This window comes from Anopheles marshallii, chromosome 3, assembly GCF_943734725.1.
Source record: "Anopheles marshallii chromosome 3, idAnoMarsDA_429_01, whole genome shotgun sequence".
Classification (NCBI taxonomy): domain Eukaryota; kingdom Metazoa; phylum Arthropoda; class Insecta; order Diptera; family Culicidae; genus Anopheles; species Anopheles marshallii.
The window spans coordinates 3,272,486-3,414,748 of NC_071327.1; the positions used below are offsets into that span (position 1 = coordinate 3,272,486).

Consider the following 142,263-nt stretch of genomic DNA (forward strand, 5'->3'; position numbering starts at 1 on the left):
CTGAACAGTGGACGCAATAATTTATCGCTTTATATCATGTTTTTTTTCTGGAAGAACTCAACATGCAGCTTGCGGTTGGAATAGGTGAACATGTTAGACAACAAGGTCTCAATCTTGAGCCGATATCCATTTACAGCACCGATTGCACAAATGCCCTTTTTCAAACAACAAACAACCACTCCACGTACGTGATCTGGCTGTAACGAACACTCACCAGTCGACTCGAATGCACTACTTTGAAACCTAATCAAACCGTGCGTCCGTATCGACCAGTAGCACCGAAAAGGCTGTCCTCAACAGCACTTGCCGGCCTCTTGTGTGTGCGCGCACGCTACTGGATCATCGTAATCGTGTGTCTCGGTGCGAAGGGCCACCATAGACCTACAAACTACCCGTTGTACGTGGGTCTCCCTCACACACACACACACACTATTCAGATCTTTGCTGTTCGACATCCACAAAGCATGCTGGTAGAAAGTAAACCAGTTGATTACGCATTTGATCTGTGCATGGAGAGACTTCAGCTTCGCAAGGCGGGTTATGCCAAGATAAATAAAGCATCTCGAACCGATCTTGGGGCAGTATTTGTTTTGGGATTTTAATATCTTTCGATGGATAAGAGTTCTCTGGGAAGTTCATGCGTGAAGTGTGATTCATGCGATACTTTAAATGATTCGGGATTTCCCAATGGTACTCACATGGATTCTAATGAGGTCGCGATTGACGTCTGCGGCGCAGTTTGCTTATTGAATTAATAAACACCAAACAAATATACACGGCCTCCTTACGGTGCATCTCGCTGGAAGTTGACTAATATAATTATCAGTTATTGAATTAACCTTTGCTAACATATTGTTTCTCTAACTTTTTTTCCCCCAACAAACGAATACTATCCTTTGGCGTCCACAATCGTAAATCATTGTAGTCAGCCGTTGACGGAAAAGTAAGAAATCGAGCAAGGTCATCCAGTTCCAGTTCGCCCACTACCAGCACCATAGTCCACAACCAACCAACGATCATCAAGCTTAGACTTGAAGATCTCGCGAACCTGAAAATGGTGCTCAGTGTGTTTTGACTTTAAAGCGGCTCCCCTGTTGCGTTTCGAATATTTTTTTTCATCATTCTTGGCGTGTTGTCTACCGTGACTTGGGAGGGACGGCACGCCATGTTTGCATATGGATTTCAAATATCTTCTACGCTACGCCGTGCCTTTTAAGAGAATGAGTGTGGGAGAGTGCTAAATGTAGAGGATCTTTTTCTTTTTCTCCTGTTTCTCCTGTCCTGCCCGTGTATACTGCGGACGGGCGGAAATGAATGGTGGAAGTAATTTCTTATCAATTGTGTGCTTCCGCCTGACGGATCGGAGTTTCGAGTTCAAGACTGGCAGCGTTCGTTCTTGGGCAATCTAATGATGGACGTTCGGCTCGGGGTCTTTAGCGTTGGTTTGGAGAACGCGTGTGCCATGTTTCACACTTTACGCAACCGAAAACCAACTCCTCGCGTGCTGTGTGCGTGCAAACGTAAAGGAAAGTGGAATTCGTTTCGAGATGGCCTCAATTTATGGCTGCAATTGGGCACCGGGTAGTGAATGAATGAGGACCGACCGATTGGCGTTCATTCTTGTCCGAAATTGGCTGCACTTTTCCTTCGGGTCGGTCGGTATCGGGGTGAGGGGAATTAATTGTTCGAAATGCCAACATAATTGGGCCCCTAGCTTTACAATTGACCTAAGCCAAGCCATGTCCTAAGTGTCGATCTTCGCGTTTGCTTCTCGCGATCGTATCCGATATCATGGGTATGGGTGGCTTGTGTAACCGTCAATGGAAGAAAGAGAGAGAGAGAAAGGGAGAGAATATCTTCAAGCAAAACCATTGAGAGATTAAAATTGCATTGAAAATAAAAGAAACACAGATTGGCGTGTTGCGCACGCACTCTGTTCGGGGGCCGCGCACGTGTTGAAATATCTCCCGTTGCTGTTTCTTCAAGGGGGTGGTACATTTTCATTGCAGAAAACCTAAACTAAAAAAAAAGGCAGCAAGAAAACAAAACAACGAAACGAAATCAGGCCATGAGAAGAAAACGGAAAAATCGGCGATCGCGGATCGCAGCCGCGATCTGCGCAACGCGGAAAAGCGGTAGTTGTTGTGTGCTGTATCGTTTTTAGATTTATTCGGATCGTTTTTCAACCCCGTGTGTGCTTGCCTCTTCCGCGAACCGCCCGGACAGTGGATGGGGTTAGAAAAATTGAACGTTGCTTTAAATTTAACGGGACTGATTTTTGCGGATCTCGGTAACTTTTTTTTTTTGCTCTCCCGCAAAGCCATATCCGCCTTACCGCTCCCTAAAAGGCCGGGAAAACTTTCCCACTGCCGAAACCCCAAAAGCAAGCCGCCAATTTTGCACACTTTCCTGCACGGTCATTTATTCTCCTAAGTTAAGCAGCAGCTGGAGCAGATTTTCCTCCCGAACCAGGGAATGAAGGGATCCTAATGCTTAGTTTGGCAGCTTTTAAAAGCGCCAGCGATTGAATCGAAAACCGTTTCGGGGGGGTGAGAAATGATTTTATATTTGCTACCACTCGAATCACTGGAGGTCACCCTCTAACCTGGGACGGGTGGGTAAGTTGTGCAGCACATTAGGGTTTGGCGGAAATTTGACCTCAAAATGGGCGGCTCGGGTTTTTCGGTGGTTCCTGTGGTTGGAATTTGCATTTTATTTCGGCGTATAGGCAGCGCTAGACGAAGAAGGAGAAAGACTTTGTGATCAGGCAATAAAATGGTAATAGGGTTTGGTACGAGGGAGAGGATGTATGAAGGTGAACCCCAAGATGCGTGTCGAAAACCGATGACCTTCCTTTATTATTACGATGGCGCTGTGACTTCTGTGCTTCAATCGATTTATGATGAGACGAACGCAGGCGGCGAAGGCCGGCGTCATCTCGCATGAGCAATTATGTTCGTGTTCGTGTGGAAATTAGTGAAATTGTAGCTTGGAAGAGCATAGAAAAGGGAAAATATTGTTAGTTTTAGAAAATGTGTAAAAGAGGACTTACGTACGTACGTTTTAAATGTATTTCCTTCGAGTTTTAAGTTTCCGAAGAAAGCTGCAAGGAAGTGCTCCAGTTATGTCGAATGTCTGGAACAGATGGAGATAATTCCTTCTGCATCGATATCATGTTTTCAACTCCGCTAGACTCCGTTCCACTAGACTCGACTTCCATTAGACACTAGCTCCCTTGGTCTACAATGCTTCTCTTCCTACCCTAATCTAAGATATTCTTTCTTTTTAATTCTTACAATTTCTTTTTAATTAATTGTAGCATCATATCCTCTATTGCGTAAACAGATGTCCATTTGTTGTGGATCTCAAATTCAAAATGTGTGGAAATGGATGTGGATCAAAATTCTCTTCCCTTTCGTGACCTTCCTCCAAAAGGTGAAGATTCGTACGATCACAGCTAATATGCTGTATCCGTCTGTGGAGTGGCCGAACCGTCATGCCAATTTCTCTTCGGCCGCACTGAATCTAATAAGTTGGCACAGGGGTCTAATTTAATGGACGACTTTCAACGAGATGGTAATACACAGCAAGTCCATGGCCTCTTCACTCGATGGACGACTGGCTTTCGAGGGTTTTCGGTTGGGCATCATTAAAAAATGAATATCTTAACCGCACGTAACGAAGCGAGCAGCGAAGAGCGAAAGAGACAAGAACGTTGGAATGATAAGCTCACTTTGCTTGGCTTGTTACACGAGCGACAGTTTTTTTTTTCGGGGAGGAAAATGTTGTTTGTGTGTGCTTTAGCGCATAAATGTGCATTTAGTGGGTAGGTTAATAAACTCCCTGCCATGGCTCACTGCCCGCGAGTGGCACGGTGTACGGTTTCATTTTCGGGCCCAATTAGGTCCTCTAATTATTGTGCATTGTGGAATGCTGTTCATGTTTATGGCTAATAGCTTAAAGTGTACGCTCAAACTGGTTTGGGGGTTTTTCTTCAAAATGTGTGGAATGTCCTATTGAGTGGAAAGGATGAGATGATATCCACCACATGAAGTAGTCTCGCAAACCCTGGAATGTGTGGTGGTGTACCGTGGACCGGAAATGCCCGAACCGAGCAGTCGAATGAGTCAAGCTGGAATAGGAACAAAAATACATGTACGGATGTTTTTGCTGGTCAGTTTTATTATTTTCTCCCAGACCCAGACCCCGGGAACCCCGGAAAAGGTCATCTCACTGTCAAAAGGTGCGTGCGTATTATGTGTGAGTCACGGTGGAAAAATTTCCGCGACTGTGATTCTCATCACTTACTGGGAGAATTTTTCGATAGCTGTCCATTCGACGGCCTGTTGCTTTGCGTAAGCAGCGTGGAAAACGCAACTCGCGGGAGCAATTTTCCCGCTTCTTGGAAAAAAATGCCCTCCAATGATTGGCAATCGCATCGCGTTTCCAGGTCGTCAATTAGTGTCGGAAGGGTTGGAAAATGAATTCATCCATCCCCAGCGGCCAACGATCGGAAACCGGGAGCGACCGAAGCTGTCGTATCGTGTCGGGGCTGTCAGGGCGCTCAATCGCTCGGATTGATTTTTAAATGTCAAAATACCGTGATTGCGTGCGGGTGTCCCGCAGCGCAGTGTGGGTTACTTAATACATTTAATTCCTCACGAAATAATCAAGGTCACGGTGTGTGGGTGATGGTTTGTTTTGTTGCGTTGTGAGAGAATAAATAGAATTGGGATGTTGTAAAATACATCCCCCAAACACATAATGATGGATGGTACTTGGGTGTGGGAAGTATAAAAATGAGAGAAATTTTTACTGTGTTTAACAGACAGACATCCACCAAAGCACCATTCCCGGCATTTCTCGGCAAACGTGTGTAAATATTTTATTGATCTACACAGCGAAAATGGGAATATTGTAGAACAAAGTTGGAGCTGCACCTCCGACTGTTGCTCTGTGTGTGCGGTAGCCGTGGCACATCATAAGCACCTCATCAACATAATTTTCTTCGAGCGTCGCTGTTTTCGCTTGGCGCACCTTGAAACAGTGTGCAATGGTGGGTATGGTTGACGGTTTTACTTGTTTTCGTTCCTTTTCACCCACTTTGCACAATTCAAATCATTTAATTCTACACCGATGGGCGCGCGCGTGCCTTTCGGAAAGGGAGCTTTGTGTTTGTTTGTTGTAGCTGTGTTTTTTTTTCGTTAAATACATTTTCCATCGTTTTCGGTTTGGTGGTACGCATTGCTGCAGTCACAGGGTCGTGCGGACGAGAGAAAGAGAGAGAAAGAGAAAATCACGGGTCTGTCCTCCGTCCGTGACACGATGGCATCTTGGTCACGATTTTTCGCTTCTCTGCGACTGCGGCTGGGTGCATTTTGTGCAGCACATCTCCCCATCACACTACGAAGGTCATTCCGATGAAAAAATGGAAAATAATCCCCGCACAGTGTCTGTGTGTGTGTGTGTGTGTGTGTGTGTGTGTGTGTGTGTGTGTGTGTGTGTGTGTGTGTGTGTGTGTGTGGCAGCAAACGGTGGACCACAAGTGCGGGAAGTGGGGTTTTAATTATGATTCTCACCGGTCCAGTGCTTGGGGTTGGGGGAAAAAAGAAAAGCTTCCGAAAGGGAAACCGGCCAATGCACATCCCCGGCTAAAGGTTAACTGTTTAGTGTTGGGACACTTCGTTTTTTTGTTGGTGCTTTTTCGTCATACACTCAACAGCTGCTTTTCGTTTTGGTTTATGTGGATTTAATTGACACCGGGAGATCGGGCGAGGGACGGAAAGGGGTTGGAAGTTGATGTTCATAATTTGGCCTGTAGCCAACTATTTTTTAAAACGCAACCGATTCGATCGAGTGCATGTTTCGGTGTTGTGTGCTTCGTTGCCGATAAGGAAAGATGATGGTTCATGAGTAATTTTTAATGGGGGTGATCGTTTGAATTATTCCATTTTAATACATTTTTTCAGTGAAAGATCTCTGAAAAGTTTGGGTAACTCGCAAAAAGCATTAATAAGCATTAATGCATATTCCCTGATGTTACATGTTATAGTTTTTCATCGTAAAATGTCACCTATTTCCTACAGAACAACCCTGTGAACGAGGCTGATAAGATGCAGGGCCTTGGTGTTTCGCAAATCTGGGTCAAAGAGAACGAAACTCCTTCGCTTGGGGGGGTGTGCAAATGTGTTGATTCCATCGCGCTTCTGTTTGCGTTATTTAACACCAATCGTGGATGAAAAGCCATTCGAAATGTCTAGCTGTATAGACGAGCTCAAACGCCACTTGATTCAACGCTTCTTGTTGGCTTCAAACGGTTTCACATTCCTGGAGCTTTTAACATTTCATTTGATGGTTGCCAAAAAACACACGGTACAAAACAAAAATTCTACGCATTTCTCGGGATTTTCCCCGGGAGAAGGTTGGTGGGTGGTGGTGGCAACATGCCATCGCCGTGGCACACTTCGCTGTGACATTTTCCTCCGACAAGACGATGTTGATTTTGTTCTGGTTCATTTTTTAGCGCTTAACAGGGGATACAAATTCGGCATGGCCCTTATGCTTCACCTTTTTACAGTACGGAAACCTACCTCATATTTCCTGTTTTTTTTATATTGCCATTTGCAAACGAAACAGAATTTTATCAAAGGAAACTTATCGCATGTACAAAAAAAAAAGAAAACTGCACTTTGGGAAGCCAACAATCTAAACACACAAAATAAAAAAAACGCACCAAAATGTGCTGTGTAGTGTAAGATCAAACGCAGGCTTAGTGAATTTCTGGCTTCTGCCTGTTTTTCCGACCAAAAGGCAAACGGAAGCAAATCGTTTGTCACACAGCGAGTGGGTGTGCGGTTGCCAAAAACAGTGGAAAATACCTTTTGCCATCGCACTTTTGGCTTTTGTAGCCTGGACCTGATTGAATGTTGCTGATAGGAAAGGGTGGTCTAGGGAAAGGGGCTGAATTTTCTGAACAGTTTTTCATGAATATTGCCATCTTGCCGTACCGTTGTTAGCATTTTTCTCCACTTTTTCCTAACTGCAGTTGAAGCTGTGTGTGGTGTGGATTTTACCAGATCCGTCCAAGATGACTATCCACAAAAGAGAGAGAGAGAGAGAGATAACGCGAGACTGAGAGGTGTGAACATGTTCCAAATCGATCGATTCAAGTCTCAAACTTTAGAATGGTGCAGTGCTTTTGCTCCCACAAGCTTAGAATTGGCCACGGAACCGGAAGCTGGCAGAACGGTTCGGTCTTCCCGCACCTTTTGCTAAAGCGTTTCAAAACCGCTTGAATTTGAAGCTTTGTTTTTTGTTTTTTGCTTTCGAAGTCTATTCGATCTCAGCAGGAAAGATATTTGGTGGCGAAAGAAAAAAATTGGAAACATTCCCTTTTGTTTAACCACACCCGATCACCACCAATGGTAGACTGTTTGTGCAGTCAGCATCACACAAAATCGCAGTTGCATACGCATACGGTTACCACGTGAAGCAGTGTCGCAACTAGGCCAAATGGTTGTATTGGTGTGCCAGCCGACCGCCCGCCCTGGGGGTGTGTTAGACCGGCCGCACATAAAATATGGCCAATGTTGTGTTGTGCCAATGTGCGCGCCTGCATACACTTCTCGCCTCCTCCATGCACCCTCACCCTGTCGCCCTCTCGACTCAGTGGCTTGAAAGCATAACTATGCGGCGCACTATGCGGAAATCACTTCCACATTCCACACCAGTCCACAACAGTGTCCCCTTCCTCCACCCCGTCCCGTTCCCGGCAGTGGCAATCAAAGCACTATCGGTGGTGCGCAATAGCGGGTTTCCTTTCACTCCACTTTTGTTTCTTTTTTAAACTCGATTTTCCGCTCACGTGTGTGTCGCTTTTTTGGGTGAGACCACGGCTCGCCTCGACCACCATTCCTCCATGGGCCGTATCTGCAGATCGCCATCACTCACGCTATCGCACCCGCAATAATGCTTGCGCACACAGAAGGGTGGCTATCCTGCAAACAAACACATGTTCATGTGCCGCGGTCAGCAGACACAGCAACGTTGCACCGTCTGGCAGTGTGGCGTTTTGTTGTCTGTGCTGGTCTCACATTTTGGGGGGTGGAAAACACCACCCAAGCTTTCGGATCAGTGGGAAAGCCGAAATTTGGTACTAGAGAGGAAGTATTGAATGAAGGCATTTTGTGGATGTCTTTTTTCTCCCAAAAAGAGTGTTTGGTGCAACATCACCATCTGGCATGCTGGAACAGCAACCTCCCCGAACGTTTCGCCGTCTCCGTAAAGTATATTTTGAAGTGCTTGACCATCACCCCCTCTTTTTCAAATGGACCGCACGCGCCTCTGTCCAAAACGAGGCTGAAGGAAATCTGGTGGAACTGATGGGAATTTATTTCAGCATCCTTGCCTTTCCGCCATTTGCTAGATTTATATCATCCTTCTATGTGCTGTTGTTACTCTTTGCCTTTAAAAGAGTGCCTTTTGGCGCTTCCCTCTTCCGGTGTTGCTGTGTGCTGTGCTTTGATGTACTTTCCTGCATCAACCAACAATTCTGTGAACGCAAACACTTTATCTTTCTTTTACTGCTGCTGCTGCTGCTGCGGGTGAGTGCTGGTATATGTTTTATGGGGTGCATTTTTGTCTTTTTTTGGGTGGTGGCGGTGGTACTCGCCCGCTATTTCCTTCTGGGTGGCTCCAATTGATGACGACGATGAATGAATGCTAATCGAATGCCGGGGTCTTGACACTGCGGGAATGTTTCAATGTTGCCGAACGATCGATTAGGCAGAAAACCTTGGAAATTAAAGACAAAATATGCAAAATTAGAGAACGGAAGAGCGAGAGACAAAGACAAAGAGAGAGCATCAGGGAAACACAAATTAGATTGTCCTTTTGAGGGGATTTGAACTCACAAGTTCCTCGTTGTAAAACCCCGAACACTGTCCCCTTGGATACAAGCTCTCACCAAGAGAGCAGCGTTAGAAATGAATCTGCTTCTTGACTTATCTCACTGACGGACTCGAACTTTTAAATACAACTTAACAAATCCATAGAAGGAAACCGTTTAAATATTATTTAAAGACAATTTCCCTCATTCCACGACGATTTTTTCGACGCAAACGTAGGAAATCATCATTTAAATGCACATTAAAAGCCTCGCCTTGTGGTGGTTCTCATGCTGCAGCACAAACGGCATTCAAATCCACTTGACCGCCCCGTTTTAAAAGCGGAACCAAAACATTTGCAATTTAAGCAACAATTGCAAACAAAAAAAAAAGCACAAAACTACCCAATAGTCCACCGGACCAGAGCGGAATGTCAATTGTCAATTCGAAACTAATCGTTGCTGACATCTGCTCTCGCGGTGGGAAATGGTTTAATGCCAGCAAAGATTGCAAACCGTTTAATTCCTTTTTTGTCCGGATTTTTATAAGTGTTTCCACCCCTTCCCGCACACACACACACACACACATACTCAGCCGCTCAGTCGATGTTGCGAAATCTTTTGCTGCAAACAAGGCATCAAAAAGGTCGCCGGAAACGGATCGGTTTGAGCAAATGGCCACAGAGTGTTGGCAGGTTTTCTTTTGCGCATCCCAATTTTCCCATCCTCAGTTCCGCGTGCTCTGGGAGGTTGTGGGAGGTACTCACCGTCGAATTGGTGTCGCTTGGCCATGCTGTGAGCAGCATGACCACCAGAGTACCCCATCGCCAGTTTTAACGTTTGCTAATCGTCATTAAGCAAATGTCGGTCGGTTTGCCGTGTTTTTTTGCCTTCCTTCCCTTTGTGGTCGATGTAGTACTCGGTTGTATTTAGGCACACGCTGGTCTGGTGGCGTACAGTGAGGCTATAAAGGGCTGGAGAGATTTCTCCATTTAGCAATTTCCTTTCATCTGTACCCCGTTGATTCGTAGGTTTTTCATCACCTTCATCTAATCGCAGAAAAGGAATTAAATAGAAGCAAAGAGGTACAGAGAGGGAGAGAACAGGTTCGATTGAGAATTGTTCTCTAATCGAATTCCGATGATTTAAGGAAAAATTATACAGGAAACCGATTGCCGTTCGTTTGTCGGTTCACGTCAGTTTTTCATCGACTTATGCTCCCTTTTTTTCAACCAATTGCACACCCGCACCCGGTTTCGAACGGGTGGTGCAAATTCCTCCCTGCTAGTTTTTGCTGCATCATTTGCCCTGCAGCATCGGCCTTCTGTGTGGTTGCCGTTTGATCATTTTACGTTTGACCGAAACCTGCAGTTCGCGTGATGTATCGTCATCGTGCAGTAGCACACTCTGCTGCTAGCTTCCAGCTTCGATCTTCATCTGAGCAGCGACCTTTTTTGTGTGTATTGCGCGCGCGAAATATTTAATCGAAAAAGAAGAACTAGCCACAGGCGGGCGCATCTCTCGCGGCCGATGATGCATCTTGCATGAGCCAAAGCTTCCGTTGCATAATGCACACCCCAACGCTTTACATTCCGTCGTTCCAGGTGGGTGGTACGGGTGGTGCGAAAACAGGGTTGGAAAATATCATCTTCTTCGTGAAACAATTGCTACACGCGAAAGGAAGTCTGACGAGGAGCGAACGAACGACGTCTAGCGTCTCGAAAGTCTGGCGTCGAAGGGTAGACAAGATTCCGCGCGTGGAATAGATAGCAGTGAAAGCAGCACAACGGAGAACACCGTTTTGTTGGGAAAAAAAGGCCACCCCCGCGAAGACGCTTTCCACTACCCCGATTTTCCCATCCGCGACAGAGGCCATTAAAGTCAAACTTCGACGAGGCGCTTCACCGAGTGCATCATCTCGAGTGCATTATACGCGAAACCTTCCAAACGGTGGAACATTGTGGAAGCGCTTGGGCCACAGTCTTTTGCGCGCTTATTTACCATCTCCATGATAAGCCCTCCCGCCCACCATCCCGTCGGAAGGACGGTGGGTTGAGGGTGGAAAATTTTCGATCGTTATTTTATCGTCTTTCACGAGCTTCCGATTAACTCGTTTGGTTTAGAGTGTGTAACAACATTCAGCCGCTCGTTATCACGTGATTTGTGTTTGGCGCGGCAGCGGCTCGGAGGGTGTATGATTGCTCAGGATGGTTTGTTGATTTATCCAAAGTTTTATGTGGAGTTTTCATTTTCATTTCGCTGCACGTTAAAAGTGAATATCTATAAACAGAAAAAAAGGAAAAACGTTACACTCGCTGTTCTGCACCTTTGGACCTTTTTGTTGTGGGTTTTGATAGCACGCTGAGCGTTGGTACGCTGCTATTATGTAGTAGGAAACTTTCAACGATTCACAAGCACCATCTGATTAAAGTTCTCATTTGGAATTGAAAACTTTTCCCAATTAAAGTTGATGCACAAATTTCTCCATTCGCTTTCCGGATGAGGGGTGTTCTTTTATTTCTCCTTCCCGTGTGGACACACAGCGCATTATGTCCGGTAGAATAGGGTACCCGGTTCTCTATCTTCGCGTTTGACTGTGTGAGTTTTTTTGTTGTTGTGAGCTCCTTCCTTCACTCTCAGAAGGACACTCCAGTCCGTTCAGGAATGATTCTAAATGGTTCGGTGTTTGGGGTAAGGAAAATGGGAAAATGTGGAACGAAATGAAGGACTTTTGCTGGGTGCTTGTGAGCAAATGACAACAGCAGTAGCCTCTTGGAAGCTTTTGAAAGACTTGGTAGATATCGGACCCGCGTACTGAAGGATATAGAGAGAGATAGAGAGAGCTCTAGGGAAGCAACACTACCACCAGGTACACCACGATGGTTCTTTTGCACGAATTGAGCCTTTTCTTTCGTTTCTGTTTCACGTGGCATTGAGCAGCCGGCTTTTCACTCCAGAAAAGTGTTGAGTAGTCCCCCGACGCGTCCTCTGTCTCATCGTCTCCGTCTGGAACCGTTAGAGGTAATACTTTTTTCCCTTTTACCTATCCACAATCATCTACACGGCATTGGTTAGAACTCTTTTCCCAGGAAAAACGATGAAAATCAGGCTGAATTCGAGTCTGCTGTCTGCATACAACTCTTTCCCCGCTGTACCACCGAACTGCCGGGTTTTCCGAACCATTTTCCTAACACAAACCAAAGGGAAATGTGTGTATGTTTCGGAAGTTATTTTTTTGTTCTCCGGCAATGCTTCAAAGTGTGCTGGCTGCTGCTCAGCGGCGGCAAAAACCCCCGGTCAAAAGAAAACATGCTCAACGTTTTCATTAAGTGTTTATTCTCAACTTTTCTCGCCGTGTATTGTTTTTGTGTTTCTGTTGCAGCTTTTTACTCGTGCAAAGTAGCTAAAGCGTTGGGTCGGTGGGTTTGCAAAAGTACGATTTTATTGTTGCTTTGTACAGAGAAGTTACTTCCTTTACGCGGATGTTGAATGGAATGTGTACAGGTGTACTGGTTTTAATCCTTTTGCGATCCTCAGTAGTTAGTGTGGAGTGCTTATTTTTGGAGTAGCTGATGCAGGCTTAACATGCAGTGAAATGTGTCGTACCATTTGCGGACTGTATCTGCTTTAGAAACGAACGTCAATAAAAATGTATATAACGACCTTGAAGGTCGTTTGTACGGCTTGGAACTTGCATAAGAAACTAGCACTAGCGCTCCCAAATGTTGGCCTTTTCACTTGAACGCCTGCGAAGCTTTATGTCGGTTCACCTTCGACAGAAAATGTCAATACATGGAAGAACCTTGTGCGGTGGTTTATCCAAAAACCCGGAGCGATAAGCCAAAATAACGAACAAACCTTCTAGAAGGTGTGGTGTACGATCGTATATAAAAATAAATAAATGTTGCGCCATAATGGTTCTAGTTTTATCGATACTGTACGGTAGCATTTAGGGGATTTCCCGACATCTCCTCACTATAGCCTATCGTCTGTAGCCGCTGACTCTGCACTTCAACCACACAACTACCACAGTATGGGACCGTTTGCTGCAGACGCCGATGGAGGGTACAGCAAAAAGCTTCCTTCTCTCAGTCACTTAAGCCGATGAATGCGAAATTCAAAATTTTATGGCACATCATGACTGGAGGAAAACCGTTTTAATCGCGCACGCAGCAACAACAGCATCAACCATAAACGATGAAGCTAACAAAACAGTCTCGAGCGTTTTTTTTTTGTTTTGTTTCGTGGTTGTTGTTCGGTATAGTCCTTTGCAATTTCAGTAGCTACGCCGTTCCCGCGGTCCCCGCGAGCATTGTTCGTTTTGACCACGGCACGATAAAAGCTAGAAAATGCGACTCTGTATGCAGCAAAACTATGCAGCAAGGAAAGCAGACGAAGGGTACGGAATTCTGCAAAGAATGTCAATTTACGCAACGTGTGTGTGTGTTTTTGTATGTGGGAAAGTTTCACGTGACAGAAAGGATACGCATACGCTCGTATATGCTTAAATAGGAGTGATATGAGTTGGATATTTTTCTGTCGGAATGTTCCAGACGAGCGCGTTCTCAGTGCGTTCGTTCCCGGGAATGTCTTGCTCCCCGCCCCACGAGAGTATTGCAGGAACATAAAAGGGGAAAATAAAAATGTTTGTCAAAATTGTGATGAAAGTTTGGTACGACCGAATGGCGCACTTTGTATAGGGCGAAGTAAATCATCTAGCTGATGTTCTTTGTACTGGGGCAGAATTAATTTCGGTGTTCGTTTAGAATAAGACTTAATGAATCTTGCCATCTTAGACAAGACAACATTTCCAGATGATATCACAATAGGGTCAGATGATATTACAAACCAAGTGTGGTGATATAAGCGTCTTCGGAGAAAATGATATCCAATACTTTTTATGAATGTTGCTTAATTTGTTGCTCTTCTAAACGCAGCGCTTGTTTCGACCAAAAACTTTCTCGTATGAAAGGCAATACTTGGCCAGAGCACCAGAGGCCCCAAGGCAATACATAAATCGATTTTATTGAGAAAGTTGTTCGTGTATCTTTCACGGTATCATTATCGTTTTCCTATCTCTGGTTGCGTTCCCCCGCCGGGAATACAAATCCTTCTTTATTACTCTTTACATATCAATATCAATCATTTCGCGTCACTCGCGAGAATATTTCCCCATCATCCTGCGCTCCCGTATAGAACGGGGGACGTACATTGTCGTGCTTCACGGATTTGACGCGGTATCAGAATAATTTATGTTCATTTCCTGCAGCCGACGGTAATGATCGTTGCCGGCCGGATAATCAGCGTTATATTACTTCTCGCACTTGTTAGCTTCTGGGGTGTGTGTTTTTGGTGCGCCTTTGCTCTGCGAGTGGTCTGATAAATGACACACCAGATAGAAAATGTTGCACACGGCATATTGAACATCGGGAGCAGCGGTATATGTGCAGCACGATATGCAGCGACTAATGGAAACCAAGTGGGGAATAATGTGCAACAGCAACAGCTATCGAAAGTCGTGTGTCGCTTTGGGGCAACTTAATTCTCTGCTGCCCTTAGTAAGAACGGTGGCTGTTTGTGCCTTAGTGTGTGTGTTTTTTTTTCATTCTACTCCTTTAGTCATCTCTTTCTCGGTCGTAAATTGTAAAGTTTAAGCAGCCAAATCAGATGTGGTTTTCGGAATGGATGCTGTTGCACATCGTACTTTTCTCTTCCAAAAAGACCTTTTGCTGAAAGAAAAGAAGCATCGTTCTCGAGCGCCTTGAAGCGTTCGCTCGGAAGGCAGGCAGACGGTATCGAGTCCTGCTACTGATATGATATTAATGTGCATGTTGAGAAAATTAAATCTTCGTGCAGTTTTGCTGGAAGAGCGTGCGGGAGACGGTGGCGTTTTTCCCGTGCTCGTAGTTTCCTTGGACGGACGGAGAAGACGGGAAGCAATTTTGCTTAACAGCATTTGAGCTCCTCTGTCAAGCTCAATCTGAACCGTGTCCGTCCGGGCCGGTACGTAGACAGGCGGTGTGTTGTTACGCGGAACGCATCAGCAGCAGCGTTCGCTGTTCGCATCCGGGGATAAAACAGTTTCGGTTTCATGTGCACAAGCCACCTCGCCATTCCGGCGTATAAAGGTCGTGTTATTTGGAGACAGGAGACGCGGGCTCGGGTTCTCTGGTTTCATCACCATTGTTAGCGGATACACTGATGGACCGGCGTGACGTACAGCGCAAGTGTTTGGCCAGCGACTGGAGTGCATCTTCATTAGCCGTGGCCGGAGATGGTTTCGAAACACTCCAATGCAATACCGGGCGAATCAGGGCAGAGGAAGAATTGCATCCTTTATAGCAGACACCGGTAGCAGACGCCTACCAGACGATAAAGGCGACCGATCCCCACATTGGCGCATTGAGGATATTAAATTAAATTAAATTAAATTGAATTACAAAATGAGCCGATATAAATAAGGGGGCTCGTTGACGAGGGGTCAATAAGGGGTTGGGAGGGGTGCGATTTTACGCGCAGGGTGATATGCTTGTTGAAGCCGGGAAACAAGAGAAGAATAAATGGGAAACGAAAGCGACAGCGCGAACGGTGCGCAACAAGATCCGCCTCGAACGGGCGCCGAGAGATGGGGTTTCGTCTCCATCCGAAGACTGCGGCATCTTCTTAACCGTGGACAATGGTGCACTGTGAAGCGGAAGGGCGACCGTGCAGCATCTTGAAGCGGTGGGAAAATTGTCATCCATCCGGCGTGGCTAGAAAATTACTCCGGCCACCGCTACACGTAGCAGCATCGGACGTTTCACTTAATCGCAGAGTGCAATTGAATTCCTGCGCAACGTACATGTGGCCTGTGCATGGGGCTACGGCAATGTTGATTGTTTCCTAGGAAATAGAACGGCAGCCGGCATGCTGAAAAACTATAATTTCAAGCTCACGACGCCCCCTGTTGGTCGTTTTTTTTTGCCTTCGGTCTTCCGGAGCGCCTTTTCTTTGGATGGCAATAAACACAGGAACAGGAGCATCGATGTGCCAACCCACCTACAGACAGGTTATTTGTTGTGTGCTTCTGAGATGTTCCCTGCGCCAAGTTGAGAATGTGTATCGTCCCTTTTCTTTCATCCCCCATTTTTCTCTTACTCCGCCGCATCACAATCCTTCGCTAATGGACCGTTCCCGGTCTGGTACGTCTGGATGGCGTCGCGCATCCTTGCAATAAATATTTTGATTTGCTATTAAAATTCCGCGGTAAACAGAGTGCCGTCAATTACCTCACACACACACAGCATGCAATCCTCGTCCGACTGGGATGGTTTGATGCTGGACGATTGTGAAAGGCAGCAGGCAACAACCAGAGGAAAGTGATAGTTATGATCCGGTTCATTGGTTTTGTGGTTTTCTTTCTTCTTTTGTTAGAGCATTATAGTGTGGAATCGGTTTTATCCTCACGTTGTTTTGCCCGTATTGATCGATTTACAATCCATCGAGGTTGATGAGGAACTCCATTAAACTGTTGACGAAGGATCATAACCTGCCGTTCGTCGATGGAGGCTTGTTTTACGGCAACGAAGGTGTGGTAGCCGGCTGATGCTATCTGTGTATATGACGATCGTGCTTACAGATCGATTTACCTTCAGACGACCTTGCTGAAGGAATTATTTCTTCCCTCGTTTTTGTTACTTTTAAGGGCTTCAAGGGTTTTTGTTACTTTCGTTTATCATTTTTCTTCATAAAGCGCTTCCAATAATTGATGAATTGAAAATATTATTTTCTACTCTCGTTTTTTTTTTGGTTTATTTTTCTTTTTTCTAAAGATTTTTATCATCTTTTTGACTTTGCGCTCTTTATGTGTAATTTAGTAGCTTAATATAGATTTATTTTGTTTGTATCTGTATTTTTTATGCACATACTTTGATTTATATGTTTTCTAATTTCATTTATTATTTATCATCACTAAGTACTTTCCATTCAGATTTTGGGGAAAAAGTCTTATATATTTATAGCACATTAGTGTTTCATTCAGCTGCATTTCACAACAATGTAGCACATAATAGAAAGTTGCAGTTTTCCCTGGTCGTAAAACAATTTTACAAATTGATACAACTTAGTATAGCTTGCCGACCGTTGCCTGACAGGGGCAGTCAAACCGAAAGGGGTCGTAAAAAAGGTGGAAAGTCCGGTACACTGGGCAGGAAAAGCTCTTCGCAATAAAGCGCTTTTTAATATCAATCTAGTATGGAAGTGAATCAAGTAGATTCCCGGTACGACTTCAACAAACTTTCCTCCGTTTGCTTGCCGCGTCGGGCAGGCTGGGATAAAGAAGTATAACAAAAAGCGGAAGATACAACGCATTTAAATTGTACTTTGTGTCGTTGTATTTCAGCGGGTGCAGAGTTGCGTGCAAAAGCAGTGTCTGCGCAACCTGTTTTCCTTGGGCATTTGGCCTGGGGTAGTAGTACAAGTTTTTGGGTGAAAATTACTACCGACACTTGACTGCGAAACTGCTGCACCCGCTGCGGTGTGCCTCTGTGTGCCTTTCTCTCTTTCTCTCTCTCTCTGGGTCGTTGAGCATTGCTGACCTTCCAGTGGTGTCGGACCAGCGCTATTTTCATTCTGCATGCTGCAATGCAGTGCTGCCCGACAGCAATTGCATCGGTTAGGGGAAGTTTCAGTTAGTCAGGGTATTTTTATTCGCATTGCGATTGTACGATTTCATCTGAAACTGGGCACGTAGCGAAAAAACTAAACGAATTGTTACAAGCGGTGAAGAAACAGAAGTCGATTAAAGGCGCGTGTAACGGCGGCTGTCGGATGCAATTGTGGTACACCGAAAATTGAAAGGAAAATAGTTGTGTAAGAAAATGTTAACGCGACGTTACTGTACGCAATGGCTTCTTTCGGACAGACCTTTGGCCAATCACTGTTGAGACAGTGTCGAGATGAAGGGTTAGTTGTTGTTAGACGTGCTCGTAATTTTACGGCTAAAATGCAGGTAAACTCGTCGACCAGTCGCTGTAATTAGCACGCAAACAAGCAGAACCACAAGTGAAGTTGGCCTCATCGGTCAAACGGAATGGCAGTGAAAATGATACTAAAAATGCGAACAACTCCTCGCAGTGTTGGAACAACGGAATTCTTCCTTTTGACGCTGACTTAGGGTTGATAACCCCACCCCTTGAAGAGAAACGAAGATCGTAAAACTAAAGGCAGCCAGCAGTGCAATAATACTTGATGGTTGCATTCGGAATTGTAACGCGAGGTGCAGTGCAGTACGGCTAATGATGATGCAGCCAGCTGTAAATACAGGATTTATTGTCGGGAAGGACACATGGCCGGGTTTGCGTCTGCGTCTGGTACATAATTATGACGTTACAATGCATATCTCGGGACATGCGAGTAAGTTCTGGAGGGTGCCAGGTAGCTTTAAGCGAAAGACTCTTTCCCCTTCAATTAGACCCGTTTGCAGGAGAGGGAAGGTTTCGCTTCGAGGGTTAGGTAACAAGACACAGGCTTTTCGGAGTCATGGATGTACCTTCAATGCAAGTATGCAACAGGTGCCTGTATATGACGATCCGAGCACGAAAAGTTCATAGAAGAAGCAGGCGTCGGTAATGAAGATGGCGCGCGCCGATGACCTTTGTCTCAACGATTTCAACTGTTTTGCCTTCAAGATGTGTTGTCCGAGGTTGTTGACCGTTATCCTGTTGGTTGGTGTGATCTTCGCCAAGAAGGGATGATCCACCGAGAAAGGGGTCGTCTAACTTTTGGATGCAAAGAATCGTGGTTGGGGGAAATGGATCGATAGGGGATGAAGCTATCGATGCCATCTTTGGCCGGTGTCGATGAACGCGATCCATGCTGTAAGAAATGGATATCATCTTCGGACAGATTTAAAAGATTCCCCCCTACTAAACATGTCCATGAGGCAGGGCTTTTTTGTTTTGATTTTTTGCATGAGTCTCAATTTTTAATCGCTCTTTCTCATCTTCATTAGGCGATGCCGATTTATTTTTTCGGCTAGAGGAAAAGTTTCGCATCAATTCCCGTTCGTTAACATCGTGCCTCGTGTGATGGTGAAGTTACTCCTTGTTCTAGTGTCTGGTTGCCCTTTTCGCTGCGTGTTCCTTTTTCGATCCGTTTTCGCAAAATTAGTTTCGGCCTTCCCCCCCCCCCCCCCCCCCCCCCCCTTTCCTTGCACATGCCGCCCACTGGAGGCGTCAATGTCTTATCGATGCTCATAGCTGGAAAGATGATGGTGGAGTAGCTGGATGGGAGCATGGGCCCGGCAGCCGCGCGAAGGTTAGGGTCGGATCTCGGCGATCATCACCGTAGCATGACGCCGCAGTCACGTGGAACGCATTAAATAGTTGCGGAGCAAAGGAAGAGCAGAAAAGGAGAAGTGCTTCCCCGTCGTGTTGTTAGTGGCCGGTAGTAGCTCAGTTCGCGATGTTCGACGCACTTCAAAATCTGATGCGGTGAGAGATAAATTAAGAACCACATAGAGCTCCTCCATAGTTTAAACTTTTGGCGGCATGGTCTAAAAGCCGTTTTCGACTTCACGGTGTGTTTTCAGAGTGAGAAACATAAAGACTTGCGGGCGGAAGGTTTGAATGGTAAAAGCTGGTGGTTGGAATGGCTGGGAAAATGGCTTGTGCAAAAGGAGACTCAAAACACCGGCCGGTTCCTGTGGACGGTTGGAGCGTTGGGCTCACGTGCTCACTGCCCTAGCTGAGGCATGAATGCAGAATCATTCGACAGGAAGCGATAAGAATCTGACCATCGTACGAGTTCGCTCTGCATTTTGGGGAAGGGCGTTGGATCGCGATCTTCTACCGAGGTCAGTGACATTGGAATGTTCGGATCGGTTAGCAGCACACGCCAAGACGTTGACTATTGGATATCACCAATATTGGGTGCGTGTTAGTCCTCGCTCAAAGATGATTATAATTTGTTTAACTTTATTGAATAGTTGTTCCCTTCCACACTTATTCGCAGCAGGAAATGTGCGTCCACTCGCAACAAGTGGAACAATTATTTCTCACGTGTTCTTCCGTGCCCGTTTCGGCGCAGTTCCACGTAAGGTCGTTGACTGTCGTCACTTACTGGTGCCTGGGGCACATCAACCTGCGAAGGCCCAAGACAGAAGGGCATTTGGAAGCATTAGCGGGTTCGGAGCAGAGAAAGAGAAAACTAAGCACCGTTCATCGAAGCTGTCAGAGATTCCACAGTTCCCGCAAAGTCATCGATAGATCCGAGGTCGCTGTCAAGGGTCCGCGAAGACGTTGGAGAAAAAAGGCGATTGTGTGTGTGTGTGTGTGTATTCTACGTTCCTTCCGTTGTGTTTTTTTTTTGGTTTCTCTTAACACAATCTTTCAAGAAGCTCTAGTTTTTGTTTCCATCCCGCCGTTCTCCAATGTCCGCAGTCGCTCCACGTGGCCGGTTTGCGTTTGCGTCAACGCACCACTGCTCGCGGCTTGGTTGCGTTCATTGACAAAAATCGATTAGCTTTTACCCGCACAGGTTGTTGTGTTGCACCATCTCGAACCTTGAGCATAGGTGATTTCGTTAAACGCAAGGAAATTAAGCTCTTTGCGGAGGGCCTTCACCACCATCTGTCCACCGTGTTGACTTGCGGGGTCTTGGACCTTAGATATCGATCAGTGTGAGGGGGAGAGTTGACAAGATGGGTGGATGCGTTCTGGAGGAATCTCATGTTTGTACAAATAGAGTCGTAGCAGGGCGTGGTGGACATGTGAGATTCCTGTCGGACGGTTCCTGCAGAGTAACTTCGGGAACGTTCTGATCATTCAACCATATCAGGTGCGGCTTAATTTGATCTAGAATTACGGAACCAGTTGCTATTAGGTTGTAGCGGCATTGATTGGAGGAAGCAATTCTTAATTTCAATCAACCGAGAGTTTGCCGTGATGATGTCGGAGCAGCTAGCAATTTCCACCCCAAAATAATTGACCATCAATTGGCCCCGGTAGCATGTTATTGGACGCTTGGGACCTTGGTGCTCGGTGAGATGAGAATTGGAATTCCATGCCCGCTTCCATGGGACACATTCTTCCCCGCAGACCCCGCAGTGTTTGTGCCGTACGCAAGGTGATATTCGTTCTTGTTAACTTTATAGATCAAATCGATTATCGACATATCGGCACACACTCTCTCCCTCTGTGTGTCGTCCGCAGCGAAAATAGACACGTCGATCGTGCCCGGGCTTGGAGAACTGGGCTCCCACACCAGCTGGTGATTGGACCGATCATCGTTACCGCGATGACCGTGTGCCGTTCGATGCGTTTCGTTGTTTGAATAGCTGTACTTTAATTGTTTGACCAGCGACAGGTTTCGTCGTCGCGGCCGCGGTTCTATGTGTACACATTAACAACTAAACATGTTTTCTATCGATGGCGTGCGAGTGAAGCTAATGGTTTAACTTTTCTTTTTTTATTTCTCTCTCTGCTGTTTTTCCTTCTCAGGTGAGTTCCCAGCGGGAATTGCGTACGAGAACGGAGCGGTAAAGCCGATGCCGTTGGGTGAGAATTTCGACACTATGATGTAAAATCGACGGGTGGTAATATGATTGGAAAGCGAACAACAATGGGACAAGAAGGAGATCCCCTTTTTTCTGTCGGATGACTGGCGGCGATAAATATTTTACGAAACAAGTGGTAAGAAAAAAGCACGCCGGCGACAAATTATTGTACCAATTGCTAGTGTGTTACAGCGCGAAATAAATCTTCCCGATAAGTGCAGTTGATATATAAACACGAAATATGACCGTCCCAGAAATTGGAGGCACCAAAATAAAAGCCCTAAAAGCAGGCACTTAAGGGCATACACACATATAAGGGGCAACGGAAAACAAGCATCCCTTTAATGGTGGCACGGAAAAGACCTTAATTACCGACGACAGGGTCGGTTCGGTGCGATCATTAAGCTTAGAGGCGCCAGGTGATGATGATTAGATGGCGTGCAGTTGGGTCGCGAACAGCACGCGACTTTGTACAGCTGTGCCGCCCGTGGAAAGCTGATTAAAATATTCCCGGTGTTGCGGTTTGGTAAAAGGCGCAGCTGGCCGGGCGCCCATTTCCAGGAAACTGTTATTCTGGCCAGTGCACGCAAACGTGAAACATTTCGATCGTAAGGATCAAAGGAGCACTATGCATCGGTACCATGAGGTCATGCGTTTCCGTTTTGGCCACAGTCGATCGATCGGCTTTAATGGTTTCTGTTGTGACCGATTTGGGGGCTTTTGTTGGACCGTTGCCTAGACGTGGACGAAGAGAAATGGAAATTTAATTTGACACTTTGCTCAGCTGGGCGGTAAAGTAATTACGCGAACGCGTTTCTATTAGCCTTGTGCGATCTCATTTGCTGATGTGCGTTTTATATTTCGTTGGAATTCCATGTCAAGCTTCGTAAGAAGTCGACTAAAGTCTGACATACCGGAAAAACTAATTGATTTTTATTATTTGTGGAGTTGATTACTGAGAACGTCGGTAAAGCGCACACGTTCCGGGAAATAAAACAGGCACATTCGATTAAGATTCGACGAAGAATTCAAGTACACGTCAGGCAACAGCATCTACAGCGCGAGTGTCAGTATCAGCAGCAAAGGTTTCGGAGATTTCGCGTAAAACTCGTTGTGGAATAAGCACATTAAACGGGTAGATGGTGGAAATCCCATTCGCACACATCGAAAGGAATCTTTGGAGGCGGAGAGTTGAAGATGAAAAACACGGGTACTAATTTGTTCGCAAAAGATGGCGATGCTCACACCACGGCTAGACGATGTGAACCTAAACCGAATGGTTGTTTGCCAGAAGTGATGGAGCAGCAGGCAGGCGATCGGTTGCTCTGGAACGCAACCTCCCTTCTTGGGGGGTAATGGATACGCCTACGAGAGCACTCACTGGCCTATGCTTTTGACTCCCGCGACAAGTGAATAACCATGTTGCTTGACGCCACCGCCACCAATCATGAAGTGACTTATTGTCGTACCATATACCGCCGGGCCCTCGTCTGGTGCTTAACGTCACCAAGAATTTGCGCGTAATTCAGGTCTTTGATGGATTCGGGGCGGAAGTCACCAGAGTTTGCGTTTTATGTTAGCTAGTACTGACAACGTCACGGGTGAATAGCTGATTAATGGAGCGTGTGGATGGGGGTGGGAAGGTTGTGGCAGTGGTATGATTACTACTACTTCACCACCCATCGTTTCTGCTGACCGAGATTCTACAGTAAATCACCCTGACCATGTGACGACGAAGACACACGGCGTACGGTGATGATGATGATGACGACGGCGATGGTTTAATGATGATGTTACGCCACAGCTCAGTAATAAGACCCAACTACCATACTCAGGGATAAACGAGGCTGATGGAACGATGGTTGCGGGTGTTTTTCGCAAAGCCCACCAACCCTATCGAAGCATAACCCTTTGCGGCTGTGTTGACGTTTGCCAAGCGTGTGATAATGCCTTCTGTGATCTTTCGCATTTGTATGTACACGATTGGGTCTACGGTGCACCGAGAAGCAGTATCACGTGTGCGCCGAAAGGTCTTCTCCACGTCGCGGTTGCATCATGGTAGGTTTTGTGGTTCTTTCTTTGACGAGACATCAATCAAAAACCACCCCATCGGTGGTGGTGCCGATGTGTTGTGAAGATGCTGTGGAACTGACCACACGATGGTGGTACAAATAGTGTGTGTGTGTGTCTGTTTGTTAAAGTAAACTTCCGTTTTTATGCAGACACAAATTGGAGAAACCGCGGCCAAACGTCACGAGCTGATCGGGTTAAAGAAGCCATTGGAAGCCGACCCCGGTTGTTGAAAGAGATTTTCCCTTTTTAAAGGAATTGATTTACGATGTGTTTTGCCCTACGTGCCTGTGTTTTGAAGGTCTCCGGTGTGTGCAGCAATAGAAAAGACGGTGACATATTGCGTCACGGTGCAATCATTCTTTGCATGTGCATAAGATGATGCACCTTTAATGTCATGTGCGGACGATGTAATTTTGTGCTTTGTGTGGCACTCGGTGGCCACGATAGTGCTTGGCGTTGAACACGACGGTGGTTTGGTTATAAGCTGCGGAAAATCGATATAATATCCACTGTGCCGTATGACACCTTTTCACACCTTGCTCGCGTGGTTACGTTTCATCGGGTCCCCCGCTCGGTGCTATGAGGCAGGGAGAAACCCAAGAGTGAGGAAAATGTTATCCCACCAGGGAAACATTGGGGCGGATACAGACCGCAGAAAGTTTTCAATGGACAGGATGGATTGTGGTGGTCTGAAGAGGGCCACACCAATCGCCGATGTGAAAGTTAGTGCGCCGGGTACCAATTTTTCCAACAGGATCTCGTCAACGGGTTGAAAAGGCTTTTTTTCTTGTGTCGGAAAAAGAATGTGCAATTTGTTTAATGAGATTATCATTGTGCAAACCGGAATCGAACGTGCCAGCCTGATGCGCCTACCTGCGCGTAATGGAAAAGGTCACTCATTATGGAATTTTGTTTGTCGCTGACAGAACTTTCTCCTTCGTAGGGTAAAGCTTCCGAAAAGGAGAAGGTTTTTCGCTTTCCTTAGAGGGAAAAATACTCTTCCCGAGGTAACCATTAATGGAAGTCATTACACACTGTGTTGTGGCGAAAATTAATGCATAAAACACAAAATTAGACTCCTTTCCTTTTGTGTGTGAACATAATGGTTCGCCTACGCGCGAGTGGCTTGCTTCCTTTGCGCATATTCATCAAACCGATGGAAAAGCAACATTGTTTATGAGAATTATTTACAAAACCCATCCCGGTCACATACAAACACACCCGTACAGAAGGTAGATTGTTTCACCATGAATAATCAACATCATTACAAAGCACTTGTGTCCTGCAGGAAGGCGGCACAAGGACTCCATAGCTCAAACAAAACATCCTACCCGCTGGCTGCTATCCTGTGGTATTGTGTCCCTTACAACAAAAAAAACAGACAAACTATCATTCCCTTCGGTAAGAATGGGAGAGTGATGTTGTGCTTTCCTTCGTTTTGGTGCTGTTTCACTTCAATTCGTTAAATTGCTTCCCTTACCGGACAAATTCGGATAGTGTGTTTGGAGTTGTGACAAACAGCCGACTAAGCTAACCGATTTACGTTCCAGAGGAACTCCCACACCGAGGGCCCTCGGGTAAGAGGGTGTAGCCGAGGGAGTATTTTTGTTGGTCGCAGACACACGCTTGTGTCGGTGTGCATCGAATCGTATGGTTGTTATGCTTTTGTTACACCTCCCCATGCCATGGGGTGGTTTCCATGGCATGTGTACGTGAACGGGTGTGGTTTACCCATTACAGGGCTTTTTTACGAAAAAACAAAAGCACCGCCAGTAGTGTTCCAAGCAAGTGTTGGGAAAACTACGCTCCCAGTGCTCGGTGAAGCGTTGTGTGTACTCCCCTACCGCTTGTCTGGTTGCCGAATAAATGGTAAGTCTTTCGATTTCCTGTACCCTGCATCCTGTAATTCACCCCCAATGTGGCCCTGTATGTGGTGTAGGCGGTGTAGATGAAGGGATCTCTTTACGTGTAGGTGTCTAGTTGGATTGAGGTTTTGCCTTAGCCGATTCCGAGGTTGGTCTAGTTTGTATGTTTTGCTGTGGCTGGTGCATGCTTTCAATCGATTTCATTATTTTATTTTCGTTACTCGTTGTAGCACATGGAGCAAAGTGCTTCGGCAGAATTTGGGCTTCCGGCACAGATAGTGAGCAACACAGGACGCTCGTTTACACTTGTGTGGACGAGTTACAGCCATTGCCTGCACATTTCGTCTGTTCTCTGTCAATGCCCCCGTGATATGGGACATTTTTATTGGAGCATCCCTAACGTTGAGCTCCTCTGTGACGAAGAACGGTTAAAGTTCGATAGACCGATCCATACCAGACAACAGAACTGGCGGTGTTGGAGTTCAACTTTCTAATAAATCCAGAGAACCAGAGAAGAAAAGGTTCTTTATAACACACAAAAAATTATGCCGTTAGCTAGGGTCCCAAGAGTTCCAATTTTGTTTTAATTTCTTGATCGATCCAAAGATGAATGAATATGATATTGCACATTAGGCAAACAAGAGGGACACTATGGGATCCAAGCCTTCAGGATTTATCGTTTGTGCAAACTAACCTAACGGGAATAAGATTATGTTAATTAAAAACATAAACGTGTTTGCTTCAATCTTGTTGGGTGATCCGCTTCTTCTCGAATTTGCTACAAATGGAACTATTGGTATAGCATCGCCTCTCGGCCTAAAGGCTAAGATCAAAGTGTAGGTTAACATATGTCTGTGTGTTTTACCACAACTCTTTGGCGGTGGAATAAAAAAAACTCGCTAGAGGCGCTAGAGACAGTTCTACGTGTTGTGTTCCAGTTTCACACTCATTACAGCACCATCAGGTTGGTTAATAATTCCACAAACACGCACGCACCTCATAAATCATCTTCAACGTCAATCATTCAATTTGTCTCCGGACACCTCTCTTACCTTACGAGATGGAAATGTTGTTTGTTGCGTGTTGGATGTCTATGGACCGGAAGATGCACCTTGCAGGCGTGTATAATCTGAAGAACGATGAAGTTGATGTGCGGATAATGGTTTCTCGTGTGCACTGCTACTATTAGTCAGTGTTGGAATTACAACGCTCTTATGCTTCGGTTCGATTTGGAACCGGTTTAATATGGCGTCTTACGGGTCTCTCCCGCTCTTAATGTTGCTACAGTCATTAAATTTACTACATGCTCTCTTTTTGCTATTTAGAATAAATCAAAAACTTGAAGAGTATATACATCTTGCTGCTTTTACTGCTGTCATGTTTAACCATTTATATATTTTATTGTTTTAATTAATTAATTGTTCAAAGTTGCTATGTAAAGACGTTTGTATATTTACGTCACGCGCTGTACTATTGATTGGAAGGATGTGCAAGACTGTAACGGAAATGCCGGAATTCCGAACCGGGTTCCATGTCCGGAGGGTGTCAATACCGTTGCTACTTCATGCAGGCGGCCATATGATAAAGCCATTAGAAGTTTACTCAATATGATGCTTTCAGCTTGATACTATTGGGGAATGAAAATGTGAGCTTGATGAGCAGACTCACTGTTACGAAAAGTTGTTTCCAACCTTATTTAACTCCTTGCCTTCCCTTTCTTTCCCAAAAAAGGGAAAGTATTGCTACGGTGAGGAAGCACTCGATCAGTCGATCGTGCCTTACTTTCAACTGCCCGCAGCATCTTCGATGGTGATCGTTTAGGAGTGGAAAAGAATTTCATAAGCAGCATAATAGCAAAAGGAAGATGAAAGGTCGTGATAGAAAGAAGACACGGTAGAATATCGATCGTACTTCATCGATCCGATGAGAAGTTGAAGGCTTCCTGCAAACCTTGGGGGGGGGGGGGGGTATTTAATTGGCTTTTTATTTACCCCTTTTTTCTACATTTATTTGTACGGCCAGTACAACCCCCGCAGCATGGAATAAATCAACAAGACGAGCATCGTGAGAAGATGTTGTGCCGTGATAGAGCTGCTGTTACATAAATTCATAATAAGATAAAAAATTAAAAACAGGTCAGATGGAAGCGATACATTTAATCGATGCTTGATACGAGATAGTTTCGTTTGCGTGATAGCTCGCGTGTCAGCCACGGACGGACAAGCTCACGTATTCCGTCTACCTAGTGGTATTGATTAGGCCAGTGCGAAGCCCCGATGCCTTCCGTTGGTCGGCATGTTAGCGTACCAGTTTTCCACCTTTCCCACAGTTCAGCTTGTGGAAGTGAGGAAATGAGTTCCGCTACGTTTTCCGGGTGGGTGTTTGTGTGGCCGGTTGATTGAAAGTAAAGTTTTCAATTCACGCCGGACGACTTTCTAACCTGATATTACGTGGAAGGAAGACAGCGAAGACCTGTTTGGACTCCGTTGGGTGGTGGCAACATTGTAGGACCCCGGAAGGTGGTGTGACGTGAGTGTGTTCTTAGAAAGGGGTTGGAAAAATTAGTCAAGAATCCTGCAGGGCTGGTGGGCTGAGAAGCTAGTATTAGCGGGGAGACATGTTTATTTTGCTTGTTTCCGATAAACCTGACTTCCTGAGGACGTAGCAGTTGTTTGCACGGACAATCTGTGGCTGTAACACGCCTGGGAAAGACGTGCTTTTGCGCGCGTGCTACGTTTAATTGCTGGGAAAACGCGGTGCCCACGCACGGGAGTGTAGCATCACTTAGTACATTCGTTAGCGGCATATGTATTTATCGAACGACGGCAGCAAATAGAATATTATGTGGTTGTGCACAGCAAATAAGTTCCCCTGCTAAATGGAGTGAATTTTATGGTCTCTCTTCTGGTCGATTGGATCGAACCGGCATTGAACCATAACGCAATCAACCGAAAGGTGTTCCAATTTGCCGATTCTCGCCGTCCAATGTGTGGTGATAATTTTGCAGCCCAAGATTTTTTTTTTGGCACAAGAACACTTTCCAGGATCTTTGCCACGCCATCTAGAGAACGATCGTTATCATCGTTTTTTTTTTTGGCCCAACCTTGCGTAGGGACACCTAGGACGCATAGGTACTGCATGAGAAGAAATGAAAATCAGGATGCAATGATCTAGAAGTTCGAAGCTGTTCAACCGTTTTGGCTAAATATTTATGACATGCAAATGAGGTGAAATATTTCGAATGTTAGAATGGCTGAATTTTTGTGCGCCCCTAGCCACGATGTTCAGTTCAGGAGCCAAAAAAAAAACACTTCTTGAAAGGGGTGGTGAAGGAGGTTACAAAATTGCTTCTTTCCTGATGTGGTTTTTATTTCCTGTTTCGTCACCCGCAAGAGTCTCCCTTCGAGAGCCGCGTTATGAATGCCTCTTTGGCGTTCCAGTTATTATAGGCCCGGGTTTGTGGGGTGGGGGGAGAAGGCGATATTTATTGCAACATTCAGGAAGATGGGCGCATGATATCGTCCATCTATTTCTCATCGTGATCTGCCTAGCAGCAAGAGGGTTTTTTGTTGCGATTGTCGAAAGAGACCTTTTGCCAATAAGTGAATCCCATTGCGCTGGTGTATTATTATCGTTATTGTATGATTTGTGTGCGGTATTTTTGTTTGTTCGCGTGCGTTTGAACCGACGATGAGATAAATGATCGGGCTGAACTGTGGACACTGTGGGTTTCACTCACACCGTTCATTTATTTATCGCTTTACCTTAGTGCACTTAGCCACCCGTGCGCCAAACAGAGTGGCGGCCCTTAAGAGAAGGCTAATTCTTACGTCACAAACGGTGGAATACCGATCCAATGATGTGGCTCTTACCAGAAGAGATAGCTCTTGCATCTGTTTAGCTTCTTAAGACCATCAATCAACAGCACGGAACAGCAGTTGGAGAACAACAACAAATCAGATCATACACTGTGAAGAAGCTGCTGTGGATAATTACGCCAATAATAGGCATTTTGATCTCTTGGTCGAGGTGGATCGTATGGAGGACTATGGCCCAATGCATACTAACTACTCTTTTCGTGTAGTTGTTGCGAATGCCACTAATGCTGTCCCAAAATTATTCAAATCTTTTCATCCACCCAAGAGGTGATTATGTGGCATGCAGTAAATAGCGCTCGCAAACCACTCTCAACTCGATTCATCTTCAGCACAATGATACTTCCTGCAAAAAGGCTTTGTTTTCTTCTCTTGGACCTGCCGGTGGACATGTAATCTTCATCGCTGTTTTTCATCATCCACAACCGTGGATAGGCGTAATTGTTATGGTTTAATTGAATTGACTCTCCCTATCTCTTGGCAGTTCGGGAGTAATCGGTGGGATGAGCCATAGTTTTCTAGCCCAGTGTTTATCTGCGCACACTCCACCCGTCCGAATGTGGGGGGGAGGGAATTAAATTGCTGATCTTGTTGAGGTTAGATTACTTAACCGCCAAATAGAGAAAAGGCAGAAAGAAAAATACTTCACCAGTAAAGAAATGGAAAATTATGTCTTTCTCCCCGATATACCCGCACCGTCCGCTCCCGGGAGCGATCATCTGCGGAGATGTAGCAGCATGGGCTTTCCTTACTATTTATCTCTCCCCCACCATTCAGGCATTGCTTTTGACAGGCCAACAGTGGCATTTATTGGATCAACTTTATTTGAACGTGCAAATGGTTATGCAAACCCCTTTGCCCAGCCACCCAATATCGTTGCATTCGGCTGCTTTGTCAAATTTGTCTCGGTGGCGCGTCGAGATCATTGCGCGCGCAAACGATCGGGTTGAAATTGGTGGCTGTGAAAAATTAACCGAATCGCTTAACATCGGGGCAATAAAAATGAATGGAGATGCCATCTTCGTGCAGCTTTATGGTTTAATGTTTTAGATGTTTTTTTTTGCGTTATTTGTTGTAGCGCATTTTTCTTCTGCTGTGTTGGTATTCATGCTTTTCGTCTTCGTCTTCGGTGAAAAAACGCGGTTTCATCATACAGTTGTGGGGTTGTTGTTTTGTTTGTTGCTGGTAGGAACGGGCCGGTTGAATTGGATTACGGCCGCCAACATCATAACGTTGATGATGATGTTTATGATGAAATGCAATTATTTATTCGATCCAGCACAGGCCAAGACATGGCACGGTGGAAGGTGCCTTAGATAATGCTGCAAGCGCCATTGTTGTTTGACAGTGCTGTGTGACGCTTCCTCACGCGTATAAAATGGTAACTTTTCTAATGAAACCGTTTTATAAAGTAGTCTTCTTCGGAGGTGGATGATTCGCAATAAAAGGGCAACGGATTTTGGTCTCGGTTTTACTTTGGATAACAAGGCACCTAGGCAACGTGCGGAGGTGAAAAGTAACAACATGTTCGTATTAAAGTGTTTTTGTGGCTAGGGTTGCCTAATTTTAGGCGTTTTTTTATGGCGCTTGTATACTTTATGTTGGCTAAAAGCCTGCTGTGTCCTCTTTAGCACGAAAAGTCACTTTCGCCACTTACATTCCATATCGATATAGGTGGGTGATTTCGTGAGCTAATGCCAACGAATGTAAAGCACCCCAAATGTCGCACTATTGATTGTTATGCTGGTGTGTTATTTTGCTACGAAAAAAAAACTAAGGGTTCACCTAAGTGAGGAAAACATTTTAGCCACAAGCGATCCGGAGTAAAAATGTTGTCTGAAACTATTTTATGGTGTCTGGATGTTTTCTTGGTGAGTTTGTAGAGGGTTTTCCATCCGCAAGCAGCAAGTAGCGCACACCTGAGACCTCACCACGGGGAACATGTGTGCTATATTGCTTCCATAATTTACCTTTTATTTCTTGCTATGTGTGTGGTTACGGAAAAAAAACATCTTACTAGTAGTGAAGGTGCAAGACCAGTTGTAAGAAAAAGACGCTTTTCCCTTAGAGCTGAAACACCTCACCATACTCCAGCAGAGCGGTTAGCGCGCTCCTGGCGCTGGAAGTAAAATGCCAAAAAGCGTTCACTTCCTTCATCGGCACGCAATCTACTACAAAAGGATAATAATAAGAATATACAAAAATAACATCATCAACAACCTTCAAGGTAAGTCGTCGGAAAACCGCAAGGTGAAGGAAACATCCTGTACCTTTCCGCTGTGAAAACCCAACCAACTCGTCTCCCCCTTTCGTCTGTGTTGGAGGCACCCGGGGCAGCCGGGAAATATGATTTATTACATTATTCAGAAGTTTATGTGAATCGCCGGACTTTTTTAGAGCAGTTAGTCCACCGACTCGATCAGTTAGCGTTGGTTGATAAAATGGTAAGGCATATCCTGCGTTGGTATGGGTTTAATATCCTACCTTTGATTCCTTCTTTCACGTGGTCGATCCACGGTACGAATCGGCACGAAGGAATGAATCCAACCCACTGTCGACTTTTTTTTTTTTGGTCGGCGTCGCTTGACTGAAAGTCAAGTCCTGTTTCCTGTCCGTATGAATTCACGGTCGGAAGGAATTAACGATACAACAACGGGCGGATGCGCAAAAAAGCCAGATCCCGGACAGTAAACCCATCAGCGCGTAGGAAGCTGATTAGAAATAGCTAGAAGGGGGGAAAATAGATTTCGTTGGAAAATTGGCTTTTTCCTCTTTTTTTTTTTGGGGGGCCGGGCCAGGTATATCTCCCGGTAGAGGAAGAAAGCTTTAGAATCATTAGCGCACGACCTTGTTTAGTTTTCCTTCCCTTTTCGAAAGATGACATTGCTGGTTTAAATCTTTTATGATACCTCGTTGTTCGTTAGCTGATGGAATATTCCCTTCGAGTGCTGGATTAAACAGCTCATTAACGTTTAACAGTGCCTAACAATGGGTGTGGCACGGAGCGTGCCTGTAGTGCAAGTGTTTTGTAGCACTGTTTTAGTACACCGTAGGTAATGAATTTTAACTCAGCCTCTCTAAAAAAAAGACTATTGCATTTAAAGACGTTAAAATGAGAAGTTCAACAATGTTTTCGAACTAATCTCAGTAATTTCCTGCATTAGTGGAATTTGAGTACGAAACCTTCGAAAGAAACAAAATTATCTTATCAAGTTATCAACAAAATATCAACTTATTGTTGTAATGTTTTTGATGTTTTATTATTTTGGAATGTATAGAATATTGTTGCTTTAATATACTTCTTCGCACCTGCCATAAATAATTATGGAAATGCATTCATGTCGCGCCTACGCTGTTGTCACGTATGTTAGCGGTTAGCATCAAACAGCGGTAGTGCTGTTGTATCTGCAGCTCAAGTACGTAACACGCTCATTGATGATCATATCATGTTGAGTTTTTGCTAGTGTTTGGTCATGAATACCATCGTTAAGCCCAGCACGGTATGTCACAAGCATCGCTAACAACAAATTCCACACTTCCACCCATTAAAAGGTGGGGGCGAACCCTTTAGGGTTGCAACAATTACCAATTCGGTTACCGGTTGACGCGCTAACCACCGCTGTGTGATTGTGTGCCGCGCCAAAGTGGTGTCGCAAGAAGAGGGGCCACAGGCAGGCAAGGGGGAGAGAAACGGTAACAGAATTTATTATGATGCTGCTGTAGATTACACTGATAGCTGACGCTGACGAGGATGATAATCGTGAATCGAGTAGGCAATGGCTAGAAATCATCATCGTGATCACTAGTGAGGCGTTTCGCTGCGGGTGCCGTGTACTGATGTTTAGGTTCTCACCTGGCCTAGCTGGGTGCTGCTTTGTGAAGTTGGCGTGTCTTCCAACGTTGATTAGCCCGGCCAACATTCTCATGCACATTCCGGAGGCGTTCGCATAGTTCACGGAAAAGCCCACGGTATCGCTGCTATAATTAGCATTCGAGGTTTGCACGGGATCTCTGCCGACAAGCCGCACCGAGAGTGAATTCGCCCCACATTCACGCTGCTGACCGCGTACAATGCGTCAGCCAAGAAGTTGAGTAGGTTTTAGATAATTAGACGTGCAAAATGTATCGTCGCGCCGATGGTACCGATTTATCATCTGCCATGCAGGAGCTTCGATCGTAAATGCACCATCTCTTCGAATGGGTTTCCCAGGAAATGCTGCCACAGTGCTAGAACATTGTAATTTATCATTTATCGAGTCAAGAAAATGTGCAATCCAACACGGTTGCACACTTACACGCCACAGGAAGAAGAAAGTGCATGCAAATTATGGTGGCAAATCAGCACAGCCACAAATTGCACCCTCATGCACGGGAAGCTGACGCGCGCTCCAACGTCACTGGAATAAAGTACCACATTACCTTCGTCACCTTCAATGTGACGTATGTTAAGTTTATTTTACTTTTAGATTTTCTTCTTTTGCAAAAATGGTCCCCGATAGTGTCTCCCCCCATGAATGATTGCAACCGTGCAAATCAAGGCTGTTGAGTGCCGTCGATGGCCCCATGCGCGAGCAGAAGCGGTGATGATGATGATGATGATGTGCAATGAAATGCATAACGTTGGTGGGCGAAATTCAGAGCATTAAAATTATCTGTGCTTTGCCTGGGCCACGGACACGGCGTGTGATATGCACAGCGATGCACTAGTAAGGGGAGATGAAATAAAAAATGGAGCACATACTCCGTTCCCTTTTTCCGATTCGGTAGCATGATTGAAAAGCGGCCCTGTAGCAGTGTGAAAGTGCATCGTAAAAACGGCACATTCGGTGTGGTAAAGCACCGTGTCTAAACCCGTCACGATCATTGAAGGGATTTTCCAACACGTCGTTGTCCATCAGCGCTAGTTGTTTTTGACACTGGCTGGATGCAAGCTGAGAGGGCGAGGCTTTTCCTAATGAATTCACAGCCGTCCCTCGATAAAACGCTTACACTGTGGATGTAGTTTATTTTCATCCAAAGTGCAGCTCCAGGACCTTAATGGAAAACGCTGTCATGTTATGTTAGTCACTGTCAAACTGGAGCTGGATCATAACTGTGGTAGGCATGGAGAATGTTTTTTATGAAAGAAATATTTTTGAAATACATTGTACTAATATAAAAGGTTTAGGAAAATAAAGAATTAAGTATATTTTAAAGTGAATTGATGATAAATTTCTTACTTTCGTAGAACAAGCTAAAGTACGAGCTTAAAATGAATAGTTGTTTGGCAGAGTTTTGGTGTTGCAAAACCGTACAATTCTATGGGCAGTTAAACAACTCACGAAACAACCCGCAAAGAAAAGAATGTAACCCTCGGCTCTAATACGGACATGAATCTTGAGCATCCATTTTTAAGCAACCTCAATCCAGCTTACAGTCGACCCCACAAACGGGTTTCACATGGCTAGCACTACTTGCCTACTTTTCTTGCCGGTCTTTACGAGTGTGACCTACCACATCCACCCGGCATGCCATAATTCGCCGGCTGTCCCCATCCCGCTCGCGGGGTGTGTTTGTTTTTGCATCTTTAAATTATTAATAATTCCGCACCTTTACACTTTCTCCTGAGGGAAATTAAGATAGTGACACCTTTGCGGGCATGGACCAACCACACTGCCTTCGATCGATCGAACAGCGTTAGCTGCGTGAGTCAGGGTATTGCTGTGGGATTTGGTGCGTCATCAGGGTCAGCACACCGGTATTGGAATGTCCAACGGGCTGTGTGCGGATGCTTATTTGCAAAAGAAATTGGCATTCGTGTCAAAAGGGTGTTTGAATTCACACTCAACGTTCCAGCTGTCGGATCGATTGGATAATGAAGATGTCAGTAGTGGACTTGTTCTGGTGGTGGGATACTTCTTGGATTCCTCTGAACCGTACTGATTATGATTGGCAGCCCATCTTGCCCATTGGTGGTTCGTATTCCCGGCGCGCTTCGATGTCTACTGGCTGATGTAATGTTTCTGATGCCCGGAGAATGAACATCTTTTTTATGATTGGATCGCAACAAGCAACCGATTATTCCGATGTAACTTCGGTGAGGAAGTCCCTTGGTTTTCATTATTTCCTGTACTAATATTTACTTTTCGTTCGGGTTTTCTCGTTACAGGTACGGTTTGTACTTCCCTCTTCCCCCGGCGAGTGTTATTACCTACACTGGAGTAGAAACCCGCGCGCATGTAAAGCACCAAACCATGAAGGTCTTATCGTACTCAACGTGGAATCAATCATTTCATATAATTTTTAATTGAAACGTGAACCCATCACAACAAGCAGTGCTCCTCCAAGCTCGGCGCGGCGTTGCTGCATCATCGGCTCGAGAGGCCTCCCGAGACGAACGAATGCGAATGACCACGCTTACGAAACGTTGAAGGGGTATCATCTTCCCATTTACCTCGCCATCATCACTCGGCTCGAATGTGTTTCGCATCACCCATCATTTGGAGGTTACCTCGTGTCGATTGAGCAGTGTGTGTATGGCTGTGGACGAAGCGAGTGGCGGGACCGTTGTTTAGTGTGTTTGACTGAAGTGTCTAAACGCGTGGTTTCAGCACCCGATGCGGCGATGGAAATCCCGGGGTTCATGGCAAAGCAGGGCAACTCGCGTGCTGCTGACCTTGAACATTATTATATGCTGCCCGGTTATGATGAGCCTGATCTCGCTTATGTGTTCTCGTTTCGTTCCGCTCGCAGCATACACAGCTGTACCGGTCCACCAGGCACAATAGGGGTGGTATTTTGTTAAAGGTATCTCGCCCGGCCGTGTGATGGAGGTGTTTAGGAATTCGGACCCGTACGGCTCCGTCTATACCGCACCGGGTATGGCCGATGGCAATAATTTAATAATTTCGAGCGCGCGAGTTTGCCAACCGAACAATACATTTGGCGGCGATGGAAGACGGGCTCGGTTCAGATTGGGCCCCGGAGCTGGGGAACGAATCGGTCTTTATTTCCTATATTTATTTTCAATTCCCAACCGAACGGATGATGGGTTGGTGCGGTGATCGTGAGAAAACCCATTCAATGGTGTTTCGATACGCCGATTTGCATTGGAACTCAATGTAAAATATTGCTATTCCTAATAACGAACGTATCGGTTTTGTTCGCAGGGGTTTCGCACATGAGTCGTTTTATTGCGATTTTTGATTAATTTTATCCCGCCGCGGAGTTGATGTTCAAAAAGTCGCACAATTTTATGATCTCAACCTGCAAGAAAACTATACCCATGTTACTGTTTTGTATGCATAAATTGATAATATTTAATTGATTTAATATGCATTAAATTTCCGAATTACTTTCTAAAAACTCCATTAATATCCTTTTCATTGTTTTGATTGTAACAAATTTGGTGCTTTACCAATGTTAGTCGGTACTTCGGTGGGATGTGTTTTTTTTTCTTAAAGAATTGAAGTTGGATCGTTTCGTTTGTTACTTAGCAACCAGTCCCCTTTTCACGATGAAAACGATGTGTTGCGTTTGGATTTTCACTGATTGAGCCAATTACCAGATCCTGGAAATCTATCGCTCAATTCCGGTGCGCACAATCGAGCAACCATTCGTAGGTCACCGCACCAGCCAGGAAAGGCTGCAAAGTAAAACAAACCGAAGCGCGCGGGAAAACCGCCCTCGGGAAGGTAGACAAGACCCTGACAAAGAACGATCCCTTCGGATGGTCTGGAAGAGGTTGTTGTTCGAACAAGCGAAAGCTCGTAGATGAAAAATTAAGGAACGAGTAGGATATTGACAAAAGGAAAAGAAATAGAATTCTAACCCCCAACCTTTAGTGCTCGTTGTGGTATCAACCGTTGGATCGATATCCTCATCCAGCCGTTTTTTTTTTGTTATTTGTTTTCTCTCCCACCAATCCTTGGAGGGTACGTGATTTTTGTTCCGATTTTTCTTGTCGGGACCTGCACGTCGCTCCCGATATTCCACCACGATTGGACACGATTGGACGTTCGATCGTAAAGTGGAAATTTTCAATCAAGCTTTCGCATCCTTTATCACATTCGGTTCGGTACGTGCATTTCGGGTCGATCAGAAGTTTGTGTTCGTCGCGTACGTACAGCAACAGTTTTACATTTATGGCTTGCCGTTTTCCTTTATTTTATCGATCACGAATCGGAAGGAAAACGGTTGCTTTAACCCCAAGGCAAGGTGCTCCAAGCTGGGTTGTCTTGAGTGTCATTGCCTGAACAGCCTGATTACGGGCGCGTTTTTCCCTATGAACTATTCATTCCAGTACTTCCTATGAATGAACTATTCGATTTGCTCATATTTAAATCAGCGATTGTTTGTTGATGCAACACCTCGCACACACGTATCGCTACCTCAGGGGGGTAGAGGGGACGGGGGTGCCCGTAAACTGTGTCAAGTTCACGAGTCCATCGTGCGATCAGAGTAGAGTGGTGCATCGTAGGAGGAAGCGTTTTCGGCGTGCGACTCAAGCACACAGGATGCAGAACAACAATCGGCGCCCTCGTTGAAGCGGGCGGACAGGTTAATATTCATGCAACAATTCACTCACAAACACACACCACATACACACACACACACAAACCATGGCGATGGCACACTAAAACAATGCACACTCCCTGCACCGAGCTTGCACACACCACGGACCGCGTTCCCGCGATCGTTTAGACGTTGATGTGCGCCTCGAAAACATAACAGCATTATTGCAAACGCGCAGAAGGTTGCATTTTTAATTGCAATCAGCCCCAAACGGCTAAACGCCGAAGGTAAAGATGCCAAACGAATGGTGGAATTGTTGTGCACCCTATCCCCCGGGGTAGTTCACCCCATCCATCACACAGCGGGGAAATGTTGTTCGATGGAAATGGGTTAATGCTGGAAAATGGAAGGCTTGGGGGGGAAAAAAGCCCACCAACAACAGCCGCCACCTCTGTGTCCCGCAGTGACGCAATTGTGAACGGTGTCAGTTCGTCGTTATTTGGAGCTAGTGGTAGAGTTGGGAAAGAGCGTTTGGTGTTGTTGCTCTAATTTTAAAGTCGATTTGTTGTCGAATAGGGCCCCGGAGTAGGAGTGGGCGCATTCCATCGTTTGCAACTAATTTGTTTTCGTTATGGTCTCTATTGCTGATATCTGTTGCTGTGTGTGTCTGTGTGTGTCTTTGTCGATTAATTAAGAAGAATACTGTGATTTTAAGATCTCCTCTCGGCAACAAGCTCAATCACTCTGTGAATAGGTCAGTTTGCAAGAAGAAGCTCTAGACTAATTCGCAATAAATATTTCACCATAGCGCTCGAAACTGGAAATGACTGCAGCTCATTGCGTTAGTGGTGGACACCGTACCGACGCATTACATGGTATCCGTACCCACCAGTACAATCAATCAAGGACAGCACGGCTTAATTTGCATTGCATTGAACGGGGCGGGGAGTATTTTATATGGTCAGGAATTTATTGCCCTGTAAGCAAATCAGACAATCAAGCTTTGCGCTCAAGGTGCTAGAAGAACACTTCCGAAGGTGCATCAAGTGTATCTTTATATTCACCGTGGTTTATTCCATTATCTGATAGGGAATTTATATTTGCTTGTGATGGTCAAGCACAAAAAATAGGTTTTATCTTTTTTTCTTTTGAATTGGACAATTCCATAACTTTGAGTGTGTAATGTCCACATTGTTCTATTATTCCATCTCGCTCGCCTTACGCTATGCAATCCGCACTACAAAATTGCCTTTCAAAGAGCTTACTTCAGTTCAATTTAATTATTTTTGAATGTTTATATTTCTGTAATAACTTTAATCTCCGGTACAGAAAACTTTTCACTTTATTCATATTCGTTCATGAACTCTAGAAGCTTAATTAATAAGGATGAATATGCAGCAATACACACATGCGTCTTTTATGCGCTTGCAGTTAAAAGGTTAAAAGGTGCAACGCACAGGCATCAGATGATTATTTGTCTGCTCTTCCTTCGATGCAGTTGGATGCCGTTCCGTTTCGTCCACTTAACCATACCGAATAAATTTTGACCAATGGTAATTTAGTTGCAGATTGTGGTACTCCCCAGCTAATTAATGCTTCACTGCCACGAACGCCAGTTGTCGTCCGGGTCGTCGAGCAAAGCCCCAGGCAAGACAAAGGCCTTTTACTTCGCCCAGCTTTACTTCCACCTTTCCAAGGCGCCGGGACACTGGTGCGGCCTCAGACGAAGAGCTTTAAATTTGCACATATATTTGAAGATATGGCGAATGTGCTCATTTGCATAACCATTATTTGAAGTAAAGTCTCCCACCGCATTGCAAACGGAACGCAGCAGCTTTTTCCAGCTACTTGACGGTTGGTTTTTGGTCGATGGTTCTATTGAAAGTTTATGAACAGTGTTCAAAATTGCCATTTACTTGTTCTCCATCCTTCTATTGCTACCACCATCAGAAGCCGGTGACTGTACCAGCTACGCAGCAGCATTGCTGACAGGGTGCTGGGTGAGCTGTTAGGCAGATTCTTGTAAGTCCCCACATCGTTTCCATCGTGGCGATGACTTTACTGCCGTGATTTGAATAGTTTAGGGAGGGTTTTTGGGAAAACAAACTGAAAAGAGCAACTTTTGCATCCTCATGGCGAGGGTCGAGTTTTATCGGTGTCGAGCACACATAGTCGCCAACTCCTAGCTGATGTCCTAGCTATAAAGAGGAAACCTACTAAATGATGCTTGACGTCGGATGTTAGTTCGCTGGAAAGGCGACGGCAAGAAACGAGGAAAAATTAATTGTAAATGATTCGAGTAAAAATCACATGGATTAGGCTAACGATGGTGACAGGCTACTTTGAGCATCGTTCGGGAAGTCGTTTGTACGATTCTCGAGAGTTGTAGGACTGCCTCACCCCAGGGGTAGGAGAAGTGGTGACGGAATGATGCTTGCAAGGTTGCGAGTACTAAATGAAAAATTTGTCTTTTCCCGTGTTTCCCGTTTGCTGTGGTTGTGTGGATTATGGATTTCTCGCCATGGGGGTCAGCCATAGCATTCTTGAGCTTGTATATGGCCGAGAACACCCGGAGAAGAAGATGGTGCCAGCAGTATGTTATAAAGCTTGTTTTAATACCCATAAAGAGTCTCATCTTTCTCACCGTGCGGGGAGAGTATATAATGGCGGCTTACTGACCGATGGAACCGTAACGAATCACCGCCCTGCAATGTGCGAGACCTCCACCAAACCTTAGACGAAGTTGTGGCGCATTCGTTCTGCTGTGTCGGAATGAGAAATGTGGCGCGTTATCATCCGTTCGGTATTATTTAACATTTATGCAGGAAGACACCCTCGCCGAAGCCGAACGTACGACTCTGGACACAGTGGTCTGATGCATATAGGCATGTCGAGGAGGAGTTACGACACCGTTTCAAGGGTCACTTGCAATCATCGTTAGCCGTTGGAAGGTCAGAAAGCGTTGCGGGCTGCGGCACGCTCAGCGGCAAAACTTTCTCCACCGAAAAACCGTTTGCATCGGTGTTGGTTTTCTGAAATGATGCTGCTTGAATGATGCTTGAAAATCGCAGAACCCGAGGAAACTGGAGGTTGAAAGATCGCAATCTAACGCGTCGCTTAACACGGCCATCACCATTAGTTACGGGGTCGACTGTTTGTGGGAAGGCAACTAGACAGACTAGACACACTATGGCGACAGCGTTGGCTACGGACTGATTTAAAATAACTTCACCCACATCCACGTCCACATGGACATGCAGCCACATACATACACGTGTGCTCAGGCCGCCATTTGGCTGGATCAGTGGAATGCGCTGGACCATATCGTTGCTGTCGTTGTCATTCACGCTGTGTGCCGCATTGACATTTTCATTGAAATGTAGGAGAGATCCAGAAAGTACAACGCCCGGCGGAAGAGAAGATGATGGATTGAGCTCACTCTTTCGCAGGCAATCGTTTCCTATCCATTGCCGACCTTGATCTTTCAAAAGATGGCCATTCTACGCTGCAAGGAAGTTTCGTTCGAAGGTTGTTTAATTAGAAGTCGAATAAGCGTGCCTTTTCGAATATGTTTATCCGAACCATCCAACATTTTAATCCCATTTCGATTGTTTCTACGCGCAGGAAGTGGTTATCAATTCTCACCGGCCAGAGTTCTCAGCGGAATTAAATTCATGGCTCATGGACATGGTTTCAGAATTCCGGACTTACCATCGTTCCGCATTTATTGAGTCAATTTTATTTCCTGCGCTTGAGAAATTGATGAGACGCTGTGGGACGGTAGAATTCGCTTGCATCATGTTAAATTCAGTAAATTCGTCCACCTCGGAAATTTCCTCTCGATAATATGGCAAAACCGGGTATGGGATGATTTTCAAGAATTTATAATCCTTTGCGTTGTATTCCATGCTCTGCTTTTGCTATCAAGGTTCGGCTTTAAATTTTTGAGATGCTTTTTCTAATTCGAGCGAAAGATGAATTAAAAAATCATTGTTTGATGCTAAGCGAAAGCAGGAAAAAAAACCGATAAAAGAATCTTTAAAATGGAGAATGAATTTGCAATTCCCGGCAGCCGTGAAGATACGTGATGCTCTGCTAGCCTGCCTGTAACGGAGGTTGTAAGTTAGATGAATTTATGAAAAACGCCCAGCACCACATACAGTAAAAACGCTGCTGGTTAAATTTCTGATAAACCCTAAGTTGGCAAATTTTGCCGACCGAATCTTGAGAAATCCCGGAAAAGGGTTCATAAGGGTCTTATCAAGTGGCCCAACACTCTGCGCGGCGGGGGGTGGAAGGAAGGAAGGGTGAGCACGGAATTGGCAAAAGAGCTGGAAATATAATGACGCCGCAAGATTTTCCCTCGTACACACGGGGAAAAGCCAGTACCAGCGTATTCTGAACTGGTGAAGATAAAACTAAACACCGAAGACGACGCTAGGGTCTCTTTTGATGGTTTGCTTTGCACACACAGAATCCATGTTGGAAAGCACAGTTGAAGTGGCGATAAATGTGTTGCTGTGAGGTGGTGTGATTTTTCGTGTGTACAAATATTGACCCAAACTTTACAAGCATTGTATTTCACGATTCAAACGATGCACTCAGATGTAAAGTGCGTTATCGTGCGTTACGCAATGATGGTTGTGTGTGCGTGGGACTTCTTCAGAATGATTAAAGTGATTCCGTGTGGCGAATGTTGGTCTGGTAACGGGGGTAACTGTCACGACACTCGTATGCGGCCCTCTTGTGTCGAGGATTAATGTCCACTCGAATGTCATTTTCAAGATGTACTCGTGGTGTGTGTCCTCATGTTTCGTCCACTTGCTGGAGAGAATGTCAGCCATTTGCCAAAATTATGTCAAGGGCTCTTCCTCTCCTCTTACCTTAGCCGCACTGGATGGACGTTGATGCGTTGCTATCTTTTTTCTTTTGTTGTTATTTTTATATACTACAATTCTTCTGGACAAGAAGATTTCCATTTACTTCTGGCATGTGTATAGGGGTAATTAATAATGCCCTTATTTTGTTGACACGGTGAGCTGAAAGGAACAAAAAAGAACGGATCGCACACACTTACGACGTGTTAGCGTAACGGTAAAAGTGTGATGAATTCCTTACATCTTTTGATGGATGGCTTCCCAACTTTGGTGGCAGTAAGCGGGCTGGGAACAGGCAAAATTCCCTTACACATGTGTCAAGTCGATGACGGCGACGACCTCGATCTTCATTTGGAAAGAATCCCTCAAGCGAAACAATCAAACCGGAGAACATCTCTTTGTGATGAGATATATACATATTTATTTTTTGGGAGGGAGGTTCGTGTGGGGATACTATTAGACCCTAAATACCTCGAGATATGAAATCTTCCAATTGCTGTCATGCCGAATGGCTGGCTCCTTGCGGGCAAACACTGGTTGGCAAATTAAAACACACATTCCCGCCAGATAAAAACGAGCAAATCGGGCTGAAGCTTTGGGTGGTTTAATAGCACTCAGAAGGGGCGAACAAAAAAAAATTAATAGCCTTCAAAAGGAGACGACCCACTCCGGACGGTCCCCCATCCTGAAACCCGCGGAATGCTGGGGATCTATTCAGGGATGAACGCCACACGAACCCGCTCCAAATTAACCATTGTTGTTCCGTTTGATTTTCCTGCGCTGATAATCGGCTAACCTAACCTAACAATAATGATGATGACGTGTCCAATTCCGTACGTACGAACCGGACCGTTATGCGGGTTGTGTCTTGTTTTTGGAGGCAGTAGCCCCCTCCCCCCGGAGAGGATATAAAAATCTCCCCCAAAAAAAAAGGAAAATAGAAAATCGAATCTTCTCTACCGCCCTTCCAGCACCCCTCGGCAACTGCGTCAGCTGGGCCGGCTGACCTAACTGACCGAGTTAGTAACGAGCATTAGGAAAATTGCTCCCCCAACTGCAAAGAACGATGCCATGTTTGCGCTGAGTTGGTTTAACTCGCCAAAACCGACGACAACATGTCGCCGGGCAAGCTTTTGCAAACGCCTGTGCGCCTTCGGGAAGATTTGGGCGGTGCGTTGCGTGACGAACCATCATTACCGATGTCGCTGGTGCCATGATGGTGGTGGTAGATCGCAAAATAGAAGACGCTGTTCGACCAAAGGCCAATGGCCAACTTCTAGAAAGCTAGAAAGCAAAACAGTGATTACAAGAGTGCCAGTTTCAACACAACTTCCTTCGGCCTCTTTTGAGTTATTCCGCTTCCCAAAAAGAACAAAAACGGACGTTATCCAAACAAGCCGTCACAGAGCTTCATCATCGATCGATTCGTTCACCTTTTGGTCGTTCATCATTGTTGACCTTGATCCTCGCTAGCACATTGAATTAGTCATCCGTTGCAGCTTACAAGCTTACATGCACTTGCATGGTTAACCTCCCCGGAGATCACGCTATCGAGCGTGTCACGCGTGGCGTCACTGCTGCAGGAATGTTCGACAGTTATTGCTGCGGAACGATAATGCGAGAGAAATTGTCCCAAGGGGCAAATCAGCACTCGGAGGGGCAGAGCTTTCGCGTGCGTCAGCTCGACTACCGTCGGTGAGTTAGCTGCGGGGCATATGTGGCACCGTAATGTCACTTGATTTGGTGGAGTTCTACCGCGATCATTGTCCGTCCGGCAACAATTTCTTTGTGTGCGACTTTAATTGTCCATTATTCTGGGCCTTTTGAGGCTACTTAGAGTTCATGCGGTAATCACGAAACGAAACGATGACCCCTTACGATAATCGATCGAAATGGCGCATGACAAAGAATGGAAAATTGGTGGTTCAAAAGCGGTTTGTGCTATACAAACAATAGCACAGGTGCACGGGACACTAAAATAGACAAACCGTGTCGCATGATCGATAATTTCGGTTACAATGTCCAGCACGGACAGATGATTAGAGTAATTGGGAACGTCCATTAGTGGCGGCCATTTTACACAGATATCCGCTGTCAATTCACAAGCACTATTGCCATGATTGATAGTGTTGTGATTACCACCCCGACGCGATGAACAAGGTTCTAGAACTCAAATTCGTGCAACTTAGAGTTGCTTAACTTAAGGCGTTAATTTATTGATAAGATTTATTTTGAGTCGGTTAATTTGACGATTATTGTCAACGAAGTTCCTAAAGGTATGCAATTTGCATAGATTTTATTGCTTATTTAACAGCTTTATCATCTCTTTTAACAAGCCCCGTCTGCAACTTGGGTACAACGGTAGAAGGAACATGAAGATAAACTCATCAAAATGGAGCGCTCACTTTCGGTAATGGACAAATTTGATCAGGCAACGAATCGAGCGGAATAATTAATGAAATCCTTTCAAAAGAGCCTTTCTGCATTGTGTTGTGTGCTGGGGTAGCGTTGGATGGAGAGCTGCTGGCAGTTGGAACACTTCCCACACATTGTCGCAACTGCAATTGCACTCTAGACCTTTGTTGATTGATTTTTGTTTGGCGTTTGAAGCGGAGCTATTACAAAAAAAAGCTAATACTTTCCGAACAAATTGCTGTATTTTGCGTGTGTGCTTAATGTCGAACAGAGGTCTCGCACTTCCCGTTTGCCTTGGCCTTTCTCAATGCCACCGTTTGCTAGCGTCGCAGTGACAACATTCATGCGCGCCTTATAATGATGGGTTTTTATTTAATCTGTCAATCTTTAAGGCTTTTTTTTGGGGTTGCTTTTTGCTACAGTAAGTTTGAAGTTTGAAGTTCGCTTGGAAGTTGGATGATTGGTTGGTGCCTTCAGAAACAAATTTGTAGGTAAGCACCAATTAAAGATCCGGTCCTTCGAACGGAGTCCGTTTTGTTTGATGCTTTGCGGTTGAAGGTTAGCAGCTGGCGAGCATCGTTAGCGCTTAATCCTAGGTAATCGGACCGTTCTGTTTCGAAGTTCCATGACACCAAGGTCGTGTTTTCCGATCGTTTAGTGACGATTTACGGCATGTACCTGTGGGGCCCGTCAGTGTGCAACGGCTCTTAAGGAGGAACGAAACCGACAGGGCGCCAACCGTACGTAATCGAACCATCCTTCGAGTATTTTTACATCGCGCGTAGGTTATGTAGGGGGCTGGAAAAAAATGTATATATGGCTCAACATGGCGTGGAATGGAGAAGGATAAAATCTGCCCTAGTAATTAATATCTCCGGCGATGGTCGTTCAGGCACTCCGTGGTAATAAATCGTAGAATCGGCCAATGCCCAACAAACGGGGTCGGTGACAGCAGGCGTTGGTCAACGATGGCAAACACGAGACGAATGGCGACACTCCCCAGAGTTCGGTCTTCCGTTCCAATATCCAATATCCGGCTCCTATCGATCTTCAGCAGAGTGCAGGAACGACTGCCCCAAAGGAATCGCTGGCTATCAAATAGGATACCCAGTGAGATGGTTTTCACAGCACAAAGTCATCGTCCGACCGAACGGTGCCAAAGGCATAGCAAAGGCTGCGCAAGATCCCGTGTAGCTTCTTCCATTTGTCGCGCAGAAGGAAAAAAAAGGGAAGGATATTACTTTCTGTAACATTTTTCTGAAATTCCTCAAGACGTATCGATTTCACCTGCCGTTGCTGTTGGACGGTAGGTGGTTGTGCTGTGTTGGCCAGGAGGAAGGGTACAGCTTGATTACAAATCGTTCCGTAGTTGGTGTATGTTGTGATTGTGGTTTTGAGGTTTCCCGTGTTGAGAGGGATCTTCTCAACTGGACTGGAAAGGAGGATGACATGCGGCATGCGAGGAAGGAATGTTTTTAATTCTTTATGCTATTAATAGCCGTGCAATCTTGTCCGTCGTATTTTCCGCGTGTCTTCCCGAACGAGGGCCAATTATAACCATCATACACACACACACACCATACATAAACCGAACGATGGAGGTTGGGTGGCAAAACATAGAAACACCATCCCGCCGGGTACGTCCGAGTCGGAGACCTCCGGTGGTAGTGTGGCTAGGGTTGTGTAAGAATGTGGTAGAATTAATTACCATCGGACAGTTTTATGGCTAGGCGAATGGACGCACGGATGCAGCTGTGCAGTTTGATTCCGTTGTGCGTTTGTGTGGCTTTACGGGCTTTTTCCGGTTGGCTTGAGGCATCCGGTGGAAGAAGATGATGTCCCGTGTCCCCGGGACACATCAACCACATTGGGCGCACAGATGATAAATAGTAGCATCTCAGGTATTACGACCCGCTCGCGGAATTGAATGTGACGGCGAATCGACGCTCGCCGAAGGAAGAAGCATAAAACAATCCAACCCCGGAATGATAAACGAACGCAGTACGGGAGAGAACCACCGTGTGCGAGAATCGATCCTCGGTTGATCCCGTCGGTGGTTCTTCTTGCGCTTCATTTACGCTTTATCGTTTCCAGCGGCCCGCCGCCGTCGAGCATGATCTTATCTCTGTGTGGGGCGCTGCCGGTCGTGGCTGATGTGTGTAAGGTGCTTTAAACCTCATTTATAACACGGTTTAATTAGTGTCAGGTTCTGTGTGCATGTGGCGCGACAAGAAGCATTTTGTACGTTCGACTAAAATCCATTAAGCTTGAAGATGTAGCTTTTAAACCTGATGTAAGTTTCGCGGGACTGCCGCGAAGTAACTAATACGGAGCAGAACAGCATTTTTCAATGAAGCGGGGTAGATATTTAGATTGCAGATCGTACCCATTTATGCTGCTAAAATGTGTGGATTTTCTTGGCGAATACGATGATGCAACGCGGTGGCTTTTCGTCAAAGAAATCTCGGAACCGAGGAGTAGGAAGATAAACTGACGTTACAAAACAGAGCAGGGAATAAAAAAAGGGGAAACTAAAAGAGTGCAAAGCATGAACAAAGATAGCGAGACACATGGTTGCTGCTGCTGCTGCTGCTGCTAATTACAACCAGGCGTAAATTGATACTGCCCAACATTAATCAGCCGCTATTAGTCGCCTAAGTATGGTTGAAGAAATGTTTCATTATAAAGATTGCAGTCAAACCAAGGAACAAAAAGGAAAGAGGAACGAAAGAGAGAACCCCAATAAAATCTGTTTGCTAGTCTGTTCTTTTATGGCCGTTGGCTGAGGTTCATTGTTGCATGATACGCGTTGCCCGAAGCGGAACGTTGGATTCTTGGTTTAAAAGCATGAGCATGTCATCGGTTGGCCGGTTGCTGACATATTCAATTCACTGCATGCAGAGAATAATTATGTTTTAGTTTGCAGTAAACGAGGTACTTTGTACGTAGACAATTGCGCCATTTTCCCCTGGTTTTTTTCCCTAGGCAAAGCAACATCGTGTGAAGGATGATTTGTAGAAAATAGACTTAATGCCAGGTTGACGAATGGTTGTAATGTTTATTGTGTTAAGGTGATATTTGCCAATTATTAACCTTTAACTCGTATCGTTCGTTCATTATAATTTGCCGCAGTTTTTCTGTGTCGGTGGGAACCATTTGCGGTACTCTATTATGAGTCGATGGAGATCTGTGAAGATTAAAATGTTGCTTCTCTTAGCATCAACGGAGCACTATTTAAAACATGAAGGCAAAAGCTACAAAGCAGTGCGATAAACAACATTCCTGTGGAAACGGTTATTTTTCTTAACATGATCAAACATCCTTCCTGTTACGTAAATATTGGGTCCGAACGATTAAAAGTAATGAACGCAAGACGTGATATTCGTTAGTTTCTCACCAGGTTTCCAAAAATCGCACAAACTTGTGAACCGCCAGGGAGGGGTAAATTTTGCAATCGTGCCAAGCCATGTGCAGTGCGTTAACGCTTCAGGAGGTCGTCGGCTGGAAGGGTTGTGCTTTCGTGGTACGGTCACTGTGCTGCTGTGCCAGCACACACGGCAATGGACGCTAATTAAGATGTAAGCTTATCGATGGGTACCTGTGCTCGATGGGTTGTTTTGTTTCACATGGCAAAACGGAATGTCGAATCGACGATGACGACGACGACGACGTTGGTTCGTTGGTTTTTTTTTTCATCTGTTCGGTTGAATTTTACGTTGAGCGTACCACGAACGTCCCAGTGGGTCCTTTCCGGGCCACGTCAGGGTCGAGGTCGCAAGGGAGCAACGTGAAGGCTTCGTTAACCGTACGTTTCGATGTAGGTATGTTACCCACTCATCAATCGAGGACCGATCGCCTTCTTCGATCGCCACGATATGCTATTGAGGTTTGGAACAAATCTATAAATACACTCACGTGGACGTGCAGTGAAGGAGAATAAGATTAGCATGTGCGTCTTCCGTTTTTCTCAGCAAATGGAAAAGGAGCCAAAGGTTCAAGCTGAATCAACAGAGACGATGACACTACGATCACCGGTGAGTTCATCTTACTTTGGAGATCGTATTTTAAGCGCTTTAGCCTGAAAAATCAACACTCGATGGGAAAAATGCCGAGTGCCCCAGACAATTGCAAATTTTCGGCTTCCTGTTCGTTATTATGCTACGCAATTTTTCATTCGCTCGCAAGTAATTTCCTTTTTCGGTGGTTTCGGCATTCAAACCGTGGCGAGCAATGGTGAGGTTAGGTCGGGTTTTTGGTGTGTATGTCTTTCGTGGTGGCTGTGGTTTTTTTTTTTGGTTTTTATTTAGCTAATAAGTAGGTAAAGCCACGCTAAAATATAAGTGTATAATTAATCTTCATTCCCATCCGGAGGATGTGTTCGCCATCAGCCCTGCGAAGGGCGCCACGGTTAAAAACGCTCAATTTTAAGCAAATGTTGTGTTTGTCTTTCGACCGACGACCGTTTGCGCATAGCGTTGACCTTTGAGGGCGCCCGTAACCGCGAAGGATCGCCAAAGAAAACTAATAAGGAAAAATCAATTCCCCGTCATCGGCAGTTACCTGAGCGTCAGATCTGAGAAATTATCCGTCGAGAAGTTAAACTGTGTTCGGGATTTAAGCGTTCCACGAGTACTGTTCCTGTGTATCATAAATATTATCTCCTGTTTTTGCCTTCAGTTCTTGAGTGAAATTGATGAATCTAAGCAAGATCATTCTGCTGGCCATAAGCGAACTATTCGCGCCGTCTCGGAAGTACGACCGATGATTGATTGAATCCAAGACCATACAGGGTGCCCATCCGGTTTTCCGTGCACCGCCGTGCGGTTGGATTAATGGTGCAAGAAAGCGAAATCGAAGAAGGATTATTGAATCAAGAATTCACCTTCACAACCGACCGTTCGTACACGGTTTAACGCGTGATAAGGACGATTGTGGCTGTGGGCCCTCAGCCCTTGGTGGCGATTGCCTAACGCGGACAGGAACTGTCTTGAAGGTTGACGGATTATGGGAGTCATCAGTAAATTAATGAGCCTTTGGTGCGTTCACAGCGCGTCATTAATTTCTGTCAGCCTTTTACCGGCCACGTGACTACGGTATAGTGGGGAGTGAAAAATATGTGAAAAATAATTAAATGTGTTTTGCATAAAATAGCAAGATTCTCATCAGACAAGGGAGCGGGTGATTATATTTTCTGTTCGATGCATTTACATCCGTTGTGGAAATCCTCATGGGATATTGTGACTAATGCACCTCCGTTGGAACTACGTTTTTGAATTATTTAACCCTGCATCGGGAGAGAGAGTGAGAAAACATGTTTGAATTATTGTTCCACATCCCCTGGAAAGACGAAACTCCGAAGGGATATACTTTCTGGCTAGAAAGATTTTCGCCTCTCATAGCCCATAATCCTGGTTTATCAACGAACCGTGTCCCAAAAGGGTAATACCTTTACTACATTCGATGCGGATCCGATCAAGCGTGAATGGAGTCGAGTTTGTGCAGCCGATAAAGTACCCATGTGACCATTTTCACATAATACAAGCGTAATTAAGGATCAAACTGTGGCAGGAACTAAGGGCGGAACGGCATTAAACGTACAAACACCATGCGCCTCCATTCGTCCTTGCCAACGATCTGCCTTGCCTGTCTGCGGCTGGGACGTTTGCCGTTCCAGACAGTCCTATTCCACCCTTTGCTAGTGTTGCAAATGCCGTGTTATGCGCTGTTGTTTGTCAGTACCATCGGTACAGGTCGAGAGCAACATGATAAAAGAGGGTCAGCATTATTCGCGCGACACACACAGAATGGCCCCGGGACCTGGGAGGCTTTTATGTGTAATTTACGAAAAGCAATTGCACACTTCCGTCTGTTCGGTTTTCGGTTTTCGCATCCCATCCACGGTGCATGGGAGGACGCGTGAGAGCAAACAGCAATATTACGTCTGCCGGACTTCCCAATCACGTACACGCACAGAGAGGAGACCGACAGGCTGTCAGAGGGTGCACAATGTTTGCGTCAGGACTTCATGCTAAAAGGGACGACACTCGCATACACCCTCGAAAGGGATGCAGAGTGGCCATCGGGATTGATATTTTAAGCCCGTTCATTGCATAAACGGCAAGGCAGGGTTATGTCATCCATCGGGTTCCCGGGGTCGTGCATGGTGACCACCGATAAAACGATGAAACTGAGAGGATGAGATTTTAATTTAAATATTTGCAAACCCCGTTTTTTAGATGAACGGGGAGCGCCCATCGCAACAGAAGAGCGATCGGTGCAGGAGCCGGAACAGGAACATTAAAATGTCTGCGGGCAGGAAGAACGCTTTTTGCAATTTCATCGCCAAGCCGCAGACGGTCGATTGTGTGGTACAAACGGATTGGAAATTAAAGTGATGCTGGTGTGTTGGGTGCATATTAAAGTACCATTGCGTTTGCAATCCGTATGCTGGTGCTTTGATGATGGTTGTTTTTCCTGCAAGGGGACACGTACACTTAGCAGGATGAACCAGGTTGTACACGGCTATACACTCACGATAAAGTTTTCCCCATCTTTTAGTGGGAATTGTACCAAAAAACTCCCGAAAGGAGGAGGAAAACAACACGGTACAGCATGGGTGTGGAATAATTTATCCGAACATGCACTGGCAGACAATGGCGCATTGTTTGCTGTGTTAAATAGTGGCAGTTTATTTTGAGCTCGTATGATGTGAGCTGTTTATGAATGTTTAATTTTAATGGTGTCTGGATGTTGAAGAATTTTATTGATGTATTCGAAGGGTGGATGATAAGCAATTGGAGCCTCTTATTGAAGGCAATCAGGCTCGCATGCGATGGCGATAAGAGCTGGAATTAAACGTGATTGGAAAATGTTAATTAAACTATTGGTGTATTTTGGACGAATATTATCAGTAGCTTGATTGCTTATTGTGTGCAAATGATGTAAGTCGTGGAAAACAGACGTCAAACAGGGGATGAAGTATTGTTTGGTTTATGTTAACATTGTAGATTGTTGATTGATACACAAAAAGGAGTAAACAAATTGACATTATTAAAATTGCGATGGTAAAACGTTTGACATAATCAACATGAACATGACTCATATTGAATTCTCAATCCAACTCACTAATGACAACTATAGAATATAAATAGTAATAAATACCGATGCCGTGACCAGGATCATAATTGGTTGACGATCAATGGTGTAGAAAATTTTCTTATCAAAAACAAAAAAAAAACTCTTAACATCTTATTATTATCTTAAATAACTCATTTTTCCAGTTCCTATTTTTCTTGCTGAATGCTCTTATGCCTTCAATTAATTCCCTGAAATAATCCAAATCGCGTAGAATTGCCATCAGTTCCAACTTCCAACACTTCGCGCTACACTTTTAGGATGCACTCCCCCTTTATGCAATCACGTTCAGATCTCAGGACCGCGTTGAATCGGTTGTTCAGCCCTGTTCCATTTGAGTACTGAATCGAATTGAAGAAAGGCAGACAATCGATAAAAATTACCATACAAATGAACATAAGTTGTTCCCGAGCATCAGATTTCGGTGAATCGCACAGCGAGTGAGTGGAGCACTAGCGATCGCACAGAGAGGTAGAATCCCGGACCCGGTTTTTTTTTTTGCTGTTGTACGCGAGACCGGAACCAACGTAATTCGAGAATAAAACCTAACAAATTGCTCCCAGTTTTCCACGGTGTCTGTATCCAAGGGAAGGTGTGCTACACGCGATCGCGATTTAACGGGTAGCTCCACTGCCTGGCTGCGCAATTTCCATAACTCTCTCGCTCGCTAATGGGTTGAAACCGGGTGGAGTTCGCAGTTGCGGTTAGGTGTAAACAGTTAGGTGCGGATAAAGGTTGAGCGGTGAGGCATCGTACAAGCTATTCGCACTGCACTATGTAACCATGAACAATCCGGGAATGCATTTTATGACGTGATCTTGATCGTATGTTAGCTGTGATCATGTTGCATGCGGTGATACAAACGGCGATGGTGTGGACCGGCCTCTTGTACGGTGTCCTTTATGGCCGAGCCTCATGCAAGGCCGTATGCGTTTTTTTTAACTCAAACCTAGCGAGGTAAGAACCGAACGGTGCGTAATGTAATCCCCACTATCAAGTTGTCCTCAAGGGACCCGTTTGCTGAAAGACTTACGAGAAAGCAGGAAAAAAAGCGAAGGTCCTATTTCCGTACCGTGTTCGTGTGTTATCTCAGATGGCAGATCTGATGGAAAGTTGACCGAAGGTCGTCACCAACATACGACAAAGGACGATGTCATCAGAACCGCCCCCATACCCACACCCAAACGGAGCGAGGCGCGAAAAAGGGCAAAAGTGCTATGTGAACACACACACACACGCGGGTCTCCTTACCTTTCGTGGTAGGGTTTGGCACGATGGTAATCGAATTAGCGTTATGGAATTTTCTGACACCGACATGACGTCTACCAGGGGGTACATTGTTGCGGTGCCTCTGCGTGGAGGACGCAAACAGTTGTGCCCAGTGTGCCCGAACAAACAAAACTTTGGCGGAAAACTTTATCTTAAGGGTGGCAGGACGCAGGTGTGTGCGTGTGTGCCATTGCCCTCAGGGATGAGACAAGGGAATAAGCGAGAAAGCGAAAGCGAAACAAAAACTATCCTTCGTTTGGCTTGTTGAGGTCAACATGGGCAAGTTGTGGGTGGCAGTAACTATGGTGGGCAAGGTTGATAGAGACGCAAGAGGTGGCGCGTGTTAGAAGGGACAACAGGAGCGCGCGCTAGCTTTGCAAATGATTTACATAATTAATTATTGATTTAATATTAACTGGAGTCGTGTTAAAAGCTAGTTGATCCGCACACGCGTGTGCTACAGTGTGATATTTTTTCCTTCTTTATGTCCTGACCATGTGAAGAAAATGAGTTCAACCAGGGAAGAACAGCTTGCAGGTTAGCGCCCTAGAACGAAAAAATGTGTTATTTTACACCACGGAAGTAGGGGGCTCACATCGTTTACCTTTTATTTATGGTTTTCGTTATGAGTTTTTGCTTGGACTAAATGTCTAAAAGTTCAATAAATTCCTGGTGGACAGTTCACCGCCATCATTCCATTTCAGTTTAGGCCACGACGATTTTTCAAGCGGACGGCTTAGAGAGATTTTACGAGTTGAGACGTCCATTCTAATGATATGACCAACGTATAACGGCTCCTCCCTAGTCCTTCCAAAAATCCTTCTGTGGATCTTCGCTATCGCTAAGAGTGTTTCTTCAGCTTTAGACTAATTCTTGGTTTCAGAGGCCTTTTCAGAGTTCTATTACTAATTCCAAAGGTTCTGGAAGAAAAAGAGATCTTCTTTTAAGTAAAGATATCCGTCGACAATATCCGAAGGTAAACAGCAAGGAGCGTAATACCTTGAGAAACCCAGAAAAACCTCCTTTGAAACCACCGAGAATCAAACGAATGGTTCGCATCAAAATAGGCAACAAATATTACCCTTTTTCTCACCCCTCAGCAAACACGCACTTTTATGTGCATTTTCCACCTGCACGCAATGCAAGTCTGGCAGCATGGCTAAACGACACGCTACATGCAAAACCTGACCCGCCAAACGCATACCGGCGCTCGGGCTACGGTTACATTTTATTTAAAGTGACACGCGCCAGCAGGCTTTTCGCGTGAAGCGGCAAATGCGTGCGCGTAAGTTGCTGGAAGCGCATCGTCCGGTGCTGGTGTAGTACGCTTACATATCCGGTTGTGCGTAGCAAATGGTTTATAAAGTGCCGTGTTTTATGAGGGATCAAGGAGCAAGTTGATTTAATTTCCTGTTTCAATTTGCATAGTGCAGTTTTGCTGCAAGGGGGATTGGGCATTTAAGCAAAAGAATTCTGATTAGTGTCCGAAGTTCTTGCATTTCGAAGTCCTACATCGAATTTGTTGTAGTCTTGTGCACCCACGAAAACTATCCTCAAGTAACAGACCGTCTCAGCCAGAGGGGAGAAACAGTCTATGGTTGGGCCGGTATGCTTGGCATGCAGTCGCCGTTAAGCAGCATATTAATGAGCCGCGAACTTATTTATAGCTTTCCACCGTGCTCCGTGTGTTGGGACGCACCGACGACTGTCCCACCACGCGGTTGATTGAAGCGGCATTATTTCTCTAGAGCAAAACAGAAGAAAAAAAAACACATGACTACAGACAGAAGATTGTTGTTTGCTTGCGTAAAACAGGTTGCTTTCCAGGCATGTGGCATGATAGTGTGCCGTCCACAATTCCATCCGATTGGCACTTATCTATTTAATTAACTTTCCACGACGCCTTTGCAATTGAAGGTACGGATCTGTTTCTTCGGAAAGGGGTTCGTGCTGAGCTGTAGCGTCCAACGAGTTGGGCATAGGGATCGGTTCGGCAGTGCGTTTGTGTGATAGGACGGTTTACAGGAACACAGTTTTTTTATTCTCTTTTGTGAACTACGGATGTTCCCTGCTGCCATGCTTAACAAGCGTCCAGGCAGAAGCAACCTGTTCCAGTGTGTTGGACGTGCTAATTGGTTTGCCTGTTTGGCAGGTTACATCACAACACCCTCAACGGTGTATCGATTAATCTTTCTTACATTCAGCCGTGTGCCGCACATGCAATCGTGTGTGGAGAGGGGGAAAATGGTGTAATAAGGTTCATATTGCGGCCCAGTAACAGAAGCGTCGCTAGCAAACACCATGCCAGTCATTAAGATTAATGCATTTTTCTGTTATTATCACTTCAATCCATCACACCTCGGTGTGCGGTGTGCATCTTTCTGACAAGTTGGCATTTTTCTTGCCTACATTAAGGCGCTTTGTGTGCGCACCTTTTGGCGGGCAAATGAGGAAGTTATGAATAATCTTCCAATGGCCTGCCTTAATGCATGCACGCGATATATGTCACATTAGTGCAGTAGAGGGGTTTTTTCACCTATTAGCAGCACATTTATCATTTAATTGAGTTAATTTATCGCCAACCATTGTGTGTGCAGCATCCTCTATCGGCACGCTGGTGGTGCGCTACGAAACATCCCATCGATGAAATCAAATTTTCCCATTATTTCCGCGCGCGCATCCGTGCAAATCGCTCTCGCTCTCCCGCTGTCTCACGCCCTAGCCGGAGGAAAATCAAATTGAGCCGCCCTAAAACGCGTGTGTTGCCTCGGCTAGGTAGAGCAGGTGTGTGTGTGTATGTCGGTTAATTAAACGTTCAATTATGCAAAGAGATACCTGCTTCCTTTTGAGTTCCCTGCCTTCCTGTTACCGGCCTCGAACCCATGCTATCCGATCCCGGATCGAAATAGGAGGGCTTCAATTACGCGAATCGTTGGCCGGGTGGGCAAACAGGCTGCCTATTATCAAATTTTATCCATTTAGCGAATTGGCAGGTTATGGTTTTATTAGTTCCTGTACACTTTTTCGATGTATACAGCAGGGAATGGGGAAGAACACGAAATTACGTGCAACATCGCAATTCGACCGATTAATTATTGGTTTTTTCCTTCTATGACTCATGATCATTTCCTTTCCATTTTTTTTTTTTGGTATTCGGTTTCAACACATTCAACTGCATAAAATATGAACGTGATAAAACAGCAATGAAACACCCCGGGAAGAGCAATTGGTGGCTGTTATTCGTTTATTCATAATCGATATTCGCTTTCCGAACGTGCTACTATCACCGGAACATATCTTTCTTCCTTTTTTCTAATACTCATTCTATATTCATTCTTCTCTTCCGTTTCGCAGGACGATTAGCTTCCGGTGAGTGTTCGATGGCGATCGGTCGGTGGTAGAGTCAGTTGCAGACGACAAATGGATTGTAATTGCTGTCAACGCCATCATTGCCTGCATCATCACCACCGTGGTCGACGAGCTTATCAGCAGCACCAGCCGCAGCAAGTTGATCGGCAGTTGCAGCGAGAGTAAGCTCGCCACGGCGCCTTAAACGGAATATCCCCGTCGAACCCGTACCGAACTGATGCGCCCGCGTGGGGCCCCGGGTGGTATCGAATGCATCATCAACAGCGGATGCATTAGCAGAAAGAAAACAAGCGGTGAGTAGTGGATGCCAAACAATATGCAGCCAACCTTCAGCGTTTCATCTCCGCACACAGTGAGTGGCAGTTTGTTTATTTTGGGATTTTATTTCGGTTCTCTTCTCAGCAAATTCGTCGATATTATCGTTAATCCGCGAATTGAAATGAGTGCGCTTTAAAAGCAAACATTCATTCAGCCTGAGCATTACTGCACAAATAAATGCTAGTGCTAGGCCATAGACGTTGATATGGGAGTAGATAATGCCGGCGATTGGCTATGAAGAACGGTGTACTCGTGGTGAGATCAAAGCACAGCTGATGACGTTGGGTAAACCCGTCGCTGGTACGCGGATCCCGCTTTATTCTGCAGCGATGTACCCGGGCTGTGCGTGTTTGTAAAAGTGCAGCTGAAGCTCAAACATTTGCCTTAGAGAGCGGACAAAAGGCTTGTGCATATGCGTATATTATTACGTGCGAGACTCCACCGTACAATATTGACACCGCAAATGTTAGCTTAATGCCCGGTTCAGTTGGAGGATGAAAAAAAAAGGATGACGCGCCATCGAGACATCGAGGACAAAATGGGGCTTGATGGGTTTTATTACTCCGGACGTAGCATCGGGGCGACGTTGAGGACAAGCCATTTTCGAATCGAGAACCATTGACAACCCTTGTAATTTAATATCAAACCGGAAAGGTTACTAATCTAATAGAATAAGATAATGTAGAGGTTTGATGGAGTTGTTTAGAGTTGAGTTGCTAATATAGAGGTTGATAGAGTAGAGTATAGAGAGGGTTAGAGGGTTGTTAAGACAGCGTTGCTGGGATAGACAGCGCGTTTTGTCCTGTTGATTGCATACTTCAAGGCGAAATAATATTTTTCGTGCTTTGATCTTCGGAATCATTTGTTACTTCCAAGAAGCCAAAGGTAAAATTAGGCTAGGCTATACCATCTTAAAATCCCACTTGAATAGTTAAACCGTCAATCATACACAGCTCCGTTCCTGCTCGAAAGGTTGATAGGTATCCGGCAAGCAACATTTAAAACCAACACGAAGAAAAGGCTCCGCTTCGTTTGCTGTCAATGGTCGTGAGTCAACTTTTCGTGATCCCTTTTCCTTCGGGGACGGTCATCTATCGCACCAGTCTCCAAGGGCTTGGGTCGAACCTCCGTTTTGGTTTTGACAGATGTCCAGCGAACGGACACACAGGCGGAGGTAGTATAGGGCAATGAAAATGTTGCAAGAAATTTTCCACGAAACGAAAGCCTTGTCGCGTATCGATCGGTTCGCGTCTTCGTGTGGGATGAAGCGTAGTGGGAGGAAGCAAACAAATAAAAAACCGCAGGAGAATGATTAATTGGAAGGTTTTGTGCAAACATGTCGTCCGTCATCATAACGCGCCTAAGTCTCTCCAAACCCCAGCCATCGAACAGCCAATCGATCGACTCTTCTTTAATGCATCAGTTTTCGGATGGCACACATCAGGGACGAAAGATAAGACGTGATGCTTTCTTCGCGAGAAGTTAATGCATGCTAAAGTCCCATGGAATTCGATGTGATGAATTCCATTATTTTTTTTTTTTTGCTCTCTCACTCTGAAGCAGCACCTGTTGGATTCTGTGTGAAGAAAATTTGCTAACTCCCTGTTGACGTAAATCCACACGGTCCACTGGTGAAAGGTTGCTTTCGTCGAGAATTAACTGGAGCAGCTTTTGGCACATCATAAAACCACAAACGTGCACATCCTACTAACAACGAATTCGTCCCGCATAACGTGGTGCGAACGTTACTTCCAGCCACCAGAGTGCTACAACTCTCCGTCTGGTGTCTGGTGATACATTGCAGCCTAGTAATTCATTGACCCTGACCATGGTTCGCGAGAAGTCTTTAGCGTTTCGCCACCATTCCCGCAGCACAGCGAAGCTATAGGTGAGAAATTTATGACGATAAAAATTTGCACACCGTTGCACACACGTATCGTATTGGTGTGAAAATGAAACGAAGAAGAGCACGTTTAGAGTGCAGTCACATAGCGTAACTGCGCCCGGTGGCAGAGTTACGGTCTTGGCCCTTTTTTCCCCCGTAATCGACAGCAATCCATCATTCTCGTCTAGTTGCATACTGCAACCCGGGGTGATTCACGTGTGAAAATGTCTATCTGCACTGCCTACGATGGGCGCAGGGGGAGTTGGTGGCATGATAGTAGACCGTCCTCATTCATTGCGATGGCGCCATCTGCATCTCCTCACAGAACAGACGCTCAGAATTCAGAATGCTCCCAGACAGCGCTGGCTTACATGCCCATCCCGACCGCCCTCGACAACGACCCAAATTGAAAGCTGGCTGCGCACATAATTATGCAACGCGCAGTATGCAAGGTGCATTCCCGTAGGAGGGGGTTGTGATTCCCAGATAGAGACAAGCCCGTTTTGATGGCGCCCCTAGTTAAAACGCCACCCGACGGGTCGGGGTTGGTGACTGTTCTAATGGTAGCATTTAAATGTTATTCAATTCGTCATCGTCCCACACAGCGCTGCCGTTTGCTGTTCCCACCTTTCATTCGGCTTGTTCTCAGCTTCAACTCGTCGCGGGCGCGAAACCGCGCAATGGGCGCACTTCCGCACGTGGACGAAAGATGTTTGCCGCAAAACCGAACAGCTTCTGTCTAGAGTTTTCACAAGTTTGCCACTAAACTCGGAACCGTTCGGGTGGGAAGTAAAAACGGGAAGCTGTTCCGGTGCGAGATTCACCGCACCCGGCGGCGGGAGCATCCGAGCGTTGAGAAGTAACTGCATTCGTGTACGTGGGATGGTTGTCCGACAGTCGGAAAGTCACGTCCGGGCCGGTGTGACGCTGGGATGGATAAAGCCGGTCGAAAGCCGTTTAATTGGTTATTTTCTTTGGAATTTTCGCACATTAGTAGAGTGGTCGGGGAGGGGGGAGGGGGGATGCTTGGCGAGAGCCGGGGCATGCAGCCGAGTTACGGCTGGGTAGCACCACAGTAGCATAAACGATCATAATTTCAACATCATTAGCCACAGTCAATAGCGCGAAACTAAGACCAAATCACTGCAGAAATTGGGTGTACGGTGTGCTAATGTTAATGTACGTACGCAGTGCAGGTGTAACCTTGTAAAAGCCCTGAACAACCTGAAGCCATTCGGACAGTTAAGATGGTACACGGTCCCGAAACAAAAACTTTACTCTCAACCGTCCCGCTAATCCGTCAAGATCGTACCATTACCGTACAAGCTTTATGGTATCGTTTTACAGCACAAGCGAAGTTTGTTATGTTTTTTTTTTTGAAAGCTCCCCATTTTTGCGTCTCATTTCGAGAGTGGAGGCTGCCTGTATGGGGGTAACATCGACCTTCAACCCTAACCTCGGTGTTAGTCCATCGTGCCAACGCGATGACATCAACCTCGAATTATGTTTTTGTATCATCCTGTTCTGCTTCAGCGACAAGGAACCGCACAGGAGCTCTGACTCATATCCTCATTCAATCTCACCAAGACGACTCATCCTCCGGGTTTGCTACAGGTAGAAACACAAAACAAGATAAAAGGCCAATAGGAGGGAATGGACAACATTGTGGTCCAGCCGATCACGAGACGCCGGTAATGATTGAAGAGCGTACCGTCTATCTTAACCTGCTGACATCACTTGGCTGTGAGTTCTGTTCCGTCCGTCCGACAGTAACGTCACTGCCGATCGTGATGTAGCCTGTGAAGATCGCACGGATCACGGAGAACAATCACCCTGTACATCGCACAATTGTGCATTGAGTTGTGCAAATCCTAACCTCACCGCATCTCATCACCTGCGTTAGATCGATGTGTCGATGTTCAATGAATGATGAATCAATTGCGCGGTGGTAATGCTTTGAAAGCTTTGGAGGTGGAGGTGGTAATCGGGTCGACACAGAAGGGGGGAGCCACCCATGGGAGACTCCGTTGTACGACAATAATAATCGTGTTCGCTTCATTTCATCTGAATGTTCGTTGTCTTTTGTAGTGTACTGATTCCGTATCTTTGTGTTTTTTTTCTCTCTTTTTCTTCGCTGTGTGTGTGTGTGTGTGATTGCAGATTCATCGGTGGAAATTGGAATTCCGCGACGCGTACCGCTACAGAAATCGGCACGGGATATTAAAAACGATGACATAGATTTGGCCCCGCGAGCTGAGTGTACGCGATCCAACCATTCTCTAGCACGGATGTTGTGCGGAAGACGTCGACGACGAAGTGGACACAATTGGTGCTCAGAATCCGGACCATAGCTCACACTGCAACATCTTCACCCCCCATCCCTCCCATCGCGTGACTGTGCAATCAACCCTTCTGTCGCGTTTGTTTCCCACCCAACCGCTCACCACACCGACGAACCCTGCCAGATCTGTTGGACCAAAGGAGAACCCGGAAGAACGTACGCCGAATTGAAGTGATCGTGTTCAGTTCGCCCGAACCGCAGTGGATTCATTTGTCAATCGAAGCGTAGTACACGTAAACGGCCCCAAACTGAAGCTCCCGAACGTTATCAGAATGCGTCGTAACTGGCTTCTGCGCTGCAGTATCCTGATCAACGTGGCCGTGCTGCTGTACATCGGCAGCCATCTGCTGATCGGCAGCGGCAACTTTGCCCTCGGCCCGGCCTACATTATATCGGACGAGGTGCTGAAACCGCAGCCTGGCGGTGAACAGTTTCTCCCCGCCCAGCAACGATTGCTGGAGGCCGAGCATCAGCTGTTTGACCAGCATCAGCAGCAGGCGCTACAATCGCAATCCCAGCAAGGACACAGTAGCTTAGTGTTTAAAATTCAGGAGAATGGGGTAAGTTCGGCCAGGAGAAGATCTCTAGAAGCGTTCCGGGAAAGACCCAGAGAGAGAGAGAGAGAGGGAGACAAGATTTGGTGACGCATATAAGGCTCGCGCCGTGCTTTGAACGCAATGCCCTCGGAATTGGGTACATTAGTTAGCGTTGCCTAATGAAGTTTAATGTCGCTGTGTACGTTGTGCGGTATGGAGTTATGGTGCGTTTTGGCTTCCTTCTTTCCTGCAACTTACGAGCCTAAATTAAACATTAGCAGCATTGTAGGCAGTTGCAGGGAAAACCCGTTTTAGTGTCGAAATTTGTCCAAAAGCACGATGGCGGTGGTGGTGCAAGTGGCGATCGTAAATGGCAAAAATGACTAATGGTGTCGACGTCGCGACGTGAGGTGATTGCGTTGCCGTGGATGACGGCCTTTAAAGAGGATGCAATGCGTTGCGTACCTGCACACACACGCTTACGCTTGGGTACAGTGAGACGCTTTCAAGACAAACGTTTTTAAATCGAGTCTCGATTGAGCGGGAGGCCTAAAAATAGGACCCCAAAACAAATTTGACGGAGAAGGTTTAGAGAAAGTGTCGATTCTTTCGAGTTGATTAATATTCAAACGGACGAAGCGAGCGCTATACGGAAAGTAGACGAAGTTTAGCGTGCTTTAGTTTATTTTCTTACGGCAGAAACACTAACACCTTGGTCGATTGGAAGCGTTCTGTATGGGCTTCGTGTATGGATATTTTATTCCTTACACACGACAAACCACTTTATTAGTCCGTTCGACTGTGCTTCATTCCGCATGTGGAGCATTTTACCGGTGTGGCACCGTTTTGAATTCGTTCATTGCACGACGGACAGATGACGAACAGAACTGAAACTACCTATACAAAATAAGCCCAATCTATCCGATGTCTTGGATGCTTCTAGAATCTAGATGCTCCATCCATCCTCGCAGCCAATATCGATCGGGGGCAATTAGCATAAATAAAAATTTCAGAAGATTTCTCGCTCTTTCGGAAGCCGTAAATCGAATCGAAAAACTTGAAGAATCGTGCGAGCACAGAAAACCCCGCCGAACGAGGAAGCGAACGCTGTCCGGTGTGTCTGAGCAGGTTAAAAGCGTGTTCCGGTATTGGGTTTTCGAAGACCAATTAGTGACTTCGTCCCCAGAAACGAGCTGTGTGGACAGCGCCATTGGACAACCCGTGAAAGAGCCCGCAAAGCTTTATTCGTTTATCGACGCGGTCTTGCTCGGTCTTGCTATGATTGTGAGTTGAGTTTTAAGGAATTCCTTTTCCATGCCAATTTTTATCTTTTTATTTTGTATTTTTTAAAGTTACGAGTTACGGGTAATGGAAGCTATTTACAGGGTTTTCCAAACGATATCACCCTCCCGATCGGTTTATCAAAAAAACGATATCGATAAAGACGACATTGCATTATTATTGTATAAATCCGACTGCTAAGCACTCTAATATTGTTATATTACAATATCAACTGGGAGCTTTATGAATGATGTGGTACTTTTGAGATATCATTTGAAGGTACTCCGCTATACTCTTCTACCATTGCGAAGGTTGATGAGGACCTTGTACTGCAATATTTTAAAAAAAAACCCTGTTTGTTGACCTACTGATGCTGATTTTTGTCTTAAAAAAATAGACAATTCATACCATTTCCTGAATCTGTCTCCTGCCGTCCGTCCAGGTCGCAAACTGTGCTGTTTGTGTATTTGCGTGTGTCTGTGTTTATTTTTTTGTTATGTTTGGCACATTTCGCCGATGCGGAAATCACTTTATGGCTCACTATGGTCTTGTTTGTCATATTTACCGTAAGTCCGCGAACGGTTCGCATTTGTCGGCAAAAGACGACAAGATGATAAATATTTGCACGGCCCGCAAGATCCGCGCGGCGCGACATCGGAATCGGGAACGCTATCAATTATGTAGGGTGAAGGAGTAGGGTGGCGGGTTTTGGAAAGGGGACGATTTCGGTGCACCGGTGGAATTAAGTTGTGCGAATACAAATGACTGCACGGCAAAGGCATTCCTTTAAGCGGACGCGTTTTCGCGACATGAACTTCATGCATTAATGCTTTCCTATAACAAGGGTGAGCCGTTTGTTGAGCGGGGAGGTTGGGAATGGTTTTAAGACCCTCCCGTGTGCTTCATGCTCACGATCCCGAACACCTCGTCAGGATGAATGCCATTTGCGAAGACATCATTTATGCAGCGTCTTTTGTGTGCTTTGCGTCCGAAAATCGTTGGTACGCTGGCTGCACAATGGAGATTATAAACTGTGGCGACAAAGAGCAGGTGTGTGGTTAAAGTCACAGGAACTCGCTGCTCGGTTGGGATTTGTGAGCGCGATTTCGCTGATTTAAAGTTTCATCAGGAGAAAATTAGGTCATCGAATGGAACGAGGTGTGGGAGCAGTTGAAGGGACTGTGATGATTGATGCAATCCCGTTGCGTTCTTCGTTGTGATTTGCAGATCGGTGTGCAGGAAGTGTCCCAGCAGACGCAGCAACAGCAGTTGCGACCGAGCGGTGGTACCCAGCAACAGCAGGAACAGCAGCAGCAGCAGCAGCAGTTGATGCTAGAAACACGAGATGTAGATAACAGTAATCTTAATGTAGACGATAGTCGTTTCGATGTGCCAACGGAAAAGAGTACCGTCCGGAAGATGGTCGGTGGCGATGTGCTTTACCAGGACGGCCAGCAGCCGGCGGGCGGGGGACCGGGCGGTGGTGCGACGGGTGTGCTCAACGGTAGTGATATCTTTTCCACCACCGCATCCATGGACGTCGATGCTAAACTGAGGTAAGCTTGGAGCCACCTAAGCCATTGCCAAGTGCAAATTCTAATATACTCTCCATCGCTCTATCCGCTTAGATCGCTGCTCAACTGCCACGACCGTGACTACGAGCCATACATTGGACAGCGAGGAGACTTTTGGGTTATGCGGAACTATATCCGGGCGGAACACGGTGACCTGCGGTGTCACGAAACAATCACCTATACAACGCACGCAGACTACACGTTTCTGGACAATTTAGTACCACTGCTGGAAAGGTGAGTTGGGTCACTCACAGAGCGAAACGAAGACTTTTAACATTATCTTTCTCCTTGTACCGACAGGTGGAACGCTCCAGTTAGCCTTGCGCTTCACGCACCCGGCACGGATTTTGTGCCCACGATCAATTCAATAAAATATCTAAGAGACTGCGTACCAGAGAGTCATTTAGTCCGACAGTTTGTCACATTTCATATTTATTTTAGTAGTAAACATATTCCAAAATTTGTAAGTATTTAAAGAAAGGCTTTAAAAAAAAGTGACTCCCTTTGTTGATTTGGCGCACGTTTGTTTTGTTCTTTCTGTCTGCAGGTTCCTAAACACAATCAAGTATTAGACACACCGTACAACTGTTCGCTGGCGGTACCGTACTTTAACGTGTCCGTAATGCAGCTCTACAAGACGCAGAAGAAGCTGCTGTATCCGGTGAACGTCGGGCGAAATATTGCACGCGATGCGGCAATGACACATTTCCTTCTAGCTAGCGATATTGAATTGTATCCCAATCCGGGTCTAGTGCATAAGTTTCTCGAAATGATTGCACGGAACGAACCGGTGCTGCAGCGTAAGAATCCAAGGTATTTACACCACCCGGGAACCCATTTTGCAATTCTAAACACCCTTTTGTGTAATGGTTGGCGTTTTGTTGCCTCTTTTCAGAGTCTTTCCTCTGCCGATATTTGAAGTAGATAATAATTCACCGGTGCCACGTGATAAAGCGGAACTGCAGGAGCTATTGCGCACTGGTAAGGCAATCCCTTTCCACAAGCGCGTCTGTTCCAGCTGCCATGGTGTGCCGAAGTCCAAGGAGTGGATTGCCGCCAACGAAACCGACGGTAAGAGCATGTTCAAATGTGGTTTTTTGAGCAATTAAACTATAATCGGATTTTCGCCTATATACGATTCCAGATTTGGGCGTGTTTCACATTGGCAAACGAATCGGTTACTTTGTGCACTGGGAACCGATATACATTGGAACGCATGCCGATCCACACTACGACGAGCGGTTAAGTTGGGAAGGGAAGAGTGACAAAATGACACAGGTGAGTCGTTGAGTAACCCTGCTTTTGCTAGTTGAATTCGATTGTAACATTTTTCTTACCGTTTTTTTGTAGGGTTATGCACTGTGCGTACTGGATTACGACTTTCACATACTCGACAACGCATTCCTGGTGCACAAACCGGGTATTAAGGTCCTAAAGAAGGATCCCAAACGTGCAATGCTGGCCGCCAAAACGAACCAACTGATCAAGAAGATGATCTACCCGGAGCTGCAGGTCATGTACGGGACGCGCAAGGGCTGTGCTGTATAGTTGAAGGGGAAACAACATTAGTATAAGGCCAACGATGCCGCTGGCAACGATAGTACTAATGGTGGTGGTAGTAATGGTGCTAGTGATGGTGGTGGTGGTAACAGTAGAGGTTCTATTGGTAGACGCTCGCGGACCATGATCTCATCGTCCTTTGGCTCGGTGTCCGGATGGTCCTCGCTGTCCTTGCTGTCGGCACCGTACCGACCGCACGTAAGCAGTCGGCGCAAGAAGGGCAAACCAAAAGGTTACATTCGCCGCCGACGACGCCGATGAGCGCATGGTCCGTGGCCAGCCCTTGCCCTTGATTGGCGTGGCATGGAAGTCTACAGGGTATAAGAAATAATATTGTCATAAGTAAGAGTGCACGTGTGTGTAATCAGCAACCTGCACGAAGGAATCTGGTGAACAGATGATGTATTAAGCTATTTGTCCAAACGCGAACCAATGCCTACGGTGAGCAAACGCGGGCTGCGGCTGGATCGCGGGAACGATTCGTTTCCTGGAAGTGATATTACCGGAGGACATGTTTAGTTATGTTTTAGTTTTTTTTTGATACCAGGTTCACCAGAGAGATAGGGATCGCCTAGTGATAAAATTTGAGATGAATAGTCTGCAGAAGGGAAGTTATGGTAAGGCGATCCCTTGTTTTATTCTTGCTTCTTTGGCACACCATGTCACTGCAGGCGTGCGCTATCGGACAGGGGAGTAATGTTGTGTGATTGACGCACGATAAATACACCCGAAGACGCATAGTCATTCATTCGATGGTTCAATGTTTCATTGTGGATAGGATCGTATAGCGTACAATTGAGGCAACGGTTTTGGTCGAATGTCAAGTGCTGCATGACACGATGCAAGTTCAGGGACAGCTTATAGGATCCCGCAGCAAAGCTAGGTTATACAATTGGCATCATTAATTCTCATTGTGAAACCGTATACATAATCATTTCTTTTATCTCCTTCGACTTTATCATCAGCAGCTCAGCTGTCATGCAAATGTTTTAATAGAAACAGGGTTCCGCTCTTAGTTCGTATAATTGAAGAATCTTAAAGCGTGAGGCGATAAATAATGTGAGGCACACACATGTATTATAAAATAACTTGGTAGATATTTTACAAAACAAAAACAAATGCACATTTTGTGTGTTAGAGCAAACGACAAGAAAGCGAGTTTGAACGAACAAAATAATCATTAAATGTTAACAAGGAAGAACGGAACGACCAAGCACTGATCTAAACTGTTCGCGAAGGGATGAAAATAACATACCACGTCATGTTCCGGGGGTTTTAGTAGTGCGCGTGAACTAGTGCGAAATCTCGAAAGCTAAAATGAAATCTTCAATGCCAGGCGGGAGACGAGATGGCACTGGAAGGATGTGTGGTTTTAACCAAAAGACATGTGAGCAACAATAATTTTACCCCTTGACAAACACAAGATACATGTAATTGATTGAAAGATTTAAATTATTTGATACGGTTTTTGAAACCAGTTGATTCTAGACGATTCTAGTTCGTATTGTTTGAGTGTTTTGTTCAAGTGCTTATTGTTTTCTTGGGAATCTTTTGATACTGCATATGCTTGAAATGTTGTGCCCGTTTACGCTTTTAATCTCTTGTCATATTTCTTTCGTATTTTTAATTTCTTCATTTTGATAATCCCATTATAGTATCCTAGATCTGACTTTTATAGACAAAGCACTATGTTGCTTTTCTTTTTCGCTTAAAGCAAATACGCAAAAGAACAAATAGGTACATATCGAAACATAAAACAAGTAGTGTGATAACATAGCGATTCTCTTCCGAGTTCTCAATACAAACGAAAATTACAAATTTCTATTCTTCTTAGCATTAACCACTAGGAGCTTTTCAATTTTCCTTTGCATTACACGTTGCATTAATGCGTAACTCATTTAGCCGAACAATAAGTAACCGACACAAACCGCACGAACATGCAATGAAACGGGCATAAAGTCATCGTAAATCTCAGTCACGATAGTTGTCTATGTTACATCTCCATAGTAAAGTGCCTTATTCGTATGAAGAACAAAAAAAAATTAAAACACGTGCATAAAAACATAAAATACACAATAACCGGAATGGAACGAATCGAACGCGAGAAACGTGAAAACAATTATCCTGAACTGGAAAAGAAAGTGCAGGAATACAATATTTCAACAAAAATAACGTAAGACGATTTAAGAAGTGCAAACATTCAGTGGAATACTGAAGATGAGAAATTTCAAGATACGCACAAGATTAGAGTTCGCGACGCACTGAAGATCTGAACACATCTTATAAACACTGTGAATCTCAACGAACGCTCACACTCAGTAAACCTTAACAAAGGACCGTTAAGACGAAATTTCTTGCATGATACACTAAAAAGTATATTTTAATCGACCAGAAGCATTAGGTTCATTACCACGTCCTCCTACACACTATCTCTTTATCTCTCTATCTCTCTCGTTCGCAAGTTACGTTAACCTTTTGTACATATGTAGCACTAGACATTAAGTTAATCATTATTACAAACAAAACACTTGCAATTAAGCTCGAAGTTAGTTAGTTAGGCCCGTTCCACTATTCTACCACAAAAAGAAAATAATCGCGTTTAATATGTTTCATTTCCTTTTTTTTCGAATGACACATTGTTTCTACCAAATTTATCATCTTTTAGCAACACTTTTTAATGGAATTAAGCTAGTATGAAGAGAGAAGAAATCATATTGTACATAGCGATAGGAGTTTATTTCGCAACATATTTTGCCAATGTTTCGTTTAGCCGGTTGATAAGTAATTTCGGTTCAGTAACGGTAATGAAACCGATCAGAAATTAGCCGATACTATGTGCAGAAAATGATTGTGCGGACCGTGGTACTAAAGGAACTAATTGTGTACAGGTACAGGATAATGACGGAAAAGCGGAATAGCTGGAGATGGAGCAGAAAATTTACGGGAGTAATAAATGTATTTCCATAGAAGTGTTCCTTTTTTAGAAGAACGCGATAATGTACTCACTGTGGAACAATGTTCTTGATGACAACGACGGACGACCAGGTCAGCGAAGGAAAATTCGAGTCACAGATCTTAGACTAAAAACACCGATACACCGTCCAACTTCCGAATCAAATAAGAAGGACGTGTATGTACGTAATTAACAAAATTGGACATCTCAATCTATAGACACTTTTAAGAATGACGTTTTTTAAGACGTAACTTTCAATGCGATATAACTTAAAGAGAAAAGAATATCTGCAAAAGAGGCAGCGGCAACTTGCAGTCCAGTTCGACCCCAGCCCCACCAATAACAATTGGGTACATTGTAGCGATACAATTGAAATCGATCAACAATCCTGAAATGTGCTGATTCACCCCGACAGAATTGGGCACCACGACCGAATTCGGATATGGAACCAAGACTATCACTTTTATCTTATCGCCGTGCACGCGTTTGTATCGCGGAGAGAAAATAAGCCAACTCGGCAGACTGTGGTCGTCCATTGCCGTACCTACCGTAATCAGTTGACGGTGCGACACCATTCGAACAAGGGGGATGTGAACGCTAGTGTACTGCCAGCCATTCGGAGGTGTTAATTGGTGGTGCTTTATCGCGTTAAAGTGTTTGTTGAATTGGACGTGATCGATGTGTTAGAATGCCGATGCCCAGTGCTACCGGGTGGGGAAGTTTTGAAGACTGATTAGTTGAACTATTGCAATTCACTTCGTATGCTCCACTGTTGTTGCTCCCAACGTGAACTGTTGAAAGCTTGTAACAGCCGTCTAGTGTTTGATGGTCTCGCTCATACTCACTGCTCACATCGAAGACGCTCAGTAACGATCGCTTACTTTGATCGAATTGGATCTGATGACAGCATTCAACAATACCGCCAACTACAAGCCACTGCGACCGAACGATGGTGAAATGATTGCGCGCCGTTCGACGGTACTCCGGACGGTGCTGCTGCTAGTGATCGTGTTCTTTGTGCTGTTCTGTCTGATGGGTTACTATTACAATCCGGAAGGGGATCGAAACTATACACGGAATCAGTACCTGGCCGAGGGTGCATCACATGAAGCACTTCTGCGGCGCCTAAAGTAAGTACTTCCTGTGTACAATGTGTGCACACGTGAGTGGTGTGTTGTTTGGCTGATTGTAAAACATAGATTTGAAGTAGTAGCGGGTGTTGTGCTAGGGTTAAGGAGCTGGACCAATGTTTGTGCGGTAAATGTTTTACCTGAATTACATTGTTATCAGTGATAGGGTAATAGGCATGTGAGCCAAAAAATAAACATTTCGAACCTGCTATAATATGGCGCTGCGTCATCCAACCGTCATCGTGACCGAGCATTTATCCAGGTGGTTACGTTTGCAAAAATCATTTACTAGTGAGGCACTTTGAATGAACGAACCATCGACGACGCGGCCCTTATCAGCAGAGCGTTTCGATGCATAGCTTTTGGACCTGCCAGTGATAAGAAATAAGAGATCTCCATGTTTCACACACACACACACCAAACAATTCACCACACACCGGTGACTCAATGGCACAATAATCGATTGATTCAATTAGCGACACTTAAATGATTTACTTTCTCATGCTCTCTCGTTTAGGACGATACTCAACTGCAACACACCGTCCAATGGCTACCAGCTGGAAATGCACGGCAATCACTATCTGTTGCGCAACTTCTATGCACCGGAGCGGACATTTAACTGCTACGAAACCATAACCTATACCACACACGCGGACTACACGTTCCTGGACAATGTGGTGCCGTTGTTGGAGCGTTGGCTTGCACCGATCAGTATTGCGCTATATGCTCCTGGTAAAGATTTCGGACGTACGGTGGCATTGATCCAGTATCTGCTGCAGTGCCATCAGCAGAGCTCCCTGGTACACGAGTACGTCAGCTTCCATGTGTACTTTCCGTTTGAACATCTTCCCTCTCGTCCGGTTTCTTACTATCGTGACAAGATTACGGACCCACTAGACTGTACTAATGCAACAATTTCCTGGAATACGCTACTCGGCAATAGTGGCGAACCGCTAAATACCTTCCGGGCATCAAACAACCTCACTTATCCGGTGAACGTGGGAAGAAACATAGCCCGAAGTTCCGCCACGACACATTTTGTACTCGCGAGTGACATCGAACTATACCCGAGTCCGAACTTTATACCGATGTTTCTGCGTATGATTGCCCATCCGTTCTATCAGTACACGCTACACAGTTCGAGCGTGTACGTACTGCCAGTATTCGAGGTAGCGGAAGATGTTCCAGTTCCCACGGATAAAGCCCAACTGCTGGAACTCCTTGAACGGGGAGATGCGATAAAATTTCACGAGAAAATTTGCTCTAATTGTCATACCGTGCCGGCATATACGGAGTGGTTAACTGTGTCCAAGTACGACTACACGATGGACATACATGTGACGTCGAAACGAGAAGGTGCCTACGTTTCCTGGGAACCAATCTACGTTGGCACGAACCAAGAACCGGAATACGATGAGCGGTTAAGTTGGGAAGGAAAAGCGGACAAGATGACGCAGGTGAGTGTCGATATCGTGGGTAGCTAGCGGTTCAAAATTGTATTCTACCGATCTTCATGTTTCTAGGGATACATCATGTGCATTCTGGGGTACGAATTCCACGTCCTGGATAATGGATTCTTGGTTCACCGGCCGGGTATAAAGACGGCCGCACAGGCAAACAGACCACCACAACAAGCAAAACAGCGATCGTTTATGCGTAAAACAATTGCCCGCGAAATTACTGCCCTGTACGGAACACGGGAAGGTTGCAAGATTTAGGACGCCCTGGAACATTTCTTCTCCTTTTATCTAGTCAAATCCAAGATCGAAACACCATTCGCTGGGTGATCAGTTTATTTGCACACACGTCGTTGTGGAGTGTGAGCACGTCCTGTAACTAAACAGTCACGCATTCGAGTATTATTTAGTAGCTTACTGTAACCACCAACACGTCTAGGCACATCCGGTTACATTGGCGACCCCATCGCACGCGTTTATCAGCTCGTTGAAGGCTTGTTCCGGACCGCAAAAGTTTACCCTCGGCCTGTCATCGACGCACAAGAAATACTTCTGACAGTCATTCGGCGAACGGAAGAAACGCACCGGCTGGATCAATCCCTGGGCCTGTGGCGGACACTTAAAACCAAGGTACGCCTCGGCATCGCAATCCTCCACCAGGTCCGCCCAATCGCACTGGTAGGTGGCCGAGTTGAACGCTAGCCCGGTGGGGCAGTTGAGCACGAATGCCGTACCACCGGCACAGTTCTTAAACTGGCCACAGTTGGCCCTATCGCCGACCTTGTAGTAACCGAACTGATGCGGACAGTCCTCCGTCGGGATGGGCGGTTGCGTCCGTCCACGGCTGCCACAATCGACATCGATCGGATACTGGCACGGGTAGGTGAACAGCGATGCTTTGTCGTTGAATAGCAATCCGTCCGGGCAAAGCTGTCGTCGTGGTTCACCGTCCTGTAAACGAGAAACATTGGGCGCGTGTTGTCGACATCTTAGTGAACTTTAAACATGGCGCTAAAAACCTACCACACATTCGGTGTACGCATCACACTGATCAGACACGGGATAGCGGCCATTTTTTTCGGGACAAGATTGGCTATGTGCTGTGAAAAGTGAGAAAAAGCGCATGAATAAGATATTTTTAAAGGGTTAATTAAAAATTGATCGATCTTCGAGGCCATATGGTCATTACGCCACGTCGGGTGTTATGTTATCTCTGATGACCAAATCACGATCACTTGACTGAAGGGTGACTATTTCCGGTTATGATGATTATAATTAGCATCAAATATTCGTTCAACTTTAAATCGATTTTCAATGTCAGCCATGTTTGCATCGATCAAAATTAACAGGTCTTGAGCTTGAGCATTTTGATATCCCGCTCTCGCGCTAGATGACTAATCGCCCTGGCCACTCATGCATCATGCAAATGCCGAAAACAACAAACAGGAATAATTCCAAATATTCGACCTTGGATGGTATTCATATGATGCCACCCGTTGAGCGAAGAACCGATCCATCGCATCCATGTGAGCCATCTTCCTACGTCAAGGTGAACCGGGTACGTTCAAACAAGCTATTCATCCCACCTAAACCGTTTCAGTTTCGATGGGAAGTCCAACGTGCACTTCCAATGCGTACGATCGCATCACCGCACATCAAATATCTGGCCTCGACTTGTAACAAAAAACTCCCCCCAGAACGGAACAGATTGCACGATTGCATTGAAATGAGCATCTCTCCCACAATTTACGCGCCCCACCTACACGATCTGATGCACCTAACGGCATCCGAAGATGAACACTTTCGCTTTTCATGCTCACACGTCCTTGACACGAATGAAAATATCACGACTTTTCCCGTTCGCTTAAAGAAATTGTGTACCGTCTGGCAATAGTTACCGTGATAGAACAGCGCCATCGTACAGAGCACGACCGCAATGGCGATCTTTCCTCCCGACGTCATGATTACGACTTGCTGAATTCTAATTCGTGGGGGTGTATTTTAATCACTTGCCGTTAGCGTTTAACGCCCTGGTGTCTGTTACCGGTGGAGGATGGATTCAAACTAAATCGAAGAAGCAACGGCAGATCATCTAGACGATCTTCTCCCGTAGAGCTTGCGAAGGTGCAAGGAAGGAGTGCCGGATTGCAAACTCATCAGATATTCAACGACATTTATTTGTCGTCGTCTTATAACGTGATCGTACAGGTAAGACTTGTCGTGGATGCTGTGAAAAGTGGGGGTTGATAAATGGTTGGAATGGGTCGGCGAATTTTCAGACGACGACATACTGTAGCGCTGCACGTGCGTTTTCATTCAAAAGATATCCAACTGCTCCATGACGTCGTTGTTCTGTTGGAGGGGGAGTTATGTGAAGTTTGCCATTTCGTTCCGTTTTATTCTCTTTCCATTGTTCTTATCTCACTTCTTATTCGTATAGCTTAAAAGAAATAATATGAGCATGATTAATGGAACTAAAGAATGCTTCTAATTTCAATGTTGAGCGATGAACACGCATTGTCCATTGTCTCACAATGTTCAAGTGTTAAAAACTAAGATAAAAATATTATTTCTTGGCTTAACTACTATATGGGGTTTCTTCGTGATAGTGCAAGAGTAATTTCGATACCGTTTTAGTTGAATACGATAAGGACAAGGAAAATTTCATTGAATCAAAATTATGTTTTGTGTGGCAATCAAAAATTTTCCGTTTCTGAATACCTTGGGAACAATCGACAACGCTGTAATTACCTTGGTATAGCCTTTTTCAATCTGTCAATTCTGTGCGAGCAACACAAGAACCTGCAAAAAGAAAACACTTAATGTAATAGTCAAAGAACTGTGTTTTTCATAAAAATTCAAATACCACCAAACAACATCGAAAATTTGCTTTAATTTTCAAATGAAACAATTGATTTTTAATATAACGCATTTACTAGCAAACGCAAGAAAAAATTATCAACCGTCTCGCTTTTTGGTAGGTTACTGTATGTTTGACAGCGCTCAGTTGACATTTGCCTATTTGTAAGCAAAGCGTTGTTTGTTTGTTGTGTTTTTGTGGCTTTTTCCAATTCTTTCGTGTAGTTTTCCAGAACAATTGTGCATTCCAGTTGCAGTGAACTTTTCCCCACGCACAACAAAAGATTTAGATGAAATGCATATGGTGTAAGTGGCGCCAAACACAGTAGCGAAATAAACCTTGTGAATGAGTTGTCCGGCCCGCTTGGAGATAGAGAACCAAAAGTGATGAACATCGAAAATGGGCCCACATCTTCGGCGAAGCGACAATATTGCCGGTTATGTTTGGGAAAGGAAGAGCAATTATTAGATATTTTCAGTGCCCCGCAAACCACAGATCGGGAGGAAACTTTGGCGGTGCGAATACAAGGCTGCCTGCAGCTGGATGTAAGTGATTCGATACGGTGCTGAAGTCGGGAGAAGCATGATGCGCTAATTCGAAACTTATTTTAGATCACACAACATGACAGTCTACCGAAATGGATCTGCAAACAGTGTTTGGAGAAGATAGACGACTTTACCAGTTTTCGGGATCGTTGCAAACAGAACGAGCGTAAACTACTGCTGGGGGAGGTTAATGGTCCGGGAGTGAGTTTTCCCATTGATGAAGATGCCGACGCACAGACGGGCAATGATGATGAGGATGATGAAGAATTGGAAATGATTGTTATCGATCCGTCACAAGATTACGAAAGCTCGAACGACAGTCTTCCAAACGAAGCTTATGGTGAGAAAAATGTGACGACCGATTCTTACCTTCAGCCGCTGGGACCCTTTGGTATTCAACCTGAACCAACCGCGGAAGAAGAGGACGGCGAAGGTTCAGAGATAGAAGAAGGTGAAGAGGAGGAAGAGGACGACGATGAAGGGGAAACCAAATGTGATACAGTAGCGGAAGAAACGCGCAACGGATTACCGGCACATACGGGCAGTACCACCACTCCCACAAAGAAAACGGTCGTTTATACGTGCAAGTACTGTGACGTAGCGTTTGGGGCTGCTTCCGCCTGTCAGTTGCACGAGATGCAGGGTCATGACCTGTTGGCACCGTACGGTTGCATGTACTGCCAGTATAAAACCTCCATCCGGACGTATCTGATTACGCACATACGAGATTCCCACAGTCTAACCCGGCCGTACATTTGCGTGCAGTGCAATAAGGGATTCTTGCGCCGGTCCGATCTCAAAAAGCACACGTTCGTCCACACGGGCATTCGTCCGTACGCGTGCGATCAGTGCAGCAAAAGCTTTTCGCGCAACACGAATCTTAAAAAGCACATGCGTACCCATCTCGGGTTGAAACCGCACGTGTGTCACCTTTGTCCGCGATCGTTTGCAAACAAGGCGGATCTTGTGCGGCACCGGAGTTACCATACGGAGCAGGAACCGCAATACTCTTGCATACGGTGTGGAACGTTGTACACGCAGAAGGATAAGCTGTACGAGCATGAGCGGTATTGTATGGGGAAGTCGTCGTTGTTTGGCTTGGGGTCGACTGCGCTAGTGGAACCAACGAAACATGACACACCGTTCGTGGGTGATTTGGGTGGTGCCCAAATTCCACCTCTTCCACAGCCAAGTGTACCGGTGGAACCTACCCGAACTGAACCGATCGTAAATGATCCATCAAGCTTCGTCAGTGGCGATACCTTGGTCACTTTGAACGTTCCCCAGACACCACCTTCGAGTAAGATTTACAATTGCTCGAAATGCCCGAAACGGTTCCTCAGTAAAGCGAGCCTTCGCGCACACCAGACTATCCACCCGGCCAATGACAAGGGTAATTATGAATGTCCCCGGTGTGATAAACAATTCGTCATTAAGCGTGATTTCGATCATCATCTTCAAACGCACCCGGAGCTGAAACCGTACCAGTGCACAACCTGCAGCAAACGGTTCTCTCGCAAGGATAAGCTTCACCGTCACGAGCGCATTCATCAACCGGAACGGAACTTATCCTGTCCGGACTGTTCGGCAAAATTCGCACGGAAGGATGCGTTCGAGGCGCACCTTAAGATTCATTGTAATCCAAACGTCGAAGGTTCACTAGCAACCGGTCTGCTTACCTCGATGGGGCATACACTCGGAGGCACGGAGATGATGGTACCGATGTCGATGCAACAACATTCCCTGCTGTATTCCATGGTTAGGGAAGATGGCACGTTGGCGGTCGATCCGTCGATTAGTATGTGAACCGCTGGGCAAGCTAAAAGTCGACTGGTGTGAAGCGTTTTATGGAAATTGATAGTTCGGAAGCACAAGCGATATTTCTTCATACCGTGTCGAGTTAGATTCATGTTAACGTAGGACAGGTTTGTGTAAAACGGAATGTACTAATAATAGGATCTTTCTTTATAAGAAGCCATTCTCAAACATATTGCTATCGATCAAAAGGATCACTCTCGATATCTGTTATCGATTTTTTTTTTGTTGTAAAAAGAAAGGGCATGTCATTTGCAACTTTTTGTTAAAGAAGAACATTTACTTACTAGCAGGTCGTGTAGATACACGTGTATGATACAATGTTAGATATAACTTTTGATTAGTTTCTTAACCGCAATCGTGCTACTCCGGTTTACGTAACAAAATATTCCACAAACGCCATAGTTTAGTCTCTGTTCTTCTAGGGTAAGCGTCTACTAACATTTACTACCTTACTACCTTATTTATGTGTAGATAATGTTAGAATCGGAGTTCTCTCCCTTCATAGTGCGGCGGTACAATACTAAATAGCATAATTGATTGCTGTAAGAAAATTCTATTTACACCACACAAGTGTTTCATCAAAAATACATAACTAAAACACAGCAGAAACGAAACAAACGGCAATTGGAAGGGAATTTTGAAGAATTTCGTACAGTCGCTACCGCCTCGTGGTAGGCTGTCTTTATTTTTTAATTTGTTATTTTAAAAAAGGGAAAGAAACAAAAACAAAACGGGTTAAAAGTGAATATTCTTTGTTAAGCGTAAATTGAATTTCTTTTCTTTGTGTGCAAAACGTTCACTTGAAGATCCGATAGAAATCCTGAAGCTGTGCAATTTGATGGTCATGATAATGACTATTTTGTTCATCATGGACAGCTGACCAAATTTTAGTTATAGTAGCTTCCCTTTGGGAAAATTTGGGTTCCATTTTCTATAATTCTATACACATCCTATCAAAACATATGGCGATAGATTCTTCTCATCTGTTTGCTTCGTTCGAAAGAAAAATGTCCATAAGAACAGCCGGCATTGTGCAGTGAATAAGTCTTGCCAGGCTCTCGTGGACTGGTCACGCAATGAGAAAGTTATCCGACCTATTCGCAGGACGCACAACGACCAACATCTTCTCGAATGGCGCGAAAATGTGAAAGATAATACAGGGAATTAATGGCATTAATTAGTCATGTTTAGTATTGTAAGTCTGTGGGAAGAAGAACGCTACGAACTAAATTACAGACCTAATAATAACCTTATCAGAAGGAGGACGAAGTGCGCCAATAGCATTGTATGTGTGGAGAGGCTGGTTATCAGCCAAAACCGATCGTTTGATTTCGGGTATCACCTCCAAAACAAGGTGGTAGACCCCTTTGCAATCGGGCCGAAAGAGGAACCAATAGTCAAAGTGTACATCTGACAGCGTGAACACACACGCCATAGAGAGAAGTTCGACATGGCAGAGTGTTTTATGTGCAGCTTAGGTACGTGGTACATCGATTATTCAGGCTCCAAACTAACTGATCTTTGTTTTAAGGCTGGATTATAAAGTACTACCTGTACGCCTGTGCCGCCTGTTTCGGTATCTTCGTGCTGCTAACCATCTTTTCGAAGATTGGCCAACGAGGTAGTAAGTTTAAGTACTACAGCAAATATGGCATGATCTACTTTGCGACCCAATCGCTCACTACGCTGTTTGTCCCGTTTTCATCGCTTCGGCCCCGCAACATCGATAATTGCAGGTTGGTAGGAGGTTTTAAAATTCCGCCCATTGCTGGACCTTTCCACCAACTCCACTAATGAACTTTGCAATTGCAGAATTATTGCCACGGTGGTATCGCGTTGTTCGAAAATCCTTGGCATTACGTGGGAGCTCCGGAATGCACAGATTCTACGGCAAGCCAAAGGTGCGATCGTTCTCACGAACCACCAGTCGTCGATGGATATATTGGGTGAGTGAGATTACTGTCATCCGCTTTGGCCGGGTTCATTCGGGCTAGGAAGGTGTGACGACTGGTCATCCATGTATATCGGGGTGGTACGATGATTTTGATAGCGGGAAGTTTATCAGGGAATTGAGCAGGAGTATAAGGCGTCGAGCTCGGCGATAAGGCATGATTGACGACCGGTGTTATTATGAGCCAGCCTGAAGAATGAACTTTGGATGTTCGATATTCGGTAATCTGGTGTGTCGTAACATGCGCTCGATACAATGTCGCGTGCAGCATGCAGTTTTTGCGTTCAACTATACGCAACTAATAACGTAACATCCCAAGAGGAAATTGCTGACAGTCTTCTCCACACTCCCCGCAGGTATGATGATACTTTGGAACATTCTTCGGAAGGTGGTACCAATCGCAAAGCTGGAACTGCTCTTTCTCTTCCCGTTCGGGCCATGCGCTTGGCTGGGCGGTGTGCAGTACATCAATCGCAAAAATCGCCCGTCCGCGATGAAGACGTTCGATCGCTGCAAGCGCATGATGACAGAGGACGGTGCGAAGATGTACATCTATCCCGAGGGTACCCGGTATCCCGAGCGTGGCATGCTTCCGTTCAAGAAGGGCGCATTCCATACGGCCATTGAAGCGCAAGTCCCCATAATTCCGGTTGTGTTCTCGCACATGTACTTCATCCAGTCAAAGAAACACATCTTCGACGATGGACATGTGATCATCGACACACTCGAGCCTATCCCGACGGTCGGTTTGACGAAGGCTGATCTAGACCAGCTGATCGATCGGACACGCAACGCTATGCTGGCTAAGTACGAAGAACTCAACCGCGAAATTGATGCGGGCTTGAAGAACCCACAGTGGGTGAAACAGGACCGACCAAGGTTCAAGGTGTACGAAGGTAAGAAAACAAACTGAATCGTTCGGCAGATGGGGAGAGATAGGGATTTTAGATAGCGAAAAGAAGGGACCAAATAAAACTAATTCCAAACACTAACACGGAAGGTTCGTTGCATATATGTTTACTTGATAAGGAGAATTCAATCGGTGCGTGTTACTCCACAATCCTCTACTAATCGGTCGGTGATTATACTAACAAACACTGACCATTACGCGTTGCGCTTCTCCGTGTGTTTGTCCAATCGGTATCGGGGGTGGACCGGGCAAGACTTTGCCACGCAAAACACACAAACAAATCACACCATTTATGCAAACGTTGCATGACATATTCCACCGGAACTTCAAGGCGAAGGCACCGTAACAACAATTGGCCAATCAGAAGAAAATGTGCCCGCCGTCCCCGGGATATCATTGTCTGAAGCCGTGTCGCTGTTGGTTTTTATTATCAGCCGACTTAAACGGTTCGGTTCGTTTAAGTAAAAGAGGGCGGATGGGATCTACTTTGCATGCGCATGATCACACCGGTACACTGCGTGGCGTGGTTTTAATGACCGAACCGGCCGCTTTCAGACTAACGATATTGATTGTTGATATCAAACGGTTTGTTGGGTGGATCAAGTCCTAAGGTAATAGAATTAAACAAACCATTTCAAGCAACGCTTGTTTTCCGGTAAGTGCTTGCGTGTACAGGTTTTTTTTTTTTTTGGTCGAATATCTCAAGTAAACACACAACTTCCCCGATTGACGCAATGAAGTATTTGCTATTTTGGAGGTTGATTCGGTGATGTTGCTCTTTTTCGAAGGTGGAATTAGCTAGGCATGTACTTATCCTTGAACCAAACTGGCAGCGAAGACTTGAAGGGGTTTCGGGGTCACAATACGATGGTGATGTCGAGATGCGAAGGCACAGCTGCGGACGTCCATTTCTTATCTGACTCCAACTGCCAACTCATGCAAGTTGTTGGGGAAGTTTAAGTTTTTTTTTTGTTGGTGCTCTCAATATCAGTGTCTGTGACCAGAAATGATAAAATACATCCTTATCAACATTTGCTGAAAGCCGTTGGAGGACGCTTAAGTTTTTAAAATGCATTACCAATGGGTACATCTTCCTTTTGGAGCAGCGTGTTGATGTTCGCTACAGTAATCCTTCCACTGATAACGAACCTAATTTCGGTGTTTTATTTCGAACTCTTTTTAGTTGCTAGTGGTAAGGAGCGCTGACGTCCAATGTACCAGTGCCTGGTCCCTGCGAGCATTCAGCAGGAAGGAAGAATTCTAATCGGCAACTTCCCGGTGCGATACTCCCGTAAGCCCCCTCCGAAGGGTGTAACGTGTACGTGTGCGTTGCTGTGGTGGTGGTTAGATGAGTGAGTAACAAACGGCGAGTGACGTGAACAAAACCTTGACGCGGCGGCACGCACGCGCGCAACCAATAACTCGCGGCATTTGCACAGTACCGCGTACGCGTCCATTCAGTTAACGGATCGCCGTCGGACGAGGGAGTAGCGTTGTGTACCCACTGGCACTCGGTTCGGTTTCGCTCGCAGCGTTAGTGCACACTTTACTTGTGTAACCCGCGTACCGGGCCACTTTCCGCTGCCTGGTCCCGTTTCTTTTTTATGTTGTTTCGCATCATCCAATCCGTGGTCGGTGCGGCCAGTTCAGGGACAATATAGAATTATTTCCGCGACAGTTTTTTTGTTTTGCCTTCTTTGTGCTCGGTTCACTGCATGATTAGAACGCTTGGGCGTAAAACTTATCTCGCTGCCCCCTATATTGGTCTGGATGTACACGACGTGCCCCTTTATCCGTGTAGGCCACTGCTGGAAGGGTTGACAAAACAATACGGGGGTTCGGAGAACACAAAGGTAAAGACATACCCTATTCGGACCGGTTGTACGTCTGTTTGCATATGTGTGATACATGTGGTTGCTCTGGCGTTAACAGCTGAGGACGGTGTACAGCGTGGTATGTGTCAAGTGGAACAACAGACGACGACGACGATCTACACTTACCTCGCTCCCTAGCTCTGCTTAGACCCACAGCAGTTCCGGAAGGGTAATTCTGGTGCTCTGGTGGTTGCATTTTGCACTTTATTTACGCGTCGAAACCTGCCCCGCAATGTGTGTGCTTGAGGCGTGTTAATTTATTGTGCTGCTGTATCACAAATTGAAGAACCCGGAGAGCTGTGTGCCATGTTTGTGTGAAATATTCCTCCGAAAAAAAGGAACACAATCCCGATCCAAGCAGCAGTGTCGTACCAAGGTGCCATACAGAAGCCAAGCAGGCTGTGAAAAATCGATTAATATTTAATCGTGCGGTGGTATACACGGGTGTGCTTGTGTGTGTGTCAAAAATTTGACAGAAGCCGGCTAACTGGAAGATCCCTCCTGTCGAGGTTAACCTTAGAAAGAGGCAGACAACGGAAATAAAACCACCGTAGTGACAATAGAAATCGCGCTAAAATCTAGTGTGTCGCTTCCAATCTAGTGTGTGATGTTGGTGATGAATTGCAGTTATATTTCGCCGAGTTGCAGTTGGTGGTTTATCTCAAACTAGAACCCACAAACCGGCCCCTTCGCTGGCACGAACGTGAATTGATTTCATTTGAGTGCATTTAAGCTGAACGGTTCCTCAACGGAAGGGAAAATCTACGGTTGCTCTTACCCCGGCAGGGGGGCACCCGAGTAAACCGACCGACCAAGTTTTTTTTTGCCCACGGTGTGTGGACGCCTACACACGCACCCGGGAACGGTCTCCGCTTGAACAACTCTCCCGTACACGTGTGGCGAACTGTGCGTGTTTTGGAATCAACGAAAGGAAAAGTGCATTTGCGTTGCGGTTCTCGGAACAGGCGCGGAACCCCAATATAGGGGAAGGATCACGGATCGGAGCGGTATCTACGGTCACATATATACGTCTCAAACACACTAAATCAAAGTAGGCAGACCATCCCCGGCAACATGGCGACGCTAATGGAAGGAATAATGATAGCTGCGATGGTAAATAGTCTCAAATTAAGCTTGTTCCGGTTGATTTAGTAAGAGCTCTCTCTCTCTTCCTCTAGTATTCTTTGCGGTAGGTCCGTCACGGTGAGATAGACCTAATCACTAGAAGATTTTAAAGAGTGCTTCACGTATTCTAAATTCTACTTAAATTAGCTGCATTTTCTTGTATTTGAGTTTAGTCATTTTTGGAAAACTTTTGGTAATCTTATGGAATCCACTTCTAACCAACTCCCCAAGGACACTTTCATGTTATTTGCTACTACGGAAGGGAAATGGTTGCGTGCCGAACCTGTGATGCATATTAATGAAGGTGCTCCGATGTTGGAATACCCAAAAATATCTGCAATTCTTGAAGGTCACTTGAATGTACCGATGGTGAACGGGTTTTTTTTCTCCCCTGCTACAACAAAATGTTTGGAAATGATTGACACCAATGCATTTATATCGGGCTGTTACAATTACCTCGTAATTATTCTTCGATCTGCTTTCAGAGCTGGCGTTTATTATGTTCTCGATCGCGTGAAGTTCCAAGCGAGCAGAAATAATGTTGGATGCTTTCGGTTTGGTTCTGCCACTAAATGAATTTGAGTGTTTATCGAACTCTCCGCACGCACACACGACTCTTTTTAGAAGAAAGTGTTGCGTTTTCTCTGCAAAACATTGTCATCGAACGATGTTCCTCTGGTGGATGTGATAAAAATATCCCCGATACACTGCCCGGTATAATTAGAACCGAGTCCAACGGTCGACATTTTGGCCTACGGGGAGGTAGCAGCACGACGGGCAAGCTCTCTCGAATTCGGTAAACGTTGAACGATGTCAACAACCGACCTGTCGGCATCGATCCGAGGGGTTGTAACAGGCCCAAGTGGCAACTACATGCTCGCGTCACCCATTATCCTGAATGATATCCACCTTTCCCGTACCAAAGATCGGGAAAAAGGGCCGGAAATGGCGCTATTTTCGTTAGTACACAAGAGAAATCTCAGTCCTCATGTCGCTAGGGTGCAACGTACTGCAATTGGAATGAAGAATTGTATGTGTGTGTGAGTGGCGATAAATATAGCTTTGGATAGGGTAGGATCGTTAGTAATTTTTTTTCCCTATTCACTCGTCCCCCCCAAGGTGGACGACCATGCTATCGATTAGTAGTTGAAGGAAATGACGTCGAATAAGTGTGACGTTGACACAGGATGGGTAGTTAAGGTGTACCGTGCCCATGCATATGTACAATGTAAATCATGGCGGTGCCACATTATGACGCTGTTATAAATATTCATATGGTAAAACGAACGATGCACGCAAGTCCCAGCGGCAAGGCAATCGATTACAGTGTTCTCATTTATCGGTTTTTCTTTGTCAATAAGGACCTTTGAGGGTACGTTCCAGATTGAGGCCATGCACATCAAATGGCAAATAAGAGAGCATTTGTTTTATTTTTGTTACTCTTTCTGTTCTGTGATTTGGCCTAATGGCCCTGCTACCAGGTCGTGCCTGTTAATTATTACTGTACTAGACTTACTACTTGTTATGGACGAATGCTCAGTCCTAGTTAATCGGGTCAAACGGGCATCCGTCATCTAGAACGCATCTTTCAGCACAATGTAGAATGAGTAGGATGTGTTCACCATCTGTGAAATAGTTAGCGAAACGGAGTTTCTAGTTTCGCATCCAATTTGGTAGACTTGTCCCCATTCACTCACCTTCTGAAAGCATTCCATATTGACGAAACAAAACTTGCCCGCTTGTATGCTGATCGGCAATTGCGTACGGTGCAGAATCATCAGTAGATTTTGCTGGATCTCATGATCTGCATCTTGCCAACCGCACGCATACACGGCTTTAGTGAGCTCGTCGGCCTGTTTGTATTAGGTAGTGGAGAGAAAGAATGGAGCGGTTAAATGTTGCCCCAAACAAAGATACATTTTACCAGACACTAACTTGGTTGGAAACTCGCGTTCCCACGTAACATTGCCCGAACGTTTCGATTGTAAGGACGAAGAACAGAATGGCAATGTTGACGAATTTTACATCCATTTCCGCCTGGAACAAATAGTACAAACAAATAGTTGATGATCGAAAAATCTCAAACTAAACCATCACAAAAATAACTTTACAGCAATAGTGAAGTAAAGCATCATTAAACACCAGATAATGATGCAACACACGAGTTGAAGCAACAGTACCGGCCGTAAAGCCGTTACTAGCAGCGCAATACAGTCTAGCGTTCGTTGGTGCACATAGATAATGTCACGCACTTCCTCCCGGGCTGCTTCCTTCGGGAGGCGGTGCAAATTGTTAACCTTCATCGTCAGGACATAAAGCATTGTTTCACAGTATCGGACACTGCAGCAGGTTGTCAGCAGTTTCGCCTGTACGGTGCAGGCTGTTGTAAACATCATTGGCAGGATGACGGAGATGTAGACAATGTAATGGACGATGTTCGTACGTTGCTGAAGTCCATAAAATCCTTGCTCCATATGAAGAGTGAACTCGACTGCCGGGAGAGTTACGTCCGTTGCATTATCGCCGGTTGCATATCCGTTGTTGGATTTGTCTAATGATTGAAAGTACACCGCGAAGCTAGTTATTATTGGAGCCACACAGTAGAAGACAATAAGTATCCCAATGAAGAAGCAGTATTTGTTCGTGAAGCGGTGGATAAAACGATTAAACTCCACGAGATACTCCCCAACAGTGTGCAGCTGATAGTCTCTGTACACTACCGAAAAGAGAGATACATAAACTTAACGTAGAAGGAAAACAAAAATTTAGAACGAATGATTACTCACAATACTTTGTCAAACTTGTCGTCTTTTCGATAAATTGTTTATACGGCACGTACTCAATCCAAAGCAGCAACGTGCCACTTATAGCATTCCCCACAAAAACGAGCTCCGCCATGGAGCAGATAAAAGTTTCCAAATTAGAATAGCTCGTCACAAGCTTCGGGATCGCCACCGTAATGCAGAATGCAATGAAAACAACCGGAAAGTACAATCGTTTAGAATCGCTCCACAGGCTAATCCGTTTCTGAATGTACACAATTAGTGGAAGGACGGTTCGGTCGTCCTGCAGCGGCATGAAAAGCATCTTAATGTTTCTGTTCCGCTTTGTAAACACTTGTAATATCTAATGGTTATCCAATACTGGCCAAGAGGCATCCGGGATTGGTATATTTATTCGATCTCAACGGCCACGGAATTGCGCTCTCGCAGGATTGAGGCCACAGCAATGTTTAATTCAATGGTAAATATTGAATTCCTATTATTTTATTCTAGGTGCATGGGAAGTAAAGCTTAATAGTGCTCAAGTCAATTGACTACCCATTTTGTATGAGGAGTTAGTGAAAGCATTGAAGGTGATAAAAATGTGATCATAATTAATTCATTCATAACTGTAAATCGATTATGGGAAGATTGAATGCATGAATGCAATGAAGGCATGAGAACTGTTGCAGCTGAATCGCGCTTCTATGTCACAGCACATTAAAATACATCCTTAAGCACCACAAAGACCGGGTACCCCCTGAGCGCAGCGTACCCTCGGATAGAAGCTTACAGCGTGGAAAAATCCGAAGCAAACCTTTCGGATCACGATGCCAAAACAGTCGGACACAAATACTATGTGATGTACTAAGAGATGTATTTGTAGCGATACTGGGGGTCATCCCAAACTCCGATGACTTGCAACAAGCGTAGTACCAGCGGCATTACGGCAGTTTCATCGCATGGTTTGAAACCCATGATGCAAATGAGAGACTGGAACTGGTTGAGACTATAAGCCCACTTACAGCCTGGCTTGGACTCGTGACGTTTCGGAGGTTGGAGGCGAAAACAATTGCTCCTAAATATGTGTTCCTATTGATAAGCGATCTTGATGTTGTAATGCGCGACAAAAAAGAATATTTACTAAGAAAGCACCCAACAAAAAAGGAACAAAAAAGTACTTTATTGCGTAACGTATAATCTGTCTGACAAAACAAAAGTATCGACAAATGGCACGTTACCTCTGACCGGTGTTCACGTTTATTCTGAGTTCACGTTCCATTCGCTTCCTTATTCGCTCGCATGCGAAGCAAATTATAGTCGCCAAATGGATGAATATTTCATTTGTTAACCTATTGTATTAAAGGTCTGATGAATAGATGTTTAATAACGGTTAATTGGTACTCAACGCTATGGAATATTCTACATGAAATCCTTAAGCACAAGAAAAACAGAGTAAGATGTCTTGACCGCCTGCGGAGCAAGAAATGTGTAAGAGATCATTTAGTAGCCATGCTTCATACGTTACCACTCACCTCGGCAAACAGTTCCAAATTCATCGCAAGAATACCCCACGCTGTAAGGCGCAATGGTTTTTGGCCACGTGCTATAATCATTTGCACTAGTTTTAGAGTACTAGGACGATGTTGTTCCCACTGGAACTGATACGTCTGGTGGGCAATTTGTGTGCCGATAGTGCTAAGCTCGGTACACAGAAAGCAATAACCGAACATTTCCACTGTCAAACTTATTATTAATTGCAATCCATTCATTGCTATAAAGTCGAATCCGGTGGTCAACATGTATAGAAGCATAAGACAACATGTTAACATACACAGAGCCAGTTGTAATGACATTTTTGTTCTGTGATTTGGCCTAATGGCCCTGCTACCAGGTCGTGCCTGTCAAATATTACTGTACTAGACTTACTACTTGTTATGGACGAATGCTCAGTCCTAGTTAATCGGGTCAAACGGGCATCCGTCATCTAGAACGCATCTTTCAGCACAATGTAGAATGAGTAGGATGTGTTCACCATCTGTGAAATAGTTAGCGAAACGGAGTTTCTAGTTTCGCATCCAATTTGGTAGACTTATCCCCATTCACTCACCTTCTGAAAGCATTCCATATCGACGAAACAAAACTTGCCCGCTTGTATGCTGATCGGCAATTGCGTACGGTGCAGAATCATCAGTAGATTTTGCTGGATCTCATGATCTGCATCTTGCCAACCGCACGCATACACGGCTTTAGTGAGCTCGTCGGCCTGTTTGTATTAGGTAGTGGAGAGAAAGAATGGAGCGGTTAAATGTTACCCCAAACAAAGACACGTTTTCCAGACACTAACTTGGTTGGAAACTCGCGTTCCCACGTAACATTGCCCGAACGTTTCGATTGTAAGGGCGAAGAACAGAATGGCAATGGTGACGAATTTTACATCCATTTTCTCCTGGAACAAACAGTACAAACAAATAGTTGATGATTGAAAAATCTCAAACTAAAGCATCACAAAAATAACTTTACAGCAATAGTGAAGTAAAGCATCATTAAACACCAGATAATGATGCAACACACGAGTTGAAGCAACAGTACCGGCCGTAAAGCCGTTACTAGCAGCGCAATACAGTCTAGCGTTCGTTGGTGCACATAGATAATGTCACGCACTTCCTCCCGGGCTGCTTCCTTCGGGAGGCGGTGCAAATTGTTAACCTTCATCGTCAGGACATAAAGCATTGTTTCACAGTATCGGACACTGCAGCAGGTTGTCAGCAGTTTCGCCTGTACGGTGCAGGCTGTTGTAAACATCATTGGCAGGATGACGGAGATGTAGACAATGTAATGGACGATGTTCGTACGTTGCTGAAGTCCATAAAATCCTTGCTCCATGTGAAGAGTGAACTCGACTGCCGGGAGAGTTACGTCCGTTGCATTATCGCCGGTTGCATATCCGTTGTTGGATTTGTCTAATGATTGAAAGTACACCGCGAAGCTAGTTATTATTGGAGCCACACAGTAGAAGACAATAAGTATCCCAATGAAGAAGCAGTATTTGTTCGCGAAGCGGTGGATAAAACGATTAAACTCCACGAGATACTCCCCAACAGTGTGCAGCTGATAGTCTCTGTACACTACCGAAAAGAGAGATACATAAACTTAACGTAGAAGGAAAACAAAAATTTAGAACGAATGATTACTCACAATACTTTGTCAAACTTGTCGTCTTTTCGATAAATTGTTTATACGGCACGTACTCAATCCAAAGCAGCAACGTGCCACTTATAGCATTCCCCACAAAAACGAGCTCCGCCATGGAGCAGATAAAAGTTTCCAAATTAGAATAGCTCGTCACAAGCTTCGGGATCGCCACCGTAATGCAGAATGCAATGAAAACAACCGGAAAGTACAATCGTTTAGAATCGCTCCACAGGCTAATCCGTTTCTGAATGTACACAATTAGTGGAAGGACGGTTCGGTCGTCCTGCAGCGGCATGAAAAGCATCTTAATGTTTCTGTTCCGCTTTGTAAACACTTGTAATATCTAATGGTTATCCAATACTGGCCAAGAGGCATCCGGGATTGGTATATTTATTCGATCTCAACGGCCACGGAATTGCGCTCTCGCAGGATTGAGGCCACAGGCTATAATTATAATTATTATAATTCAATGGTAAATATTGAATTCCTATTATTTTATTCTAGGTGCATGGGAAGTAAAGCTTAATAGTGCTCAAGTCAATTGACCACCCATTTTGTATGAGGAGTTAGTGAAAGCATTGAAGGTGATAAAAATGTGATCATAATTCATTCATTCATAACTGTAAATCGATTATGGGAAGATTGAATGCATGAATGCAATGAAGGCATGAGAACTGTTGCAGCTGAATCGCGCTTCTATGTCACAGCACATTAAAATACATCCTTAAGCACCACAAAGACCGGGTACCCCCTGAGCGCAGCGTACCCTCGGATAGAAGCTTACAGCGTGGAAAAATCCGAAGCAAACCTTTCGGATCACGATGCCAAAACAGTCGGACACAAATACTATGTGATGTACTAAGAGATGTATTTGTAGCGATACTGGGGGTCATCCCAAACTCCGATGACTTGCAACAAGCGTAGTACCAGCGGCATTACGGCAGTTTCATCGCATGGTTTGAAACCCATGATGCAAATGAGAGACTGGAACTGGTTGAGACTATAAGCCCACTTACAGCCTGGCTTGGACTCGTGACGTTTCGGAGGTTGGAGGCGAAAACAATTGCTCCTAAATATGTGTTCCTATTGATAAGCGATCTTGATGTTGTAATGCGCGACAAAAAAGAATATTTACTAAGAAAGCACCCAACAAAAAAGGAACAAAAAAGTACTTTATTGCGTAACGTATAATCTGTCTGACAAAACAAAAGTATCGACAAATGGCACGTTACCTCTGACCGGTGTTCACGTTTATTCTGAGTTCACGTTCCATTCGCTTCCTTATTCGCTCGCATGCGAAGCAAATTATAGTCGCCAAATGGATGAATATTTCATTTGTTAACCTATTGTATTAAAGGTCTGATGAATAGATGTTTAATAACGGTTAATTGGTACTCAACGCTATGGAATATTCTACATGAAATCCTTAAGCACAAGAAAAACAGAGTAAGATGTCTTGACCGCCTGCGGAGCAAGAAATGTGTAAGAGATCATTTAGTAGCCATGCTTCATACGTTACCACTCACCTCGGCAAACAGTTCCAAATTCATCGCAAGAATACCCCACGCTGTAAGGCGCAATGGTTTTTGGCCACGTGCTATAATCATTTGCACTAGTTTTAGAGTACTAGGACGATGTTGTTCCCACTGGAACTGATACGTCTGGTGGGCAATTTGTGTGCCGATAGTGCTAAGCTCGGTACACAGAAAGCAATAACCGAACATTTCCACTGTCAAACTTATTATTAATTGCAATCCATTCATTGCTATAAAGTCGAATCCGGTGGTCAACATGTATAGAAGTAAAAGACACCATGTTAACATACACAGAGCGAGTTGTAATGACAATACCACACTTAACGTTTGATTTAGTAGTGTGACGCAACTAAAAAGTTGGAAAGAATAGTGTCCCTTATTAGTCAAGCGACTTCGTTGAGAAATATCGAACATACCGTAAAGCAAGCTGATGCATTTGTATTACTTTTTTCAACTCTCGATCAATGTTTTCTGGTGCGGTTTGATCCAAATTCTCAATGGCGATCCTGACGAGTAGTAGTAGGGTGTTGCAGTACTTGATCGTGCTGAAGATAGTTAATATTTTAGTAGCGTTGTTGTAGCAGGCATAAATGTATATAACTATAACAATTGTACTAAAAACAATGTAGCCGAAAGTTGTATGACGATTGTCGAGCCAGTAGAACGTTTCCTCCAGATTAGGATAGTACTGGATCGAATATGCGGATTCGTTTCCGACTGTTCGCGCCTTATAGATCGAATAATACGTCAACGTGCATGGTATTGTCCAGTAAAGTGTACCTGTTAACAGTACATAACAACAGAAAAATACTGACATTTTCTGTATCTTTCTGTTAAGCCTAATCAATATCTGTTCTGGTAAATAATCTGGTTGATGAGCTGAAAGATACACTGAAGCGAGAGATAACTTTCATATATACAAGGTAAGACTTCGACAAGCACACCAGTATACTCACCAGTATTCACGAAGGTATCAATCGAGTTAAGCAGCTGCCTGTAATGATTATGCTGAAGAATAACGCAATAGAATCCTACATAGACGTTGGTAAAAAATATCAGCTCAGCAACACCATGTATCATGGCGTCAGTACTGGGGTACGGAAAGAAAACTTTCGGTACCACTAATCCACCGATATAGACGAAGAAATTAAATAGATTTATTCTTCCAACATGCTCTGTATCTTGTCTCAAACCAGATAGGCTTAGTAGATATTTAACAATCGGCATAACTGCTTTCGAATCTTCGGGACTTAACCGGAACATTGTAACGAACACAGTAACGCACTGGACGAGATTGATAGGAGGCAATCAGCGTCGATGTATTTATTAGATAGAAACTGAATGATTGCAGAATTGTTCTATTCAACGGAAAATATTGGATATCTATCATTTTATTCTAAGTGCATAGTGAGTGCAGTAAGGCTTAAACGGTCTCCACAACGAAATTGCACGTGAAAGCATTGATTACAATAACAATGTGACCCTAATAAATACATTCATAACTGTAAATCGATTATTGAAAGCGTGAGCAAATGAATGCAAGAAAGTTATGAGAACTGTTGCAGCTGATTCGCGCTTCTATGTCACAGCACATTAAAATACGTCCTTAAGCACCACAAAGAAGGAATACGACATGTTGAGCATCTGAAATGATCAAGATTTTGATCAATAAGTTCTAATTGACATCAGTCTTCATCAAACACAAACGCGGTGTATCATCGTACCGCACCAAACTGCTCCATGTTGACGAGGCGAAATTTGGCCGCTGTTAGTCCCACCTGGCACTGAGTTCGCAGTATCATAAAGGCGATGTTTTTCTTCCTTTCTCGGTCGAAATCGCTCCAGTTACAATCGTAGAGTGCCTGTCCAACGTTGATGCTCTGATGAGGGAAAAGGAAAATAGATCAATCCTCCAATCCAAATTCTGCTTTCGGGAATTATATTTTTTTGATCCAGACCTCCTGAGATAACTGAGTGCCAAGATAACAATATCCAAAGGTTTCTATAGACACGAACAGGAAGAGTAAGAACATGTTGATGAACTTCACGTTGATTCCCTGCAAATAAGGATCTTTCGTTATGAAAGATTCATCAAAAGCTATCAAAATATACTCGATCCGATCTTACTGATACTGAGAAATATAGCATCATTGTGCCCCAGATCAAGATGCACAGCACGAACTGCATCAGAAGTAGTGGTTGAAGAACCAACTCCAGCAACTCTGCACAACGGAGCGCACGCTGATGGAGTTCCCGTACTTCAGACAATGCATCGCTTTGGTGGCGTACGTCCGGGAACGTCTTCATATATTCCAACTTCATCACTACAATTCGCAGCACAGATTGACAGTACTTGATCGTGTTGAACACCGTCACCGTCTTAACCGTACCGGTATAGGCACAAAGATACATGAGCGGGAACATGAACACAGTACAGATAGAGTATCCGAGTACGGAGGTACGGGTGTTAAGCCAGTAGAAATCCTGTTCGAGGTAGAGACTGAACTCGAATGTGGTGCCGTTGTTGCCATCTGCCATGGCGGTCATATAGCCAGAATAGTTACTCCAGAGTGGTGCGATGCAGTACGCTGTGCAGACGCAACACATGTAGAGACAATATAACGTCGTATACTTGTGGATTTGCAGGTTCAACATCACGAGATGGCTCCGGATAACTGATGGTTGATAGTCACGAAACGCTTTCCATTTCATCGGTGAAGCAATAAATCAAGTCATTCACGAACCAAGTTACGCTTCATGTTTTGCAACTTACCTTTTGAAACGAACGATCGCAATTCCACAACGAACTGCTCGAAATATTCGTACCGCAAGTAAAACATGAGCATACCGGCAAACACGTTAGTTTCGAGAATAAGCTCAGCATACCCCCGGATAGAAGCCTCCAGCGTGGGAAATCCGAAGCACACCTTTGGGATCACGATGCCAAAACAGTAGGCCACAAAGACCAAGATGTACTTGTAGCGATACTGGTGGTCATCCCAAACTCCGATGACTTGCAACAAGCGTAGTACCAGCGGCATTACGGCAGTTTCATCGCATGGTTTGAAACCCATGATGCAAATGAGAGACTGGAACTGGTTGAGACTATAAGCCCACTTACAGCCTGGCCTGGACTCGTGACGTTTCGGAGGTTGGAGGCGAAAACAATTGCTCCTAAATATGTGTTCCTATTGATAAGCGATCTTGATGTTGTAATGCGCGACAAAAAAGAATATTTACTAAGAAAGCACCCAACAAAAAAGGAACAAAAAAGTACTTTATTGCGTAACGTATAATCTGTCTGACAAAACAAAAGTATCGACAAATGGCACGTTACCTCTGACCGGTGTTCACGTTTATTCTGAGTTCACGTTCCATTCGCTTCCTTATTCGCTCGCATGCGAAGCAAATTATAGTCGCCAAATGGATGAATATTTCATTTGTTAACCTATTGTATTAAAGGTCTGATGAATAGATGTTTAATAACGGTTAATTGGTACTCAACGCTATGGAATATTCTACATGAAATCCTTAAGCACAAGAAAAACAGAGTAAGATGTCTTGACCGCCTGCGGAGCAAGAAATGTGTAAGAGATCATTTAGTAGCCATGCTTCATACGTTACCACTCACCTCGGCAAACAGTTCCAAATTCATCGCAAGAATACCCCACGCTGTAAGGCGCAATGGTTTTTGGCCACGTGCTATAATCATTTGCACTAGTTTTAGAGTACTAGGACGATGTTGTTCCCACTGGAACTGATACGTCTGGTGGGCAATTTGTGTGCCGATAGTGCTAAGCTCGGTACACAGAAAGCAATAACCGAACATTTCCACTGTCAAACTTATTATTAATTGCAATCCATTCATTGCTATAAAGTCGAATCCGGTGGTCAACATGTATAGAAGTAAAAGACACCATGTTAACATACACAGAGCGAGTTGTAATGACAATACCACACTTAACGTTTGATTTAGTAGTGTGACGCAACTAAAAAGTTGGAAAGAATAGTGTCCCTTATTAGTCAAGCGACTTCGTTGAGAAATATCGAACATACCGTAAAGCAAGCTGATGCATTTGTATTACTTTTTTCAACTCTCGATCAATGTTTTCTGGTGCGGTTTGATCCAAATTCTCAATGGCGATCCTGACGAGTAGTAGTAGGGTGTTGCAGTACTTGATCGTGCTGAAGATAGTTAATATTTTAGTAGCGTTGTTGTAGCAGGCATAAATGTATATAACTATAACAATTGTACTAAAAACAATGTAGCCGAAAGTTGTATGACGATTGTCGAGCCAGTAGAACGTTTCCTCCAGATTAGGATAGTACTGGATCGAATATGCGGATTCGTTTCCGACTGTTCGCGCCTTATAGATCGAATAATACGTCAACGTGCATGGTATTGTCCAGTAAAGTGTACCTGTTAACAGTACATAACAACAGAAAAATACTGACATTTTCTGTATCTTTCTGTTAAGCCTAATCAATATCTGTTCTGGTAAATAATCTGGTTGATGAGCTGAAAGATACACTGAAGCGAGAGATAACTTTCATATATACAAGGTAAGACTTCGACAAGCACACCAGTATACTCACCAGTATTCACGAAGGTATCAATCGAGTTAAGCAGCTGCCTGTAATGATTATGCTGAAGAATAACGCAATAGAATCCTACATAGACGTTGGTAAAAAATATCAGCTCAGCAACACCATGTATCATGGCGTCAGTACTGGGGTACGGAAAGAAAACTTTCGGTACCACTAATCCACCGATATAGACGAAGAAATTAAATAGATTTATTCTTCCAACATGCTCTGTATCTTGTCTCAAACCAGATAGGCTTAGTAGATATTTAACAATCGGCATAACTGCTTTCGAATCTTCGGGACTTAACCGGAACATTGTAACGAACACAGTAACGCACTGGACGAGATTGATAGGAGGCAATCAGCGTCGATGTATTTATTAGATAGAAACTGAATGATTGCAGAATTGTTCTATTCAACGGAAAATATTGGATATCTATCATTTTATTCTAAGTGCATAGTGAGTGCAGTAAGGCTTAAACGGTCTCCACAACGAAATTGCACGTGAAAGCATTGATTACAATAACAATGTGACCCTAATAAATACATTCATAACTGTAAATCGATTATTGAAAGCGTGAGCAAATGAATGCAAGAAAGTTATGAGAACTGTTGCAGCTGATTCGCGCTTCTATGTCACAGCACATTAAAATACGTCCTTAAGCACCACAAAGAAGGAATACGACATGTTGAGCATCTGAAATGATCAAGATTTTGATCAATAAGTTCTAATTGACATCAGTCTTCATCAAACACAAACGCGGTGTATCATCGTACCGCACCAAACTGCTCCATGTTGACGAGGCGAAATTTGGCCGCTGTTAGTCCCACCTGGCACTGAGTTCGCAGTATCATAAAGGCGATGTTTTTCTTCCTTTCTCGGTCGAAATCGCTCCAGTTACAATCGTAGAGTGCCTGTCCAACGTTGATGCTCTGATGAGGGAAAAGGAAAATAGATCAATCCTCCAATCCAAATTCTGCTTTCGGGAATTATATTTTTTTGATCCAGACCTCCTGAGATAACTGAGTGCCAAGATAACAATATCCAAAGGTTTCTATAGACACGAACAGGAAGAGTAAGAACATGTTGATGAACTTCACGTTGATTCCCTGCAAATAAGGATCTTTCGTTATGAAAGATTCATCAAAAGCTATCAAAATATACTCGATCCGATCTTACTGATACTGAGAAATATAGCATCATTGTGCCCCAGATCAAGATGCACAGCACGAACTGCATCAGAAGTAGTGGTTGAAGAACCAACTCCAGCAACTCTGCACAACGGAGCGCACGCTGATGGAGTTCCCGTACTTCAGACAATGCATCGCTTTGGTGGCGTACGTCCGGGAACGTCTTCATATATTCCAACTTCATCACTACAATTCGCAGCACAGATTGACAGTACTTGATCGTGTTGAACACCGTCACCGTCTTAACCGTACCGGTATAGGCACAAAGATACATGAGCGGGAACATGAACACAGTACAGATAGAGTATCCGAGTACGGAGGTACGGGTGTTAAGCCAGTAGAAATCCTGTTCGAGGTAGAGACTGAACTCGAATGTGGTGCCGTTGTTGCCATCTGCCATGGCGGTCATATAGCCAGAATAGTTACTCCAGAGTGGTGCGATGCAGTACGCTGTGCAGACGCAACACATGTAGAGACAATATAACGTCGTATACTTGTGGATTTGCAGGTTCAACATCACGAGATGGCTCCGGATAACTGATGGTTGATAGTCACGAAACGCTTTCCATTTCATCGGTGAAGCAATAAATCAAGTCATTCACGAACCAAGTTACGCTTCATGTTTTGCAACTTACCTTTTGAAACGAACGATCGCAATTCCACAACGAACTGCTCGAAATATTCGTACCGCAAGTAAAACATGAGCATACCGGCAAACACGTTAGTTTCGAGAATAAGCTCAGCATACCCCCGGATAGAAGCCTCCAGCGTGGGAAATCCGAAGCACACCTTTGGGATCACGATGCCAAAACAGTAGGCCACAAAGACCAAGATGTACTTGTAGCGATACTGGTGGTCATCCCAAACTCCGATGACTTGCAACAAGCGTAGTACCAGCGGCATTACGGCAGTTTCATCGCATGGTTTGAAACCCATGATGCAAATGAGAGACTGGAACTGGTTGAGACTATAAGCCCACTTACAGCCTGGCCTGGACTCGTGACGTTTCGGAGGTTGGAGGCGAAAACAATTGCTCCTAAATATGTGTTCCTATTGATAAGCGATCTTGATGTTGTAATGCGCGACAAAAAAGAATATTTACTAAGAAAGCACCCAACAAAAAAGGAACAAAAAAGTACTTTATTGCGTAACGTATAATCTGTCTGACAAAACAAAAGTATCGACAAATGGCACGTTACCTCTGACCGGTGTTCACGTTTATTCTGAGTTCACGTTCCATTCGCTTCCTTATTCGCTCGCATGCGAAGCAAATTATAGTCGCCAAATGGATGAATATTTCATTTGTTAACCTATTGTATTAAAGGTCTGATGAATAGATGTTTAATAACGGTTAATTGGTACTCAACGCTATGGAATATTCTACATGAAATCCTTAAGCACAAGAAAAACAGAGTAAGATGTCTTGACCGCCTGCGGAGCAAGAAATGTGTAAGAGATCATTTAGTAGCCATGCTTCATACGTTACCACTCACCTCGGCAAACAGTTCCAAATTCATCGCAAGAATACCCCACGCTGTAAGGCGCAATGGTTTTTGGCCACGTGCTATAATCATTTGCACTAGTTTAAGAGTACTAGGACAATGTTGTTCCCACTGGAACTGATACGTCTGGTGGGCAATTTGTGTGCCGATAGTGCTAAGCTCGGTACACAGAAAGCAATAACCGAACATTTCCACTGTCAAATTGATCATTATTAGCAATCCATTCATTGCTATAAAGTCGAATCCGGTGGTCAACATGTATAGAAGCATAAGACACCATGTTAACATACACAGAGCCAGTTGTAATGACATTATAATATTTAACGTTTGATTAAGGAGTCTAACGCAACTAAAAAGGTGGAAAGAATAGATGATTAGTAAAGCGTCTTTGTTCTCAAACTTTTGAGTCCAAAAGTACCGTAAAGCAAGCTGATGCATTTGTACTACTTTTTTCAACTCTCGATCAATGTTTTCTGGTGCGGTTTTATCCAAATTCTCAATGGCGATCCTGACGAGTAGCAGTAGGGTGTTGCAGTACTTGATCGTGCTGAAGATAGTTAATATTTTAGTAGCGTTGTTGTAGCTGGAAAAAATGTATATAACTATTGCAACTGCACTAAAAACAACGTAGCCCAAAACTGTATGACGATTGTCGAACCAGTAGAACGTTTCCTCCAGATTAGGATAGTACTGGATCGAATATGCGGATTCGTTTCCGACTGTTCGCGCCTTATAGATCGAATAATACGTCAACGTGCATGGTATAGCCCAGTAAAGTGTAGCCGTTGACACCACATAATAGCAGTAAAACACTGACATTTTCTGTATCTTTCTGTTAAGCCTAATCAATATCTGTTCTGGTAAATAATCTGGCTGATGAGCTGAAAGATACACTGAAGCGAGAGATAACTTTCATATGTACAAGGTAAAACTTCAACAAGCACACTAGTATACTTACCAGTATTCACGAAGGTATCAATCGAGTTAAGCAGCTGCCTGTAATGATTTTGCTGAAGAATAATGCAGAAAAATCCAATAAAGACGTTGGTAAAAAATATCAGCTCAGCAACACCATGTATCATGTCTGCAGTACTGGGGTACGGAAAGAAAACTTTCGGTACTACTAATGCACCGATATAGACGAAGAAATTGAATAAAATTCTTCTTCCAACATGCTCTGTATCTTGTCTCAAACCGGATAGACTAAGTAGATATTTAACAACCGGCATAACTGCCTTCGAATCTTCGGGACTGATCCGGAACATTGTAACGAGCACAGTAACTCACTGGACGTGGTTGATGTGGGACTTTTAAAAGCAGTTTTAGCTTCTTCCTTGTTGACATGGTGAAGATGCAAAAAAGCGATATTACTTAAACGTTTCATGACGATTCAAAACCGTTCAGAAAGTAATTGGACACAATCAATTCCGAGAATTTGTCAGAATTATCAGTCTCCCTCGCAACCGTTATGATCAAACGGATAAGAATATGGAAGGTGAGATTGGTTTATCGCAAGAATCGTTCATTTGCCTGCAAAGCCGCTTATGTACGCCGCGGGCGTTTGATTGTTTCATAATCTCCACAATAATCTTACCGCAAAGACCATCGCGGCCATATCCTATTGTGGATACACGGTAGATATCTAACTGTGATATAGCAGCTTAGCCACCACTAGCGGGGTTCATGCATTCTGAACGGGAATATCTGTTACGTCACGGGCGGTAAATTCGATAAAAACCCCAGTGCGTTTACAGTCGCTAATCGCATCGCTTAACCCATTTTGTGATTGTCGGGATTAACGAGCAAGCTCTGGGGGAGTTATCGGTACGTTGGAAAGGTGCGAATAATCGTGACTTAGCCCGCGACGCTTGACCATGGCCGGGTTTCTGTGGTTATCTCCAACCGCAAAAGACGCCCTCTCAGTCAAGTGATTTTAAGTCAACGAACGTACACGTCCCTCGAAATGTCGCTCCATTGCAGTGCATCTGTTCTTATCGGCAAAGTGTGTCGAGAGAATCGGTAGGAAGGTCAAGTCTCTGTGTTATCAGCAGTTCTTTGCGTAGCGTTGTGGAGGTTTGTTTATATTCTTTTATTAGCACACCGGTTTTGCTGTTTCTTTGTTTGACCAAATCCCTTGAAATATTATGAAAAATGCTTTCCATGAAATTGTAGCCCTATTTGTCAAGTTGTGGAATAATCGAATGTAGAATTTGGCAAACTGGAGTTCAAATTCCACCAAAAGAGCCTCCACCACCTCGAGTGAGCAAATACCTAACAGACAAAACAAAAATCAATCGTTCAAAGTACGATTTACAGAGAGAGAGAGAGAGAAATAATTTCAGTCGATCCGAAAATAGACAACATCTTACTAATGGGTTCTTATCATCTCATTCGTTTGTTTTTCACTTGTTTTTTCGTTTTATTGCAGAATGTCTTCCTCAACAGCCTGTCGCTTCAGGTGGTGGTGGCCATGATCGTCGGTAGCCTGCTGTCCAACACGTTCAAGTATCATGCGAAAATGTTTATCATCGTGCTAATGTCATTTCTGGTGCTGGTCGTTCCGATACCACTGTTTCTCTTCAAACCTCGCTGGCCACTGAATGCGCTGTAAGTGGCGGCTCAAACACCTGATCTCAATAAGTGTTTCTAACGTTTTCTTTTTATTTTTTTTTCCAGAATTCCGGGCATTGTGGCGTGTGCATTTATTCGACTGTTTGGTGTGGAATATGAAATCCGAGGACAGGAGCATATTAACGTTCGTAATGGTGGTGTTGTGCTGCTCAATCATCAAAGTGCAATCGATATCGTGAGTAAGTATCGCTATACGCTGACGCAGAGCCCTCATCCTACCCAGAGAACAATCAGAATAATTTCCTTTCATGTGCTTTTTTTTCCTCCTTTGTAGTGTTATCGCGATTGCTGCGAGAGTTCCGTAACATCGTGCCGGTGGTAAAGAAGGAACTGTTCTATATGCTCCCGTTTGGCATCGCGTCCTACCTCGTGGGGGTTGTGTTTATCGATCGTAAAAATACTGCCTCCGCAAAGGATGTTATGAAGCGGGAAGCGGTCGCCATTACCAAAGACCATGTAAGCGTTCAATAGAATGAATGAATGATAAGGACTCTCTAGACCCGCATTCGTGCCATCAATTACTGTTCGTTCTTTTTTACCACCCACTTCTTTTAGCTAAAATTGGCCATTTTCCCGGAGGGTACGCGGCACGACAACGATACGTTGCTACCGTTTAAGAAGGGCTCATTCCACGTTGCCGTCGATTCGCAATCCATCATCCAACCGGTGATCGTGTCCAAGTATCACTTTCTCGATCACAAACGCAAACGCTTCGGACGGGGCCGTGTGATCATTAAGATTATGCCCGAAATCCCAACCAAGGGTATGACGAAGGCGGATGTGAACGAGCTCACCGAACGGTGCCAACATCTGATGCAGACGGAATTCGATGCGCTCAGTGCGGAAGCGAAACAATACTGCCATAACTGAGACGATGCGAGGACGACTCTCCCACAAAGGCGTTCGGATGATGTGTAGGACGTAATAAGCAGTAGCAAAGCAATATTAGTCATTGTTGCGGGGACCAGCAATAGTTGCAGACAAGTTGCAAGCTTCGAGTGCAAAGACGCAAACAAATTGAACAGCAGAACAACCCTTGGCGCAACACGACGGAGGAATCGAAGGCGAAGAGACAATCTGTGATCATTTGGTGTCCATGGTATACTATCTGGTCACCAATTCGTGCTTCGTCGATATTAGTATCTGCAAACGAGAAGAAGAAGAGAAGACGGTTAGCAATAGATCCGGGACGAATTATCGTCCCCCAAAAGGCAGGGTTCTTGGCCGTTACTATCAGACTCGTACCTGGTACCTGAGTACTTTTCTGAGTACGATAAGCAATTTCAATCGACACCATCTGAAAGATGTAAACGGCGGAGATGTATTCAACGTCAACTAAACGATCGCAAGGAAGCGCACGTATAAAAGACAGAAACGTAACAAGCGCATATAGGGATTAGGTAGAGTAGTAGAAACACATACAGCGTTCGGTGGTTGTGTTGGTGTGCTAAAAGGTTAAACAATCATTTAGAGAGAAAGCAAAACGTGAGGTTAAAAATTGTAACGTAGACATAAAACGATCCTATTAGGGTGTGAGTGAGAGTTGAGGTACTGGAAAGCTGTAAAATTCGTAGCGTATGACACTAAACAGTAGTAAAGGATTTCGATTTCGGCTATGTTTTTGAAACGTGGTAAGAAGAAATCATGCAATTATTTACTTTGTAGTGTACCGCCAACATTAACCAAAACAAAAAATTAACTGTGAGGAACTACACGTTCCGCTGTCTAGGACAACGTTGTTTAGGTCGAAATAAAACGTATGGCTAATTTTAGGCAACTACAACCGAGGAAGCATATCGTGTAGATTGTTGCATGTAATGGCAATGAGGTAATGGGGGAGGGGGTTGCGGAGGATGGAGAAAGGGGGAGTGGGGCGAAAATGTACCGATTGGAATCAAAACACCACCACCCTTAATCGGTCCGTTGCGTGTTTTCTGTGCTGTGTTGTGTGGGTGAATGGAAAAATATGCAAATTATGGACCAGGGATACAACAACGTATCTGCTTTCATGATGCCTTTGTCCCTTTTTGTAGTCTGATGGGTGCCTGCTCTACGTCACGGGGGTTTATTTTTGTTTGACCATTTGCTAGTTTCTAACCAAACCCGTACGGATTTTAAGCAGGGATGCAAGTGTTTGTTTAATGAGGTAAGCTTGAATAGAGTTTTCTGTAGCCGGAAGCTATATTTTCTTAAAAGGATCTCGTTTATTAGTTGTTGTGGCTGTATTTTAACATGTTTTTACTGTCGGCTTTAATAGAACTGATTCTTTGTGACTTTGGTCTAGAATTTCCAAGATAAGGGCTTTAAGACCCATTTTGATAAGCTGAACTATGATCAAATAGAGAAAATATTCAATTTCAGTTCAATGCAAAAAAATCCGGTTTCTTTTGAAATTCTCCACTTGAAATTACATTTCGATTGGTTCGTAATAGAACCGCACAGTCGAGTTCGAAAAACTGCTCGACAATGCGTTTCGCTGATTGCTCGAATCAAGCTTGCATCTGGCGAGCTTTGTAATGTTAAAAGCTGACTAATTACAATATGTTTAAGGTAAAATGTATAGCTTTAAACGTTATTTATACTAAGTAAAGCATCTTAGCTATACCAGCCTATCGTGATACAAAAAAAAACAAGAATGTACACAGTGTTGATGACTACAGTGCCTGCCAGAAGTTCGCTTACGGTATACTGGCCTATGTTGTTCATGAAATAATATTTCTGCAATGTTATTTTTTTTCAATTATTCCGACAACAAAGATTAATAGTTATGGCGTAGTTTGAACACTTATGTGGCTATTGTATGAGAATTTATTATATGAATATGAATAAGATATCGACGGAGTTTTTTTTAAATATTCAACTTCACGATTTTTTTTCTCAACTTTAAACTTTTATTTTAAAATTCTTATATTTAATAATACGCACCTTCTCGCGTGCCATTCTTTTTGTCCATCACTGTACGCATGCGCCGTACCAACAGTCGCTGAAGATGATGGACCTCGGGAAAGCTCGCGACCGTTCTCGTGTTTATTTCCGTTTGAATCCCCGCCACGGAACGGCCACCGTCCGCGGCGTCTAATTCACGGCTTCTGGGGTGTGTTGGAACACCCAAACGCCGCAAAACCATCAATTCGACGGGTGAGCCTGTGAAGACCGTTTCGGTATCTAAAGTGCGGCATTTGTCTCCGGTGTGTTTGTGTGTACGTGCGTGCGTGCGTGGGAGTAGTGTATAGTGTGCGCTTACTAAAACAAAGCTTAATAGGGTTGTAAAACAACAAAGAGGTGCTTTAAGTTGCATTAAATACAGTGAACATTGAGCAGCCAGCGTTTTTAGCACGGTTTCGGAATGGAACCATGGATGTGTCCTTTCACGATTGCTTTTATCCTTTCGACGCAGTGGCAGCAGGTGTGCGTGTAGTGTTTTACGCTCACACACATTGAACGATTTCCATTTCGTCGAGACACGGGAACCTACCGGCGAATTCCCTTCCGGCGAGACGACGAAAGCTCGCTCAGTGGGGGGAGATCCTTGTTTTTTGACGTTTTCCGAGTGCGATTGTTTGTGTGTCCCCTCCTGTCCCTGGCCTGAGGATATCCCTCGTGCTGCTATATTTATCAACACCAGCCGGAACACGGCACTGTGTGTTTTCTACGCCAAGCGCCTTTGTCGGAAGTTATCGTCGCTCGGTCCTCCTATCACGTGGACATCAGCCAGACATCCGGAATAGCTGCTAGACACGAGCTTTTGTTCGCTGGTGTTGCTAGTACGCAAGCATGTGTAAACACATGTTGGAGACATAGCATGTTGTTGCTGATTTAAATTTTTATTCCTCGAAAAAAAAATAGTATCCCAAAACCCTCGACGGGACTCCCCAGGGACGACAGTTGTAAATCTCCACGACAGCACCTGTTCGATTTCCAATCTCTATGCTGTGAAATACCTCAGCATTAGGTCCCTTCCATTGACCCACGTCCGCTGTGCAGGTGCCGGTGTGTTCTCCTTTTGTCTGGTATTGTCTTGTACGCCGAAAATAAACGCCCTGCCCGTTTCTTTCTTTTCAATCTATCCCGCCCGATTGAGATATTGCAGTTGTGCAATCATGCAATGCACTAGCCAAGCAGGCTGTGATCGAGTGTGAAAGCGTACAAAACGGAATAGAAAGAACGGGGGTGTGTTTGTGTGAGCAGGACGATCCAACCAATTCATCGTCCACAATCCGGAATTTCGTCAATCGACATCGGCTGGCGGATGGGTTGTATGTGTCTGGCCGGTGGTAGGTGAAGCGGAAAATTGAAGTAAATTTAGAACAATTTATTGTCGTAGCCACTGATGAGACTGTGCCGCGAAACCGGCGAATGGAGGTAAAGTGGAGCGTCGTCGTCGTTGGACCAGCATTTGTGAGGTTCGTTTGATTGATTTCGCTAGTGCATTTATAAGAGTTCTTGTGTGCATGTGTGTGTATATGTGTGATATTGATAGTGTAACTGTGCAACAGTCTCGGCGCGTACTCAGGTACTAAGTTTGGATACTAGCTAATTTACAACGTCTACTACACGTCTAAAACAATCCATCAAGGTAAGTGGAGGTTTTAGTTACTTACATGCTTACCCAATCGCCAGAGATTCTACCAGATAATATCCACACTTTCCTCCTCTATGGGGAGCACGAGTCTTATGCACAGAGGTGAGATTGTCCGGTATCAGTTTCATACTCCTGTTGTTAAGTGTTGTCATCCCTTAAGTGTGTTAGGTTAGGATCCCTTAAATATCAAAGTTTATTCAATAGATTATCACCATTAGGAGTGTTGGAGTTGCAAACTGAATCTTAAATATACTTTGAGATTTAAAATTGTTATAGATTTTATGACATCCTGTGGTTTCTTTAAGATATTGCTTCTCGAATTTTCTGTCGGAGTTTTCGAACTTGGGAGTATCCACAATATTGATAGTTCTTGCACTCATATACGACACTTAGTTATAGAATTGGCCCAAAACTAACGTTGCACTACTTATGCCACGAAGTGTTAGGTCTGTTTTCGGCCAACTAAATAACTGAAATACGACATTAAAAATTGTTAAAAAAAGGCGTACAACGCAATCACTAAAATTAGGACGTGTTTTTACTTAAAATTGGAGATAAGTTGTTGATCTGGTAATGAACATAAAATCATTATTGGTGATCTCCTACTGGAATGCAGTAGAAACTCTGAAAAATCGAACATCAGTTCATTTCCGATGTTAGATGATCCGTAACACCTGTTATTACTCGTGCGTCTTCCTGTGCCTGATAACGATTGTGCAATGTTCTGGATCGCGTGTTACAGCAAGACCAAAACTTGACTAAGTAAGCCACTGATTCGCATGCATCCGACTAGATGGTGATAATTGTGTCCAAGGTATATACCTTCCCACCCCGTGCTGCGTTGTCCGTTGTACACTGAGAAGATCACCGGCTTTCACGGTCGCATTGGTCAATTGACGATCACGTGTTATGTTTGCATGAGCCCGGCAAGCAGTGCGCGCTAAAGGGCGATGTTGATGGCGTGTGCCGTGGCGTGTCTCTATCTATGACATACACACGTACATCGACCTGACGATGATGGTGATGATGATGCATCGCTATGCCGGTAAAATGTGGTACGATCAATGACGAATAACAAAATCGCGTCCACTTTGCGCGGTTGTGGTTGTGAGGGGCGTTGGATGCTTACAAAAAAAAAGTAAGGGAAACAATGGTACGCATTGCATCCGAATTCTCTATCGGGTCGAATCAATAAATATTGATAAAACACGCCTTTCGCCTGGGCGCGCTTCCTGCCCCTAGCAACATAATATTATATCCGCGAGAACTATCCACCCACTTAGCGTAGGTGGTTGGCTCATGCCACACAGCCTTAGAATGTTGTGTGTTCTGTTGGAATGTTTACAAACAATCGTCGGAAGTAGGGAAAGCTTTTCTTTCCCTTTGCTGGTACTATTCCAAATGAAACATCCTCCCACAGTTCCTGGCTCCTATTTTCAGGTGTGTCAGGTTCAATTACTTACCATCCTAAAGTTTTGTTGAACCCTGTGCGTCGGTTGCCAAAACATTCCGACAAATTTCCGAACCTTACCCTATGGAACCTTACCCTATTTGTAAATGATAATTACAAGCGTCCCAACTTTCACTTTACCCACCGGCCGAGGTCGCTGAAGTTGCTTTCTGTGTGTGACGTGTGCGTCCGAAAGCTTCTAATGCTTTTATGTCCCCTTATCAGCTCGATGTTCGACGTTCCGGTTAGCAGTAATTGCAGTTCAGTTTCTGTGGCCGGTACGGTTGCATCGTTGTTGGCTAGTGCCGCTGTTTTATGTGTTTTGCAACCGTGCAATTGTGGGTCTGTTTGTGGCAAAGTTGGGCGAACGGCGAATGAACTCGATGGCAAATGAAGAAATAGTTAACAAGGTGAATAAGAGATGTGGTGTGCAGGGGGAAGATTCCTGAGTGTGTCTGATAGATTTAGTATGCTGTAGAAATTGTGTGATAAAACAGAACCAAACGTGATACGGAGGTCGTAACAGACTATCGTGGGAACGGCCAACGATCGGAAGGCAATTTCTGTCAATAATGTCTTGATTAGATCGTATCTACAAGCTGTTGTCGTGGTCGTCGCATGTTCCGCCGCTTTAGAATCCAATCAACAGCGCGACTTCAACATGCGTGCTGAAAGGCCATTTCTACAACGCGCCAGTTCGGATTCTAACCTCAACGAACTTTACACTCCCCGGACTCTCACCGACGGTGGTATACGACCTTCAACGGCCTTAACTCTAGACACCACAAGACGATCGCAGACGGGTACCTTTAATACCTGCAGGTCTCTCTGGAAGCAAAAATCCTCAATTTCCTTCGATAAACGTAAAGGATTAGTGAGTGCCGAGACGTGGCACACACCTCCACTCATTGCAATATTAATCACCAGAACGTGTGCCCGCAGGACAACAGGCTTATCGCTTATCTAGCGGAGGTTTGAAGATTACGCAATGCAAGCGTCTTCTGCACGCTTGGCCGCTTCGTTTTATTGTGGCGAAATTTATCAACCGCCTTTCTTCGCCAATTGTTATCGTACTCCAGTTATCGACTAGAGGCTTTTGACTTCGATGCCAAATATGTGCAACGGATCTTTTATCGGATTAATCGCATTAAGCGGGCACCCGCGGGATATTGTGGCAGAGCACGATGTGTCACGTGTTCGCGGCATTTCGCAAAAGTGAGGATCGTCCTGGTTTGCGTTGTAGTAGTCTTCGAGGTGCAGTACTGCGCGGATTGCCTCTAAGTGGAGTTAATGTTGTGTTTCGCTTATTGAGCTGTTTCTTGTACAGTAAGTGGTGTGGGCTATTGTTGGTTGATTCGTTGCGATATTGGAGTCGTTAGATTACAATGGAATTATTCGCGTGCAACATGATGCCGTACGTTCAGCATTGCCTTGGTCGGAATAGTTTGGGTCAAGGACCCAAAGAAAAGAGTAGGCTATCATCAAGCAACTACCGGATTGTTCAATCACGAAGTAAACAAAGATCATCGCCTTATCAGACCAAACTTATGAAATGCTTCCTTTCGAAGCGTTATCAACAATTTACCACCTGGTTGAGCGAACCGAAGGTAATATAGAGTTGCGATAAGAGACGCACTTTCTAATCAATGACGGTAAATGGTCAAAATATCGCGGACTTATCACAGCCGGACCGCGTGGTCGTTCGTTTTGGACTTGGGAACCTACCGCTCTAACCGGGATGCAGCTCAGTGCGAGAAGTCGTTTGTTTGCTACAAAACGTGCTTGTTTACCGATACGTGTAGCGCACCAGCTTGAGCTTGACCTGGTGCTGTTGTTAATGAGTGGTAACTCATCGTGGTAAAGTGGTTTTTTTTTTGGCTCGTGCATATGAAGCATGACTGTTGGTAAGTGTAATTAGCGAGTCCCAAGTGAAGACGCTTTCGTACGGCCAGTTGTCGTTTGACGTAATTCATTATAATGCGGTGTGTTAAGCATGTCCCCAAGATGATCGACTGATGAGGCAAAACATAGGGCCCTCTTGATCCCTAATCACTCTCAATTCCTTTGTGTGTGTGTGTGTATTAAATAATATGATGTACCATCCGCTAATGGGCGCAACTAATTCTTCGGTTTTCGGTTCTCTTCCCACTAGATGACCACATCGAACGGTGAGCTGCTCGGTTTGGCCTTCATGGCGTTCTTCATCATAACGCTGTCGTCGACAGCCCGCTATTACTTCAAGTTCTTCTGCTTTATCGCCTTCTCGGTGGTGTGTGCCGTCGGTCCAGTGCCACTGATGTTGATCCGACCGCGAGACTATCGGAACGCACTGTAAGTATGATGGAAGTAGCAGAAAACCTTCCGTGGCCGTGGTAGAAATTGAAAGGTCCCCGATTACTGGGCTTTCCGGGACACGCGTTTCCGCCATTAGCCAAATCCAAAGACCCCTAGTTCACCTAGATGGGGGTTAAAAAAAAGAAAAAAACGGATCAGAGATGTAGGCCACTGATGGGATGACTTTTCGTTTCGAATCCCTTCACGCAGACCTTCCGAATGGGGGGTGGAGTTGGAAGTTCTAAGTTATGGTTGTTGTTTTTTTTTTTTGGGGGGGGTTTTGATACATTTATTTCGCGTACTTTACGTGGGCGTTGGGGGCGTCGTCCTTGTTGTGTTGGGAATTGTGGCCTGTGGAAGTTCAGGTGGAACACCCTTGCGCGTATAGAAAATATATTTACCGGGAAACCCCTTTCCAGATGGCGATTAGGTTAATTATGCATGGAGCCTCCGTATTGGAGCGGCTTCCCAGTAGGATGATTCGATACACAGCCAGCTTCGATAGCGAGCGTGGGCACGAACGCATGGCCTTTTCACTCGATAGCTTAACCGTAATGAACTGAATTGTTGATGGTGAGCCCAGCCAAAACCAGGGCTGAATTCGAATGATTGATAGGCGCACAGGTGGTTGTTACGACGCAACAGGAAACACGCCTATAGTTGGGACATTTGAAAAGGATAATTCATGCTAGTGGACGGCAGTTTTACAAAGCGGTTGATATGGACAAATCTTCACATTAAGGATTAATCTTCTTGTTTATTTTTTTTCCAGAATTCCGGCATACTTATGCATAGGCTTTGGTAAAATGCTTGGTGCATCGTTTACGGTGCGCGGTAAAGAAAATATCCAACGAAAACACGGTGGAGTCGTGCTGATGAATCACCAGAGCGCACTGGACTTGATCGGTATGGAGATACATCGCTCGCTACCCGCTTTCCCACGAGTTCAACCAATGTACATGTTTCGCTTTTAAATAATTATTTACAGTACTGGCTGAGCTTTGGCCCATTATGGGCCGGTCGACGGTGGTCGCGAAGAAGGAGGTACTGTACATGTTCCCGTTCGGGTTGGCTTGCTGGCTCTGGGGGACTCTGTTTATCGATCGGCAGAACCGTGATTCAGCCAAGAGCGTCATCAACAAGGAAGCAAAGGCCATCAACGAGAAACAGGTACGCGTTATCAAAGTAGAACGGAAACCACCTCCACCGAAACCTCCCTTCCGTGCATTATACATGCTCGAATGACACAACCTTTTTCTTATTCCCGTTTTTCCCCCAAACAGGCGAAGCTACTTTTCTTCCCAGAGGGAACGCGAGGAAACGGCGATAAACTGCTACCGTTCAAGAAGGGCTCCTTCCACGTAGCCGTCGAATCGCAAGCCTTTATTCAACCGGTGGTCATTTCCAAGTACCATTTTCTGAAATCCAATGCAAAGATTTTCGATCGAGGTAGGGCAAAAGCAATCGCCGTACACGGTTACGAACGACACAACTGACCTTTGCGTTTGGGTGAACTTTAATCATCATTTGTTATATGGTTCTCATTGTAGGACAAAACATCATCAAAATTCTTCCCGAAGTGCCCTGCGCCGGGTTAACTAAGGATGACATTCCGGAGCTAATGGAGCGGGTACAGAAGATGATGCAGCGGGAGTACGAGCTACTATCGGATGAGTCGCTATCGATTAACAACATTAGTGAGGTGCACTAGAAGGGTATTGGTGGGTAGGGTTCTACGTTCCTATGTGGGACGTGCCCAGTGCGACACAAAACGGTTGACCTGGTAAAGCGTGTTAGAATAATACCCCGGATCTTCATTAGGGTTAGAAAAATGCTGCAGAGACAGATAAATTGCATGATTGCTCTCCTTCGTCGAAAGGAAGTACTCACTCATCACCACCTCATCACGTCAAGATACAGCAACTCCCCGTTCAACAACAGAGAGCTTAGTAGATGCGATTAGTGATTGCCTTGTTTTAACTTTTGAGTTTTGTTCCGTACGAAGCTATCCGGTGTAGAATTTATTTGTTTCTTCCAAAATAACCAATAACCCGGTCGGATTGAAGGATACCTTTTAGTAAGCATGACGCACAAAACAGACCCCCAAACGGAGCCGCGCTACTTTTCGAATAAACCCGTTTTGAGGATATACTCTTTTTCCTATCTTCCTTCGTCAGAGACTTTATAGTTCCTGTGTAGTAGATGTAAGAGCGCGTAGAATGAGCCATTATCAGCTCAACTCATCAGCAATGGGTTTAAAGTTTCCAAAGTCAAATAGTTATGATCAATCAAGAAGGGAGGGTGTGAAGCAATAGCAGGCTTGTAAATAGCGTACAAAGTACATATTTTAGCAAGATAAGAATTTTATTCGAAAGAGCAAAACTAGGGTTTAGGGAGTACGGTAGTAAGTGGTAAGTGGCGCAGATGAAAGCACAAAATGGGTAGAAAAGTACAACAGCAGTGTATGAACGCGAACACGACGTTAAATGTCGTACGTTAAATGTGATAATACATTAAAACGATGCAAAAGATCTAACAAGCATGTATGTGTGCGTGAAAGGTGGTATAGAATACGAGAGAACCGGCGGTGGCGGTGTTATTACACCTTGCGTGCCCTTAAAGGGGATAAGATTATGTTCTAAGGTTTTTGTGTGATCGCTAGATGGAGCACGAATGAAATCCCAACACGGACGGTAGAAGGCAGTTTATTGCCCTCGGAAGAATTTCCCCTTTACGGCGTCCGCAAAGAAAACATGACACTTTTTGTCGGGCCACAGGTAAGTAAGATGAGGCTAAGAGGAAGAAATCAATTTCACTGAAATATGCACAACTCTGTTACTGTGTATGTTTGGCAAAATGTGGATGTAGATGGAGAAGGAAGCATTTTCTTGAAGAATAATGCTCCACAATCAGGAGCGCTATCATTGGTTCGGCGCGTATAGGTAGGGCGAATCATCTTTGAAGTTTTACACAGTCAAATCTTGAAGAGAGAACTGCAAAAAAAACCCCTTTAACATTCCTCTCCATTGTTTTATGAGAAATAGTTGCTTATATTATACTGATCTAACTAACTGAAGAGGATTCTTTCACCTGCAATTACTTGGTTAATTGCAATTCTGGCGATGCATGAAGAGCAACAGCTGTAATTGTGCTGCCAATTGTGATTTATTCACCTTGATTAATGATGCTAGACAAACAATCCGTCACAGGGCATGGCAATGTAAGAGGGAGTGACTAATGATTTACAGGATATTTTTTGCAGAGGTCGTCTAAGGTTCACCTAATGTTGGCTATTTCATGGGACACTTGAGCAAATTTCATTCCTAAAGAAGAGGGTGTTTTATGTTGTTGAATGAACAACACAACACTTGGCTAAAATCTACAACACTTTCCACGAGACAACTGACACTGTATGTCAGGGCAATCAGGACAAGAGTCCTTTTCTATTTCAGGACCTTTTACTAGATGTTAGAGGGTAGCGTGTACATATCAGTTGTAAGAGACGTGGAGAAGATGTAATTATTGACTGTGAGAGATTGTACGACTGTTTGTCTTCCCATTGACAAACACGACTCTCTGTGAGTATTTGGATGCGTAATAACATCTCATTTTCCTCCCTTATCCGATCCACACGGGTAAAGATTTCGAGTGTTGCATGAAGGTGTTGTGACCAATCGGCCATGCTATTTGTTTGCGTATGAGGGTAATTTTTTAATTTACTCCCACGACGGAATTATTGTCCTTACCACTGGTATGTCGTAGCTATTCTAATCTCATCACATCTAATTTTCTTTCTTCGACCCCTCGACCCCGCATGCCTTGTGTGGCCCACGTTTCCGCAGAAAAGTCCGCAAAACTATTCTCCCTAATGTTCCTTTTTGACACGTGCCAAAAACTGGTGCTCGAATGGAGGGGTGACCGTAAACTTGGTGCGGGAATGATGGTGTGGAACTGGGACATGTAATCGACAGGTTCCCTTTTCGCAATGAGTGCATATTTGGGTGACATTGACATCTCGGCATTCGACTCTTTGGGCGAGCGTTTTGCGTTAAACCTGCACCGGAACCGGAGGGGTGAAATTATAAACATCTTCCATCCGTTTTGCGGATTCTTTTTTCCACCCTCGCAGTACCTGTGAGGTACCGTGGGCGGTTTTATGACTCCCGGTGGAATTTGTCCTGTCGCTTTCACTTTCTTTGTTGTGAATGTGTGTGGTGGATGAAAATTCGTTCGGAAATACTTTTCCTCTTCGTTTTGCGGTTTCACCGAGTGGCAGACGGGGGAGGGGGAGACTTCATTGTGTGATACGATGATCTTTGCGTTCCCAACGTGAAGGGACAGGATGTAAAAGGACCTTCACCGGTGCTCGGTGCTGGTGCGGTGTGTCTGCGTGTTTCATTTCTCATCTTCTGGGAAGCCTAATGACACTCTCCGGGTTGGGGTAGCGTTGGCAATATAAGGAACACAGTGAAGGTGAAAGTGTTCATTTGGTTGTTTGGTTGCTGGGTTTATCCCCCATGCGAGCAGAAATGGGCCAGTACGTTTGGTAAGATGTAAGGATAAAGTTCACACCGATGGGCAAAATGAGCTTCGGGAAAGGTTTAACATACGATAAGCAAGGATATTGGAACGTAGGTTTTCAGAATCCGAGAAACAGTGTGAAGGGTTCAGGATGATTCTAGCTTATGTAAGCTATGGTTTCGTTGGGAAACGTTCTTTAAATACTATTGACAGGAGCAGAACGGGTTATGTGCTTCTTTTTCTTGGGTCACCTTCCGGGAGAGTCTTCCCCGTGCTGTTTTAACTTAACCTGCAAGCATCCAACACCTAATTGAATTTCTAGGTGTTTGATAGGTCAGGTCATTCGCACTCCGTAAACACGTGATTCAATATGGAGTACTAGATTGAAGCACCAGACTACGAGTTTGCGAGAAAGAGAAGGCGAGAAATTATCACCATAAGAACAAAAGAGAGAGAGAGAGATATATCAGAGAGCGAAGCTGCGTAGCTCTGCTAATCAGTTGCGTGTAGTGGTATTAGTCACCTGATCGATCTTCACCACGATCAGTTGGTGGCTGTCGGTGACGTTTTACGGTCGGAATCGCATCACTAAGCGTAAAATCGGAAAAAAATGTGAATAAAAGGGATACATTATGTTGTTTTTTTGTTTAGTGTAATGTAACTTGACGCTCGCAGTATCCTGAAATGTATTTGAGAATAAGGTTAGTTCTCTTCTAAATTAGTCTAAAAGTTTGTTATATCGCAAACAACTCATCGAGCCGTTTCCATGTGTGCGTTAGTGCGTAGTTGGAGTGTTTTATTAAAATTAAAAGGGAAGCATCTTCACGATCTCAAACAAAATCTGCACGTCCGCCGGAGCATTCAAATGGCGCTAAAAGGTGTACGCAGGGTAAGAATAATATTATTACGGGTATGTAACGAATATCAAAGCGCCTTCGTTTTTTTTCTTATTATGTTTACACACAACTGATCGACCCCTTTTTAAATGCTTTTACGTGTCCTTGCTTTTGGCCGTACCGTTGTGTACGATTAGCACACATCCGGCACAACAATCACGCCCCGGTGTGTGCTATGCCTGCACAAACATGGGCGCCATAATCAAAACTGCCGGAACTTTGACACAAACGCGCACCGTGTTTGGGAAAATGTTCGTGAACACAGCCCCCAAAAAACAAAACTCAAACATTGCACACGCGTGTTGTGGCCGGAATCCTTTGACAAGCACCCGCATAACGTGAAGGACACGAGACAGAAAAAAATGCCTGGTGTCGCATTTCGGCTAGAACAAACCGGAAACCGGCCGGTATATCGGTACGTTTCGGAGTGGTCGGAACTCATGCTCTGTTTACACGCGGATTTTACTCAAACCGAGATTTGCTCTCGCAAGCGTAGCTGAGAGTGAGAGTGAAAATGGAACTCATTTTCTCGTTGCTACACTCACCGATGGGAAGGAAAAGCGGCGAGTGACCGTTGTAAACAACATTCCGATTGAAGGAAGCACATTTTCCAAGCACGCGAGCTTCAGTAGTGAATCGAGTGTCGTCCGGTGAGGAACCATACCTGTGTTCGGAGGGAACATTGCTCGTCCTGCTCGTCGTCAGCTTCGTACGGATTGGCGGAGGTTTCGGTCAGTGTTACGCGTATGTACCGGAGAACAAAAAGTGCATCTTCAGGATACGAGTAGTCCGATCTGGGCCTTAGCGTGTCCGTCGGTACGAGGCTTTTCCGGTGTACGTGTTCTGTGTGGTTAATGAATGTGGCGCGAAGTTACGTCCGGGAAACCGGGGTGGTCCTTGAGTCCTTCTACCGTCGCTCAGGTCTATTTACTATGCGTATTTGGAAGCGTACTCGGAGTAGGCGTTGAGTTTGTGGAGCGCGTTGGCTAGGATTACTGCTTGGTGATGCGACTGCAGCAAAAATGTGGAACCGATCAGATATACGCGCCGGAGCGTGTGTCTATGTGTTGAGATATTTGTTCCATTAATCATCGATCGTATATTGGAGCCCACGCTGTTTGTTCCGCTGTGCTATGGATGGCGTACTTTGCGTGGGTATGTGAGTTTCGGATTACTTCCGAACGCAATGGAGACGCAAAAGCTGTTTGAGATGCAGCATCCCGGGTTCGCGTTGGCGGTCGACGAGATCTCGTTGCTGCCGCGTGACTTCTAATTCGGTGTATGCAAGTGTTTGTTGCGTGTGTGATCGGTTGCTTGGAGTTCGGGTGACCAGATAAGAGGGAGGAAATAAGTTTTGATTTATCACCCGAAAAATTGTGATTCAATGCTCAGTGGCAACGCGCACGTGGGCGCTAGAAAGCGAAACTAAGTGCTAGTGCTTCACATTACAATCGAAAGTGGGAAAACAACAACAGTCGAGAGGAAAGATTTCTTCTACAGTGTTGGATTTATACAACTAGCCCAGTCAAAAACTAGTCAAGGTTAGTAGTTTTATGTATTATTTGTTTTTAAATTATGTTATGATTTTAGGCGGGTAAATTTAAACGGTTATTTTAAACTTATTTATTTTAATGAACTAAAGTATAAACTGATGTCTCAATTCTGAAATAGTAAAACACTACCATAACCGTTTCGACAATTCATTTGCAGCCCTTTTAACAAGAGTATTAAAATGACAGTAATAGTTATTCAATATCTTCTATAACATCACAACAATAAATCGAAATGAGTTTCCTCTTTCAATAAAGTACATGACGGACTCTTGCATGAAACTTGGAAAAATGAGCGAACGATTGATCAAGATGCTTATCCTGATGGTCCCTCGGTTCGGGTGCGTCGTCCGTTGTTGCAACTGTATTAAGATGCTAAGATAGGTTTAGCAAAAAATATCACCCGTTGTGGAAATGGGAGGGAAAAATGATGAAAACACCACACAAGTGGTCACATGGTTCGATCGTATGATAAGAATTCCACAATTCGGGGCAGGGATTTGTTGGCAGAAGATGAAAAAGAGCAAAGAAAAGGAAAACCACAAAGTCACTTTAAATATCTTTATTACATCTTGTCGTTGGGAAGAGCGTGAATGGGGTGGCATAAAAGTTGGGAATAAATCTCTGATTGTGCGAGATAATCTTTATCATTTTGCGTTTCTTTTCATCCAATGGTAGGACGTTGTTTTGCAGAAGGTACAGCCGACAAAAGTTGTTCTCCATTGGAATAAAATCTGAGCACGGTGTCACCGCACATACAGAATATCATTTCATTCTTTTGAAGGAATTAAAAGCAAAAAGAAAAGAAAAAAACCACCCGACCAGGCACGGAAGGTAAAACATTGCGCCGGTATAAATTGAACGCACGCGAATAATGTTAACACGGTGTTACCTTACTCATCCGTAGCCGTATGGAAGGAAAATGGGCTTCCTTTACACATCCACTGTCCTCTCCGCTGCTGGGCTGGGCCCAGTAGTGCTGGGAATAAATGAAATGGATGCCCACCGTGCGACCATTTATCTGTACCGTTCTATGGCCGGTTCAGGATGGGAACGGTGAGCTCCAAAATTACATCCGCCATTAAATTTTATTTTAAGTAATACGGGTGTTTTTTTTTTTTCGTGGTACTTTTTTCATTCTGACCCGGCTCGCAGATGGGCCAGACTAGAGTGGCATTTTTTTTCGCTGCACGATACGGTGCGGGTAAGTGGATTTGGACTTCATGGCCACTGCCACCAGAATGGGCGAGAGACATGCAGGCAGGTTGTGGTTGCTAGAAAGTGGTCGTTTCTTATATTTTAGAGTGTCCTTTTTTCCACTGCTTCCCTTCCAGGGTGAATTTATGAAATTTCTAGCCATTTCTCGGCAGCGCAAATGTAATTTAAAGCAAAGACATGCGGTTTCAGGTGAGAAGAGATTTAAATTTAGCTAGCTTTAGCGTAACAGACCGGTAAAATAAAGCCAGATTAGAAAAGAGACGAAGCTCCAGGGTTTAACAGCAAAGTGTAGTACATCGTCATAATTTCTCAAACCGCTGGTGATAAAAGGGCACCACTGCGGAACGGAGAATGTTGATCACTTTCCATCTGCGATCGTCAACCCTTATCCTTCTGGCTGGGAGCCATTCAAGGACGCAAGAGCATGCAGCTTTTGGGACGAAAGTGAAAATGAAAAAAAAGGACAACATTCCTTTCAGATTTCCCTTTAAATGTCGTTACTGCATGAAGTCGTCTTGATTTTTTGTTGTTGTGGTTCTCCCTGGGTCTCGCTGGGGCTCTTGTTAGACTGTCGGATAATGGCGATTATAATGGCAATCAAAGGCATTCTCCGTTGCAAGCCAACCAGTCCAACCGCCGGTGGTTACCATGGGAAAATGGTCGCTGAGCTAGACTTGTTTTCGAATTTGGGATATTCACACGACGTCTCAACGTTCGTTTTTTTTCGAGTTCCACGAGGGCTCGAAGGACACCGACACAACAGTACACGTAAGGGTGAAAAGGGTAATTGAAAAATGAAACAAGCAGACACGTGGAGCAATTTGGTCGCTCGCCGACCGAAAAAAAAAATCCTTCCTAGACAGAGCAACTCGCTATTTTTCCCGATTAAGAAGAAACGTGCTCCTGTTGGGATTCAGTGGGGATGTGGCTATGAAATGACACAGAAGAGAGTTTCCTTCCTATTAGTGCTGCAGGGATTTCGCACGGGAAAGCATTTAGAACAACCAAGTTCCGGTAGAAGTCAATCGTCCGTTGCAGCAAAAAGGTGATTGGAAGCGATCGTAATGAGTCAATGAGTTGTTTCGGGTCGGTTGGATCTTATCGATTGGTTTAATGGGAATTTAATTTGCTCTGATCTGGAGGAAAAAAAACCATTTAGAAGAAAAAAAAGTTTTAGTAATCAAAACTTAATTAGATTTTTTTTTCAAAACAAAAAGAAAACCCTCGATCTCGATCGTAATACGAATATCTTTTTCTGTGAAGAAATGTTACTTTTCTTGCCATCTTGAAATGTTCGTCCTGAAACACAAAGTATTAGCTTTGGTATTCATACTGAAGGACGAAGAAATCATTCATTTATCAATCGACACGCCATCATAGACATTACGACGGTCAATCCACGTGGAGCAGGAAAGCGCTATGGAAATAGTCATTTTGCCAGTGCCCAGTGCTTTTGTTTCAACCTGACGGTTATCGGGCCAACAACGAACAACGGGCCCGCTTTTCATGACCTTGCTGTCGTTATTAATTGTTAATTGCCCAGAATCGAATGTCAGCAATTCAATTACGTCCTGTTGGAGATATAGATTAATTAAGTGATTATTGTTTTCGCGTGTTCCCATGTTTCCAATTTCCCTCGCATTTCATTGTTCTGTTTGATTTTTGGCTAGTATATTGTGAGGCCATAGCCAAACTCCTTTAAATACATATTTCGTCCCAGTCGGAGGTTTTGTTTGTTAATTATAAATTACAGTCATCAGTTGTCGAGTGTTGGGGTAAAAGCACAGAGGCGAAAGGATACCGCTACGTGTCCGATACGATTGAGTGCCATTCTTACGGACGGTTGTACATTGATTGCTTCACTGACCGAGACTCCCTTGGACGGCGCGCTCTAGGAGCCATCCATAACAAACCGGGGGTAAAACAGCCCACCACAACGAGAGGGATTTCCGCACGGAGACGAAAGGGATGCAACAGTGCAGGATCGTGTGCGGGTGGGACATGCCGGCGGCTACAGCAAGTGGCCGACAATTTTAATTTACGCAACAGTGCATATTCCATATGGCGCCACTCGCTCGTTTATTCCTTCTTTTTTTCCAATGACGATGTTGATGGAAAGGGTTGTTGACCGCCTTGTTCGCTGTGCTGTGTTCCCTGCACCATTACCACTTGCATGATGCATTTTTGTGTTGCCATGCCCTGCCGTTGTTTTGTAATCAATTTTGCCTACCGTGAAGCGCGTCCTGCGACCAACTTTCCAAAACGGGCATTGGAGTTGAAGTTGAGGAAATGCCTTCATCCATCATTTTCACGCACCTGTAAACCGAGCGCGGTTTTTCTCGTGGTCAAGGTACGCGGGCCAACTGTGGGCGGGTGTGTGCATGTGTGCCTGTGGGGGTATTTTTAAACATCCACTCTTCCGGTCGAACTGCAACCGGTGGAATGCATCATCGGTGTGTGTGCGTTATTAAATATAATGTCTGGGAAATGCAGGTTCCGTATCGAGGTGCGTATCGAGGTTCCGATTGTTTGTGTTTCGTAAATTGGTTTTAATTGATTATCGGATGTTGCGTAAAGGACCTATTTACAGATTGAAGCTGATGGAGATGGTATGAAGTAAGTTTAGTGATTATTTTTTTGTAACGTAGTAAGAACATTCATGAATTTATTTTTTACGGTATAGTAAATATTGAGAATTGAATTGAAAATTTGATCGTTCAAAAGGCTGATCGTTCAATTCTGATAAGTTATATGAATCATAACATAAAAATCAAATTGTATTGTAATTGTACTGTAAATTGTCAAATTGTATCAAAATAGAAACTTTTAAATTATTTCAATCATGTAACAGCCAGGATATTCCTGTTCAAATCAGTTTTATCTCAATTATTTTATTCTTCCACCGAAGTGAACTAATAGCAAAATGATCGGCTCTCGAAACCCACTCGGAACACTGCTCTAAACCAATCCACAATTTAAATACGGGGCTATTGAAATGCAAATTTATGCCAATCTCTTTCTCTAAACACGACAGAAAGAAGAGCGATAAAACAAGGAGCGATACAAAAACCAACAAGAGTGCCACATATCCACTGCATTGGAAGTTGGGCTTGAGTGTTTGAAGAGTGCTCGTGGTTTTGTTCCAACACCGGAGAGACTTGCAACCAATTCCCAAATTCAAATCGAAAAATTTATTTTACACTCGTGGCCAGCCGTCGTTCACAAGTGTGTAGCCAGAAATGACACCTTGGCCGGGGGTTTCGATGGTCATCGAGAGATTTGTGGTGAAAAAGGTACTTCCCCGGTAACCCTACATTCCTGGGACAGCATCTCTGGTTGTTTTGGTCCGCTCTTTTTATGGGGGAATTTTCCCGCTCAGGTGTAATGAGTCATCCGGGGTGGAATGTCGGAAAAATGTGAGTGTCTACCGATAGGTTTTTGTTTGCTTCTATTTTTGCACCATGCGTACGTACGGAACCCACTCACACATAATCACACGCCCGGGGATAGGGAAATACAATTGTTTACGGAAAAATCGATCCAACCAACAATATACTGCGGATGGCAAGCGCATTTCGACGTGTTGTACATTTGGGCACGCCGTGTGCAACCATACGCGTTTGCATCGGTGCTGCTTATGCACTTTCGTTTCGGTTGTTTTATTCGTAGTTCAACTGCGAACCAACCGTTCTCCATGTGCGTCGAGTCAATGAGCTAAGCAAGCGTGATTTCATCTCCATGGTAACATGGACCAACGCGTTTGCGTTTGCACCTGACTTGGTTCGCTTCCGCGTTTTGCGCAAGGAAAAGCGTAAAGGCAGTTAAATATTCATCCCATTGCTTCGGGGCAGTGGCGGGACACAATGTGCATCGCAAAAGCAAGAAAATGAGAACTTAGTGAATGGGAATAGGGCGCGCGTGTGTGTGTGTGTTGAGTACTTGCTACGATTGAATCGACTCGACGTGGGTCGTGGTTACCCGGGAATGTCGACTGGACCAAATATCTCTGTCCAGGAGTAAAGCAGCAACGGTCCCCCGTGGGGTGGATTGAGGGTGGAAAATTGTAAATTCACACAAAAGAACAAGTGAGGTCTTCTCATTTGGGGAGCGTGTTTGAACGGCAATCGAAAGTACGCCGGAAGGAATGGAAAAACGGGATCTTCGGAAAAGGGACAAGGGCCGCTAACAAACGATCGTAATTATGTTTACAATGAATGAATCGAAATAATGTAATTAACGAAAAGTTTACATTTTGCATACATAAAAGTGGGCCGTCGGCGTGAACCCAGACGTGCAGGTCGTAGTCCCACTGGCAGGTTCTTCCCCTAGTTTGGTTTGAATTCCGGTTTGCGGATGGAGGACCATGCTACCAAAAGCATGAGAAATCTTTTACCCTCGCGGTGGGAAAGTGTGCAAAGAAGTGTAAAAGAATTTAATGAAAATGAATCAACAATGAGAAGAATGCCTTGCTTCCTTCATCCCTACCAAAACCTTGAATCGGAAAAGAGGCCAGGAGTAGCAACACGAGGAATTCGTTTGGTTCTAGGTGTCGTTGATAAATTGCTTTCATCTAACCTCGTTTGTACATCGGAAATAAATTGTGACCGAATGTGACAAATGGACAAGTGCAGGGTGACGACACCTTTGCATGGTACAAGGAGAATCCAAGTACTTTCTCGGCAGGAGTGTCCCGGTGGGAGAACATTCCGACACGACACGATGATTCCGTTGGTGAAGCAAATTAAAAGAAGTGTTCTATGTACCTTTGGAGGTCGGAAGTCTTGAGGGAATACCCTTTTTTGCTAAGAGTCCTTAAGACCTTCGGATGCTGTACATAGGAAAGGTGGATCAGATAATACAATTGCATTGATTAAAACTCGAACACTCTTGTCTTGTCGAAGGAAAAATTTTGCCCATCAGCAAATCTTTCACATGGAATAATTGCAGACATTTAGGCGAGTTTACAACCATGAAAATTTCAGCCGCTTTTACAAAACGCCGTAAGTTATGCAATTCATACGATGGACAATCAAAGTATCTTTTTACGTATATGAAGTGATATATTTTGTTATAATCCGAATGTGTTATGTTTTAAAATCATAACATAAAGCTAAATTGTGTAAGGATTTGGCAAACGTTATGCGTTCTTGAGAAGCTCCTTTAAGAAAAGCAATCGGATTTCCAATATAAAGGTAGCTTTTCTTCACAACCGTTCTTACCACTCTCGAAAACATGGTGGAAATACTTCGAGTTAGGTCATTCTCAATAACAGTGCTGCATCAACCACAATCTCATCTTCCCGTACGTGCATAACGTGCGAAACGACAAACAATTGCGGTCTTACGGCGTGCGGAGGAACGTTAATTTATGGCTTAATTAAAGGTAATTGAAGGTAGGAGTGATATATAAGTATTGCACAGTGATAAGACGCTGCAAACTCCGGATGTATACTTCGGACGACCTTTCCCTACACACAGGACGAGAGCCCACCGTTGTTGTGGTGAGATTGGTTGTAGTTTAATTGGGAATCGTCAGGCGGCAAATGTCGATGGGGTTATATTTATTGTCAAATTAGCACGAGGTTGGATTTGGCGGGATGTTGTATCATGGAGCGATTGTCCTATATTTAGAGGAATCTCTTCCGAGGAAGTCTTCCGAATTGAAGCTGCTCTTCAATTGCGAATTGAAGCTCTATAATAGTAGATTGAAATTTGATTCACAATCAAATGTAGTGGAAATCTCCATGCACCGAAATTGTATTTTAATGCACTAAAATTACTACCAATTTGTTACATCAATGGATTCAATCGTTCACTTTGTGAGATCACGAAACTTGTTGCAACTTTACTTTAAGTTCCTTTTTTTTTCAATCAACTTCAAGCTTTTCGTAGTGCAAGGTTTAATTTTTCACTCGTTTTGGTCTGTTTTCAGCCACTCGGAAATTGATCACTTTAATTTGGGGCGGATTTTTGTGCACTCATTGATTTTCCACGTTTCGCTTTTCTCTTTGCAGACGACGCCTCGCCAGGAAGGTGAAAACACTGCAGTACGCCCATCGTACAGGATGAACTACCGTGCCCGTAGTGTGGAAGACTTCGCGGAAAGTGATATAAATTTTGCTTCTGAAGGCAATAAAAGGGATCAGCGTGATATAAAGGCGTTACTGTGATGGAGTTTGCGATCGGGAGCAGGCAACCATGCTTTTTTCCCTTCGACTGGTGCGGAATATATTGCAGTTGCTGCGGTTCTTAGACGCGGGAAAAATATTCTATTAGTCACAAATGGGAGGCAAAATACATTTCATCTTCTTTAAATGTGTTCTACTACTACTGCCGCAAGTGCGAACGGTGGAATGTTTTGAAGGCTCCGAGGCAGTGCAATAAATATAATAAATGGCCACACATCATCATCACCATCATCAGCACATCCCTCGGTTCGTTGGCGGTGAGTAAGCCAAGGGTGAAAAGTGAACTAGAATGTAGAAAGTGAAAGATGGAAATAAAATAAAAATAGAAGGAAATGTATTGCACTAGAAATCAATGCAAAGGGAGCGAAAAATTGCATGCTTAAGAAGAGGAAAAAAGAAGATGCCTGCTAGCGCGATAGTGAAAGTGAAAAGTCGCGAGAAGTGGAGAAAAAAGTGAAAAATTATTGCAATCTTGCATTACGATACGGGTATAAGCGACCGCTTTAGGTTAGGAGAGGCAGACGAGAATATGAATATGAATATTGGCGCAGAAAGGCTATTGCTTTTTATACCAACCAACAGATGGAGCCACCTTCAGAAGCGCTGTGTTTCAGCGTGTCTTCCTGTATCTTTCGGGATTGCGAAGATGTCATCCGCTTGTTCGCTCTGAGTGTAAAGTTTAATCCAACCCCCACGTCTATTTTCAATGTTCGTTTGTTTTAAGGCTTCTCCGGTGGAGCTTAAAGGCAAGTGCGCTAGCTTTCATCCTAAGGTAAATTTGTTTTATTTATTTTTTTGAGTGAGTTTTTAGCAGAAAAAGTGTCGTCGCCTTGCCGTGATCTCGCGTGTGTTCATGTTTATAGGTATCGTGGTTCCGAGGCTGGTGGTAATTGTGTTTCTCGTTGTGTGTGTTCAAATGATGCTGTAGTGTTTTAGCAACCTTGTTTGCAAACGTGCTTTCCATCCGCGGGAAAGAAAATTTGCCAAAATCTCGTGTATCCGTGTCGGGGACGGCACAAAAGTGATCGTAAGGCCTGGCTTTTCATAGGCACGTCGCGCACATCGTGTTAGCAGCAAAAAAAAAAGGTGTCCGTGTTCAGTGAAAAGTTGTCCAGTTTGGCGCCATTCGCGGAAAATCGTCCGGAAAAAAGGGAAGAAAAGCCTCTGCTGAAGTGTGTTTAAAGTTGTGCAATTTTTGCGTGTTTTATCGCGTCTCGTGTTTCGGTTTTCGGGAGCGAATTTCTTGGCAAGAAGCGAAACCGTGCATTGTGTGTATGCTGATCCGTTCCCGAGCGGTAGGATTATACACCGGAGGATAATGAAGAAACAAATTTAACGGTATGTATCCTGGTCACGACACCAACGGTGTTTTGGGAAAGCGCAAACAGGGCAGAAGATTTGTTTTACTGACCAGAATAAACGAAATCCTTGCTGGCGGTTCCATTTCTTTCACAGTTTGCACAGTGTAAAGTTTGTTTTAATTGTTGTGCAAAAATATCCCTTTTGCTTCGTTCGCTCGTCGAGGTGCAAGGTTGGAAAATTGTGCAAAAAGAGACGGAGCAAAGAAAATGAAAAGCACTGCAGCATGAAAAAAAAAGTTGGCAGAGGGGCACAGAACACAAAAGTTCGGCCCGGGCGCTATAGGACTGCGGATTTTCTTCGCAAGATGGCAGTGGAATAATTGTCAGCAAGGATAAACCTGTTCCTACCCTCGCTCTTCCTCTCTCTCTCTCTCCCTCTTTTGCAAGGTGCCAGCTTATTTAGGCCAATTATGATAATTAATGAAATGTCCGTGTAGACGGTAGATACAACCGGTTCGTTAGCTAGCTCGGTGGCATGCACTCCAATAAAATGAGCGTGTTTTAAAATGGATCAAAAGCAAAAGGATGCCCCCGTAAGGGAAGCGATGGTGCGATGCGGCAATTGAACATATTAAATTTTATAGAACGTTGCCGGATGCCCAGAATAACTCTGGTCTACTGACAATAGTGCTGGAAATGAACCATAATTTGCATCCTCCGTTATGCATGGCGGTACGGCATGGTATGCAGATTTGCGCCGTTCGATGGTGGACCTTTAGAATTGAGCAAGAGATGGAATTTTTGATATATCAATCAGAATGCATTCGATTTGTTCACCGGCACAGGCTAGCCGGTTGAAGTTTATTAGCATGAAAATTACAACTGATTGTACAGCTGAATAAACAGAGTGTGGCTACTGTGGTTGGTCGCCATGCAACGAGTAACCATTTTTAAGGGATACTCCACAATATCTCGCAGATTTGTGATTCTAGCTGGGAAGGATTCTAAGAGTGAGCTTGAAATGCATCTGGATGTGGAAGCTGACGACACTGGTTGATTTGCATCTCATCAATATTTGAACGAGTTGGAAGGAAGACAGTGCACACACAGCCCGATCTCCGGACGCTCATAAGCAGCATGCCATTACAATATTATCTTTACTCTCTGCATTGGCTGCACTAGAGCTTAGAGATTTTTTTGTGGGTACCGGTTGTTCTAAAAGTGCTGCAGTGTTGCCAGAGTAGCAAACGTCCTAACAAAAAAAAAAGTAAAGGGAGCACATCATCTCTTTTGACTCCCAGTTGCTTCTCCGGAGGGAAGTCTTGATGAATGTCAATAAAAGTGATGAAAAGCGAAAACGCGTTCGCGCCGGGGGTTAAAATCATCCGCGAGTGCAAATGCTGTAGAATCGGACCCCAAGACAGGGAAGTGACTGCTACACCAGCAGTCAGTATTGAATCGAACGTGACTGAGTTGTCTGATGAGCGAGGACGGTGTCGGTACTTCCTTGACGGATGTTTTTTTTTGAACTTCCCTCCTACTGATGAGGGTCGTTTTTGCAAGATGCAAGAAAAGTCAGCAACCTTTCAGTTCTGTAGAGTTTTAGCCTCGTGCGTAGGGGCTCCTTTTTTGCTGGTTAGAAGTAATGCTTGCTCAAAAGTGATCACTATTGGCGAATGTTTGTGTTTGATGGCGATGAATGGAAGGTAGCAGTTTATTTGTAAGCTCATTTCAAGACGAGTAGACGCACGTTTATTTGTGATTCTTTGCATGCATTCGGCTGTTCAGCGGGACGGAAGCACACAAATCGATTGAGGAGCGCGTCCAGACAATCAAATAGCTCCCTGTTAACGAAGCTGGCAGTTCGTAATGGATGCCTTTGGGGAATAGAGCTTAAACGGTCTAATGAAATGTCTTTTTGTTGTTGAAAGTCAATATGGTTGGTATTATCGAAGAGACTTGGGGCCGTTGGAAGCGTAAAAGTGATGTTCCATATTAGATATATAAGTGTACTGAGAACAAAACTATTGAAGTTTCCTTTTTTTAAACTTTGATTGGTATTAGTTGCGAAACTCCAGTCGCTTACAGAGAAAAAATTCGTCCAACTTTGTCAATAAAAAAGGGACAGATGTCGTTGTTCTTGCTGTTGATGCGGAAATTGAGTGCCTATCGTCGAAATGGCCATGTAAGTTTTGACAGTTTATAGACACCCTTTTGCTACTTCGGTTGGTTCCACATCTCCAGACCATCCTACCGTTTCTGTTCGTATTTTGTACTGTGAGGTTTTTGACAGATGAGTTTGTGTTTTGATGGAAATTGGAATTAATCTTGTTGTATGCAAGGCAATCGATTGAACGTGTAGAATTTCTTAAGTAAAGTGAAACATTTCCGACGTCTTCAAGGTTGGATAAGAACATCTTTTTAGGGAGGATGTAAGCAACGCTTTAAGTATACACCGGATGTAACACTTACTTTTGTTGCCATCCTTATCGGTATTATCTCCCCTCGGTCACTGTCAATGATAATTCGGATAATCCTGCCAGAAGAAACACAATTAGCGTGCCACAAAGCAATCAAAACGCCGCTCATAAAGTGGATACATAATTGTTCTTTTGCTGTAAGTACAGCAAACAGTGGAAACTTGTCTGCTTTACTTCAACCCGCAATTTTTGGTAGCGATACGCCGTTGATGGTCTAATCTTCCGGTTAGGCATTTTTTATGACATTTGTCTTTGGGTTGCTTTGGATGCAAAAATTTAATGGCTTGCTCGTTGAGTACCGACTTTATGAAGGCCAGTCAGACAAAGCACAAGATGTCATAATTTGAGCGTTAGCACTGAAAGAAGGACTGTTTCGTGAAGGGTAACTCTAGGACATTCTAGTCCGTGCGATAACCTACCAAACGGGCCAAACGTGACCAGTGAGCAAAGGTTTACGCTTCAAATCAACTGAATATCGCGCATCTTGTTGTAAGGAAAGAAAAAAAAATGTCAAAAAAGAAAATCGTCATGCAGGTAGTTATGGTGCAGCTCGACCTCCGTAAACTAGAGCTCCAACAAAAGGACAAAAGCACACGATGTGTCCCTGTGCGAGAACTTATCCTACGGTATTCCGTAGATACTCACGTACCTTGTTTATGCCTTGCCGTACTTTCGACGTGGCCAATGATCGTAAACAACGAGGAAATGGATAGATCTCCGGGCAATGAGCGTACCCTACTTTTAATACAATGTGACGACGGGTCCTCACTTTCTTTTCTGATGAGCAGAACTTTAAGCCAACGGGCCTTTTCCACCAAATTTTATGTCCCCAGGTTGGACTTTTGGAAGATTTGAGGTGTTTACTTGTTTGAAAATCTTTTTCGCTTGTAACGGTTCCTTCCCAGATCGATCCCCTAGACCGGAGGCCAATAAAGTTGCTCAACCTGCAATCGTAAATCAAACCGTTAACACGTTCCTGGCACGTGTGTCCTGAGAGCTAACGTTTCGGGTGTGTTTTTTGTCGTCGGTTTTCTGCTGTTTGTTGGTTCCAAAGCATGGTGCGAGGGCAGGATATGGGCTTTAGCAGACCCTGCTTTATGGCCTCAGCCGAACTGGGGAGAAGTCCGGAAGTAACCCGTAAACAATTCGGTTCCGTTCCTGTTTTGGTTGGCATTTTCTTTACACTTGTATCCTCTTCGGAAGTGCTTTCGTTGCCAATTTTTTCATGGTTCGTGTACGTGTACGAGACTGCTTGCTCTGAGGGTTTGTTGTACCTATCAGGTTTTTGGTGTACAGATAAAGCACGAAAGGATGAAAAATGTCCCCCACAGGTAAGACAAAATGATAAAAAATTAAAGGTAGCGCTGTGCACCATTGGGCAAGATTCGATTCAAGGTCTGAAAATAATGGAAATGATAGAAAAATGGGCAAAATACCACCATTTTGTTAGGTGATTAGCATAACTTCAGGCGTTTATGCATGCGAATTGCAAACATTTAGGGGCTTTTTGATAGTATCGCTTAGTCTAAGTAATTCGCATGACAAAATATTTGCGTATTTGTAGTATATCATCTTGGGTTCATGGTCCTCTACCGTTTAGCACAAGTCGTACCCATCGTTAGTAAGTTCAGTCTTCCCCCAGAAACGTAGGTGTTTATTGTGGCCTTTTCGAGCTTCATATCGCCTTTCGTCGGTGCGTATCGGATCGCCGGAAGGTGCTTTCGACTGCCAATCAAACGCCCATATGTCATAGGAAATTATATCCTAATTGCATGTAAATGTAACATAACATCTTACCAGCCAGCCCGTTTGCGTGAGCGGACCGGAACCACCGCCCGGTTACATGCGGGTGCTAATGTAAGCGAAAAAAAAAGGTTGAACGCAAAACGCCCACAAGCAAAGCGTGTTGTACGTGTTCGGTGTATCCTTTTCGGCGTGTCGAAAACGGATGTTTGGTTGCGGATTTCTTTTCTACTCCTTCTGCAGCGATGAAGAAGCGCACGAGGAGTGGGTTCATTTAATTACCACAAACTGTAACAGGGAAATTTGAGCATAGTGACGGGGCGGATGACACAAGATGAGGGAAAAAAGAACACCAAATTCTTTGGATTGTGTGGAAACAATCAGCAGAAGGCAGGAAAAGCGAAAAAGGAGCCACTTACAACAGCTTCTCCGGTGGATGGCAACAGATGGTCTTATTATTATATTATTTACTGTTTTCCCGGGCCAAACACACAGGCATCGGTGCCTTAGAAGCAAAAGATGGCTAAAGTCTCTTAAACTCATCTTAGAATGTAGAGCAAAGGTGTTTTTGATATTGTGTTTTGCTTACCCTCGGACGAAGCGAAGCTGTCTCATAACAATAATAATAATTTACCACGAAGACTCATCTGTTTCCTAGAAACAATAGGAATCTTATAATCGTCTTGCCATATGAGGCAATTGACTAAACTTATGGGTTACATGTAAAGGATCGTTAACTTGGTGGAATAATACTTTGATAAAATTTAATCAGTTTTGCCACCTTTGCAAAATATAATAAATATTAGAGTATTAGTACATACGTAAGTAAAAGTATCTTGTCAAGAATTATCTTGAAACACAACCGACTGTGGTATGCTTGACTTCCTTTCCGTGGTGGGATATTAGTCAGATTGTCTACTATGAGCTGTTGTTTATAGAAGAACTATTAATAATTATTTTCAACCAATCACCAATCATTAACCAATCAAGTAAACTCAACCTTCTTTTATAGTAAACTTTAAATGACACAAATGTACTACATATCTAAGGAATGGAGGAATGTTATTTTCCAAGAACCTAGACCAAAACAACCCAATTAATTTCTTACTGTTTGTAATAAGTTTGTGTAGGTTATACAACGTTCTTAAGGGCGATTTCCCAGGTTTATTTAGCATTAGCATTAAACAACAGTTTTGATTTGTTTTAATTATGCACAAGGTCGATACATGTCGATTTGGTTGGGTGTCTCGAACAGGACGTTCTTGTTAAACAAACATCGCCCGTTCGATGTAATGTTTTCGAAGCATGTTACAATGCAAAAACCTAGTCACTTTACTTCCGAACCCGAAGCAAACTTCCGGGCTTCTTCGCAAGGATGCAAATAAGAGTATTCCCTCTGGGAGACGAACTCCTTAAGCTCGTAGACTGTTACTACGCTCAATGTGTACAAGTAGAAAACCTTGCCTTATGCAAATCAGTATCGATTTTCAATTCCAAATCTAAGCCAAATTGAAGCCTCCCCTTTTTTTTCTGACCCTCACGCGGTGGAGTAGGAAACCGAATGGTGGGCTTCGGTCCAACGTCTAGTCTGCTTGCCACTGCTCATTGCTCGCTAGCTTTAAGACGCGCTGGAAAAATTACCCTCAACAGGAATGCTTTACGCTATCCCGTACATCCGTCTCGGGGAAGGGTCCACCACGGTGAATGTGAGCGAGGGAGGTTTGATAAAGAAACATTGCCATTCGGTTGGGTCGGATAAGGCCATTGCCATTTTTGCCTCACCGAAGGCGTTGTTGTTCGCACAGTGATGGCATTTTTTCGGTGGAGGTTTGCTGCTAAAATCAAGAAGGGGACACCCGAAAATGTGTCCGTGCGTGGTTTTCTACATGAGGGGAGGGAAAGAATGCAATCCATTTCATATTCCCTCGTTCCTTGGAATGGTGTCCGTGGTGAAACGTCGGTAAGAGAGAGAGAGAGACACAAACTTAGCAGTCGTCTTAAACAGCTTCCTCTTTAATATCTGGCTGCTTCCCTGGTTTCCAAACATTGTTCCCCCGGCATTGGAAGCAGTGGAAGAAAATATTTTGCACCGAGTTTTTCACTCCAATTTCACCGTTTTATGAGAAATGCTCTCACGTCGCCTGGAGTGTTCCTCTGAAGCGATGGGCGGCCCCATGAAGCCATGGGCGCACCAAAATCTAAAGGTTATTGGTTCCGAAGGGGCAGCTTTTAAAGTTTATGTTTATGCGTTTTTTCTTCATCCTGCCTTGGGAAACGTTGGGAAGACAATAAAAAACCATACAAACCCGCCACTAGCTGGCAAAAGCGTCAAACGGCAATGGGAAATCAGCAACAGCCGGTGCATGTTTGGTTGTGATAAAGTCGAAAGTGAATTTTATTCGACAACAGAACTCGAGCAACGTGTGCCTGTTGGGAACCATTTCGACGGAAAAGCGTCTAGTTTAGCGCTAGAAAGGAAGCAGTATTTTGTGTAGCAGAACCAGAAGCCTGACTGTCTCCAAGAACGTAACGACGTGCGTCCGCTCCCTGTGGTGGCTAATTTTTGCAACATTTGTCTTTGGACGAGTTCCTGCAGACGCGTGCTTTATGGCGTAGTAAGGACACATTTCCTTGGCTACGTTTATCCTCAAGACGGTCGTCGTCACCGGAACGCGGGTATCGGCCTCCCCGAGTCACCGTTGAAACTGTGGATGAATTTGAATATTCGCAATAAAACTCTGCTCCGGCCCGAATGTTTGGGAGTTGTACGCTTCAAAAGTGCTGCACGCTTGTTGCAGAGCTTTTTTTCCTTACGACTTGGTTGGTAAGCAAATGTAAGCACATTCGGTCAGCTGGCATGCATGGTACCGCCAGCGTCAGTGGACATCCGGCATGCTACCTACACCGGATCTGGTTCCCGCTGCGAAAGATAGTACAAAGGACCGGAAAATTATGTATATTTGCTTTTACCTTATCGCACTGTTTTCATAAATATTAAACTAGAATTTATTGTAGCGTTTTCGCGCTGACGCTGACTTCAACCGGTGGGTGGGACCCCGTTATGCTTTCAAGCTGTCGGAACTAACGGTGGGCTAATGGAAGAACTGTTGGTGGTCAGACTCGTGAACAGAGGTTGAGAAAATTGCTGCAGGTGTAATTATTGGAGAAATATGGGAGTGAATTAAAATGCAATATTTATTACTTTGAACTTTAATTGGGGGACTTCTAAGTATTCTTCAGTATGATTAAGAAACTATAATTTATTAGTTCAATTCTTTCGAAAGTCTTTCTATATTTTCTTAGTAAAATAATAAAATTTGACAGCTGTCAAAAACTTCAGTATTTCGTTTGACAGATGTCAGTTTGACATTTAACGAATATCGGGAACGGAAGATGTCAAATATGTGAAGCTCATTTGGTTCTTGTGTTTAAATTTCCAAATTTTTTGACAATTTTCCAATGCTTCATGCACTATGCACAACCAATTCTGGCATGTTAACATGTTGCAGTTGAGCGCAAAAACGCTGGAAAGTCAGCAAAATAGGAACGTGTTTCAGTGCATTCATTCATGCATGCATATCCGCTCGTTTGCCTCCTTTTAACGTAGTTTTGCCCAAGGACATTCAGTTATTGACGGAACGGTATGAAAGAACCTGTGGACAAACTGAGGTCCGCTGGGTAGTTGATTTGTGGTGGAGCTACAGCCGGGGTGAGTTCCTTCTCTACCGTCAGCGTTAGTCGATGCTGCTCTTGGGAAAGTGAAACGTGTTTCATATTTGTTCTTTCAATTGAATCTTTAGAGCTTTATTTTGTGCTCAACGTGCAGACTGGGACGTCGAGGTGTAACCTTCAGCGTGAAAAACTTCATCTCCATCAGTGGAACGTAACGTCAAGTTCATTACCCCCCAAACGGAAAACGAGCCGCCTTTACGATTGTCGCACTTTAATACAATAAATCTTTCACTTTTTGCTCTCGGTTTCGGGATGGGAAAGCTGGATAGTAATTTTCCGCCTTTCGACACTGTCAGTGGTGTGGCGTGCCAAGCCTGCGACACCATCAGTGACGGTCGCTTAATTAACAATAATTTAGGAAGAGTATCAAATGGAAGTCACAAAATGGTCCCTCGATTCCTCCACTCCAGCAGCCAGCATCCAGTAATGGATAGTATCCCAAGCAAATGGCCATCGAAAAACAGGATGGACGGTTGGTGTTTTTCGGAAGGGAGAACGTTGGCTGCTCCGACCGTGAGATGGGTAACGCAGCAAACCGTAGGCAGGTTTTTGCTTCAATGACCATTAAGATCATCTACACCGATAAGTATGGCGTCACCGTGTCACGGAGTCGCGGCAGCTAGCAAAGCGCTTTAAAATGGTTTCTGTTTCGGTTGTGTCGAAGTCCTTCGCTGGCTGAAAATAGGCAACGCTTTCCCGGTACGCATCGAACCGTGACTGCGATGCGAAACCAACCGAACCGAACCCGGCGTGCTAGAGCTGGATCCCTCCGCTACGGCGTGGTGGAATTTGGAAGGATTTCTTTAAGGCTTAAATTGGGAGGAAAATTTTTAATGGTTCAATATAGCCTGCGTACACCGAGGTGGTGTCGTTCGCCCAAACGGCCCGAACGGCCCATCCGAAAGGGAGATCATCTTGTTTCTGTCACTTCTAGTGGAATTAAAATCGTGGAATGTGGCCTGGGATTGAGGCGCGTTTACGCTTTACTCTATCCAGCCTGTTCGGGGCTATGATCATATTTTGGCCACGTTCCGGGGGATGCTGTGGAATGTTATGTTTCCCTTTTGGTGTGGCTTTTTTGAATCGAAAATCGATAGCAAATTGGTTTCTGTCTACACCAATTCAGCGGGAACTGTTCGTAGCATCCTCGTGGCATGCGGCAGCCATCTGCAGGTCTAGAAGCAGTTTAAAGTTTTGTCCATTATCGGATATGATGTTGCGTCGGAATGAACCGGAGGTAAATTGATTTTCTTCGTAAATGTATTTAAGAAATAAAGCTACCAACACGCACTCACAACACATCCGCAATATTGGGAGCTTTTTTCTAAATGGGGCATCTCTGCCAGCCCCAAAATGGTACGTTTTTATCGTTTACCGCTGTTTGGAAGTTGTGTTAAATGCTTGTCTCCTTCTACGGTTGGCCGGATCGGATCTGTTATCAGTTTAGCGGAATGGGCAGCGGATCCATCGCAAGAAATTCTCACCAGAATACCATTTCTGGCGGCCTTATGTTCATAGAGCGTCATGTTTTTATCACATCGTGGTCTCCAAAATCCTCCTGATCTCGCATCTGGTTAGGAATCAATCGTCGGGAAGCGTTTGCTGGATGGAGGATAACAGAGAATTGCTCGGGACTCCTGCGGGAATAGTCAATTTTCCGCAATTTAATTAATTCTATTGCTCTCTGCAACCATCTAAGCTCACGCACACACACACACACATACACTTAACCGGTAAATTTTGTTTTCCCTCGGTTTAGTTCCTCCCTAGAATTCCCCGGAGGTACTGCGCACGGTCGTTATTGTTGAAATGTTGGAGATGTTATTTTTTACGTATGTCTGTAGGCAAAAAGTTGGAGCACAGCAATAATATGAGGCTCTCGGCCGATGTGATGATGATGTTCCGGCCTCTCAAAGTCAGTGATATGTTTACGAGCCAGCCACCACCGTACTTCCCCATACCGGGGAGTTGTCGCTCCACGAGCCGGGAATCGAACAAATATTGACTCGTCCTCATGCACAATCGACATTTGGCAATATTCCAACGATTCCAAGGGGCGTGATGGGTAAAGATAGGATGGGTGGAGATGGACCATTACGATGATGAGATCTCAATGCCGTTTTGTTGCCTCACAGTGCGATGATGATGATGATGAGGGCCGTGATGTTGTCGGTGGAGTTCGTAAATGTAATGGTTCCCTGTGGTTTGCTTGGAAGGATATGGAGATGGCACAGGTAAGGATGGACTCGTGTAAATGAGGGCATATTTGGATGTTTGCTATCGCTTGACGCATTGGGCGTACACGGGTACTCCTCGCGCTGATGTGAGCGAATCGAAAGGTAAATAGCAAAACGGGATGCCTGAAATTTTCACACCTTCCGCAGGGATGCCTTACGGGAGCTGGGCGACGGTGAAGGTCTCGCACCAGAGAAAAGTTTACTCCATTTCGTTGGAGTATTTGATTTGATTTTCATAAGTCCTTCATCGGTGACAGGAATCTGCTGCTTACGTGCATGGAACGTCTGGAATGGATCGAACATGGTATCGAATTAACGTTCCATGCGTTCCAGTGCGGTTGTGGGTTTTATCGAGCGTTTGATTAGTAAAATAAATATCGAACCATTTACGTGTTTCCCATCGTTTCGTCCGATGGCATCTGCTCGGCCTCGATGTCTCCAGAGAGTGTGTGTCTGTGGTTTGATTGGCTTCATGTCCTTCGTGGTGTCTTCATGTCGCAACGGTGAGGTTGAGAGATGTGAAAGAGAGGAGGGTACTAAGTGTTGAGGTCAGCATTAAATTGAAACCCTCTCCAACACACACGTGCCCGCCGACTGTTGACTGTTGATGTGGTTCTTGTACTGCAGGCACCAAAAATTGCAGATACGGATGGTTGGATGGACACAAATCGATTTCATTTCCATTTTTCCCTTCAATCGGGATCAAGTGTATCAAGAAATGCACAGAAAGGGATGTATTTTTCCGAACAAAACAGCTGTGTCGGTAAAAGCTTCTGAAAGATTTGGTTTTGCATGTTTTGCAGAAGAGTGACACCAGCTGGAATTGGGCAAGAAGCAACGTACGAGAGGATCGCTTAATGGTTGTCCAATCCATTGAATGGTGAGCATTTTGTAAGGGGTAATAGGCAATACGTAGCCAGCTCCAACGCTCCGCCCAATGTTCAATGACGTATCAAAAATGTGCTAGCAAGAATTGTATGAAAATGAAGATTCGTTGGAGGACATTGGAATATCCCTTTTTCGTTCGGACACTTCGAACAAAACGATCATGGTGAGGGGGTTTGCTTTCTTCATGTGACATACATTCATAATTGATGAGCGACCGGCTGGTGGTGACGTGTACTCTATGGTTTGTGGAGCGATGCCTCTTTCATTCGTTGGCATTGCGTTGATCTAATAATGTTTCAATGACAAACGATGGATTGCATAATTTATCCGCTCAGGTTTTGGGGGAGGGTTAGTTTTTGGACACTCCTAACGTACGCAGGGTTCGTTGTTTTCATGGTCACGCAATTCTTTCATTAGCTTTGTAGTTTTTAAAAGAATGTCTTGGGCCGCATGTACTCATTAGTTTTATTATGAATATTGGAAGAGTTGAACTTGTATCTCAAATTGTGCATTAATTGGTTATGCTCTGGATGGAATGCAATATTTTTCTGTTACTCATTTCATGTTTACAATTAGAATGGTTATTTATCGAAACCTTTTTTCGTCATGTGTGTCGTTCAGATGTTTATATTTATAGGTTGTAAGCATTTCCCACTCTGCGGGGGGAAAAAACTATGCTGCTATCAAAACGCAACTCAATCAAACATCAATATTTTTGTATTGCTGCTCCGCACACACAAAAAAGCAGTTCACATTAGGGATCAGCGGCTATGTTCGTACGGAGCACTGACAAATAGATGGATCCTCCGTAAAATAAGGCAAACAAGCCGTACGGGTCTGAGAACGAGTCGATTCGATGGTCACAAAATCCAATCATAGATGGCTTAGTTGGTATGTCCAACAGCGGACACGGTCACACGGTCATCGCCGCCGGGGATGGATGGCATGGTTTCGGTAGTAAATCACATCAATTTGATCAGAATCGAGATGAAAAAGCATCACACCAAGGCTGGTGTGCAACTGGAGCTGGAATAAAAATGGGCAACAACAAAAAAGTGAATATGTTTTCATCCCCTTCATGGCAAAACAACAAGCTTTTGCGGTTAGGTTTGCTGGGGTTCGGGACAGGTTGTAATAGTTAGGTATAGAGTAGCGTACAATAAAACAATGTTCCAACTAACAGCACTTTATATTTCACGGTGTTATCTCTCCTTCGTTCACAGGGTACGAGAGGGTGTGTACGTTAGTTCAGCAAGCAGGCTGGCGAAACGACCGAAACCGACCGCGGTCGGTGACGAAATGCTGGGCAAGCTGAAAATGGCGGACAAGCAGAAGTATTCGGCACAGGAAACGATACAGGTGAGAATAATTAATGGGTGGTGTATTAATTTAAACAAGCCAACGGTGACTAGAAGTTCAAATGGCGCGCTAGGTGGAGTGGCACGCCAGAGCAATGGGGACACGTACACATAATAATCCTGTCATTCCCAAGCTATCATTTATCCCCTTTTTTGCCACCCGAGACAGACGAAAGAGCGGGGGGATCATTGGGGCAGCAGGTGTAGCACGGATCAGGGATCTCACTATTGAACTGGAGAATATTAAACAGCAAACAAATGGGCAAATGCCGGTGTGGGTCAATTTACAAATCACCTCATCATTAGGAAGCACGGGAGTGGGCTGCAGGCTGTAGGTTATCATCCTCCTTCTGTCAACAAACGACGTTGATGAAGGTTGACTGAGAATTGAAATTGTAAATTAATTATCCGAAAATGATTCATCCCATGCTTTCCATTCGGAGGGTTAGACAAAAAGAGAACGGAGCACAGCATTTTCATCACCTTCCGGTGTAGATTGTCTGTAGCGAGTGAGTTGAACAGGGATGGAAGCTCATCCGTTTGTGGGTGATTCGATTTTTCCTGATAGCCAAATGGTATTATTGACATTACTGCAGGAAAGGTAATTTCGCCCTTGAGTGCATTTAATGGGGGATATAATTTCATATTTACTTTCAATAAGCTGTATCGAATCGAAAGGTTTATGGTTTTTCGGTGCCCTGATAAAGTGTCTTTCCTGTCGGGAAGCTTCGTACCGTCAGCAGAATACTGCGACCGTATGCATGCGGAATTGCTAAATCTTTGCGAACGTTCCAGTACAGAACTATTTCCATTTTCAAATGCTGATATTCATGGATAAAAGAGGTGTTCAGATCAGAACAAAGCTTTATTGGGGAGCGATGTTTCAACTGCATCAATGTTTTGTTTTGGTTATTGCATACTTTTAGGCGTTTTAGTTGTGCTAAACCTGTACTTGTAGTATAGTAATTGTAACTTTTGCTATTTGAAAGACTTCTGGACCGAACTATGCACTTCTTGTAGAATACCTTTTTCTGGATGCACATTATCTGCAACATGGCGTTTCTAGTATCCGAACCATTATTGCCACTAGCGTAACTAGCGTAAAATTGCATTCCCTATCAGCAAAGAATTCCTGATCTGTTGGTTTTTCATCTCGATCGCTGGATACCTTCTGTGTGGCGACGACTCGATAGCAAAAATAAAGCTCCGCATCGCTTTCTGTCTCCTTTTTCACTGTATGTTTAGTTACCGTCAGGTTAGAGCACAACTTCCAGCGGCCAGCGAACAATTCCCGGTAGTGAGGGAATGAAAATTTATAGCCATGTCCCCAAAGTTGATGCTTTTCGGGACTCGAGTTTCCGGATTCGAATGTTTCTAGCGAAACCGACTATTGGGTCCAGCATGGAAGAGTTCTCTACTTGACGGTTTGTTTTTGTGGATGGTGTAAATTTGTCACTCAATCCCAACCCTTCGGAAGGGGGAGGAAGACGAGAAAGGTCCGCTGTCAGTAGCATTGACATTCCGCAGCACACAAAAAAAAAAAAAACTATTGATTGGAAGAGTTTGTTTTTGTTTTGCACAGATTTTGGGCCCATTTGTTTGGACACTCGTGGCGTGTTGAAGGTTTGTGGAATTTTTCGGTGCTTACCGACTGGGAGTTGTTAAAATAAATTGTGACCTTTCGTTTTCAGGCCCGGTCGACCGTTAATGGGCCGTTCAGTGAGATCGTTTACTATGGGATGTCATTACATTAGAGTGATGGGAATTCTTTAACAACCATTAGCATTAGTCGCTACAAATAAGGACTTGTTTGCTGTAGAGAGAGAGAGAGAAGCTCTGTCTGTGTAGGAAGCGTGTTCAAAATCACATAAATATCAGCGTCTTAAGAGTATTAGCAATTTTGAAGCAAATATTTTGGGTACATAAATTCCTCCATGCCAAGCCGGGCACTGAAGATTCATAAATTTGGAATAAAATATTTTCTGTCAATGTCATTTTCAATGTAACCAAACCTTTCTCAAAAAATCATAGAAAATACATTCTTATAGGCCATGTTTGTTTGGCATCCGGTTGACTTCAGAGCATCGGGGGAAAAAAGCTAAAGAAAAGCGCTCCCGGCCGGCAGCGATTATGAAAAGATTAAGCTCCATTTGACAGATGTGAATTTATGGCTCGCTTTGGTACGTCAGCATAAGCGACACAGCAATGCGAAATATTGTTGCAATCTTGTACAGTTTTATGTTTGCTTCAAGAAGACACAACAGCAACCCAAAGCGGCTGACGTTCAGAAGACGAGACGAGAAATTGTTTCCCTTGCAATTCCCTCCATGCACCATCCGTGGCCGTATGGTTTCTTTCAGTTTTTCCATTTGGCTCGAAGCGTAGTCGTTTGAGGTGACGAACGAATGGTTTGCTTTTTTCTCATTTCTCCTCCGTATCCACCGGCTAAATGTCTGCATGCGCTCACCTGAAGCTGACCCGACGGTGACTGCCGTGCGACAGTCTACGCCTGAATGGAGACGAATGATCAAGGCGATGGCATTCGTTCTGAAATTTTCCTTCCAGCAGTCTTCATACGAGTTGGTTTTCCTTCCCACTCGGAGTAAGGTTTGTTTATACATTGAATTTAAATTGCCTTCATTGTCCTTTGGCCTCCCGTGGTCCGGGGATATCGGGGTGGTGAGGAATGTTTTTCTATTTTCCCTATCCGACCGGTAGGCAGTGTTCGGGATGTAGGTGGAAAATCCCGAATTCCGTGTATCGTTTTCCTGGCATGTAACTGACTAAACGATGAACCGAAAAAAACCCTCTCTCCATAACCGATGCCAATGCGTCTTTTTTCTACTGGAAAATGGGCAGCTGAGGAAAGTGAAAATTTCAAGCCAATATTTCATCGTTCCGTATCCCACATTTTGGGGAAAACTTCCTTCGGGCAACAATTCACCTCCGCTCCGTGATGCTCTGCAGGGGGAAGGATGGAAATAAATAAATTAGCTACATATATTATGCATTTATGTGGAAAACAGAGAAAGGGACCGACTCCCTGACTCCCGGCTTGGGGTTCGGATTTTCAGGATGATGATTACCTCCCGGTTCTCTTGTTCGCTTCACACGCAAACAGATCAAAAGGGTGGTATGCAAAATCTGTCAGGAGAAATATCGGCTTTTCCAGAGTTAGTCCACGATTACTCGGTCGGTGTTGGAAGCGAAGTGAAGGTAGGACAGAAAGAAATCATGGCATTTGTGTTGGCTTGTCCGTCAGGTCTTTATCCTTTTTGTCACCGCTTCAGTGCGGTGAAGAAAGAATGAAGCGCCGTTGCTTCCTTTGCCACCACGCCGAATTTACGCAGAAAAGTGGATTTAAATACAAATGTGAAGCTTTTTTCGGTTGGAGCTTGAAAACGTAGAAAACGAATGTGTCGTTCGGAAGAGTTGCTCATCCTAAGCGCATTACCAAAACAGAATCATGGAGTCGAAACACGATCGATTTCGTCTTGGTTTCGACAAAGGGCAGCACATCTCAGTGATTTCCATCTGACTGAAGGTTACTGAATAGTGATTGTACTTTTGCATTATCTTTACATTATCAAGTGAACTTTTCTGCGTCGATTTCTCTTCTTTTAGTCTCATAGCTTTGGCTACGACAGTGAGTACAAGTAACATTTTTGGTAAAAACCATGCATAATTTGATCAAACCCGAATAATTACAAACATGAATCTGTTTCAATAGTTTTTTTTCCAATTGCTACGGCAAAATAACATTTTCTTAAATTGTTCCATCAGCTTAATAATATCTTCTATTGAGTTTGTCACCCGGGGCACCTTAGCATCCATTTCTCACAACTTTAAGCATGAGCAACTTCTTCACTTCACTGGATTGATCCAGTTACGATGACGCGGATGTTGTTGATCGTGTTCTGTTGTGAAATTGCCCTTTTCTTCAAATGCAATGTGACAATAGGATGGAAAATCTGTAAGACACGAAAACGAGTCCCAGGCGTGCCGAGTTTGGGGTTTTTGACAATACACTTCTTCCGGCTTGCGTTACTTGTTACTCATCTTCCCTCGTGGGGAATGAGGCCTGACAAAACTTGAGGCAAAAGAATATACGCAGCATTATCCAACGTCCATAAAATTTGCATAGTAATGAAGTTTAAAAATTTGAGCAACAAACGGTCCGCTTGCAAAAAGAGTAGGAGAGAGATCGCAGAGCAGGTGAAGGGAGTCATTTCCCAGCTGGCAGGAAGGTGTTTGGTTACGATGTTAGCTTTTGTTACAGGAAGATGTAATGCCAGCCCGTCAATTGGTTCGTCTTTGTCCCGAAACGGGGAAAAAGTGTAAACAAATTTGTGCAGCCGAAGCAGAACCGTCTGTAATCTTGCCTGACGATTATTTCCACCAGTCGGTTGTCGGTGTACGATTGTCATCAATAAGAAATTATGAAGTAGCTTTTCCTGTTGAACGATTCAGAGTGCAAAGCATGAAGTATGGCCAGATGCGTAGCTTTGCGTAGTGGTGCAACCTTGACTTAGTTCATTGTCATTTGTGGCGTTCCCCAAAGGTCTTGTTTTCGTTCTTCAACGGGATGCGCAAACGGTAAATTAATGCTAATCACTCCCAGAGGGAACCATTGAGTTGAGAATGGTGTACCGTGTAAGGGACATTTCCTTGATCCGGGTCCCAAAATTTGGTGCTTGCAAAATGTGAGAGGTTCAGAGATTAGTCCCAAACATTGAGTCCATTACCGTGCTTTTAGGTGTTTTAAGTAAGGATCAAAGCCCACATCCCTTTTTGGTGTTGAAAGGTTAATATATTGCACCGGTTGGTGTGTCAGGTTGCGAACCCTTGGAGGTCCTCAGGTGGACCAGATGAACCGAGGTTTTACAAATGGATTCCCAAAATAAACTGCTGTTAATTGTTATGTGTACTTGTCAGCTTTTCTTGCCTTAGCTGTGTTGAGGAATAATTGAAGAGCATTATTTTTTTTCATATTAACTTTTTGTGAAGTGTACAAAAAAATCGTAAAATAAAGATTTAATAAAGCTTCTATAAATGCTGAAGGTGTTTTGCTCCGGTGATTGCATACTTTTTAAGTTTGACAGAATAACAGCCTTAAATTATGCAATCTGTATGACAAATTAAGGTGTATCTCTCTTTTTTTGTTTTACCCTTGTGAACGTTATCCTAGAAATGGAACTTAACAAAAGTTAATTCAACTCTAAAATTCAGATTTGAAACTTCCAGCATGATACATTAGTCTGCCTTATTGAATAATGTTTCGTATGGTGAAATTCTTAATCATCCCTACCGTTACGAAACAAATAATAAAACATTCCTCGTTCGTACTTCCTCGTTTCTCCCTTTGTACACGTTTGTGGCTGCGTTTCTAATCTTAAGCAAACAGCTCTTGATTACGCATATCGTGATTACAATTAATTACGCCCTTCCCACTAATGACTAAATTGCTCCAAAGCAA

At 44.4% G+C, this 142,263-nt stretch overlaps 10 protein-coding genes across 10 annotated transcripts; 6 read left to right on the forward strand and 4 right to left on the reverse strand.

Moving 5' to 3' along the window:
• Positions 1-61,584: 61,584 nt before the first annotated feature.
• Positions 61,585-66,272, forward strand: LOC128710746 (beta-1,4-glucuronyltransferase 1-like). The gene is made up of 8 exons (XM_053805601.1): positions 61,585-61,893; positions 64,378-64,706; positions 64,779-64,958; positions 65,025-65,187; positions 65,272-65,537; positions 65,620-65,795; positions 65,869-66,002; positions 66,075-66,272. Exons 1-8 carry the CDS (start codon positions 61,606-61,608, stop codon positions 66,270-66,272), a joined length of 1,734 nt encoding a protein of 577 aa, XP_053661576.1. The 5' UTR covers positions 61,585-61,605.
• Positions 66,273-70,137: 3,865 nt separating this feature from the next.
• Positions 70,138-72,085, forward strand: LOC128715020 (beta-1,4-glucuronyltransferase 1-like). The gene is made up of 3 exons (XM_053809901.1): positions 70,138-70,367; positions 70,885-71,824; positions 71,891-72,085. The coding sequence occupies exons 1-3, from the start codon at positions 70,138-70,140 to the stop codon at positions 72,083-72,085; spliced, it is 1,365 nt and encodes a 454-aa protein (XP_053665876.1).
• A 174-nt stretch (positions 72,086-72,259) lies between these two features.
• LOC128712277 (protein obstructor-E) lies at positions 72,260-73,786 on the reverse strand. Its single transcript, XM_053807171.1, has 3 exons — positions 73,723-73,786; positions 72,848-72,924; positions 72,260-72,775 (listed from the first exon to the last, which is right to left on the reverse strand). Exons 1-3 carry the CDS (start codon positions 73,784-73,786, stop codon positions 72,260-72,262), a joined length of 657 nt encoding a protein of 218 aa, XP_053663146.1.
• Positions 73,787-75,070: 1,284 nt separating this feature from the next.
• LOC128712174 (zinc finger protein 239-like) lies at positions 75,071-77,035 on the forward strand. The gene is made up of 2 exons (XM_053807069.1): positions 75,071-75,229; positions 75,296-77,035. The coding sequence occupies exons 1-2, from the start codon at positions 75,071-75,073 to the stop codon at positions 77,033-77,035; spliced, it is 1,899 nt and encodes a 632-aa protein (XP_053663044.1).
• Positions 77,036-78,497: 1,462 nt separating this feature from the next.
• On the forward strand, positions 78,498-79,911 carry LOC128714184 (1-acyl-sn-glycerol-3-phosphate acyltransferase beta-like). Its single transcript, XM_053809060.1, has 4 exons — positions 78,498-78,525; positions 78,579-78,783; positions 78,860-78,993; positions 79,355-79,911. The coding sequence occupies exons 1-4, from the start codon at positions 78,498-78,500 to the stop codon at positions 79,909-79,911; spliced, it is 924 nt and encodes a 307-aa protein (XP_053665035.1).
• A 4,570-nt stretch (positions 79,912-84,481) lies between these two features.
• On the reverse strand, positions 84,482-85,381 carry LOC128716221 (odorant receptor 33a-like). The gene is made up of 4 exons (XM_053811141.1): positions 85,088-85,381; positions 84,843-84,944; positions 84,605-84,760; positions 84,482-84,532 (listed from the first exon to the last, which is right to left on the reverse strand). Exons 1-4 carry the CDS (start codon positions 85,379-85,381, stop codon positions 84,482-84,484), a joined length of 603 nt encoding a protein of 200 aa, XP_053667116.1.
• A 6,611-nt stretch (positions 85,382-91,992) lies between these two features.
• LOC128716225 (odorant receptor 33b-like) lies at positions 91,993-93,440 on the reverse strand. Its single transcript, XM_053811145.1, has 5 exons — positions 93,173-93,440; positions 92,527-92,987; positions 92,358-92,456; positions 92,124-92,279; positions 91,993-92,043 (listed from the first exon to the last, which is right to left on the reverse strand). Exons 1-5 carry the CDS (start codon positions 93,438-93,440, stop codon positions 91,993-91,995), a joined length of 1,035 nt encoding a protein of 344 aa, XP_053667120.1.
• Positions 93,441-95,632: 2,192 nt separating this feature from the next.
• LOC128716227 (odorant receptor 33b-like) lies at positions 95,633-97,080 on the reverse strand. The gene is made up of 5 exons (XM_053811147.1): positions 96,813-97,080; positions 96,167-96,627; positions 95,998-96,096; positions 95,764-95,919; positions 95,633-95,683 (listed from the first exon to the last, which is right to left on the reverse strand). The coding sequence occupies exons 1-5, from the start codon at positions 97,078-97,080 to the stop codon at positions 95,633-95,635; spliced, it is 1,035 nt and encodes a 344-aa protein (XP_053667122.1).
• Positions 97,081-98,178: 1,098 nt separating this feature from the next.
• On the forward strand, positions 98,179-101,180 carry LOC128716231 (1-acyl-sn-glycerol-3-phosphate acyltransferase alpha-like). The gene is made up of 5 exons (XM_053811150.1): positions 98,179-98,235; positions 100,108-100,286; positions 100,356-100,489; positions 100,585-100,766; positions 100,866-101,180. Exons 1-5 carry the CDS (start codon positions 98,179-98,181, stop codon positions 101,178-101,180), a joined length of 867 nt encoding a protein of 288 aa, XP_053667125.1.
• Positions 101,181-106,716: 5,536 nt separating this feature from the next.
• Positions 106,717-110,387, forward strand: LOC128715684 (1-acyl-sn-glycerol-3-phosphate acyltransferase alpha-like). Its single transcript, XM_053810594.1, has 6 exons — positions 106,717-106,752; positions 108,495-108,673; positions 109,449-109,582; positions 109,665-109,846; positions 109,960-110,125; positions 110,227-110,387. Exons 1-6 carry the CDS (start codon positions 106,717-106,719, stop codon positions 110,385-110,387), a joined length of 858 nt encoding a protein of 285 aa, XP_053666569.1.
• The last annotated feature ends 31,876 nt before the right edge of the window (positions 110,388-142,263 follow it).

What these genes read in the sequence shown, in the direction of transcription:
- LOC128714184 (XM_053809060.1), top strand. Translation starts at nt 78,498, where the DNA reads ATGGCAGAGTGTTTTATGTGCAGCTTAG. An exon ending in CGCAACATCGATAATTGCAG is followed by an intron (nt 78,784 to 78,859) that starts GTTGGTAGGAGG and finishes TTGCAATTGCAG; the next exon opens with AATTATTGCCACGGTGGTAT. An exon ending in GTCGTCGATGGATATATTGG is followed by an intron (nt 78,994 to 79,354) that starts GTGAGTGAGATT and finishes CACTCCCCGCAG; the next exon opens with GTATGATGATACTTTGGAAC.
- LOC128710746 (XM_053805601.1), top strand. Translation starts at nt 61,606, where the DNA reads ATGCGTCGTAACTGGCTTCTGCGCTGCAGTATCCTGATCAACGTGGCC. An exon ending in TGCCGCCAACGAAACCGACG is followed by an intron (nt 65,796 to 65,868) that starts GTAAGAGCATGT and finishes ATACGATTCCAG; the next exon opens with ATTTGGGCGTGTTTCACATT. An exon ending in AGAGTGACAAAATGACACAG is followed by an intron (nt 66,003 to 66,074) that starts GTGAGTCGTTGA and finishes GTTTTTTTGTAG; the next exon opens with GGTTATGCACTGTGCGTACT.
- LOC128715684 (XM_053810594.1), top strand. Translation starts at nt 106,717, where the DNA reads ATGAACTCGATGGCAAATGAAGAAATAGTTAACAAG. An exon ending in CGAGACTATCGGAACGCACT is followed by an intron (nt 108,674 to 109,448) that starts GTAAGTATGATG and finishes TTTTTTTTCCAG; the next exon opens with AATTCCGGCATACTTATGCA. An exon ending in AGGCCATCAACGAGAAACAG is followed by an intron (nt 109,847 to 109,959) that starts GTACGCGTTATC and finishes TCCCCCAAACAG; the next exon opens with GCGAAGCTACTTTTCTTCCC.
- LOC128712277 (XM_053807171.1), bottom strand. Translation starts at nt 73,786, where the DNA reads ATGACGTCGGGAGGAAAGATCGCCATTGCGGTCGTGCTCTGTACGATG. An exon ending in GATGGCGCTGTTCTATCACG is followed by an intron (nt 72,925 to 73,722) that starts GTAACTATTGCC and finishes CACTTTTCACAG; the next exon opens with CACATAGCCAATCTTGTCCC. An exon ending in ATGCGTACACCGAATGTGTG is followed by an intron (nt 72,776 to 72,847) that starts GTAGGTTTTTAG and finishes TCTCGTTTACAG; the next exon opens with GACGGTGAACCACGACGACA.
- LOC128715020 (XM_053809901.1), top strand. Translation starts at nt 70,138, where the DNA reads ATGACAGCATTCAACAATACCGCCAACTACAAGCCACTGCGACCGAAC. An exon ending in GCACTTCTGCGGCGCCTAAA is followed by an intron (nt 70,368 to 70,884) that starts GTAAGTACTTCC and finishes TCTCTCGTTTAG; the next exon opens with GACGATACTCAACTGCAACA. An exon ending in AAGCGGACAAGATGACGCAG is followed by an intron (nt 71,825 to 71,890) that starts GTGAGTGTCGAT and finishes TCATGTTTCTAG; the next exon opens with GGATACATCATGTGCATTCT.
- LOC128716221 (XM_053811141.1), bottom strand. Translation starts at nt 85,381, where the DNA reads ATGGAGCAAGGATTTTATGGACTTCAGCAACGTACGAACATCGTCCAT. An exon ending in TAGTAACGGCTTTACGGCCG is followed by an intron (nt 84,945 to 85,087) that starts GTACTGTTGCTT and finishes TATTTGTTCCAG; the next exon opens with GCGGAAATGGATGTAAAATT. An exon ending in GAACGCGAGTTTCCAACCAA is followed by an intron (nt 84,761 to 84,842) that starts GTTAGTGTCTGG and finishes TAATACAAACAG; the next exon opens with GCCGACGAGCTCACTAAAGC.
- LOC128716227 (XM_053811147.1), bottom strand. Translation starts at nt 97,080, where the DNA reads ATGCCGCTGGTACTACGCTTGTTGCAAGTCATCGGAGTTTGGGATGAC. An exon ending in TGCTATATTTCTCAGTATCA is followed by an intron (nt 96,097 to 96,166) that starts GTAAGATCGGAT and finishes CCTTATTTGCAG; the next exon opens with GGAATCAACGTGAAGTTCAT. An exon ending in GCACTCAGTTATCTCAGGAG is followed by an intron (nt 95,920 to 95,997) that starts GTCTGGATCAAA and finishes TTCCCTCATCAG; the next exon opens with AGCATCAACGTTGGACAGGC.
- LOC128712174 (XM_053807069.1), top strand. Translation starts at nt 75,071, where the DNA reads ATGAACATCGAAAATGGGCCCACATCTTCGGCGAAGCGACAATATTGC. An exon ending in AAGGCTGCCTGCAGCTGGAT is followed by an intron (nt 75,230 to 75,295) that starts GTAAGTGATTCG and finishes AACTTATTTTAG; the next exon opens with ATCACACAACATGACAGTCT.
- LOC128716225 (XM_053811145.1), bottom strand. Translation starts at nt 93,440, where the DNA reads ATGCCGCTGGTACTACGCTTGTTGCAAGTCATCGGAGTTTGGGATGAC. An exon ending in GCGATCGTTCGTTTCAAAAG is followed by an intron (nt 92,988 to 93,172) that starts GTAAGTTGCAAA and finishes GCGTCTGCACAG; the next exon opens with CGTACTGCATCGCACCACTC. An exon ending in GCACTCAGTTATCTCAGGAG is followed by an intron (nt 92,280 to 92,357) that starts GTCTGGATCAAA and finishes TTCCCTCATCAG; the next exon opens with AGCATCAACGTTGGACAGGC.
- LOC128716231 (XM_053811150.1), top strand. Translation starts at nt 98,179, where the DNA reads ATGGCGATCCTGACGAGTAGCAGTAGGGTGTTGCAGTACTTGATCGTG. An exon ending in AAGTGCAATCGATATCGTGA is followed by an intron (nt 100,490 to 100,584) that starts GTAAGTATCGCT and finishes CCTCCTTTGTAG; the next exon opens with TGTTATCGCGATTGCTGCGA. An exon ending in TCGCCATTACCAAAGACCAT is followed by an intron (nt 100,767 to 100,865) that starts GTAAGCGTTCAA and finishes CACTTCTTTTAG; the next exon opens with CTAAAATTGGCCATTTTCCC.